Consider the following 144,179-nt stretch of genomic DNA (forward strand, 5'->3'; position numbering starts at 1 on the left):
TTTTTGGTCGAAATGCATCAAAACGATGGAGCATTCCCCTTATTCATTTATCTTGTTATATGCGACTTCTGGTTATTCTACAATGTGAAGAAACTTTTGCGTGGTCGTCGCTTTTCTTCAGAAACCAAAAATAATGAGGAGGTTCATAAATATTTTGACTCCATTTCAAAAATTGAGTGACTGGGAGCTTTCAAAGAATGGAAACCTGATTTCAAAAGTGCATTGACACTGGAGAGGATTAATTTAAACACACCTAAAGTTTGGTAAGTCTAGCACAAAAACTTCATACTTATAAAAACTTTCAGAGTGACCCTTGTATAGTACACAGTGTACTTTAGCCGCTTCAGCTACTGAGCAACTCAAATACTATAAGTACGATCACATTGCATTATTGTAACTTTGGTAGCAGATACGCTATGCAACAAATTCTATTTTTGAATGATGTTTCGTACTGATCTTAGCAAAAGCCTATTCAAACACACAATTAATATTAAAAATAAAGGAAGGATGGAAGGAATTAAATTAAAATCAGGGGTTGACACATCAATATCTGAATTTTATTTCTACCTCACAAACATTTATGTCTTAGATTAGGTAATTTAAAAAGTCACAAAATTAAAAATTTACTAATACTACCTATTCTCCATTCTTGATTGGCTCAACTTCTCCCTCCATGTTTTTTCTTTTCGTCCGCTCCTGAAATTACATTTACAAACTTTAACATTATGTGTAAAGAACGTATCAGTAACAGGTTGTCTGATTAGATGTGCTACTTTTGTTAAGATGTCACTGTACAAACCACTACATTGATACCGTGATGTATATAAATGTGTGTTTATAAACAAATATAAGTGGAGGATGGATGTGATGAGAGAGTGAAGTGGTCCCAGCTAGCATCCTGTTATCCCTTGCAAGAGTTATGATTGATAAAATACAATAAAATAACTGAAGAAGAGATTTCACTGTTGTTATATTGATGTTGATGAAGTCAAATTTCCTTGTTATATTGCCCGAGGGTGGTCTAGACACAAAATACCCTCAAACAATCCTCAAAATTCAATCTCAGTCAAATGGATGGCTGCAGAGATTTATCCCTACTGGAAAAGCTTTCCAGGTCTGAGACAAGCGAAAGCAGTCACAGACTCTCTATCATTATACAGTGAAGCTGTGCTTCGACTCGGAGGAGACTTATAGGAGTTTCCTTAAGTGTCAAAATGTTCACATCTACATGAAACCTATTGATAACAGGTGTTATTTTGCTGCCTTATTCCTACATGTGGCAAAACAATTACAGATCTTATCATAGCATTTTTCTGAGGATAATTTGATCATCTTCCATACAGCTCCAAATCTAGTGCTCAGTTACTAACATGTGATTTTGTAACTGAAAAAGCATCAGTGTTTTGCAACAAACCTGAAATGACAACAGTAGTGATTAAACAATCATTTTTGCATTCACTGTTAAATTAGGCGGCAAACTTGTATGACAATGCTAAGTAAGTAAAAGGTTGTTGTCAATATGATGAAATCCATAATATTGGTAGCATATAAAAATTTTTGTACAAAAAAGTTTATAGATTTTTCAAATATAACCGAAACAATACTTAAAAATCACGTTAAATGTTCAGAGTTTAACCGATGATATGAAATCTATTTGATTTTCTATTGAATGTATTCTGTTGGACTCTCTGGAGTATATTAATTTATTACAATTAACAGCAGATAAGTGAATGGTACCTGGAGTGGGAACCATGTTGTCCGGCTTGCCCTCCTCCATGGGCTCATCAGTGAGAGGTACAGGTCCTCTGTCAGGCATCTGTTGTGGTGGGGGCCCGTACATGTTGCCCTCCACTCCCTGCTGTGGAGGTTGTTGCTGAGGCTGACCCTACACACACACAGCAATAAGAACTGGTACTACAGTTAAAGTCAAAAATTGTATACCCATTTGGAACACTTTGTAAAATACAAAATTTTAGTATTAATATTTTTACCCTTTAAGCGCCAAGAGCCTTTATTTAAGTTCAAACTTGGGCGGTAGTGAAACCCCAAGAGCCTATGTATAGGCTTGGGCAAGGTCAGACGTCAAGCACCAAGAGCCTTTAATTAAGTTCAAACTTGGGCGGTAGTGAAACCCCAAGAGCCTATGTATAGGCTTGGGCAAGGTCAGACGTCAAGCACCAAGAGCCTTTAATTAAGTTCAAACTTGGGCGGTAGTGAAACCCCAAGAGCCTATGTATAGGCTTGGGCAAGGTCAGACGTCAAGCACCAAGAGCCTTTATTTAAGTTCAAACTTGGGCGGTAGTGAAACCCCAAGAGCCTATGTATAGGCTTGGGCAAGGTCGGACGTCAAGCACCAAGAGCCTTTATTTAGGCTCTTAACATTTTTATACAGTACATATCTATTTATTGACTAACATCCACAATATTAGTACTGGTTTATGTAGAACTATATTTGCTTTAATAATATAACATAACTTGGTTTTTTTTGTAATTTTTAGTAGTTTTAATGTTTAATAAAATTGCATTATTCATGTTTGGGATTAGATGATACAAACACCCCACCTGCACTGAAAATGGTAATAATTAAAAGACTTTTGATCTACTGACATAAGGTAGGTACGAATTTGAAATAGCAAATATTAATAAATAATTTTGAAAATTATTGGATTCAAATTTTGCATTGGTTTTTTTATTTGTAACAATTTGTTGTGGCAAAACCAGAGCCACAGCTCCCTATGGACGATAACCAGTTGGGATCAAGAGGTTAACATCTGATGTCAGTCCCTGGTTACAGTTCTGTGTGTTTTCACATATAACCATAGTCCATAAGTGAAACTGGTAGAGACGATATACAATTAAATTAGACTGGCTAGTCTGAAATATAGACAAAAATATGAATTCAGATTCAATTTTAATTTAACATCCGTATTAGATTGTCTCATCATCCTTTTCATAGGCCTTTTGAATTGGATCGTTAGGAGTTGTATGAATGTTTACTATATTACAAAGTAAGTTAACATATAGTCAAATCACACTATAAAAGCTCTTGAGACAAGTGTGCTATGGAGAAGCATTAACAGTGAGACATTCTGTTGTGTACAGGGCTGGCAGCTGTTGTCTGTTGTTGCCACTTGTCAGGCAGTATTTATAATGACTTGAAATACTTGATATATCTTTCTCATACTTTTAGTTCTATTAATTCATTGTAAACAGAAGCTTATTTTGCTGAAGACAGAATAACACATTTTATGAGTAATTGACTGTATTATTTTAATAATATGACTTACCGGGTGAGCAGCCGGGTCCTGTTGTGGAGGCATGTGGTAGTGAGGGTGAGGGCGAGACGGAGGCATGTGTGGCGGAGGGTACTGGGGGTACGGGTTTTGGTGGTAGTAAGGATGAGGAGGATATTGAGGGTACGGAGACTGAGGATAGCCGTAGGGTGGTCTGGGGGGGAGAGGCTGAGTGGCGGGGCTAGGGGGGTACTGCTGTGGGGGGTAAGGGGACATTCCAGGCTGGAACCCCCCTTGAGGGGGAGGCATCTGGTTCGGCGGAGGTCCTCCTGCAGGTGGTGGGTAGCCGCCCTGGTAGCCCGGAGCCTGGTAGGGGGTGGAGGGGTGTATGTAGGGTGCAGGAGGAGTAGGGGCAGGGGCCGGGGCAGGAATGTTGTTCTCTGCTGGCTTGGAGGGCAGTGCCGGGGGTGTGGGGGTGCTGACGGTCGTCTCCATCGGGGGGTTGCTGGACTCGTCGGCCGACTGACTGCGTTCCTCCATCGGCTATCGAGCAACAAATTACTATTTGATCGAAGACAGAAATAGCAAATCACATACACTTAATAATCTTCAAAGCTATCACTCAAGTACATATTGCAACAGAAAACTTACCTTTATACATAATCCAATTGTAAAATTTGGCACTAAACAAAATTAATGTGATCACTTAGAACTAGCAGTAATTTAACTATATATTGGTTTTTTACTTTAAGGAGTATCCATCATTAATCTAAATAATCTCAATTATGAAGCAAATCCAATTCTATCAAATATTTAGTCGATCTCGTGCAGGAAGACACTAAATCTCATTCTTTACTTCTAGCAAATCTATTTAAACATAACCTGTATGTATTACATATCATTGTAAAACATCCTTTGCAATGTTGTTTGATTATAAAATTTATATAAAATATGAAATAGAACACAGACTTAAGACTTACCAATTATAGTGAAATCTGTTCCATTTGCAGAACAAAAGGAATACACTTTTTGTCAATGGAGAAAGATACATCATAATTTCTACTAGGTATCAGGACTAACATTGAGAGAAGAAAACAAGGAAAATATTTCTCTTGACAGATCAAGCAGAGAGAAGTTTTAGAACTTCTCAATAGTTGGCAGTACAAGGCAGACAACATTGATAGTAGATTGTAACAGGGAAACTTTGGTGTCAGATACATTGTGGAGGTACAGTGTTGCACATGACAATATCTCAAAACTGCCATGGGCGCGAGCATAGAATATAAAATGCTGAGTGTGGTGTGTTGAGTTATTCATTCAAAATCTTCTCCAAGATGATTTTGTGGGAGAAATCAACTATCAAATAATTGTATTGTTGCATGTGATTCAAAAACAAACCTGGTTCACACCTGGAATAAAAGACATGGTTCAATAAACACGAGCCAAGAGTCAAAACAGCATTCATCTTAAGAAAAAGTGACTGTATTCCAAGCAGAATTCATGTCAATTGAAACTTGCGCCAGAAGACTGTTTATGAGTGAAAGGTGGAATGGAAGTGGAGAAATCCTCACAAACAATAGACAATGAGAATGAAAGTCCTATGATGAGTGCCGGGTCATGAGGGTATTCATGGAAATGAATCTGCAGAAGCTCTTGCCAAGAAAACTTCTAAGAGCGTCAGAGGTGCCAGGCTGAAGTATCTGTCTTGTATTGCAAAGTTGTAGTAGATGACTGGGAAAGGACAGATCCAAGTTGTGGAGAGAATTATCTCAAGGCTTAGACAATTGAAAATGTTTATCTAATCATACTCAGAAGGATAAATTAGTCTTATAGACCTAAATACGCAAGATACAACTGTGCCTCAGGATTCTTAAAGAGCACGGCCTCCTTCAAAAATATCTAGTTAAGATGGTATTGAAGCAAACTGATGAATGCAGATTCTGTGGAGAAGCAGAAGAATCACTAGAACAAATATGACTGTAAACGTATGTCCTGCTATCTGTGCAACAAGGGAAAAGATCCTAGCGGCCTATGTGCTAGGCTTAAAGCAGAAACAGGAACCTAAAAATCTAATAGGCCTTTACAAAATCCTTAAACGCTGTAATTAGAATAAATAACGCACATTAGACATTATAAGTTTAAGTATGACACTATTTTTCCATTCTTAAAAAAAAATTGAATTAGCAGGTTACAAAAATATTATTTCATAAAGAAGGACAAACAGATATTCATAAGACATCGGTTTGTTATAACTATTGAATTTGTGTGAAAAATGGAGGATAAAAGTTGGTTCATATAAGTCATTTTACTGCTTATGTATAAGTACTATGTCCGTACCACGTTTAATTTGAATAAATTAAACAATTAGCTATAATTTGTAATTCACTTAAACTAATGTGTTAAGTTCGATCGTACTGTCCGCTATATTATTGGACACTTTCATACCACATTTTGTACAATCACTATCCTGAAACTTTATGAGATATCAAAAAACATGTAAGAACAAACATTGTTGTAAATTACCAGAGTATTCTAAAACATGCTCGTTTTGCTCTACAAAGCCTAATAATTAATTATGATGTATCCAATTATTTTATAAACTTAGAACGTCTGCCATCTTAAAACCTTAAGATAAATTTAAAAATATGCAAGAACAAAAAGTTGTTTGATATTATTCAAAGTTTGTAAAAACTTGTATTTATTTTATGTAACACAACAGAAGAAATACAATTAACCAATGTGATGGCAGAAATATAACAACTTTTAATTGATTGAGGCTGACTAGTGAACTTATCTAAGATATGTTTGATTACCATCTCCACACTTGGTAGATTGTGTCAACAACAAAGTAATATTGACATAACTAAACTTCTGAACTAAAACTGACTTTTTATTTGAAGGCCACAAAACGTAAAATACAATTTAATTTTGGGTCAATTGTCTAATTCATTCCCAGAAACCACATAGATGGCCTGGTATTTTTTTATTTGGCATACAAATCAATTTTGTGAATATCTTAAAAATGGCTTTTTATTGTCAGTGTAATTTAAAATTAAATGCGTATTCTACATGGATACAATATTGTAGAAATTTTAAAAAATATTGCTTATAAGATGTTAAAGACAAATTTATTGAATACACTTGCCTATAATATACAAAAATGCCTAAAATCCTTCTATGAATTGACACCTATTGCGTTCAATTTAATTAGGTCTAAGGTCTCAAGATGGTTTTACATATACATGAACTTTAACCTTTTTTTATTTCGACAACTTATTACACCAAATTATCATAGTTTTGATTATTCTAAAAAGATTCCAAATTGATGCTTTGTTCACCAGAAAAGCAGATCATACTGCATATCTCACCGTAGCTACACAATTTCCAACAATAACAATTTCGATGTTAGTTTTGGACTGAAGCAGGAGAGTGTCGAAGTCATTGATCGATGGTGACGAAGGGATCCCACATGAGGCATCAGCTGATATAACTATTCCTCACTTCACATGTTACCTCATAGTTTAGCAAGCAATACATCAAATATAATATAGAAAACTGTCTGTAGGTTCAACTGTAAATTTCGTATGAACCATTTGAAAGCTAGACCTATAGATACTCTAAGTCTGTTAACTTAGTAAAGTAAATCTAGAGAAATACAGCGGTAATATGGTTAAATTATGCACCAAATCAACAAGAAATGTATAAGAATGCTGGAATCCACAAAAACAACATTACTGCATAGATCAACAATCAAAATGCTCCACTTAGAATAAACAAAACCCAACCGCTACATTACAAAAACAACAATAAAACAAGAAAAATAACAATAATATCAGTATATCAAAATACAAAAGTGGCAGACCAAGGGAGAATTTACTTGACATGACAACCAACAATCAAGGCAGCAGCTCTTCCTCACTGTCTCAGCATTTCAGGTCTACACTTGACACACACTGACTTCCGTTCTATTTCAATTTACTTTTATAATCATACTTAATTTATGAACAAACACTCCAATAATTAAGAAATTTTATTTGTGTGCGGCCTTTTGTGTTCAATGAACACATCATCAGACCCACATAACTTAAATAAAAGTAAAGTAATAATACAAACAATTTAGACTTAAATAAAAAACACATCTCATAATAATACAAAGGGATAAAATTTTAAAGACCAGGAAGTATGTCTACTGTATGTGTAAAAGATAATATTTAATTAGATTAAAGGTATAACGGTGAATTTTGACGGCTCATTATTTACTTAATCACTTTGGTTCTTCTGCATAAAAATCGTTTCATAAGTGTTGAGTTATTTTTTATACAAAATAAGACAAAAACATGTTTTAGCAATCTGAAATTTGCATAATGCAGATTTTAGACTTATTTGAAGATTTAATGGATATGAGATCCATCTTTGACATATCACCAGTCGTGATATTTTGAAACAGTGACTTTCCAAGTGTATTTTAAGTACTTCTGTTGATTTTATTTTTATAAAATACATTGAAGATTTGAGTATCGGAGTCAAGTGAAAAGAGCCATGGGGTTGATACTGCCAAGTATCTCGTGGGTCTGAATCAACCCATCCCTAATTTTAACCCTATGCACTCAAAGGTAGTATTTATAATTTGTCCTTGGAGCTCGTATGGCGCCAGCTCTACTTGCTGCCGCCATTTTGTTGGAAACACGGATTAATTTTTGCTGTAATGTTATCTCAGCTCTTATGTCCAACTGTACTGGCCAAGATATAATACGTCCATAACTCATAAGGCCAGCACCACTGGCCACTAAACATAGCAGTTATTTATTTTCTAATATTCTCTTTGTTTTATAATGAATGGTGAGTGCTGAAACCTACGAGCAGCTGTTTTGTAAAGTAATTTTTAGGTAAAGCAATAAATTTTAAATTAGCTTATAACTCTTTTCTAAACTTTGGCTGAGCAAATAAGACGAATGACACGTATTGGGCATTTACACTAAAGTGATAGAAACCTAGAACATTTTACTAGAAGACGTGTGCTAACTACTCTTGACTACACATAGGTGTGTATTTTTAAAAGTTTTATTCTGTAAAAAAAATGTAAAGGCAGAAAAATGTAAAATAGTTCATTTTTGAGTAATAACATAACTGTAAAATGCCTACTTTATAATATTTTATTTACATATCTTTTTAACAATATACATGTAAGAGTTAAATTTCCCAAATGTATGTTTATCCTTGTATTAGAAAGATTCATTTAAAGTTAATTTAAAATCAATTTTCATTTCTTCTTTAAACACTTTAAATTACTATGCAAATAACGCGGAGGATATTGAAAAATGATTCCGATTTGGGAAGGCAAACAACAAATATGGCTGCTGAGCTGTCAATGAAACGTAGTGCGGCCATCTGTACTGGCCATACGAGTTGCGAGGACACACTACGGCAAAACTAACGCAAACTGTCTGCAACCTGGATGTGGCCAGCGCTGCTGGCTTTTCGAGCGCAAAGGGTTAACCCATGTGTATTGAAGATCAGTTCTCTTACTGGAGGGGAATTATTTAATATTAAGGTTAATTTAAAATCACTAAAAGTTCCCCATTAAGATTTAGAACGTGAATAGAGCCTTGAGATGCTGACAACAGTGTGAAGACTGGCATGCAGGTATGGGTGGGGGGGGGGTGAAGTGGGGCGTAGTGTTACCTGTATGTAGTGGAGTACAACCATCTGTTAACATACAAGCAGACGTCACACACACTACTCTCGTACTGACCCTAACTGTATCATAGCCTATCCCTTCATACTTGAATGATCATCCAACTTGTTTCTATGTCTATCAATTTTAGAATTAGTTCACAAGGATTTCTTGTAAAAGCACTTTTACATAAAAAAAATCCTGAAGTGCAGCATTTTTAATTGAGTAATATTTAATTTATCAGATATTCTGTATGACAGCATGCTATTTTTAGATCAGGAGTAATCAGAGGAAACCCCTAGACATGAAGGTGAACATCTCCGAACTGTACGGTTTATCTTACCTCAGAGTGTTGGGGGTTCGGCCCGTCCTCGACCCCGTTGGTAGGGGTTGCCACTGGCTCTGCTGCCCCGCTCTCCTCAGGGGCGCGCGGAGGCTTGTGTGCCTCGTCCACGCCGCGTGCACGCTCCTTGCGCAACAACTCTACCTGCCGCTCTACCATCTTCTGGAATGTATCTTCGTCCACTGCTCTCTGGCAATGCTGGCACGAGATAACAGTTGAGCATCTGTTAGTTCCCAGAGATACTATCCAACTCATCGTGGTTTAAAGAGGCATAAAGTATTATTGTGAAGACTGGCTATTTCATGCTGTAGCAAAACTTCCTATTTAATCCACTTAAAACCCAATAGGCTGGGTACTTTAGCTCTAAAATTTACATTATTTGGTTGTTGTAAATAACAAGATGGAAGAATTACCTATTAAAGTGATAGTTTTAGTAATGCAATATTTGTGATAACATTCCACAAATTAACCCTTTGGCAGATAACATATATATATATATATATATATATATATATATATATATATATATATATATATATATATATATATATATATATATATATAACTAAATCAGGAAAATTTTAGTTTTGTAAATAATATGTGACCTGAAGTTAATATTTCCTATCCCTATGTTTGTACATTGCTGTGCATTCATGTGTGGACAACAGCTGATCAGCAGTAAATAAACAGACATTTACTAATTTTCTTCACATTGTACATTTTGTTTACATAGGTTTATTACCTTAATATTTTTTCCTATGATGGGTTGAGGAGGTCTGACATTTATTTCTGAAAGTCAATGTTCATAAGATATGAAAAAAATGTTACGTGTCTTAAATCCATATTCAGTTATTTTATTTTTCAACCACCGGCTTACGGTTACAACACAATCATCAGTCTATAAATCTAAAATATTACAATTAAGTTTGTCATCAAAATTCTAAAAAATTACAGAACAACATTTATATACCGGTGAGGCAGACCACCAGTGCAGTATAAATAGGGAGAGAACGGTTTGGTGTATTTATATAAGACAAAGTGCTTTCTCCATAAAACTCCCATGGGGAATCTATTGAAAGTATGTTCATCAAAATCTATGTACAGGATGCTCCCAAAAGTCCCAGCTACATCTAAAATTGTTAATAAAAGAGTAGAATATGACAACTTTATTCAAAGGTAAGACAACACAAACAGGGTAAAATGTCCTTTCAAGAAATCGAGCTTCCCTAGAAAAGTTGGAAAATGAACCAAGAATGAAAATAGACGCCGTTTGCTTTACATTTTTTACAGTACCATATGTCTCACTCAAAAAAGTTGAAACAGTTTATCCAGTAGGAGCCTACCGAGGTAACAAAATCATATGTTAATTTAAAATATTCTTTTTTAGATTTGAGTCTAAATGAGATAGGAAGACCAGCAGACTTACCTTGAAAACTACCTTCTAGGGTCCACTGATTGAAAGCAACACATACAAGTACAATATTTGTACTAAGATATATGTACTTTGATGTGTTCTTTCCAATCAGTAGACCCTAGAAGTTAGTTTTCAAAATGAGCCTGCGTATTTTCTTATCAATTAACAATAAAATGTATACTAAAAATAATCATAAGTTGAATTTTTCATATTTACTCTTTTCAGAGTTAGTTAATAAAATTATGTATTTTCTATATTGGGTATTACTGAAATTACAACACGAGATTAGAGCTTACTACCAAAGCTGCCAAAATAATATAAAATATATTCAAATTATTTTTGAACGACCTAAACATTAAAACTTAAATTAACAACAATTTACAAGAAAACATTTCAGACATTCTTGAAACAGCTTTATTAAAGATATTTCTAACACACCTTCTTCAGTTCTTCCTGGAAATTTTCACTGCTTTCTATGAATTTTCTTTTCTTCGCTTCAAACTTCTCTTCAATCTGTTGCAGTTCTGCTTCTAGTTTTTTCTGGAAAATAAAAAAATTACGTCAACTAGACACTCATCGTAAGTTATATATTAAGGGTATTTGAGACAATACAATACACTTTATGTTAGTGGAGTTGTCAATCAAATTGTGATTTGGCCTTGATAATAAGTCAACAGAATCAGACCGATACCAATATGATTCAGCTCTCACAACAATCTAGCCAGACATTCTAAACTTGAGCCAAGACGAGATTTCAGATTGGAAAATTTTTAACAGCCAACTAAAAGGGGGCTATTTGTGTTTTATTCTGAAATATTCCTTTTGATAACTTCAATTCAATATTCAAAGTTTCAATACTTTTACGAAATTCAATATTCAAAATGCTCTATTTTCTGTTAGAGTGATTTCTCAAACAATAATCCTATACAAAATGATGGTCGTTTAAGGCTTTAATATAGATCCTATTTCAACAGCTGCCATTTTGTAACAAACAAAGCTTATGAAGTGTGGTTTGCGGCATTATTTTCTAATAATAAAGGCCTTAACAATGGCATGGATATTGATCTAAGCGTGTGATTGTTATTGCATAATAAAGTAGTTAAGATAGCTGTATAACATTGTCCAAAGTTTGTAGATTTTATCAAGCTATGGTTAAAAAGTAATAAGGCGTTTCCAAACAATTCACTCTACCAGCATAAATGAATTTTTCGCTAAGTAAAACGGAGAAGACTTGACTTTACAAAAAATCCTTGAATTCTTTGGTGGCAGTCACTTACAACTAGTTAACATAAAATCCTTTAATTTAGATATAAAACTAGACAGTGACTGTGTGCTCTTCAAGCTACCGGGTAGGTCATTGTACAATTTGGGGCCAAACTACCGACTTCCAGCCTCACTCTGGGGAAGTGAAGCTGGTTGTCCTGGCGACTGCTACGTTGCGAGACCTCCTGTCTTTGCACAAGTTTTTCACAGAGATAAAGAGGTTCCCCGAATGTTAGGGCCTTTGTCGATCATGCAGACCGTAATTATTCTGCATACCTGTTCCATACACAAAATATTAGCTGCATCTCGATGAGAGGACACATGGTCAAACCTTTTTAGACAGAATACAAAACGGACGGCTGAGTTTTGCAATCTTTGAATCCTTCCAATGTCCTCCCTTGAGCTACTGTTTCCATAGGCAGGATAGCAGTAGTAAAAAACAGAGAAAATCACAGACCGCATGAGCTGCAGCTTCGCAGACTCCGGCAGTAAATTCCTAAATCTATACAGGCCCCTCAACCTGCTCAAAGCATGTATCTTACTATCTCAAGAGATGTGACAGTTACATGGAGTGAAACTTAGAAATCAAAAATTTACAATACACATTTTTCAATTTATGAACAAATAAAAGCAATAATACTTTAGTAATTGTGTATTTTTATTATTTTACATTTTTCTCTGGTTCCTAACAAAAAAATTGATATGTACCACTTATTACTTAGCATTTAGCACATATTTCTTAAAATATCTGAAAAATATGATGTACAAAGACAAAAACCAGTGTATCATTCTGGGAGTGTCTTATTATCAGTCGAAGGGTGTAAGTCAACTAAAGAATAATATTGTAGAAAAATGTTAGTTTAGAGAAAATTAATAAATTTGCAACAGCAAACTTATGCATTACTCATAATATTTTTATTTTTGAGCTTATTATTTTAGATACAGTATGTACATGAAAATTTGTATTTATTAAAAAAAATACATTATCACATTTTAGGTGAAGTATTTTAAGGTTAGTTAGAAAGTAACTAAACAATAATTAAAATGTTTGTTTTAAAAAAATAGTAAGTAGTTTACAAAAATATTTACAAAATTAACAATTAATTTTAATTAATAATTTATTACAAATACAGTATTTTATATATTAAGTGAAGATATTTTAACACGTTCGCTGCGGCAAGAGCGGCCAATGATGTACCCGATATGCGGCAAAATTCGAACTTGCGATTTTTGTTGAATTGGCGTTATTTTGGTTTGATGCGCTATAAAATAATGATATTCGATTACATTACGTTTTATACGTTCGTAATCATCGGGACTGTCCGGACAGTGGCCCGCATTTTTGGCATGGCATCATTTATATTAACATATGACGGGCTATATAAAATTTAACTATAACTTACCAAATGTGTTGTGCGATGTCCAAAAGTAGCAAGAATACTTCAATCGACTTTGATATGCATCAGCTTCCGTTGCTAGACAACGCTACTGTCCGGACAGTAGTCCCGCACATAGCGTAAAAACACCCACAGAGCCCGCGGTGCAGATCGCTGCCGCGTGCTGTCCGCACAGTAAAACAAATAAAAGTATCGTTTGAATGAATTTACTAAGGAGATAATACATACTGTATACAACAAAGCAAAATATGTGTATACTGTGTACAAGAAAAATATTGTCACCACACATATAGATAAAATCGCAATACCGGTAAAAGATTACCTTACTTTTAATTTAGTAGTAATAACCTATCCAATTTGTAAACAAGCCTAGCTGCTAATACGTATACTCACGAAAACAATAACACAAGGGAAAAGAAATTAGGAACACGTGTTTTATTGTTTTTCTACTGGTTCATAATAGCAATAAACATGTGAAATTTCAGCTGTTTCTCTGGCACTGTCGGGACAGTAGGCCCAGTAGGACGAACCGACGTATCAGAAAGTAAGTATACTTCATCTAGAACAAGCTTGAAAAGTTCTAGACAATTCCCACAAGATCGCAGCACGTGACAAGCGAAACGAATAAGCAATGCATTGTGCGTATCGGCACTGTCCGGACAGTGGCCCGCAGCGAACGTGTTAAGGATTTTATTTTAGAAAGTTTTAGCCAAAGTCTTACAATTTTTCCCAGCTTAAATTGCTGCTACCGGTCCTGCAGAGGCCTCAATAAATAATACCTCAATGGGTTAAAGCCTGTATGAGGGTTACTTGACTGAACAATCACACCGCCAACGATAAGGGATTAATACTACAGGTTAGTTGACAACACTAAACATGGATACGACATACCTGATGCATGGTGAGTGACTGAACAATCACACCGCCAACGATAAGGGATTAATACTACAGGTTAGTTGACAACACTAAACATGGATACGACATACCTGATGCATGGTGAGTGACTGAACAATCACACCGCCAACGATAAGGGATTAATACTACAGGTTAGTTGACAACACTAAACATGGATACGACATACCTGATGCATGGTGAGTGACTGAACTTGTCGCTTCAACACTTGCATTCGAGCAGTGGTGACGACAGAGCGCACGTCGGGCACGATGGCGTCCGAGAATATCTCGTTGATGAGCCGATGGTTGCGCAGATACCGCGCATACGCCACATGCTTCACAGAGTAACCATCATCTTGATCTGCAAACAGTATGTGATTTAATTATTCAGCTCCAGCGAGTAAAATTTAGTATTAAATTAAAGTCTTTTTGTCAGAATTTTTGTGAGTTTCATGATTTTTAAATTTATATTGATAGTTATATTATATTTATATTATACGTTTACAAAACTTTAGATGTAAAGTAAAGTAAAGATGTCTTATTTTACAAGGCGAAGTTAGGGCTAATAAGCTCTCTCTAACACTTAACCTGGGGACCAACGGCTTAAAGGTGACTTCCAAACCATAATAGGCATTTTATTGTAATTTGAATACTTCACATATTAATCCAAAATAATTGTTTGTAATATATAACTGTAAAGTTCAACTACAAACAAATATGTAAATTTGAGGTCTTCCTTATTACTATATTAACAATTTCATAGTTACCAACTGGTTACTGTAGGATCTGATTAATTAGCTTGGTTAGCCAAGCTTTGCATCACTGTGTCATTTGAATTAAACTACGTAACTACCGGATAAATATTAACAAATCTTTTATTGGGGACTCAAGATTTCAGTGGAATTAAGATATAGATTGTTTCCTCACCTTTTTTGTTTCTTTCTATACAGGAATTTATTTGTGGTTAATTTATTACTGACTACTGTGAAATATTTTTTACAGATAAAGCTTTGTAAACTACTAACCTAAAAGAAAAAGTTATCTTTAATGGAGCTATTGTGCATCACCCATTGATCGTATGTATTCTAACAGAGTGACTAACCCTGTATTCTAACATGGGTGCCGGATCAAATATATTATAGCTGGAAATGCCTATATATTGCATTGACAATTTGATTCCTCCAGGAATTAACCACAAAAACTAACAAATATATTGTGGTTTAAGGTGTTTTAACAAATACAGTGCATGTACAAAAGTTAACTCACCACAGTAGGATAAACGCCACAGAAGCAGCAACAGACAACACAGACAGAAATAAGAACAAGAGATTACTTATTCGGTGCTGAATCATTATTTCTTTATTGGACATTGAATAAACTACATTTTATATAAAAAACCTTTTAAAATATTCAAGGAGAAATTTACAAAAATATAAACTTCTTTAAAATATTTATTTGTAAAATAATTGTATGATGATAGTTATAGGTTGCAACAAATATTGAAGACCTGGAATTATTATACCAATAGCTGTCCAGTAGGACCCTCTTAAGAGCCAGCCATATTGAGTTTGTTCCTCATGAGAATTGTTCCTCACCTTATTAATACTCACCCAAACACTTTTCAGTTTCCTTTGTACGAGTTTAAAGTTTTGTAATGTTTAAATGATGAAGTACAAATCCTTTTTTCTAATCTAAAAAAGCGTTTCGATTAATATCTCTAAGTATATCTTTAAAATGATTTTACCATTAAAAAATATCATAAATATGTATGAGGTTTAAAATTGTTCAAATGGGGTTAAAATCAAGATGGCCACCAGTACAGCCGACTTCCTCATCCGACCATGCTTCTGTCCTCGAGCTAAAATTAACAAGGTAAAACTTAAGTTTAAGGCTCGTTTTGATCAACTCCTATTCCCACTGATTCTCAGATTAACCTACAAATTAAGAGTAGAGAATTGGCATTGGGAATATTATGGGTATATCGAGCATACCCATAAACCGAACTCGGGTCAACTGAAATGGTTCCGTGAAGTGTTTATTTTACATTCAACAGCAGCAGATACTGTTGAAACCCTCCGACTCTAGCAGAAGTGTGGGTGCGTGTGTGATGCCATGCCAGCACCCACCACACAACAACTGACACAGCCGTTGTTACCCGACTCAAGCCACTGCTATTCTGCTATTAATTATCTCCCCCATTCCTATAACCATTCCCGAAGTATAACTTACAGAAATCGTTTCTACACAACTCATTTCTCCTAAAGCATCCATTCTAACAGCTTATATTTAGATGTAATTGGGTTAACCGAAAATTAAGTTATTCAAAATGGCTGCCCCTTTTTTTATTCCGGTTAACCAGGGTTTTACTGTATTAATTTTAATTAAGAAATAAATTTTGGACAATCTACACCCAATACAAGTTGTGGTTCAATAAAGATTTCTTAGGGCAGTTTATAATCTTACCGTCCTCATCCTCTGCGGGTTGGATGTCGATGCGCCGATCTGCCTGCTTGCCACCTCGCTCTCCTGATCCTCGTTCATGAGGTTCCTTATCCTCCTTCTCTTGGTCTGTACAGGCACACATCATTGATCCACTAATCTCTTTTTGTTTATTTTTCTCAAGACATTTACAATTATAATGTTGACAACCTGATTACTCTTCATCACAAACTTTGTAATGAATACCATCAATTTAATTATGTAATAAAAAATCTAAAAAGTTTCTCTACAAGAAATTATTCTAATGCTCTCACAATGATTCACTGTCGATATAAACCACGGATTGACTGATGATAAAAATGCAGTTCCTAATGGTTTATTTTTTAAGAAAAGGAAATGATAGCCTCAAAATGGTTTCACTTTATAAAAAAAGGAATATTAATGTAAAATAGTGCTTGGTTGAAACTTTTGTCAGCACTAAAGTCAGCAAATTTAACTCTTTGAGAACAACATTATATGTTATTTTTTGACAGTACCAAAAATATTTAATGTTTCATAACAGGGATATCCTCCCAGCAAAAAAGAATGTTGCAAAAATAGGGGTTTACAGACAGTTTGAAAAAGAATTATAACTTTAGTATTATTTATCATAACATTATGGTTTTTCACTTAAATGTATGAAAATAAACGTACTTTAAGGAAAAAATACTCATAAATTTAAATATATGACTATATTTTTTTAAAGTTTATTCATGCAAACGAGTAAATAAAGTTAAAAATATAGTTTGAGTATCTTTAGGGTAAAACCAAAAGTTAATTTAACAGTGAGAAACCAATTGAATTGGTTTACAATTTTATTTTGAATAAAACTAAAAATGTTTATTAAGTTAGATTCTCAAATAAAAAAGTGATGATGATAACAATGTTTTACTCACACGGAAAAACAGAAAAAGTACGCAATTACAGGTAATTTTTATTCAGAGAAAGCAAATAATTTCATTTTGTAATATTCATTCTATGTTTATTTACATAAAAATCAGTAGAATGACATATAAGTACAATTATTGATGATGGAAAATTTTTTGTGAATACCAAACAATACACGTCATCAGCTGTTGCTTTGTAAACAAGCTTACGTAATAAAAAGCACGCATTCTAGTGGATAATAATGTTACTAACAACACAATAGACATCAAATTACAAAATAAGTGATTATGACGTAAGATTGGCAATTGCGTAATATGCTAAAACGAAAATCTTTGATTCCATAAAATTACATGCTCTGCATTTTCGGGAGTTTTGGAGTTTGAATTGATTTTAGGCTCTTATTGTCTAAACTACAAAGAACTAATGGATCTGCTCATGGTCTTTTCCACAAAAACGATTGTAGCTGACGGATCGACCCTTAGACCTCAAAGGGTTGGCAATGTTACAAATAAGAAACTTGTACTGTTTCCGTCTGCCCTTGTTGATGCCTGTGGAAAGCAATAGTCGATGTTACAATTAAAAATGACTTATTGACTAGATTCAATAAACAAACACTACAATATGAAATGGAACAAATGAGGATACCACTGTAATGTTAACAAGTGTCATCAGGTTCACTGTGAGAAACTCTCAACTTGACTACTGATATCTTACGAGAAGGAATAAAATAGAAAACAAAATAATAAGTGTGAGGTATCCTATGAGAATCTTCTCTACATCCACCTGACAACGTTTGTCTGTATTTTGTAAAAATTATGTCTAACACCAAACTGCTAACAGTTCAGCCTGACTTAAATCTAACATCTAACCTAATAAAGAAAGAAAGTAAAATTGGACTTGGATGTACTTTGCTTACTGGCTTTGCCTCTTGTCTTGGCAGCAACGTATGCGAGGTACGCCGGCGAGTTGTGGTACACCTTCAGTTGTTTCTCGTACTCCACCTGTCACACACAGCTCACGTCACTATCACACAATTACACTTCTTACAACAAGTCTTCAATATTACGATCCAATACATGCAACTAGTTAGCAAATTTGTATACATCAGAATAAGTAAAAAAAATTGCTTTTCACTGAAGATCGAATATTTTCCTGATGAATAACTGAAACTCTGCACATTTTAAAACTTACTATAAATTTATAAATTTTATTTATTTTTTTTTAGTTTGTAAACAAATTGTGTTACCTAATACTGCTTATACTACCATGTATTAACATAATGAAAAACTTCAGTACTAAAATTTACATGTCGTCTTCAGTTAGCTACTTATTATACTGGATTACTTATTATAAATTCAGATATTAGTGATGTTTTAGTCCCTCAACTGGTTTGACGTTATATGGACTTATGATCACATTATGTGGTTTGATGTCTATTTAATGCGTGTCATTTAACTCTCTTGTGGCCAATTATTTCGACTAAGTCACCATAAGAGGAATGTTGGTAACATAATATGTTCATTTTGTGTTGTGTTCTAGTCGTTTTAATGTTCTGAATACTGACAGAATATTATGATTTAACAAACATGGATCTCAACTTGTGATAAGATAATTGATTTTAACTAACAATATTAACTATTGACACAATCTTTGAGATTACTCAAACAGAAAAGTTACATATGTAATAAATTAAAGATTACTATTTATTGCTTAGTTTTAAATTATTTGCCAATTTCAAAATATTTGTACTGCGATAAGTTACTGAATTCACTCATCTCATCGATGCAATGTACAGTTTTACTAACCATAAATTTCTCTGGTATGTTTTATTCAAAGGTAATTATTATGGTAGAATATTTTCATCATAATATGAGGATTTTGTAACATTTTACAATTTTTTTGCTGCTTTCAGAGTATATTTTTAAGTCAGGCTGTAGCTTATACTAGAATATTATGGAGATTAAATGAACTTGTTTTGTCACTGTTACGTTTAAAGTATTAAGTTCCTACAAACTGTATGGCATGGTTATTACAATCCGTAAACTATTGTCACATATCAAATGTGTAATCATTAGGACATCATTAAGTTTACCGACCACTTTTTAAAAGAATGTTTGATTATACTCTCTACATTATAGATATCTATGAGTAACTTTCCACAATTAAATATATTCTTGCAAATGTAATTAGTGTGCAGAAAAGCAATCATTTTTAAATAAGATGGGGAGCAAAATTATTTGTTTGGTGAGCTATTTGCAACAGATTTCTCCTTCAACTATATAAAACAGACACAATTAGATTTTCAAACATTTAACAAAGTTTTGAAAATCAAAATCCACGCATAACATTATTGTTACCTTATTTAATATACACAAGCACTATTTGACATTGCATCTAAGTGGTACCAGTGGTTGGATTAGTGTAGAGAATGCTCAAACCTTTTCAGCTTCGTAGTCCTCCACATACTCAGTCTTGTCCTCCTCCGGGAGGTCGCGCCACATCTGGCCGATGATCTTGCCGATCTCCCATAGTTTCAGTTCTGGATTCTGGGCCTTGACCTGGTCCCACACCTTGCGACTGTAGCGCATGTACGGCATCAGGGGCTTCTCTGGTGGCTTGGGAGGCTTGGGCGTGCGGGAGTCACTCTAAACACCAGGTCTTCAATTTGTTGATGAACAATATAGAATTCTCAAACATAACATAGAAACACAAGGAATTTCTTCTTTATCATTACGGGCACATATATTACGGTTGCACATAAAGATGTTGTATTAAGTTGTGTGAAGATAACTTTTTGTTATTGTAACTTTTTTAGTGCCTTGGCCATTTTTCAGAGTCAAAGGCATAAAGTGCCAGACCGAATTCTGAAAATTTGCAAGCAATAGGGAAAACAACAAATTCAATAGATTTCCATACTTCTTTTTAATAATCAGTACTCTTTATTTATATGATTTTAAATGTAATTGTACAAATAATATGAATAAAGTTGTTTTGAATGTGAATCTAAAGAATATTACACATGTCATAATAATGTTAAATCCAGAGAAAAAACATTAAAATATGTGTTTTGATCAAAAGTACTATTTATGCTATTTTTTATTACAAGGCAATAAATGCAATAAAAACTAACCACGTTTCATGTATCATATATTTTTCTTACGTCTTAATTAAACATACTAGTAATGTTAATTGTATGGTCTCTTACGTCGTACAAATAAAGGATTTTTTTAATTATGTACATAAGAAAACTTAGTTCATACATGACATTTTATGATAAAAATGTGGGGATATCTTTTTTTATAATGTGTATTTGAGAACTAAATATGCTTACATACATATATACAAGGTGTGTTCAACAATAGGAATTTTTTTAACTTTAGCAGGTTTGGAGGGTCCGATTATTAAGATTTCCTTTATTATATTAGTTTTCATGCTCCTGAAGCATAATAAAATTTCCAGCTGTACTTATTGTTAACTTATTGTAGTGGCAGCTGCTAAGGTTAGATGTGTTTTATAAAGTCAGCAATTTAGTTTGTTAATAAAAACTGATAAAAACTTTGTATCAAGTTTTCTGTGATAAATGAAATAGGTGTAACAAAGAGTGGGAAATATTGACAAAGGCCTATGGTGAGTCTGATAAGATTAAGGCAAGGGTTTAGGACCTATTATAAACGTTTCAAAGATGGAATTGAAGACACTAAAGATGACGAACGCTCTGGACGCCCCAGCACATTGAAAACTGACAAAAACGTTAAAATAGTGGAAGAAATATTTATGAACAATTGCATTACTACGATCCGAGAAGTATGTTGATGTTGACATATCAACTGGCTCAGGCCACGACATTTTTTCAATATTTTGGGTATAAAACTTATGCCAGCAAAATTTGTTTCAAAATTTTTGAATTTTGAACGAAAACAACAGTGAATGGTAGTTGCTATGGAGTCACTTAATAGTCAACGATGATGCAGAACTACTGAAACGTGTTATTACAAGTAAAGAAACTTGGGTTTACATACATGGCGTCGAAACTGAGGCTCAATTATCCCAGTGGAGACATTCTGGATCACCAAGACCAAAATAGGCTCGACTAGTGCAGTCGAACTTGAAGGTTATGTTCACTGTGTTCTTCAATTTTAATGTCATAGTATTGCCAAAAAGTCAAATAGTAAATAAGGAGTACTACCTGCAAGTTCAACGCCATTTGCATGAAGCAATCTGAAAAAATTCCCGGATTTGTGGCAAAACAATTCATGGCTTTTGCACTATAACAATGCACCTACTCACACTTCATTGCTTATTCATGAATTTTTAGCCAAAAACAGTACTGTAACGATGCCTCAGCTTCCATATTCTCTAGCTTCGTACGACTTTTTTTATTTCCAAAAATTAAGAGAACTTTAAAAGACAAGCATAGATAACATTAAAAATAAATCACTCAAGAACTAAAGGCTGTCCCAAAGATCCGAGTTTGAGAAGTGTTTCGAGGATTGGAAGAAGCACTGGCACAAGCACTTAATACCTAATGGGGGAGACTACTTAGAAGGTGACAACATTAATGTAGAGGAATAAATCAATATTTTTTCACAAAATGAAAATCCTTCTAACTTTTTGAACATATATTGTACATATACATACAAGGAGAACAGTTACCTGCGCCTTCCCCACCTTCTGAGGATGGAACCCTGGGGGTGCATGGGGACTTGTAGTGAACGGGTTCTGGTTAGCTGCTGACTCTTTCTGGCATTAAAACAACAAACAAATATTAATCAGATAACAAAATAAATTATATTTTCTACTGACATGTTATATAAATGTTAATAAATCACAGTTTTTAACTTATCATACTTTTACCATAATGTTATATAATAAGTTTCATGAAACAAGACATAATCTAGCCAGTTATAAGTAATAATACACTATTAGATTATATAAGGACATAATCTAAATCATTAAACATTGCAACAGATAGATTAAAAAAAATTTATTAACACACGACTGCAGCAGACATCTTAATGTACTATACACTGTAACGAGTACTTCAAATCACTCGGTATACAGGTGATATGTACGCTACTCAAATTAAATATATCACAGTTAATATTATTAATGGAAAAGCAATAAAGATTTTGGATTTATCGAAATTGTTTGGTAATAATAGGAACCGCAAAAGTAAGTTATTTATATGATCAGGCCTGAAAATATGATTAGACAAGGAAGAAACAATTTTTCTAATAATGACAAGGGTGAAATTTGTAAAATAAAGCCTACAGAAACAAAACTTTGGTTATTTGAGTCTTCCTCGTATTTTGAAAAAAAAAATCAAAGTCAATACAATTTGTTTTAATGGAAGGGGTGAAAAAAACATTAAAAGGTTAGATTCCTAATTTTACATCTTACACCTTTTACAATGAATGACAAGTCATATATCACATCTTTAAGTCATTCAAGATAGCTATAAAGATTCTGATAGCTATAAAGTAGAGAACATTTCAACTGTCCAAGAATACTTACAAATGACTCTTATTTAAGAACTAGATGTGTCGAGTGACACAGCTCTGATATACTAACCGAAGAGGAAGAACCACCTCCGGAGCTGCCCGACGCTCTCAGACGTTCTGCAACCACAACACAAGTACAGAGCACTCTGGTGAGAGACCGAGACACTAGAATAGAGGAAGAGAGCTACGGAGGCGCTACACAGGCACATGCACAACGTGAAGCTGCAAGCTCTACGCGCTACAACGTACGCTACTCACCACATCCCTCTCACGCCTCACCTCTCCCCTTCCACTGCCGTCATTACAAAATGTGACATTCTATTCAGGTTACAAATTTGTTGTTCCACTAAATTCATTTTAATTGTGTATTTAGAAAAATTATTTAATTAATACAACTTTAACACTAATGTGCGCAGACATATATTTTCAGCCAGTGAATTCTTGGTGCAACATTTTATTTTAAATCAATTCCCTAGTCTTACAAGAATATAGTTCCTACAGAAAGGCAAAATAGTATAACATATGTTTAGTTTATTTGGAAAACACAAAGTAAATAATGCACTTAACTTTTTATTTTTTATTCTAATATATACCTCAACAGTTGAGGAACTATAAAAGTATTTAGTTTCTTACAAATTGAAATACATTTAATATTTAGTAAAAATATTAAAACTTTCTTTTATTTCAGAAACATATAAGAAGGCTCTAAACTATGACGTATTGTTATGAAAGCTTTAATTTATAGCCATAAACTCCCAGGTGTGTGGAGTATTTTTGGCATATTTATCATTGGTTAAAACGTTAGCAGTGTTTAAAAATAAAATATTAAAATTAATAATTTATTAAATTAAATCAGTTTTTACTTTATTCAAAGAGTAAATGAAGTTAAACCCTGTTCTTCTATTCATAGTTATTTACCCAAAAATAAAGTGAAGCTCTCTAGCTCATATTAACGTGAATACTGAATAAGAATTTACGGAAAAACACAATTTAATTAGTCTTATTCAATAAATAAAAATAAAACTATTTAATTGTGAAATACGAGATAGTGTAGAGTGTGAGTCTGGAGCAGTTCTCACCTTTGAGGATGTTGAAAGTCAGGGGGGCACCAGAGGTCGCCATCTCTAGCACACAAACACATCAAGTACAGTGAAATGATACATCTAGCAAGGCATTCCCACGCACAAGCACACAGTCAGTCAAGAGAGTATACTACACTAACAAGAGGCACTTCACTCCTTGACCATACAAAACTCTACTACACGAGAAACCTAATTGTTTTAAACATTTTCATTAGAATCAACTAAAAGCATCTGTATTTCTTGACTATAAACAACAAGAGTCACTCGAAAAATACAAAAAAGTTTTGATTTTATGCGTAAAATTTGTATCCCGCCAAAACATACAGCCAGATTTGATGGTTATCATTGCTATGTCATCACTTGCACATTTCAGTTTGATGATAATGGGCAATTCACTGCATAGTTGTGGTCCATTTACTTACTGGCAGACTGTTTTCAAGCATTGTGTAAAAAGAAGTTTTGTTTTAATAACAAAAAGTATAGATAGACAAACAAAATATATCATTCTTTAAAACAAGATATAGAACTTTCATTACACAAAAGTAGATTTTTTTATGCACATTCCCATTTTTAGGTTTATTTTGCCAACCCTCATGGGTCAAAAGTTTATTACAAAAGTTCGGTGGGAGTACAGTAAGAAAATTTATCCGCTTCCAAAGAATAGAAAATCTGATTCCAATTAGCTTTTAAATTATAACTAGTATTAAAAAAAAACACATTTGTTGCATTATGTAGAAGGTTCTAAAGTTACCAGTAAAAGTGTGATCAGGCGTATAAAACTGAGAAAATAGATGTTTAGGACTTCTATAATTGTTATTGCTAAAAATATAAATACAAAGAAGAGTGTAAATGTTGTATTTACTTTACTGTTATTCAAAAATGTAGTTACAGCACATTTTTTGTGTAAAATACATTTAAAACAATTTTGGCAACATGTACTAGGTTTTTATATTAATTTTCAACTCAAATTTTCAAAAAAAATTTAATTTTTTGTCCCAATAAAGAACTAGTACTAAGTATAGACTTTCTCTACTGAAATTTTAACATGAAATATGTTTTACACCTAATCATTAAAGTTTTTTTTTATTTTTTATGATTTTGGTAATTTTTCATTGCTAGACTTAACAGCAAATATATAAATAAGAAATTCTGTTTCTTTCTCTCCCCCCCCCCCCACTTCCACCAATTTCACACCATACAGACACGCTACGCCTAATATCTCGCTTTACTTTTAACCTGTTGACGAGTGCAGCAAAACATACCCAAATGAGTGCGCACGGCATTTGCCGTTTGGTCCCGTATGAGGAAGCACGGCATTTTCTGTTGCAGACTAAAGACTGTCAATTTGTTCTCACTGACTTACTGTGACGTCTAGCGGAGATTTTTGGAACTTTTCGGTTGTTCCTAATAGTGTCTCTGTACAGTGTTGCTAGTGCTGTATCGTGGTGGCACCTGGTGATAACTTAAAAAACTATTTTGCGGAGGCGGGACACAAGACCCGCTACGCCTCCAAGGTCGCCATTTTATAAGGCCACTCCCCAAGAATAACGCGAAGAAGCGAAAACTACTCAGGCAGTGCTACGTGTGCATGCAAACACACTACTCAAACTGGACAAAGAATAAAAGAAACCAGCTATGAATGTTCAACATGTGAGGTCGCCCTTTGTATATATCCTTGTTTTGAGCAGTATCACATATTAGCAAAGTTTTAAAACAAGGATATTGCTTTTAACAATCTACAATGTATTTTTATATACATTTAAACTATAATAAACAAGTTTATTAACATTTAAAAGTTTTTTTTTTGTTTTACTCCCTAACAGTCTGTCACTGGTCAATGAGTCACTCAGTATGGACCGTCATAGGGGCACGGCAAATGCCGTGCGCACTCGTCAACAGGTTAAAGGTCTGGGTCTGTAAATATAAAATTGAAATTATTACTACAGAGTCAAGGAGTGAGATGCCGAGAGAAATAACTAATCTTTATGATTTTATCTACGTTTCTTATAACTTAGTAAAATTTTACCTCTGTACCAGAAAAATCATCTTAAAAAAGAGTACGTTATGGGGACACAGTTATATTTTTGGAACCATTGCAGATAAAGCAGTAAAACTTGACACGTTGTTACTATACTTAATTGCAAGAGGTCTGAAATGAATTGTAACATATACAACTTCCGCTACTGCTGGTAAGACATCTAAGAGATCAATATTAATTCTTTTAGCTTCATATAATTCAAGTTTGGTTTTGTTTATTGTACTATTTACTTGAAACTATACAATTTTCAAATAGAATTAATTACTACTCCATACACTACACAAGACGAAAGAACTATCACTGCAAGGGTACAAAATGGGATTTCTCCAAACAGATATAATAGGCCTACTGTTGGCCATAACCAGAACTGATTAGGAGGGTATATTCAAGTAAGTCTGTGACAAGGAAACTATCTGTTGCAATAGTCAATGTCAATTATATTTATTTGTAAATCAATCCAAACGTTCATAAACCACCGCTATTTGGTATAGAGTAAACCATTTACATAGATGTCGGATTAGCGGTATTGTGTTATTAAGACACATTAAAAATTTCTGAATCCTTGTGGACAATCACCTGATATAGTGAAAAATGAGATATTTGCTTTGAAGAGTAGGTATTTATACATACCATTAATGTACACAGTTTTTCTGCTTTAACTTAAATGGTTAAAAAACATAATACTGCCCCCATACTTCCTGCACACAATGTGTGTTTATTAACTATTGCAAAATTTAAATAATTACAGTATTTTGGGTTTTAAATATTATTAAATTATAGAAACATTGTTACATTTACTGATAAACCCCACAATCTACATTACTAAAAACTGTTACATATACATAAGACATCTAAATAACATACATAGTAATAAGTTGAAAAGATTAATTACACTCTAAGTTACTCAGAACACTGTATACTATAAATAGCATTCAAAAATCAACTAGACAAATGAAATATGTACATTATAATAAACATCTACACAACGCTTAGTAAAAACAAGTATAGGACATTATAACAATAATCATCATGCAATGTAATGGTTTCTATAGCGTACATTCTAAAGTACAACTGACTACCAGAAATATACTAAAATTGAGAGTTAAACTCTAACAATCAGTAATATGTAGCATGCAATTTTAAACAAACGCAATGGCTATAATGATGTAGGTATCTATGAATTGATGGCAAACTAGGCGTCTAATATAGTATTTTATACTGAAATCAAAGCATTAGTATAACAAAAATATCAAAATGCACAACAATAGATTTATTTAAAAGGTGATATAAAATTGATTCATCAGTAGAGACCAGAGAATTTAATTAAAATAATATAAGACACACACACATGCTAACACAAACTACTAATACATAAAACTACAGTTCACATAGGGTAGTTATATTTAAACTAAATAGTTTAATTTGATCTATTAATCCTAAAATATTTTGGGCAAACTTAATTCCCAAAATGACAGGTGGATTTTTGTAATTTCACAAGATTTTCTTTAATTGCTTGTTTGTTTTTCACTCAACACTTTCCTATAATAATTTTTACTTTAAAAATATATTTTTACAACAAAACATTATAAAATAATTCTTTTACGTGTATGACTTTGTCATACTAATAATATACAAGAATCGCATTCTTATCTTTAGTCATTGTTTTCTTTAGAAATGATTACCCATGACAAAATTACCTGAAATTCCTATCAATCCTTGTGGAGTACGTTTTAAAATATTTTTGGGTACTTTGGGATTATACCGACCACACCCAGACATGAACCGTTATTTGACATTTTGCTTCCACTGATTACTAGATTAGCGTAGAACAATATTTCGTCAATATAAAACAGGAATTGTCTTATCGCAAACCCCTCCCCATCCTCAGACAGAGGTCAAAGTCGAGCGGTCTAGTAGATAACGTGACTGCAGAGTCTCGCCGCCCTATCAGCTGGTGCGCCGCACGCTCTGTCGAGTACGTCGCTTTGTTGTACTTTCGTGTTTTACTGTGTAATAGATTAGTGTTACCCAGCAGGGATCACTTCTGGATGGTTTATACCTTCCAGTTGAACCCACCACTGGGCACAGCAAAAACCGATATGTCACTTAAATCTGGGCAACCTTATGGATGTCCAGTAGCGGTACATCACTAACCGCAAATGTTGAGATTCTGGGGTTCATGGGCAATTCGATAGGTCTAGTCTACTGTGGGAGATGACTGTTGGAGTTGGTGGGGTTTGTTCCCTAACCTCAGAGGTTCCTGTTAACCTCAACTAGGGTGTGCCACCCCCTGCCTACTTTGACTGGAGAGGCTGGTTCAGAGCTGGCCTCCCCTTCTTCCGGGGAGACATGACTTTGAGATGTAGTGCCCTAATTCTTCCTCATGGATCTCAACAGGAGGCGGCCCCTACTCCCTAACCTTGCCTATCCTGAATACCCTGTCACTCCGGAAGCAGTGCAAAGGTTCTTAAAGGACTAAGTGCAATTTATAAGCTTCTTGTCCTAAGAGAAAAACACAAAAAAAAAAAAAAAAAAAAATAATAGATTAGTGGGTCAGATTCCGTTATATGCCCCCAACGCTTTAAACTTTTTTCAATGGACTTAGAACGTTATAAAACGATGTAGTTGAGTACCAGAACTAACATTCCATCAATCAACAAGCATTTCCAGGTATTGCGATCGGTATTGTTGTCGCTGTTATCTTATCTTTCTCGAGAATCCCGATTACGGCAGGCCATGTGGCATCACATGATTATTTAAGTTTTTTACACGGTACATAATTGCCTTTCCATTACAATTCAATTTATATTTCTGATCAGCCCCTCTAGAATTTGATATTTTACTGATAGGTACTATCTCGAGGGATGTTTTTCTTTCGTTGACATCAGCGACCGAAAGCCCGCGCTGATGGCCGGAGGCACTCGCATTTTGGGTGGCGGAGTGTGATCAAGAATAAAAACAAGTTTTGTGTGTTTTTTCAATAAAGAGGTTAGTTTTTGTTTGGTAATGTTTGTTTTTGTTGAATTTTTGTGTTTGGAGAAATATAGGGACCCATTAACAATATTAATAATCGTTGTAAGTTTGTAATTTTGTTATTGAAGAGTTGCTTTTTCGTTCTATATTGTTTTTTTCTATAAATTTATGTTTGTGTTCCTCAAACTGGTGTGGTCGGTATAATCCCAAAGTACCTATTTTTGTGTATTAGGGCTTAACCCTTTTAACCCCGACGTCCGTATAGTACGGACGTCGTAAAAATGGCGTCAACTCCCGACGTCCGTATAGTGCGGACGTGCACTTTTTATTACTTTACTGGCCACCTATTTCACCAAATGCTTTGAAATTTCACAGACTTGTGCACAACGATATTTTGCATTGAAATATATTAGTTTGTAATGGTTTGACTTCGTATTTTGTCAGTCTGTGACTGAGCAATTGCAGTTTGTCTCGACTGACTGCCCACGCTTGTTGCAGACAGCTGTATATCACGTGGTTGTGAATATTCCGTTTTCTTCACAGTTTTAGGTTAAAGCAGTGTAAAGTAAGGCAGTTAAAGTTTAGTTTATTATTTGTTTGATTTCAAAATGAGTAAAAGACATCGTTCAAAGTCTCCCGTAAGTGAAAATACACTAATTAGTAACCTAGTTGCAAATGGTGTGGATGTGATTAGTGACTCCAATTGTTTTTGTGACCACAAGTGCTAAAACATTTTGTAGTGATGTAAATATTGTTTTAAAACTTTTTTTAAAATTAGATTATTAACATTTTTAGTTATTTTGTCAGAAATAACTTTGGTTTTATGTTTATTTTAAGTACTGTGAATTTCAAAGGTCTTGTTACATTGCCTTGCCCAGAAATGGCAAAAAAAAAAAATGTACACGTCTTTACAAAAATTGATGTTACTCCACTTGTAAATAAGGTAGGCCTATAATTTTTGTTTCCTTTTATTAAGGATTAAATATATCATAAAGTAAATGGGTATTTTTGTGTCAAATATTTTTTTATCTATATGGTTTCCATGATCAAACTTGAAATGTTTTCATTTTTATTTATTTTTTATATATGTATATGTATTTAAAAAAATTTTGGTACTTTGGGATTATACCGACCACACCAGTATGAAGAACACAAAAATAGAAATTTATAGAAACAAACATGATAGAACGAAAAAACAACTCTTCAATTACAAAATTACAAACTTACAAGCATTTCCAGGTATTGTGATCGGTATTGTTGTCGCTGTTATCTTATCTTTCTCGAGAATCCTGATTACGGCAGGCCGCGCGGCATCACGTGATTTGCACGGTACATAATTGCCTTTCCATTTCAATTCAATTTATATTTCTGATTAGCCCCTCTAGAATTTGATATTTTACTGATAGGTACTATCTCGAGGGATGTTTTTCTTTCGTCGACATCAGCGCGGGGCAGCACCGAAGGTGCTGTCGAAGCCCGCGCTGATGGCCGGAGGCACTCGCATTTTGGGTGGCGGAATGTGATCAAGAATAAAAACAAGTTTTGAGTGTTTTTTTAATAAAGAGTTTAGTTTGGTAAATGTTTGTTTTTGTTAAATTTTTGTGTTTGGAGAAATGTAGAGGTAAAACACGAAAGTACAACAAAGCGATGCACCAGCTGAACGGGCGGCGAGGCTCTGCAATCACGTTATCTACTAGACGCTCGACTTTGACCTCTGTCTGAGGATGGGGAGGGGTTTGCGATAAGACAATTATGTTTTATACTGACGAAATAGTCTTCTACGCTAATCTAGTAATCAAGAAGCAAAATGTTAAATAACGATTCATGTCTGGGTGTGGTCGGTATAATCCCAAAGTACCAAAATTTTCTTTCAAAATAATAATTTTATTTGTATATTTCCGTAAGCTACATGTATAAAGAAGTAAAACAAAAAAAGAATTACCTAAATATCTTAATAAATAACTGAGTTATGAATTTTTTTACAAAACCCTTACATTTTGTCTGAAAATGGCTTGGGATTTCTGGCACATGACTTAATTTAATGGCCGGGGTTAAAAGGGTTAAATTAAATAATAAATCTAAGATTAAAATAAAACAACCCCATTTTAAACCGCTTGCACCACCTGAAGACCTTTGCATAAGGAATTAGTCAATTAAAAAAAAAATTAATTAAGAGGACATCAAGTTTAATTGCTATTTATTCAATAATTTTTTGCAAATGCTTATATATAATTACATATAATTGCCCTGGGTTGACTTTTCAGCTATTATACTTTTTTCATATTCAGGCTAGAACGGGATGGGTTTTTTAATGTTCTGTTAATTACTTCACATCATCCGCCCTGGCTTAAAAATGAGGAAATTATCTATAAACTACGTTGAGTCTATCATTGAGACATAACAACAAGTTCACTTGCATGCTGACTCTGCCATTTACCGAGGAAGTGTCCAATAACATTGCAGCTATTGAGTCTGTTTAGTGTGAGCATGAGAATCACTCATCCACTTTCGGTATTTGTACCTGTAGGCTCCTATCCAGAGTTGGTCTTAGTAAATTCATACTCTTACTAGTTGAAGAAATATTTAATAATTAAAAACATCTAATTAATTACAGAATAATAACAGGGCATTTGGGTTAGTTATAAATTCTGTGGAAATTGAACTAATAGTCAGTCACCTCCTCTTCATTATCTTAAAAAACAGTATTCAATAATGTGTTGAAGCATTAATCGCCTCACCACGTAAGGAGCATGAAAAGCAAGAAAATTGTGATCAAAAGAACAATAGTAATATAAATACTGAAGATCATTTATCAATGCACAGATCTAGGGTGAACTAATTTTTGAAATTGTAAGTATAAAGTTGTTCACAAAAAATTATTTATATGTCTAACATCAATGACTAACAAAAATTTAACTTCTCTCTTCCCATGAGAATGTGTGCAGTGAAAAAGTCAGTCTAAGATATTAAGTATTAGTAGTGTAGTTATACTATGTTTTGCAAATTTTTAAGACACAAGGGCACTTGAAATTATGACAATCATACAAACATTTTAAGTTTAAACCATGTACTGTCAATCAAATTTGAATAAAAATTGTATCAGATACTATGAGATAAAAATAGGTTCATATACGGATATCATTGAGCACCATTACCATTAATGTGAAATTAATTTAATTTTCAATCCATATTTCAACCCTCAGTATCCAATATTTATGAAAAAATTTGAGTTCTCCTGAGTGATATCGCAGTTTTCTACGAATTCTAGTAAGTGGTAATGAAAAACATAAAAAAACTCGCCTCGAGCATACCTACACGACTCATGTTTATCCATTAAGTTCCTGAGATTTGTGATGATGAAAATCAGTCAGTGATTTTTGGCTTTCATCTCTAAAGATAAAATTTCAAATGAATGGTTCCCTAAGCGTTCATTAAGTGACCTTACACACATAGTGGAGGTATATAACAACTACGGAAGCTGCTAGAGGTTACGACGGATCACTCACGGTTGGTGGGCTGGGGTGGCAGCTGCTGTACCGGTGTGGCCGCAGCAATCTGCTTGTAGTTCACTGGTAGAGCCATCTCCTGAAATCATGTAAGAACAATCAGTTACAGAGATTGTAAGCTGTTTATATTTACATAAGGATTTTCCATGTCAGTTCAACCACACCATTTCACCCACCATCTCAGATTTGTATGAAACTTGGTAGCTATGTTTTATATGTAAAGATAAGTAAAACTACCAAATTTGGAATTTATATCTCGCTTAGTTTTCCAGTTATGGCACTTTAGTTTTTATATTTTTCAATTCCCGCACTCTGGACAGCACCATACAAAACATGACAGAGAAAAGAAAAGAATTTCTCATTTGACAATCAATCTTTATGAGATTTTCAAGGTACAATCCTTGAGTAGCTACTAAGGAATTTGAAACACCCAGCAGGGATCACTTCTGGCTGGTTTATATCTACCAGTTGAACCCACCACTGGGCACAGCAAAAACCGATATGCCACTTCAATCTGGGCAACCTTATGGATGTCCAGTAGCGGCACATCACTAACCGCAAATGTTGAGATTCTGGGGTTCATGGGCAATTCGATAGGTCTAGTCCAGGGTGCCCAACCTTTTTTTACCCAAGGGCCACATTGTAAAGCCTTTATGGCCAGGCGGGCCAACATCCCAGGGGATTTGGAACCCCAAACAAAACGTATTGCCCGGGGTTTTTGTTCCAGAAATCTTGTGCAAAATATGAGTTTTAAGGTTATTTGGCCCTTGTTTCCTGATTATTTGTAATTTCTTATTATTTATTAGTTGTTAGGTAAAGGCAATGATTACATAGTATAAAACCTAGATAGGCCATGGGAGGCGCTCGGTGAAGCAGCCTCGGACAGCCCGAAACCTAGACCAAGATGGCGGTGCGGAGCATGATTCACCCTAGTACCGAGCGCCAACGCCACCCGCTAACCAGTCCAGAGCCGTGGAAATTAATGACATTAATGAAAAAAAAAAAAACAAATAAATTAATGACAACAACAAACTTGCTTCTAGTAATGATTGTGCAAGTTATGAGAAAGTGTATTGACATTAACTTATTTGTCGGAAACCACAGTGTTGACCAAGAACCGGAACAAAACCATATTATTTTGTTAATTAAAGCGTTGTGTAAGAAGTATTTCACAGTTCGCTTTACACAAGCATGCAAAAAATGTTAATGAGTTATTACATAAAAATAAAGTTAGAAGCCATTTAACTAAAGTAGTATAATAACGTTTTTAGGATAGTAAATTAAAACTCAATAACAGTAAGTTCCTGAGTTAATTTTAAATCTTTTGTAATTTATCTAACAATGTTCTTTTTCCATTAAATGTACAGTATTTGAAACTGAAATGAGTTGTTTTTATTATTTGTACCTGACCAAGTTTCCTGAGTCGTATTGAGACTTTTAATAAATGTTGTCAATGTGTCAAATATAAAACACATTATACAAAATAAAATATTCAGGGCGAAAAGTACCCGTTTTGCAAATATTTAAATTATGAACAGTTAAATGTAGTGTTGTAATTAAGTATTTAATAATTACGTAATAGTTAATAATAAGAGTTTTGGTTACAATGATAGGAAGCGGCCTACGGAGCAGTGGCCAGGTTCGGAGTACAATCCTGACGCGACTACTGCCGCGCGGCCGTGTTGAATACGCTTATCTTCAACCTTCCTTCCTGTCCAGAGTATAGTTTGTAAAAAATTTTTATGACAAAATAAGCTAAATTCAAGTGTTTATATACAAACTTTGTCGCTTACAAAACTTCTCTACCCAAAAAATAAAAAAAATCCTCGGAGACCAACTTTTTCATGTCACGTTTTTAAAAACCATACAAACAGTTTTAACTTTAAACTTGTAATATTAATTAGTAATAAAATTATTTTATAATTTTAAATTGCACCGTTTCTGTCCAACACTAATTTTTTTGTTTGCATGCGAAGTTTCGAAATTTTTAACTTCCTTGTAAGTCGGTCAAACGACAGTGTATTTGAAAAGCGCCCATTAACATTTTTCTCCGTGTAAAGACTGCATTTGACGCTTCTATACTTGACCAAGATGGCGGCGTTGGCTTCAACTGCTGTAATGCTTGTTAGAGTCCACGGCCTATCTAGGTTTTATACTATGTAATCATTGGGTAAAGGTTTATAATATATTATGTTTTTTGGTTCTTTTAGTAGAAATAAATATAAACCCAGACTTTTGGATGTTTGCTCTAATTCTGAGGGAACAATAAAAAAGTCACCAATAAATTGAATAGGCTACATTGATTTTAATTAAGCCTACTAGGATACTAGGACATACAAATTACGTGAGCGAGTGGTGACCTTGAGTTGGGTAGGGGTTACGTCCGCCGCACCGCGCGCTGTGCTGTGCTTTATGCGTGCTCTATTCGCCAGCCGGTAGCCACCACCGTAGTCAGTGAAATCTGTCTGCAACTACTTTACTTCTTTCAACACTCATACTCCACCAAATGAATATGGCTCGTTCTACGTGAAATCGGCTGGACTGCTTGGTTCTCAAAATTTGTATTTATTAATATTTCAAATGCTTGTAAACAAAGTTGGTTGTTTTGGCAACAAGGCGGGCCACATAAAACAGACTCCGTAGGTTGGGCAGCCCTGGTCTAGTCTACTGTGGAAGATGACTGTTGGAGTTGCTGGGGTTTGTTCCCTTACTAGGGAACAAACTATGTGTTGTTTTATTTTTACTCAGAATTAAATGCTCTTCCTTTTTTATATTTTGGATTTTACGTATCACTAACAACAACAATTTTACAAACCAAAAACTTTGAAATAACTTTTTCTTTTTTCTAAAAAACATTTTTTTCCTGAAGAGGTAGAGTAAGGGTATTTTTTTTGTTTTAATGATATATGTGAAAAATGTTCCTTGAACAATGCTGAATAAAGAAATATATAATATGACATAGGTACTTTATAGTAAACATGTAATAATAAAATAAATATAAGACAATGTATGAAGTACTAAAAACACTCTGCCACTGAGAGAAATATGACCGCCAGTTCCAGGGTTAATCACTGTCGCTCAACCATGGTGTCCCAGGAAGCCTTTGGAAAGCTCCCTAAACCTTGAGAAATAATGGTTTAGGTATTTCTAATCGATAAATTAGTACCCTGATTTGATTGTGTTGGTGGCCGCTTATTACACTGGAGACGCCTTACTATTAATATTACTACCCACTCATTAAAAACATTATATTTACCCTACCTGCCTACCATCACATTATCAGGACAACTTAAATTGTGCATGGCATGTAGAAAATAGTACTTACATCCATCACAAACTTACTTATTAAAACAATATAGTAAAAGGTCACGAATTAGGTTGCAAAAACACAGTTTATCAATAGGCTATTTGGAAAAGAAATTCTGGTCTATAAGCCATAACAAACTACTACTGGCACAAAATATTCGTCTGCGTTACTTTTAACATACTATTCAACACATTGTAGGCTTAAAATTAAATATAAAAGGTATGAAATCGAATCAGAAACCTACTTAAACGTTGGAATTACGAGTAACTTCACAAATATACTAAACTGACAACAACACACTAGCGAAACGCCAACAGCCCCTCCATGATCAATGTTAGTAGTTTATACCCTACAACTACAACTGCCAAGTGCCAAAGGCTACAAAGTAGAGATGGGCGTTATTTAACATAACAGGATAAATAACAGTGTTGCCGCGCGGCAACAGTTATCCCCGCAACGTGTTATCAGAAACTCCCTGTTATAACAGGATGACAACGAACAATGAATTCATTCGTTTCGTTGCCGCAACGGTAAGCCTGTGCTGGTAACAGTCAATAGCGGCAGACTGGAAACTCTTCACCTGTTATTTGAGCAACGGTGTTATGACAAACAACAGAGTTGTAGGATGACAATTATTTCATTGCCGGGAATCTATCTACTACGGCTTGACAATGACAACAGCAGCTTGATCTGTTATTACAACACCACCCGTAACGATAATATAGTAAAGTAAAATAATCAAAATACTGGAGACGCCGACATTGCGGCTTGGGGGAGGGGATGGTGCCTGTTCGGACATGAAAACCTGACCTGATTATTCACTTTGTTTATTCTATTAATGATCCCATTCCCACACCCGCAGTACAATTGTTTTAATTTGTTCAAGAGCAACATACAGTGTAATCTCTGCCTTATTAAACTATATGTGGTTTAAATTTTTATTTAAAATAACTATATTTTCTTAATGTTTTCTTTAAAATAATTCTTGACAAATAAATTGTAGAGTGATTAAGTTATGTGAAATAACACGTTTAATTTGTGTGTTTACTGTTTTTATTATTTATAAATATCTACATTGTAATTAATTTATATTAAAAATGAGTGGTAACAAGAAGCAAAAAACCAGTTACTTGTGGACATACTATACTGTGGTTGACGCTGACATAAAAACTGCTAAGTGCGATTTATGTGGGCAAGTATTAAATTATAAGTCAACTATAACTAATCTTAGACACCACATTGAAAAGCGCCATCCTACTGTAAATTTATTACCAAAAAAAGATAAAACTTCAACTAACTTGCCAAGGCCCTACGACAGCTTTAATTTCTACTAAAAACTCTACAATAGGCTCTACATCAATTTTACGTAATGAACCCGAACAACCAAGTTCAGAAGCGCTAACCAATTCAAATCCACTAAGTGCATATTTTTCATCTTCTAGTGACGGTAACCATTCAAGTATTAGATCATTTTTACCCCAATCTAAAAAGCTGAGTGAGACTCAACGTAAAAAACTCGATAAACTTCTCTTACAGTTGTTTATTACTGACTTTCAGCCATTTTCCAATTGTCGAAGACAGAGGTTTTGTTAACTTTGTGTCGGCTTTGAATCCCGCATATAAATTGCCAAGTAGAAAAACAATTTCCAATAGTAATGATTCCAGCTGAACATGAGAGATGCTTGAATTTTGTTCGGAATGAGTTAAACTCAGTACAAAGTGTATGTCTAACCACTGATACCTGGACTTCTACAAATGTTGAAAGTTATTTGGTGTAACTGTCCATTACATTTCAGAAAATTATGAAATAAAGTCGATATTGTTGGAATGTTCTAAAAATGTCTGATTCTCACACAAGTGCTAATCTAGCAAAAGAGATCAAAACTATTGTTGACAAAATTTCATTTATTTGATAAGATTTTAGTCGTAGTATCAGACAATGCCAGTAACATCAAAGGGGCGGTACAAAAGGACTTGAAATTGAAGCACTTTGGTTGTTTTGCCCATACCTTAAACTTGATTCTTCAGGATGCGTTAAAGCTGGTAAAAATGTTAATTGACAAAATAAAATTGATAGTGACTTTTTTTTAAAAGGAGCACAAATGCAACTGAAAAACTGTTGATATCCCAGAAAAATATGGGCCTTGAGCCAAAAAAACTTATTCAAGAGGTTTCAACGAGATGGAACTCTACATTTTATATGGTTTCCAGATTTGTAGAGCTGCAGGACGCGGTAAAAAACTACTATCGCTTTAATAAATAAAAATTTACCTGTTTTGTCAGAGGAAGAGTGGGGATTATGCAAAGAGCTAAGCACAATCTTACGTCCTTTTGAGGAGGTCACTTCACAGATTAGTGGGGAACGCCTACGTGACAGGTAGCCAAGTGATACCCCTAACAAGAGGCCCTGATGTCCCGTGTGTAAAAAAATGCAAAAGGAGCCATTCAAACCAGTTTATTCAAAATAAATTATTAATGAACTGCTGCATGGTCTCGAGAAACGCATGGAAAATGTTGAAACACGAGCAAAACAATAGCACTTGCTACTCCTTTTTAGATCCCAGATTCAAACTTGCTGTCTTCAAAGACGAAACTGCAAAGCAATTGATCAAAAAAACATGTACAGAACTTTTAGCTGCAATCTGGACAGAGACACATGGCAAACCTTGCACAGCAGATGAATGAAGAAATTGGTAACACTCAAAACAAAGATGGCAACGTAGATTCCGCAAAATTTTCCGTCTGGGAGGACGTTGACAACATAATTGCCAAGGAGAAACCTACAGGTAACCGCTTTAAAATTTTATTCATAAATTTAGAATTTTTCAATAAATTAAATTAGGGTTTTTACTTGTAACTACACGTATTTACTTTTTGTTTAACTTTAACGCGTTGTAAGCTTTTGGAGTTCACTGCTATGAAGGAATGTGGTTTTCAGGTACGAAGACCTCCGCTGCAATTGTCGAGTTGAACCGGTACTAGATGACAGCTATCTAGGACGGAAAAAAGATCCTATGGGCTGGTGGAAAGAGAATCAACATGTATACCCTATTATGAGCAAATTGGGTGAAATTAAAATTTAACGTCATGGCTACATCCGTCCCATGTGAACGACTTTTTTTCTAAAGCAGGAAATTTTTGACAGAACGCCGATCAAGACTGAGTTCAAAACGAGCAGAGCAGTTGCTGTTTTTGAATGGAAATCTAAATCTTCTACAGTAAATAGAAATCAAAAAATTTAAGTTATATATAAGTTCTGCAAGTTAAATATATGAAATTATGTAATTCATTTTCTTGCAATTAATCTTATATGAAGCCATAGTGTACAGTTTGGTTATATTGCCCATTTTATTTTCTAAATATGCTTAATTGTGTCTTTGAATCTCCATACATTCGTGTATCTTCATTTAATCTAAAGTACAATATTTGACAGTGTAATTGTAATGTACATTTGAACAATATGTTTATGTATGTATATATTTGTAATTTATAAAGTGTTCCTATATGATTTAATTAGAAATACAGTGTTAACCATTTTGTTTATATTGTGATAAATAGTTTTTTTTATGTATACATTTTGCAATTATAAACGTCATTTGTGTTACTATTTGTTGTAGTTAATATAAGTTATCAGTTAAATATGTATGTATACATCACAGCAGTACATTTTTATAGCTAAATATCACTGTCCAACGTTTTTTACTTTACACTTACAAAATCTTACTTAAGTTGTAGGCTATAATTATTTCAATATATTTTATAATCAAATATGTATTTTTCACATTCGTAATAATTATATTTTAGATGTAATGTATCCATTTAATGTATTCTTCATTTACATACTAGTAGTGTAACTAACACGTATTTAACGGTTTTTTATTTTACTGTCAATTTTCCGTGTAAATACCAATTTGGGCAATTAAAACACGTTATTTTTTAAGATAAATGTATTTTAAAGAACTTTTAGTCTTGTATATAAATTACTTTTATAAAAAAAGCCTAGGGTGTGTTCATTTAATATAATAATATTTACAGAAACGTTTTTATTTGGTTTGTATTATTTTGTCTATAGCTTTTATAAAGTAATCCCTAGTGTAAATTATATTTAATACACTAAAAATATTTCATTTTTCAGTTGAATATTTTAATGTTTATCTATAGTGTAAATGTACAATGCGCTGTGAAATGTTTACATTCAAACAATAAAAACCCGATTCTGTATTTTTGTACTTAATTGAACCAAAAGATACTTTTAATTATCTCAAAATAAATTATAGTAACTAGACTAAGCAGCCTAAATGACGAATTTTTGTACACTTAATAATAGTAACAAAGTCCGTTAACTGAATGGTGGTCCATGTTTTAGTAACGGTATTTCAGTAACGTTCTATAGGTAACAGCCACTGGAAAAACGTTATTGAACCAACGTTGCGCAATGGATAGACGAGGCGCAACGGTCAGCCGATAACAGTTGCTAAAATAACACGTTGCCGCAACCTGTTATCGGTTGGCAGAATAACGTCGCAACGCGTTTGCAGCTAAACAACGACATTTTCCATCTCTACTACAAAGTAGCACTAGTGATGGGAGAATCGAATACAGAATCGAATAGTATTCGAATACAGCCAGAGTATGCACATATTCGAATAGATCAAAATGAATTCGAATACTTTTGAAATGAATACAATTTCTCTGGAAGAATTTAATTCAAACCTGGAGTATTCGTTTATTCTGACAAATAATATTCAAATAAAATATCCAAGAGTTGTATTCGTATTCATATGAGGTTTAAAATGAATACATATATGGAGACTTTGAAAAGAATAATTTAAGGGAGATTCATAATTTGAAAAAATAATTAAACATTTTAATACTTGAAAAAATGTATAATTAATTGTATAATTATTAAATTTAAAAATACACATTATTTAAAAATTACAGTTCTAAGCAATAAAGACAAATATGAATATTTATTTCATATTGTTGTGTAAAAACAAAATATTATTGAGGTTTTCTGGCTTCAGTCTATTTCTACGGTAATTAGTGACAAGACCTGCTGTGGGAAATAGTCTTTCAGACGGAACTGAAGTAGCAGGTAAACAAAGATATTTCTTCTGAAGTTCGTATATCATGGGTATGACTTGTTTATACGAGGCACCAAAAGCCAAAGGCACATAAAGCAAAAGTATTCGAATACATATTCTCGAATACAGTGGTGAATTCGTGACAAACAAGTGAAATAACCCAGGAACAATAGATTGCGGGAAAGAAGTAAGACAGGTCTAGCTAGACCTGTCTGTTAGAAACGCTCAGCTGAGCAAAAGTATTCGAATGCAGGGGTGAATTTGAATTCACTGTATTCGATTCTTTTAAGTATTCGACTCTCCCATCACTACTTAGCACTAAACTTGACTCCAAGAAGCCGACTATTACATTTTAGATAGCACAGCAGCACAGGAATTAAACCGCAGCAGCCAATCAGTACCGGATAATAAAAGTATATATAATTTTATTATTCTTATATATACTTGTGTATGAATTTTATTATTTAAAATTTTGTTTTGACGTGACAACGTCTTAAATTAGGTTTGCGGCTCGGAGTCACTCATGAAAAAGTGTAACGCCCGGTAACGTTACGATGCCCGTCCAGTGGGTCCGCCGCACGGGATCCGCACGGGATAAAGCAGAAAACTGTGGGTCCGCCGCACGGGATAAAGCAGATAACTATGTTTATTCGTGAAAATGTGGAGTGCTTAGATTCGTCATTTACAACAACTACAACAATAAAGGTAAATAATTGTACACTGATATTTCATTATCGTAAACTATGATTGATTGATTAATTGTTAGATTGACACAAAAGTTGAGAAACTGAGTTTATAGGTTATGTCATACTATTGACAAATGTTGATAGTGTTAAGTAAATTATTAGTTTAAATCACTCTGCAATCAATCGTAATTCAGTCGATTGAGAAGAAACAGCGCGTATTGCTAGTCAAACATTTAAAATAACAAATTATAACCTCTAACCTGTCATAACAGTGCGACCAAACAAACGAACTAAACCGACCAATCACCACGCGCGGAGTTAGAATTTAACTGTGTTTAGCAAGAATTTCAAATTCCAATTTTAGTAAATGTTTTATTCAACTTTACCATTTACAATAACAAATTTTAATTAATTTCAAATTATGTACAATGTTTTTAGTAAACAAAATATATTTCTATAGTTAAAATTTGTGCAATTCTTATTCTTATATACTTGTGTATGAATTTTATTATTTGAATTTTTTTTATTGTAAAAACCGTTTTAGGTTTCATAGTTAATTCATTTTTAAACTGTAAGCCAACGTAGCTTATCTTCAATAGAAAATTGACTTAACGGCTGGTTTGCTAATTTTGTCTGGTTTGCTAAAGTAGCAATAAGTTTGAGTTTGAAAACATTCTCCTCGCGGTGTGTTATTTTGGCTTTATCCCATGTCATGTGATGATTTTCAAACCAGCAGTGTAGAACAGTTTTAGACTATTCTACCTAGGCCTTTTTGAATTTTCCAACATTTTTTAATTCTCAAATTTAGTTGGTTGTTTTGTATCGCCTATTTATTTCTTATCAAAGGATCATGTTATACTGAAAACACAGTTTATGTAGTCCTATGTGCCATTATTTGTTTGTATTTTTACAAGACTTTCCCTTGGAGTTTTGTGTTTTAAAAGCGGTTCCAATATTTTATATACTTCTTACTCCTGTAATTTTCTCCAAAATCTCGGTACTAACAAATTTGACAAATACATAATTTTTCTTTATTTTAGTTTCCTGACCTAAAGTTGTTTCTATTATTATTTATTTTGTATTTGTTTTTAACACACTAAGGATATACATTTTATATAGCCTAATATCCCATTCAACACTTCTTATTTCGTATTTTTACTTATCTGAGCATAAGCTCTTTGTTCCGTAAAACAAAGAGTGTGCAACTGCTTCTTAGGAGATTTATACGGTACGATTGAAAATGTAAATCCATCAAATACTACTAACAAGTACTATAGCAATTAGTATAATAAATGCTTCTCACAAATAATTAAGTAGATAAAACTATTTTACTAAGAACTAATCGACAAAGAACTAAGCCATGGCCAGTATAAAAACGTTTGATCGTAGTTGTCGAGAAAAATATGTTTCTGCAAAAATAACAAATTTTTCAAACTTTTAGATATTGGCTTTTCGTTACAAGCTCAATCTTAACATAGTGGTCGGCATCATCTACGCGTTAACAGTTGTGGTTTATTATAATTGATCAGTATCATTTCTCCGAATCAGTATTACCCGTTTTAATAATTAAATTAATTAAGGAAAACCACGTAATATAGTTATTGTTACTATAATTTGAATGTATGGTTTATTATGTGGTATTAACATTAAACATGACACTTCGAATAGACTGTAGTCAGTGTCCAATAGTATGGTCAAGGAGTTAAGTAATGCTTATACTATGATAATAATCATTATGTTTAAAATTATGTAATGTTTATTCTACATAGTTTAAACAGCAAATCAGTCATTTTTATTCTATTAAAAAATATGTCATTAATCAAGGGTTTTATTATTTTCAGAGGGCTTATCATATACAATGGAGTGAGCTGCAAATGGCGTTATTAGGCAGCTCTAAGTTTATTTCTCGCGCAAAGATAGGTGATTTCGCCGTCAGTGCATGTGTTCATCCCTAATCTTCTTGACGCAAAAAATGGGTTTTCCGACACTAGCGCTACTACAGTTCGTCATTTGTGTTGACAACAACTCTTTCCGCACATTAATCGCTTTCTCTTATATTTTTCTAATTGACGACGATGTGGGTTGTTTTACGACCGGTTCTCAGCATAAGGAGTAACAGGAACATTATGTTTTATTATTAGTTTATGGAGTATCCGAAATATATAATTGTTACAACTGTAGAATATAAATTGAAGTAAAAAAAATTATGGTTGACTGTAAAGTCGGTTTTACGGGCGAAGATTTTACGTGACAACGTCTTTTTCTCGGTAGAATATTTATTGATATGAATATTATTAAATTGCACAATAGGAACAAGGAATTGAATGAAAATAAGAATTGCACAAATTTTAACTATAGAAATATATTTTGTTTACTAAAACATTGTACATAATTTGAAAATAATTAAAATTTGTTATTGTAAATGGTAAAGTTGAATAAAACATTTACTAAAATTGGAATTTGAAATTCTTGCTAAACACAGTTAAATTCTAACTCCGCGCGTGGTGATTGGTCGGTTTAGTTCGTTTGTTTGGTCGCACTGTTATGACAGGTTAGAGGTTATAATTTGTTATTTTAAATGTTTGACTAGCAATACGCGCTGTTTCTTCTCAATCGACTGAATTACGATTGATTGCAGAGTGATTTAAACTAATAATTTACTTAACACTATCAACATTTGTCAATAGTATGGCATAACCTATAAACTCAGTTTCTCAACTTTTGTGTCAATCTAACAATTAATCAATCAATCATAGTTTACGATAATGAAATATCAGTGTACAATTATTTACCTTTATTGTTGTAGTTGTTGTAAATGACGAATCTAAGCACTCCACATTTTCACGAAATAAACATAGTTATCTGCTTTATCCCGTGCGGCGGACCCACAGTTATCTGCTTTATCCCGTGCGGATCCCGTGCGGCGGACCCACTGGACGGGCATCGTAACGTTACCGGGCGTTAGACTTTTTCATGAGTGACTCCGAGCCGCAACCTAATTTAAGACGTTGTCACGTCAAAAAAATCAATTTAATACATATTCGAATCAGACATAAATAAACTAATCGAAATAGAACACATATGATCTCATGCTTTATTTTTATAGCGTAGTTCCTCTTTCACTATTCCAATTTCAACCAGTGGTGATGGTTAGGCAGTCACAAATATGACCATATACAAACTATTTGTGCCATTACGAAAGCTGGCATGTATGTTTTAGACCAAGACTATATAACTTAACTAAACAGATGTCTTTGTCAATCATACCCAATGCTTTAATTGTGTCAAAACACGCCGTAAGCGTTTTGGAAATTCGGAATCTTTTATGTAATGTCCTAATATTGCTATTTATAAGCTTTCATAGAAATTAATCAAGCTGAAAATAGTTGCGTAATACGTTACAGGTGTATTAAGACGTCCCAGCAATCACAGAGATACCTCATCAAATCCACACGATGTTTTAGCTATAAGTTTCTATATAAAAACTATATTATTATAAATAACAGACTTTATTTGACTTACTTTAAAAATTATGTCATTATGACAAACGATTTTATTTTCTGCCTCCAAAAATGTTGCGATGTCGGCGAGAAGGAGGTCTCTCTGTCCTTATCTACTTACTCGTTATTACTCGATATAACTAGGTTTAGATTGGGTTATATTAAACTTGTTACTCGTAGTTCCAAAGTCTACCAACAACCATTACGAGCGTTTACGTGACCTGACTTTGAATTTAGGTACTATATCTAGGGATGTTTTTCTTTTTTCGCTAGAAGTGCGGGATGGCGCCGAAGCCCGCTAGGGCTAGGGGCATTTCTGATCTGTACTTTCCCGTGCAACATTTTCGACGTCAGACAACGTTCGGCGCCACCCCGTCCTTCTGGCGAAGAAAGAAAACCATCCCTTTAAATATACCTAAATTCAAGCTCTGATCACGTGATCGCTAGTTAACTTTTTTATATTTATAATACGTATGTATGTATTTTCCTACTTACACAGCCTAATAACAAGTAAATAGAGACATAGTGGTCTCCTCGCCGTCTTCATTTAGGAAGGCAGAGAACAAGAACTGATCGTCGTAATGACATATAATTTTCACAATAAGTAATAATAATAATAACGTGTCACTGATAAATTGATAAATTTACACTAATAAAATAATAACAACTCATTTTACACTTTTACAACTCAACACTAAACAACAAGAAATGCATAAAGAAACAAATCAATAGCAATGTTAAAACATTGACAATAATGGCTTATTGAAGAATGATTATATAAATATATCAATGCAAATATAAGAGGAAAGATAAGCTAGGGATATAAAGTAAATGAACTACCACTGTAACTAAGACAAATGTAGTCCTTTAAAGGCACTACTACAACACAATAAGTTGTGAACTTTTAAAGCTCACTGATGACGTGTTGGGGAGGTCTGCCGAAGGTCAAGTGACAGAGTCCTTGCTGTAGTACGGGAATGAGCATCGGCAAATTCCCTTGGGAGATGAGCATTGGACAGTCGAGCAGGCTGTTCATCAATTTGCCAAAAAATAAAATATCAGCAACTTCACGCCTCACTTGAAGATTCGAAGCTTGGCCTGAAGTTCAGAGAGTGCCACCACCCTACATCGTAGTCCCTGACGCATTCCCACCCGTTTTAAGAACTTCCTCTAGATAGCTACAATCACATTAATCATCCCAATCTTGTAGGAGAACCAAACAGGGCTAGCCTACTCTAAGAGCTGACGTACAAAGGATAAAAAGATGTTATTAAATCAGCTGGGCTCGTCATGCCACGAGTCGACCTTGCGATGAATCCCAACATTCTGTGTGACGTCTGCATAGATAATAAACTTGCTCATTGAATGGGGGATCAGCACTTAAGTTAACACCCTATCTAGTGGTTGACCACACAAAGCGTACTGGAAATAGCGTAGATTGCGCAGTTGGCTGAAAGTCATGACATAGCACTTAGAAAGGTTAAGTTTCACGTTGTTTGTTTTAAAACCAATCCAGGACAATATTGAGGCCAGACTGCAGGCGAAGAAAGTCCTCTTGATTGGAGATCGTTGCAAAATGTTGACGTAATCAACGAAGATTAGGGCTTCCCACTAGCAAGATGTACCCATGATTATATAAAAAGCATCTTATAACAAATCGTTTCTTCAACGCAGATCTAGAGTGTATATTTCTAGGGACTGCGAGGTTGACATCAATGGTCAGTTTTGAACAATTAAGGTAAAAATGTATTCATTTACTAGCTTTAACAAAAACAGTAGGTCATACATTTTGGTTTTAATAACGCATTATTGTATTTTGTGTGTATAACACGGATTGTTAAATACAAATTGACCAAATTTTGTTCTACGGTACTCTAGGCAAATATACTATACTGGACATTTGCCTATATAAACAAAGTGTAACGGATGGGTTACTTATACAAGTTGTCATAATCTAAAGCAATCTAGCTTGATGCAGAAAAATGTATAACTAAATGTCTATTCAACCATAAAAGACACGAGTACAAGGCAGTGGAATGGTTGCAGTTGCAACTCATGTCAAAGTGGGATAATATTGTAATAACATTAGTTGCACTTTTAGATCAGATTTCAAATCATTTCAAGGAGAAGAGATAAACAGATCCGTAAATTTTGTTCAACCAATTAATTGATTTGTACATAAAAAGATGGAGTATAACTAACATTAGTTATAGTGCTATTTAGTTTTCGATGTTAGAGTTTTCGATTGATCTCTTGTGGAATGCCGGATGCATTCATGGGCACAGGCAGATATTTCCATAATTGATTCATCCATCTCAGGGCAACAGAGATTTTGATAGGGGGCTTAATATTTCAAAGCATAATATCTATGGTTTATTTTGTTTTTGAAAGATTTTCTTTGTTGAGTGATGATGAGTGATTTTTACTCCAAATTTTCAAGGTACGTTTTTTCCTTTTATTTAAGGTTAATGTAAAAGTGAACTAGAGATAATTTTACAACCCTAAATTTCCTTGGTACAAGTACTAATTAGTCAATTTTTAAGATAATTTTATTTCACGAAATTAAATTTGATTGTATTAGGCTAGGCGCATTTGTATAAGCAGTTTCTCTTGAATATTTATATAATAATTCAATCCTCTAAATTATATCACATTATGATTTATAGGCAACTTTTTAACTTGTCCAGTAATAGACATTCATGCAATTTTTTTTTGCTATATGTAATCTTTTATGTTTTTATATAATTTTTCAAATCTGAGCCTATTAAATCTTCATGGACCTAGACCTAGTTTCATATATGTCTACTTTTATATAGACTAAATCAAAGTTATAAAAAAAATGTCTATTGGACTAGGCCTACAACTTCAGATTATCTTTACTGTCATAGTGAATATTGTTATCTGATTAAAGTTGCTGCTTACACTGCATTTTTAACTCTTTATTACAATAAGGAAGTATCTAAATTGATAGTGACCTGTAGTAAATGATACAAATATTGTTCAACTAAACTTTGCAGTACAGTAAGCTGCCACCACCATAATTGAATTAGGGTGCCAAATTATTAACCCTGGAACCATACACCTCAATTTTTTGTCACACTAACCGTACACTGGGGTACTGTGTGCCCCAAAAATTAAAAAATATTTTTTTCATATTAAGTAAATTCTTTTTTATTAAAAACACATCTTATTGGTTACAAGTTTTTGAACAATGAAACAAAAATATATTGATACAATTTTAAGTATATTCATGGCTGTAAAACATACATACAAGAAAAAGTTACATTTGTATGAAGGTTTAGTTTAGATCCTGAACTTTCAAGTTTTTTTCTAGTTTTCACTCCTGCAATCAACACAAACAGAATCAGAATGTGTTTTGCAAGTAAACTGCTTACACTCATCACATAAGTTGGTGGTTTTTGTGTCTTTGCTCCGGGGACAAATGCTGCACCTTCCGGCCTTACGGTTGACAGGTGCTGGCTTGACTGGCACTTGCACACACCAAGTTTGTTCCGCAATGGAAAGCCTAATCCCTCTTCGAATTGATGTGTTTTGCAGCCGCTGTTCCATCCAAGGCCTCATGAGGTCTTCTGCCAGAGTAAACAAGAATGTAAGTCTAGACATTGGGGTCTGGTTTGACTTCATGTAGGTATTCTCTTTGTAAATAATGTAGGAGTTTCAAACCAATACTATTTAACATTTCCATAAAATATGCACATAGGCCATCTCCTCGTTTTCCTGCTGCATGAGTACTGAGCAGACATTTGATCCAGTACATCAACCCCTCCTTTCGTACAGTTATAAAAGTGAATCATTTCTGGCAAAGTGGTACCTTTCTGTAAGCTGGAACCTTGGTGCATGTTAGATAGGAGAAGCACGATTTTATTTTTCTTTTGCTGCATAAGACACCATTGTTAGTTGTTTGTCAAACAAAAACAGTGATGTTTTCCGCTGGTCTGTTTTTCAACATTTCTGGTGGAATGTGTGGTTTATTCTTTCGTAAAGTTCCAACCATTGTAATATTATGCTTTTCGAGCATCTCGTTGAAAAGTGGTACCGAAGAAAACCAATTATCAACGGTTATATTTCGGTTACTACCTTTAATGGGATCCGACAAACTTTTCCACAAAAAATGTTGCTTGGGGTTTTCCTTCAGTATCCATTTTTTTTTCCCAATATAAGGAATGGCATTAATCAAATACCCATTTGTATTACATAACATTACAATTTTTTATACCATATTTGGCAGGCTTATTTGGAATATACATACGAAATTGGCAGTTACCCCTGAAAGCTAGCAACTGTTCATCAATTGTGCAATACGCTCCAGGAGTGTAGAGCTCTTTGCAGTGCTGGATAAATATATCCCAAATTTCTTCTCGGATTGCAAGCAAAAGGATCCAGCTCTTTTCTCGCATCTCGAGTAGTCTTTTCATCGAACCTCAAACAATTGATTAAGAATTCAAATCTACGAAGAGGCATGACAGTTTTGGTTATGCGAAGTCCTCTTGATTCATGCCAAAGAATTTCGATTGGAGTGTGGTTTTGTTTTTGAGCACCAAAATAAATCACAAGTCCTAATAAGGCTCTTATCTCGACTGGACACGTTTCTCCGGTACAACTTTGATTGTTGTATTGTAATTTTTGATCTCTAATCTCCTGTTAGTATGATATAACTATCTTATTTATAATAGTTTCATCCAAAAATAGGTCAAATACCTGAGTAGGATTTGTGACTCCCCTAGCAGCTCCTTCTGGACGAGATCTAAATAAAATTATATTTCTTCTTGGCGTTCTCCTCCCAACTCTTGTAGATGGTTTTGTAGACCAGCGATGTTTATTTTTTTTCCCAAAAGTTGTTTTTTTTTTAGTTGGATTACATTTTGTTGCTGATCATGAGAACTGTTACCTCTTATGTCTGCGTCATCTTCATCATCTTCTGACAGAACCTGTGCTGAAGTTGTGGGTACAGGCTCAACACTTTCTTCAAAACTTCGTCTCGCCCTTTTTTTCTTATGCAGAATTTTCTGACACTTCTTCCTCTTTGTCACTTTCAGTTGGTAAATACTCATCCTCCGATGCATCAGGCGGCGAAAACAAATCTGATAAGACATCGTCATCTTCTACATAGTCCAGTTCATTCTCATAATCAGGTTGATCTTCAAATACATCAAGCTGATCGGTCTCAGATGATCGAAGTAATTCATTTAAAATGTCTTCATCATCTTGCAGGTTATCCATGATTATTTAAAACACACAAAAACAAAAAATAACAGACATAAACAAAATAACTAAAATATGTACACCCTGTGGATAAAGTAACACTAACCGTACACTGGGGAACTGAGTGCCCCAAACATGAACTGTAGACAAACAGCGATGAGTCACGCACACGGCAAACAATGCAACTGACTGGTCGCCACAAAACAAGCAAAAGTCGTGGAGTATGGTGGCGCTGCGCGTTGCCAACATAAAAACTACAAGCAAAATGAAAAATCCCTGGGGCACTCAGTACCCCGGTGTACGGTTCCAGGGTTAATTAGAAATACCTAAACTATCGAATACAAAAACATTGTAATTATGGTTGGGCAGACTTTAATAAGCGGCATACACTTGTTATTCGATTGCCATTATCGAACAATTCGATATATTATCAAACTAGGATAAGTAAAAATCGTGCACAATAACAGTTACAATAATTTACGGTAACAAGAAGAATCTCATACATTACAATTTATAAAACAAATTTAACAATAACATTACAAAACAACTAAACCAAAACTATGGCCTAGACTTAGATATTAAAGAAACCTTATCTAATATTTATGACTTGCCCAGCTTGATATCAATGAGTAACCACTTTTGTTAAATGGAGGAAAGAATTCTCCCCATGGATTACCAGCAGCCAAACCCACATGTTGAAGCCACTGAAACAAACCTCATCACTTGTGATAAACAGGCTATCTTACATATTTTTCTCATATTCTTCGCCATTTTCAAAGTCTCAAAATATTAGTTACTTCTTATTGTTTATTGTTTACATTAAAATTACTATAACTAGTAAATTGAAATTTTATGTTAAGTTAAATTGTAATATATTATTCCTTCAGATCAAAACAATCAAACCATTTCATAATAGCAATCAAATAACGAGTGTAGGCTGCTTATTAAAGTCTACCGTTATATTTATTTACAATTACCTATTAATGTATTGAATAATAATATTGTTCCAAATTTATATAAACAAAAGTAAAGTCATATGTATGATATTTGAGTAATGGCCACATGCTCAATGGCGATATTCTCATGTTATATATATTGTTTATCATAAGCTGTCAGACACGTGTATCCTTCAAAATAGTAAAAGGTAACTAAATGTTTCATTGTTTTGTTTATTACATCTTGTAATACACACAGCCTAGATAATTCTTTATTTATCATTAAATTATTACTTTTTTAGATATTAAAACAGTTGAATTATACTGAAATTCTAAATGCCTGTAATGTAATTCGGTTTGACATTAATGATTTCGGTAGTTTAGATAATCATGAATATCGATGATCTGATTGTGGTGGTGGCCGTGTATTAGGCTGCAGTATATTAAGCATCCAACACTCGAATGATCGATAATACACTGTTATTTCAGTAACAGCTGAATTGAATAATTTGGTGTTCTTTTAACGATTTTCTAGTTTTAGGTTACTTGGTAATCAATAAAAGCTGAAGCCATTTCGTGCAACCAATGAGGCCAGGAATGGAAATATTACACTGTGGAATGTTATTATGCTATATTAGTAGGTGTAGATTAGGTTTATCGTAAATATGTTACTGTAGTACTAAATTTAAATATAACCTATACAAGGGCTCAAGTGATCTGAGCTTGAATTTGGCTACATCTCAGGGATGCTTTTCTAATCTCAATAGAAGTGTGGGGTGAAAGGCTCCACCGAAGTCCGCTTTGAAGGCCAGAGGCATTCCATTTGGCACAATTACAGATTATGCAATTGACAAAAGTCAAAAGATCTACTGTATGAGTGTCATATACGCAGCTCAGTACATCTTTTCAATCTATTTTTAAATAATATACTGAAATACTTAAATACTGTAATTATAACAAACACACCAACTTTTACTGGAAATTACTACTCTAACAGGGAAGTAATTGTGTGTGTGTTTTATTAACTCTTAAAACACCGAATATAATTTGTCCTGGATACAGTTAATGTACATTTACGGCTTAAGTTTTTTTACCAAAGTATGGCATCATTATAGCATTTAGAGAATGATATGGGTATTTCCAATGTTTTCAGCCATTTTTCTATAGTGACTATATTTTCTAACTGGCACTTCCTTTCTGGTATTTTGTTATATAAAACTTATTCTGAAAAATGTGACTATGTTAAATTTCTTTAAATCTAACTGAGGCGGGTCTAATAAATATTAATTTTGTGTGTATATATATAAACATCTTCTCTTCTTGTCACTATTCAGATTTTCTGTTACTTGTAGTAAGTAACAAACATAAGGTTTGTAATGTGACAGTTTGAAATTACAATCTACATAATGGCTCACGATTAATGATTAAGAAACAACTTTATAATTCTCAAAGTTTTTTCCAGATAAATACAGTTTGAATTTTTACTGTTATTCCAGAGTTACTCTAAATCTTAAATCAGGATGGAAAAAACATGATATACACTAATTAATATTTCGTGTTATACAGTTTGTCAGTTTATACTTGTAAATAGTTTTGTACTATCATTTTATACTAGTAGATAGTTTTATACTATCAGTTTATACTTGTAAATAGTTTTGTACTATCAGTTTATACTAGTAGTAGATAGTTTTGTACTATCAGTTTACACTAGTAGGCCTAGATAGTTTTGTACTATCAGTTTATACTTGTGGATAGTTTTGTACTATCAGTTTATACTTGTGGATAGTTTTGTACTATCAGTTTATACTTGTGGATAGTTTTGTACTATCAGTTACAAACAAAACAAAATTACATTCTCAATTGTATGTCCATGGTTTTCAGCGGCAAACAAGTTTCTCTTTTAGGGTAAGGTTTATTGTACCAACAAAATAATGCTGAACCTTCTTGTAGTGGTATACAGTTTCTGAAAGATTTAAAATATTTTAATATTGACTAGCTGTTGTATGATTGGAAATTATAGACTTATTAAACAATTATAAGGTGGTTGTACTTATTAATTTAATAACATTTTCTTATGAATTAATGATAGATGTAATGTTGCATATGTAATATTTGGTTAAACACACAGTTGACGATCAGTTCCAGGAGTTAAAAATCACAGTTCAAAATATACCACTTCTTGCGTTTATCAGTAAATATTAACATCATAGAATACAGCCTTTTCAAAAGAAAATTCAATACAAGATTTATGAGTAAAATGGAGTTCTTCTACCCAAGTCGTCATGCATAATGAGAAATCAGTTAAACATATGTTTGCAATTAATTCACTCGAACAAAATAATATATTGGTTGAAACTTACTAATTGGCTATTAATTATTTTTGTCAAGTGATTAGTAACACTAGATTTCGAATGAATATTCTCTGGACAGGACCACAAAAACCTTTGAAAAATATAGTTATTAGTCAATGTATTTTCTGTGGGTGGTTAAAAATCAATTTGATATTTATTACACTGAATATTTGTGGTAGGTGCTATTAACAAGGAGCAACAGAATGCTATAGTGGTAAAATCAGTATAGTAACTACTATGTTGTTGTCAATAGAGATATTTTAGAAAACTTTAAAATTAATTTATAGAGGCAAGTAGAAGGAGCATGTGCTCTCTGAGACCGATAGGTCGCAGCAAGTAGAAGGAGCATGTGCTATGTGCTCCCTGTGACCGATAGGTCGCAGCAAGTAGGAGCATGTGCTCCCTGAGACCGATAGGTCGCAGCAAGTAGAAGGAGCATGTGCTCCCTGAGACCGATAGGTCGCAGCAAGTAGGAGCATGTGCTCCCTGAGACCGATAGGTCGCAGCAAGTAGAAGGAGCATGTGCTCCCTGAGACCGATAGGTCGCAGCAAGTAGAAGGAGCATGTGCTCCTGTGACCGATAGGTCGCAGCAAGTAGGAGCTTGTGCTCTCTGAGACCGATAGGTCGCAGCAAGTAGAAGGAGCATGTGCTCCCTGTGACCGATATTTCGCAGCAAGTAGGAGCTTGTGCTCTCTGAGACCGATAGGTCGCAGCAAGTAGAAGGAGCATGTGCTCCCTGTGACCGATAGGTCGCAGCAAGTAGGAGCTTGTGCTCCCTGAGACCGATAGGTCGCAGCAAGTAGAAGGAGCATGTGCTCCCTGAGACCGATAGGTCGCAGCAAGTAGGAGCATGTGCTCCCTGAGACCGATAGGTCACAGCAAGTAGAAGGAGCATGTGCTCCCTGAGACCGATAGGTCGCAGCAAGTAGGAGCATGTGCTCCCTGAGACCGATAGGTCGCAGCAAGTAGAAGGAGCATGTGCTCCCTGAGACCGATAGGTCGCAGCAAGTAGGAGCATGTGCTCCCTGAGACCGATAGGTCGCAGCAAGTAGAAGGAGCATGTGCTCCCTGTGACCGATAGGTCGCAGCAAGTAGAAGGAGCATGTGCTCCCTGTGACCGATAGGTCGCAGCAAGTAGGAGCTTGTGCTCTCTGAGACCGATAGGTCGCAGCAAGTAGAAGGAGCATGTGCTCCTTGTGACCGATATTTCGCAGCAAGTAGGAGCTTGTGCTCCCTGAGACCGATAGGTCGCAGCAAGTAGAAGGAGCATGTGCTCCCTGAGACCGATAGGTCGCAGCAAGTAGGAGCTTGTGCTCTCTGAGACCGATAGGTTCGCAGCAAGTAGAAGGAGCATGTGCTCCCTAAGACCGATAGGTCGCAGCAAGTAGGAGCATGTGCTCCCGGAGACCGATAGGTTGCAGCAAGTAGAAGGAGCATGTGCTCCCTGAGACCGATAGGTCGCAGCAAGTAGGAGCATGTGCTCCCTGAGACCGATAGGTTGCAGCAAGTAGGAGCATGTGCTCCCTGAGACCGATAGGTCGCAGCAAGTAGGAGCTTGTGCTCTCTGAGATTAATGGGGAGCATCTTGCAACAAACATGCCTTTCCATCAGTTCAATGTATCTGCTATTCTCTTTTATACTCATTTATTTTTTATATTTTTTTATTAATCAATAAATAACATATTTTTAGAAAGAGTTCTTTGGTAAAATTGGATAAAAATGTGGGTTTGATCAAATGTTTTAACAAGGTAACAGTAAAAACAAATCTGTGAAACCATACAACTTTGACATTTTGGACCACCCTCTATACAAGAAACTAAATAAATTTAATCTTTTTTTATCAAGTGAATAAAGATATTTAAAATTAGGTGGGGCTCAAACTATCTTTACATTTGAAAATCCTTCAAAAATAACCCCTACACCCTCAAAAGTGCCATTTGGGAGTATTTTTGGGTCCTAACAAATATTTTTCCCCCAAGTTCTTTTAGGTAAAAATATGGGGGATTTAGTTAAAATGAAGGTTTCTCGGTTCAGCCGCTATACATCGTGGACATGTGGTCTACCTCACCTTGTACATACAGGCTAATCCTATATAATGTTCCAATAAATATAAAACATGCTTTATTTTTGTACTTTTAAGTAGTAATCCTATGATTTATTTTTACCAAAAAATTGCTTTTTAGAAAAGATTGATTAAAAAATTTGTCAACTCTCTTCTTTTTTAATACAGTACTGTTAGTCAATTGTATGTAATTATTTTGTTACATTTAAATCTTTTCATACTGAGATATGTCATTCACAGAGAAAGAAATATTCATTAGAAATTACTTAAGTACCGGAAAGTCAGTTAAAAAAGCCATTAAAGCTACTTCAGATACATTATATGCAATGTTAAGGTCAGATGTATTGTGGCTGACAGATCTGCTTTAAGTAGTGCTTTATTGATTAGGAGTAGTGCTGCTGCAGCCAGCATTGCTAGCCAGAGGTATTCATGATGTCTTCTGGAATATTTATCCGTTATGTGAGCTATATCCTTTGTCGTATGTGAAAGTACATTTATGTTTTCTAGCTATGTGTGTTTTTCATTTGGCTCTCAAGCAGCACAGTATCTAGTCGTGTGCCAGTCTATGTAAGCCACCTGGAGCGCCTGGACACTTCCAGTAAGGGACATGATATCTAGTATCGGGCTGTGCAGTATAGTAAACTTGTTAGTTCTGGAAGTTAATGTGTTGATTGTAATTGTGCTGCAGGTAATATAATACCTTGTGGTGAGGATGCTGGTGACTTGTACGTAGGAGCAAGTAGATTCAGACAGGGATGGAGGAGTGGATGTCAAATGACTTGCTGGAGTGCTCAGTATGCCTGGAGCGCCTGGACACTTCCAGCAAGGGTCATGATGTCTGGTATCGGGCCGTGCAGTATAGTCAACTTGTTAGTTCTGGAAGTTAATGTGTTGATTGTAATTGTGCTGCAGGTAATACAATACCTTGTGGTGAGGATGCTGGTGACTTGTGTACATAGGAGCAAGTAGATTCAGACAGGGATGGAGGAGTGGATGCTGAATGACTTGCTGGAGTGCTCAGTATGCCTGGAGCGCCTGGACACTTCCAGCAAGGTTCTCCCTTGTCAGCACACCTTTTGTCGGAAGTGTCTGGAGGACATCTATACTACCAACAGGTATGCATGAAAATTTTATTCAATTCTGTAAAGACAAGAATATTAATTTGGTTAGTAAGTAGTAAACATTAAAAAAGTGTGTCTTTTTTTTAGAGTAAGATGTCTAGTCTGTATAAGGTTTATATTAGTTTGCTTTTCACAGTGGTGGATTTGAATATGTTACAGTTATAGTTATAAATATTTAAGTATTAAAAATGTAGAAAATATGTTCACTGTTACAAAGTTACGAAAACAACGTGTAGGCTAAAACTCAATCCAACTTTAAGAAATGTTTCATGTTCTTTTCAATAATAATGTCTACTGTATTGTATGGCTTGCAGTTTTATGAATATCTTCCCACAGTATTATTTAAGTAAATGAATACATATTTGTTTAAGTCATTTAAAACTGTGTTCAGGTGTTATTATTTAAGTACTGATAGTAGAAGTAGTTTGAAAGCTAAAGAAGAACAAGCAAGCTTGTGGAATTAAATTTATCTAACTGTCAGAAATAACAGGTTTATTAAATGGTGATTTTAATGATGAATTAAAACAATTATAAGGAGAGTATTACTTGGATAGTAACAACTGGCATTTGTAAGAAAAGTATTTTTGTCTGTTATAAAACCATAGTTTTCAATTTAAATGAAGTTATTAAACTGCTCATTAATCATCAAATGTTGTAACATTGTAATCTGACGACATATTAAACTCACTGTGATGTTGCAGAGAGCTGCGGTGTCCAGAGTGCCGGGTACTAGTAGATGCCAGAATAGATGAGCTACCGCCTAATGTTCTACTAATGCGTATACTGGAGGGCATGCGGAATGCTGGACCTAACAAACGCAACTCCACGGGCAGTGTGCGCCAAGCGTCTAGTAGTGTCCAACCTCCCAACACCCATGCTGTTCCCGAGCCCAACGCCCGGCTGCAACAACCTCTCTCTGGAGCTGCTGTCAAGGTAGCCACCTACCATATGCTTAATTCTCATCATAGCTAAGACAGAACGTTTCTTCAATTAAAGTACTTCCCAATTATATAAATAGTAAAGTAAAGAATTAAAACCCAGAAGATGAATTATGAAATTGCTATGGTATATTCAGTGAAAGATTGATTAAGAATGGATAGGTGTGCCGATGGCCGAGAGGTCTAAGACGCTGGACTTTGAGTCTGAGTTAGACACAGTGCAGGTTCGAATCCTGTCTATAACCTTTGCACTTTTTATCAGTTTTACCATTGACCTTGTACTGTATCGACTCTCCCCCCTATTTCTTTTTGATAAATTCCTCGCTCAGGCCAGTGGCCCATGAGTACGGGCAAAGTAAGACAAAAGGGGATTGGCTTCTCTTTTTTTTTAAAAAAAAAAAGAAAATAATGAAATATCGGTTACTTTCATATGAACATTTCCATACCAAGTTTATTTCACTACAACAAATAATAGTGGATTAGTTAAAGTTTTACTCAGTTTTTACTAATTGCTACTACTTCACTTAAATACACTAATTGAGTTTAAGGATTTTTTTTATTTCAGCCCGTATAACATATTTAAATTATATCCGCACATTACAGAGATTCTCTGTATAGAAAGGGATAAATAGATTTGTGTGAAGAAATATGTTAAGATGCAAGGAGATGTGATGATGAGAATATGCTACAGTAAGGATTTAATAGTGGAAGACCAAGGGAAGTTGGGGAAAGGAAGAGAAGGAGTGTGTTGTGAAAAAGGGAGCAGTGTGGAAAAGGATACTAAATAGAAGAGAATGAGAGATTAAGACGTGATGGATAGTTTAATGTGCCAAGTACAGCAGACATAATTCTGCCTGCAATTTATGCTGAATGATGATTATTATTATAGTAGCAGATAATTATTTGGAGAGGATTTTTATTTCCTGTGTTAATTCAGTAGGCTGTGTTAGACTGTGGGGACAAGACAGATAACTATGACACTGAGTATGAGTCATCGACTTGGAGTGGAATTACTCTAGTAACCCAGTTACTAGCATATCAGGCTATTGAATGGGACAGATATGATACGAATTTCACAAAATTGATAATGACCTGTCGTCATCAAATGATTGAGGAAGTGATGTCATCAAATTCACGTAGTCAAAACAACACTGAGTTGGATAAAATGTGAATCCCGTATCACTATAGTATTTTTATTTAAAGAAAGTCACAATCAGTGTAATATTAGCTAACATGTTATTTAATAATTAGTAAATAGTTAATTAAATTTACATAATATAGCAAAAACCAACTACAGAAGTTTAACAAAAGATTAAATATAAAAGATTTTAATATCTGAATGGTGAAGATCAGTTCGTAGCTTCATGTTGTTATTGAGATGGATGGGTCTATGGAGAATTGCTGAAATACTTACATAAATTGTAGTTATATAAGTAGAGTAAAACTGTGGCAAAGTATTTATACATAACTTGATCTAGGCCAAGCAAAAGAAGAAACTGCATTAAATGGAACACTTACACCAAAGGAATGTTAGAAGTCAAATATGTTAGCTAAATGATGTGAATTAGCTTTTCCTTGTATTAAGAGAAACGTATACGCACAAAGTTTCAAGTGTCTAGGACGTTTCCGTCAAGAGTTATCGCATAGACACACAGAAAACAACACAATTTTAAGAATGAACCTTAGCAATAGATAACTACAACACGTTTAATTTTTAGTTTGTGGTCTTTAACTTATTTCTAATTTTATAATGTATTATATGTGTATCTATCTATCTATCTATGTATTTATCCTCTGTTTTTCCATCTTTGGCATTAATTAATGATAATAGATTGCATTTCCCAATTCAGAGTAGGCTACAGTGTTTGTGTTACATTGAAAACTAAAGTAAATGTATGAACTTATAAATGACGTTCAAGAATAATTTAGCTTTTCAATTAAGTTGAGTTTGCATTTTGTATCATCTATTATAAAAAATTTGATCAGAATATATTTACTATGAAACCTAAAATGTTCGTTTAATGTTTAATGTAGTACCAATCGTACTAAACATGAAAATAGTAAATATTGACAAAACCTGTTTGTATACAGATTCCCAGCCAGCCATACGCAAGAGCAGTGTACGACTATCTCTCCAAGGAACCCGGGTAAGAGGCAATGTAGCGTACAGAGATTAGAGTAAGGTAGCCTATAGAGCATATCTCTACTGGCACATAAACATAGTAATCACCATCATTATCAATCACAGTATTGTTCAACTTTTATGTTGTTCTAAAATTGTATATTGTTAACTATCCAAACTAATTTAGTGCATTTCAAATTTAGGATTTTTATAAATTTAGTATGAATTTTTATAAACCCTCCAATATTAATTTTTTTAGTCCCTTATAAAAAAAATAACCAGATGTAAAAAAAAAATAAAATTAAATTTATGTTTAATATAATTTCTGAAACATTTGTTAATACATTTTGTATATGTAAAGTATATGTGTGCTTATATTATATAAACAAATTAATATTCAAATATATTTAACATATTATACAAGACTGTCACTTTTGCTACCTAAAATTTGTCAGGCCTGACATGTTTGTAGAATTAATGAAAACAGTTACATTCTGTTAAATCATATTAAATTGTTAACAAAAGAGTATTGTTTTATTTAAATTTATGAACATTTATTAAGTTTGATTTATATTTTATTTTTATACATGTCATGGCTAATATATTATATATACATATATTTATGCAAAAAGAACTATCAAGTATGAAAATGTATAATTATTACATTTTAATAGAGTATAGGATATTTTCAGAAAAACTCTCCATTCCGAAGTGTATCAATCAATATACAATTTAAAGTTTACAAAATAAACACAACAAACTATGAAATTTCTAAAATTAGATGAAGCTATTGAACCATTCGTATTATTGTGGAATTTTTGATATGGACTTTATTCTATAGTAAATGTCTCTGGGCTTGAGAACGGAATCCCTCAAATATGCTTTCTAGATTGGGTGAGTAAACAGAATTAGGTAACTGCACCCACACCTTCCCAGAATCCTTTTGCATCCTTTTGGATTTAAGTGCAGGCTCTTCGAATAAAAATGATAACATTGTGTATTGATTGTGGAAAATTAAATTTCACCCTAAATGAATGTTAATACTTTTGTAGTAACCGTCAAGAGTGTAGCAATCAACCAGAACTGGTGTCAAGTTCTTATTTTGTTCAAGTAAATGACTAGGATCTCTAATTTATCAGTTTACAGCCATCAACCATTATTTAATCAGGAGCTACTGGAAATGTTAGCTACAAAGACAGTTGCATGCAAACATAGATTCACCAGTCTTTAAACGGGTATTGCTGTGAAGGGGTTGATTACGTTACCGGAATGTTTTATATTGGCAGTACAATGGGCTTATTAGTATATTGACAGGACCTTTGCTTGATTAGCCTTTGAATTAATGTTTCAAATCAATGTTAATTTATTTATTAGATAATTGCTATTACTGTTGTAGATGGAGCTTATATTGGTACTGATAACTTACTTACATTAAAACATAAAACCTACATTTTTTATATTTGATATCGAAAGGCCTCACAAAAAATAAAAAGTGTTAAATATTGGTTTTATGTTTAAAGTAAGTAAAATTGCTATTACGTTTATATTTATTACAAATGAATGTTTTGATATATCCTCCTTAAGTTATTCAAAATGATCTAACCATTCATTTATTACTCAAATGATGTCTCAGTTTGATTGAATATTTTGTTACTTCAGTGACTTGAGCTTCAAGAAGGGAGATCTGATAATTCTACGCAAGAAGATAGACAGCAACTGGTACCATGGCGAGTGCGGCTCCAACCAAGGAGTTTTCCCACTCAGTTATGTGCAGGTAATGAACTCACACAAGTCTGTGTTAAACAACAGCAAATCATTAGTTAATAGTCAATCTCAAGTGCCTCTTGTTGTTGTTTATAAATATTTGAGTGGCGATCTTTTTATCATATTGTACTTTGACTTCATAAAGCGGTTTATGTCACCTTTATGTAGCATGGGGGCCTAAACATTCAACTTTGGCGTTCTTGTTCAGCCTCCCTTTCATTTCGTACAGTTTATAATACGTTTCAGGTAAAACTGCGGTATCGGAGAAGGAGAGGAAGCCAGTTTTTATCTCTAATTCTGTTGTCATGTAACAAATTTAAAATGTTACCAAATGGCGCAGTGTAGTGGGTACGGTGGTTATCGCAAGATAACCAGATCAAGCAACGTCGAGCGTGGCTGCTGCTTGGATAGGTGACCGCTGAGCGATCCTGTCCTTGCAAGCGGCCCGCCTGCCCGGCCATTGGTGATGGTTCGGAAGTCACCTTTAAGCCGTTGGTCCCCAGGTTAAGTGTTAGAGAGGGCTTCTTAGCCCTAACTTTGCCTGGTAAAATAAGACATTCTTTACTTTAGTTTACTTTATTTCTGGGATATTGCTAGACTTTATGAAAAACATTCATAAAAATAATAAGACTGCATGGTGTATAAGGTTTTGTAAATTGATTTTCTCCTTTGAGATCTACTTTTATAAACTGTAATCAGAAGTTCATTTTTGTGGTCTAACATTATGTATTGAAGTAAAAAATTTAAAAATTATAAACAATTTTACAATAATTAGAATGAAGGACATACAGAGTTGTGAGAAGGTCCAGTGCACCAGAAATATGTATAGAATTGCACTAGGAACAATATACTGTATCTCGTTTTTCATTTGAATAAAAAATATTATTTTTTTATTTTGCAATTATTGTATTAGTACACAAAAGTAAGAAACGTTCCGGGATTAGATTATTAATTTTTTATTCATAAAATTTAGTTTTTATAATGAATAAAAACACAATTTAGAAAATATTAACCTGTTCCATGAATTTTATGAATGAGCATCCACTTTCTACTTGCAGTAAGTTAAAATAAAATGTGTAGTAAATCCAACAGTAAAAATAACTGATTTAGTAACAAATATGAAAATACCTGTATCTTGAAATAATTGCACAAAATTAATTTGTGATTAGTTGTGTAAAAATAAATTATAAAAGCTATATATATCATAATATTATATAGAATATTGTATTGTGTAGCAATACATACATTTGAGTAAGAAAGTGGACCGGAATGTTAAATATCACATTCAATAAATATCTGTATATTAAATACAGAGTGCAACATAGCTTGTCTGTTGACTCAAACAGCAACAGCCTAAACACTTCAAGAAAGCCCTGAATGAATAGCTCCAAGAGAGACCCTTCTACAACGAAGACGAATTTTTACACTCTGACCTATTTATGTAATACGTTATTTGCTATCAATTTTATTTGTTATGTAAACAAAAATGTAATGACTCAATTACTGTTCTCTATGATGATGTAATAAAGATATTTTGTCTATTGACTGTCATATTTTTTAACCAAACTGAGGATAAGTGCTTTCGGGACAGGTGCCTTTGTTAAATCTTGATGGAGTCTAACTTTAGTTAGCTAACTCAGTGTAGTAACAATAATCTGCTAATATTGATGTTTTAATTTAAAAAAATTTAGTTCTCCATATTTTGTTTCTTAGCTATACCTCCTCAGCATCTCCTTTCAAACTGTTGTAGTTCTCCTAGATTCTTCTCTCATTGACTTCATAATTCCTAATTCTCTTTCTTGTAGTCAGTCTCCTCAGAAACACCTCACAATCAACTAGTAACTCGCTCCTGTCCCTGTAGTACTGCGTACACTAATAATGGTACGAGCCGTGTTTTACACCTTAGTGATTACTTTACGCCTTACTATACTTACTACTGCAATCATGATCGTCTTTGTTCACAATTGTTCATTTACTACCTTATCATTTTCATGCACCACAATGCTTGAGTGTTTAAAATGGTGTAACATCTTTATCCCTTTCTCCTCCAGCTTCTCTCACCTCTTCCCTCCTTGTTCTCTGTCATGTTATTGTGTTCACACACTTACTTTTGTCAAATGTTACCCCAAAAAGGTGTTTTCTCATATACACGTACATCCAACTATTCCTACATCTCTTACACTCAGTTACTCTTAAAGTCACCCGAATTTTCCATGACATTCTTCTTATCCTATGGTGATTAACTTATACACAAAGTTAAATTAAATCTATATAATGGGTATAATGAAGCCAAGACTAGAGTAATAAAGTTCGGAAAAGGAATTACATCATAAGAGGGTTACAAATAGACACAGTCTGATGTAAACGTTATTTTCAAAGTTGATTAATGATGTCTAAGAATCCATTACAAGTTGTGTGTTTGTTGTAGATCATGACACCTCTGCCCAGCCACATCCCTCAGTGTAAGGCCCTCTACGACTTCCGGATGACCAATGACGATGAGGACGGCTGTCTCACCTTTAACAAGGTTCATTTTACACTATAACCCAGTTAATTGTTGCTAATTGTTAAGGAAATGATCTCAATCTTATTTTGCCAAATATTGTAGACTATTAATAAAACTTGTATTTTTGGTGTACAGTTGTAACTTAAAAAATTAAGAGCTATGGAAATAGTGTGATGAGTAAATTAATTAAATGCTCAGAAGTTCAATCAAGACACTGATTGTTGTTTGACAGCTCTAGTAGCAGAATCAGTTGTACAGTGTTTACCAGAATGTGGTCACAGGTCACCACCAGACCAAGTGAATAGACAGGCCCAGGCGACGTTGCCACAGTGTTTAACTGTGCAAACCTCAATCTAACTCTGATTTGCAGTTGGCAGTACTACTTGGTAGTATCTGACTAAAGGTCTAATCAAAAATATAGCACTAAATGCTATTACAGTTTACTGTATTATATATGATTACTTTTATTGTTTAACTAGCGGGCCCGGCGCGCTTTGCTGCGCATTTCAATAATTTTTTTTGCAAAAGTTGCCCGCGGCTTCGCACGCAATTTCCCGTTGAAAACAGTACACTATATTCACTTATTCTTTTTCTATCACATTCTAAACATTGCTGAGATAATTGATAGTCGTTCCATCGTGAGCCTCTTGGGCGTATTATGAAGGTATGTACCATATTCCTGCCTCTATCTAGCTGTTACCCATGGCTTCGCACGCAAATCTTAAGAACCGAAGTCCTTATATTACTTAGTAAATTTTTTTTTTACTATAATAAATTTTAGATTAAATTAGTTATATATCTCCGATGCCACGATTGAGCTTGCTTTGTTGTCTCGATCGAGAGAATATGTACACACGGAGTTTTGAGAACCATACTTCTGTCAAAAAAAACAACTAAGGTTGATTTTATAACATTCTTTATATTTGTAGCCAACGTAAGATAGTAATTATGATATCTGAATTACTCTTCTGATCAAGCATGAGCATGGTTTATATTAAATAAATATTGCAGTTAAAGGTGAATTTTTACGTCAAATTTGAATTGTATTATCTGGATAGTAAAGTCTATGTTTAACAGTGATTGCAAAAACAGTTTTAAACAAAATTTGTCGTTTCTCTTAAGCTTACTCTATGCTTTAAAACTATAAGTGTAATATATGTTTACAAAGAACAGCTGATTAAAAATTTGAAAAGACGTTAACATATGTTTGCTGCAATGCATTTCTTATGGGTATTTCTGTAACCAGTGGGGCGGAATCCTGAATCGGGAAAGGGATGGGCATAGCTTATAAACCTTCTCCGTGGAAAAATACATATACGTACAAATTTTCATCATGATCGGTCCAATAGTTCACGATTCCATAAAGGACAAACATACAAACATTCATTTTTATATATATAGATAATATTATTACAAAATAACCAAGGAACAAAAAAAACAAAAATCGTCTTAATTAACGTGATACGGATAGTGCATCATATGGTACAACAATCTATCCATATGAGGTTGCATAGGCCTAAATTACAGTAGAACCCCTCATATCCGGCCACCACGGGACCGAGCCCTTGGCCGGATAACGATTCAGCCGGATAAACCAACCTACAGTTCACAGCACTTGACGAAACAAAACAATTGTACTGTACTGTACTAACCGCACTGGAAATAATCAACGAACTGTTTACAGGTTAAACCTATTAGCTCAACTGAGGACAACACAGGAAAATGTAAACAAATAGATACACCAAAATAACGCAAGAGTCGTGGGAGACTAGTGCGTGCAACTGCGCGTCTGCAAGCCGTGGTAAATAAATTTCGATATTGGCTTCCGGGAAGTGGCCGGATAAACCGAGGTGCGGTAAAACCGAGGCCGGATATGAGGGGTTCTACTGTATAAAAGATTTTAAATGCACATTATATTTAACTAATCTGCTACACTGTGTTGCTTAAATTGTCCACAAATTGTGCGAAAGCTACTATCAAAGGTTTACAAATTTATGAGAACCGAAGTGCGTTACAAAACCAAGAGTTGCCCTAACAAATTCCACCTGAATTATATCTCTGAAAAGTAATGTAGTTTTTAGTTGTATTTGATAACGTTCTACCAAATTAAATGTTAGAAAACATAACATGATTCAACTATGTAATGCTGTTATTATATATCAAATATTTATATTTTCTAACTATTAAATATGAAAAATTAATGTTTTTTGTTATTTTTGACTTCTTAGTTTATATTACAGCTAAGTTAATATAAAGTTTTAAATGTAATGTTCTTCGTAGTCTAATATGATGCAATAATTCCTTTCAACCCATTTATCTTTTACTCATTTGCTATTGGCCTCTGGTCAGTCGTAGGTGTTGCTTGACGAATGCAGACATATTGTGACCTCTATTCTGTAGTTCAGTTTTAATAATTAGTGTTGTGTTTAGTTTTTATTAAATGCATGTTTTAGAGTTAGTGAAGTTGACACACAACAATCACAACATCACACAATCACAACAAGGTGTGTCACAACGCTCTGGTATGATTTGTTTATTTTAACTTGGTTTGTAATTATGTGTTAGGTTATTCATTTACCTGAAGAAGAGATCAGAATTGTTACTGATTTTTTGTAACACTGAACGATGGTAAATGTCCGGAAAATCCTGTATCCTTCACAACCCTTCTATCGTCAAAAAAAAACTTCAAACATTGGAGTGTGGCGTGTTACAGGGTGAAGTGATCACTGTGATCAGGAGAGTAGACGAGAACTGGGCGGAGGGCAAGCTCAGTGACCGCATCGGTATCTTCCCTCTGGCCTTCGTGGAGATGAACAGCATCGCCCGTGCACTCATGAAGCTTTCCTCCAAGTGAGTTCTCCAGTCATTTGTTTTTTATGTTTATAAAAAATATATTTAAGTTACTAAAGATGTTATGATTAATTTTAAAATCAAAAGAACAATAGGTGAGTTGACTGTGCCTTATTAGGTTTGCCAGAATCCCACTTGTTCGATAACACATTAAACACCTCACTGTTTCAATTTAACATCTGATGACAGGTGGCTATTTACAGTGTGACCAAAATATCTCAAGATTTTACCTTATTACACAGTTTATTGTGTTTTTTTAATGTTTCAATACAGTGTGAACCGGGAAATGAGATAATAATCTCGACACTGCTTGTGTAGGCCTGAGAACTAAGGAAACTGTCTTGTGTTGTGAACTTTCTCTTCTCTCACCAGGGGCAGATTTAGCATGAAGTTTGGAGAGAGGGCACATCTGGGGTTTATGGAATAATTTTATCATGATGAAATGTAATGAAGTAGCAGTGAAATATTATTGCTAATTGTAACCAAGGCTCCATTCAGGTTTTTGTTTTATAATATCTTGTTACTTTAATGTAACTTTTCTTTGAATTTTAATAAATATTTTTAGTTTGTTCTTGATGTTGCCAGCAAATGTTTTCTGGACAGCTGAGAACTTTTCAAATGGAGAAATGAGCAAGACCATCTAGGTCAAACATAAACAAATATGATAATGTAGAAAACATTTTCTTAGAGAGCTATAAGTCCATGGTACCTTTAGACACTGATAATTAAATTAAAAATTTCTTTCTTAAGATTTAATAGTCTTCCATGATGAACTTGTAAGTCAGTCCTGTAATTCTTCAACCCAGAAGTTTACTCAGGGTTGGAGTGTTTATTTTAATATTTATAGTTAAACTAGCAGTTGCCCGCGGCTTCGCACGCAATTTCCCGTTGAAAACAGTACACTATATTCACTTATTCTTTTTCTATCACATTCTAAACATTGATGAGATAATTGATAGTCGTTCCATCGTGAGCCTCTTGGACGCATTATGAAGGTATGTATCATATTCCTGCCTCTCTCTTTCGTGGTTTTTGCTAGGTGTTGATAAGTTATTCAGAACAATTAATGTATATGGATGAATCTCGGTAAACTAATTAGGTTATAAAGAATCAAATTCGGTCTGTTAAAATTAATTTTCTGTCTAAGATATTTCCAGTATTATTTAGGAGTGTGCCTTCAAGAAAATGTATCAAAGAAACCCAATTTCGATCATAAAGTGTCTTCTTTCGACTCTTCATTTATCTTCCATGTAACCAAATTCGATTACCTTATGTGCAAACATTCACGGATTTTTACAATGAGGTTGTTTTCATAATAGCGTTTAATAGTATTTTCATTGCATTAGATAGTTTATTAATCATTGGTGCAATCTGAATTTTAAATTAGGCAATGACGTCTTCTATGCAACCTGCATTACACTACTGATCAAGCACTTTACAATAAAAATTTTCTAAATTTTAAATGTAAACAAATGTTTCTGCCTCTTTGATGAACTTCAGCTGAAAGTATTAACAGCTGTTAAGTATCCGCTTGCTTTGTATTATGTGTTGTAGCGCAGTCTGTCAGATCCAATATAAAACACTCTAACATCAACAACGATTTATAATTAAACATTTAATTAATACATTTTATTCGTTTATATTCACGACATAAGCGAATAATTCAGATAATAACTATCCTATCTTCTAAGTTAGACTAAATTACGGATACATGTGAAATTTGATTGAAATTGGTTCAGTCGTTTTGGAGTTTATTGGCAACATACATCGTGACTCAAGATTTTTATATATATAGATAATTGAATGTGAATGATGCTAGTTGAACTCAATATATAAGCAATAAAGTATTGTCCGTATGTTCCAGTGCCCAGCCCGGACCATCACGGCTGGCTCCCCCCACTCCTACCACTGAGGACGTCACACCCCTCATACCTACTGACCACAGTCGCGTTCTTGCTCAGGTAACTCCGTAGTTAGTGTAATATGCATAAAATTGTGTTATCTAGTACGAGAAATAATTCTATATTACATTACCTGTAAGATTAGTTAAATGTCAAATAAATCTTAATAAAGTAAAATAAAACAATAAAAAGTAGTACATTAAAGTTTAATAACACAGCCACTTATACATATAGTTTAAGTTGTATGTGGTTGAAGCAACCCCAGGTCAGGAATTCTTGCTCAAGTAGAAGGATCTTTCCCAAAAGCAAAATTGCTAATTCTTTTTTCAATTCTGGATTTCATTTCTTCCAAGATTTTTTTTTTGTAGGGAATGAAGAATATATGCTCCAGCATAATTATCTTCAAAAACTATCTAATTCTTGCTAAAATTTTTTTTAGAAAAAGTAAGGGATTTTACAAAGCAATAATGTTCTTGCTTCTAATCTCTGCTTGGTTATAATTTATCTGAACATAGATTTTCAATATTGAAATGTATTAATGGAAAAATTTTATCGTCAGTTTTGTACACTTGTGAAAAACACTGTACATTCCACTACTCGTGCAACTGAGCTTATTATCACAGTTTGAACCAGTCCAGTGACACTGACATCATTTCATATTTAAAAACTGGAAAAAAGGAAAGTTTTCATTGAACTGTCTTTTCTGATTCGCTAGAAACACTTTTTACTGAAAATCTTTAAATATTCAAAGGGTGTACTTCATCTTTGTTGACATTCTGTCTGCAGCCTCAACACCAGCCGCAACATGTGATGGGAGGGTCGGATTCTTCGAGCTCGACGACACTCACATCGCCCTCATCGTCTTCTTCCTCTACCCCCGCCACCTCCAGCAGTAGTACTGCCCCCAGCTCACCCACCTCACCTCCTGCCCAACCTCCACCCACCTCTGCTCAACCCCCACCCAGCAAGAGACACAGCTTCAGTGTGCTGCATCACCCGCACAATAGGTGAGTAGTCCTACTACATTTGCATCAAATTATCAAAAAGTTGGCAGTCAGTACATACCTGTATAAGCAGATGTGTATTATTACCAGTTTCTGTTCAAAATATGCTCTCTGAAGACGGTTCTCCACAGTGAGGGCAAAATATTTTGAGAATTTAATTGTGTTATGAACTTGAAAGCTTCATTGTTAGTTGTTAAGTATATTCCAAATTATTTTAGAACTTATGTTTGAGATACTAATGAAAAGTTAATAATATAAACCTGAGACTGTTATCTTTGTATTAGTATGTGTCAAAGCCAAATCTCAAATGCACTGAACCTTCAATGAAGATTCGGGTCCTAGAATTGATCGATGAGATTCAATAATCGATTTTTGGAATAAGTATCAACTCTAACTCAGTCTTACTGCTCTTTACACCTTGGATCTGTGAAGATCCAACTCATCATTAATTATTGGCTGTTCGGTATTACACAAATTACCAATCATTGCAACCTCTTTATTGTATTTTGTTTATGAAAAATCGTAAATAGATACTCCAATTGACAAATTATGGTATTTTGTAAATAATATTTTGCTTGCAGCTGGCATTTTCAATTTTTACTTTTCATGCATCGTCACTAGTCTGCAGTCTGCACTAGTCACAGATGGCAGTACATAAACCCCTTTTAGTCATACTTTGTGTTTAAAACTTGTTTGGAAAAAAACAGACAACTTTATTAAAAAATCATCGTATTTTATTAAATAACATTTTACTTGCTGCAGTTATTGTTTTCTGTAGTTATCTTCATGTCTTATCTCGAGTCTGCTCATGAATGTCAATTTAATCAACAAAGTATCGTAGAAGTATTTTATATAATTTGCACAAGTAAACTTATGTGTACTGCAAGTGCTGCTGTATATAGTCTACTTGTAGGACTGCCATTGTGGAGTATGTGACTGTGTGGCAGTGACAGTTGTTGTGTTTCCAGACATTCAGCTGAGATACTCAGTCCCACGGACACAACGCAGGACCCGTCGTCACCTCAGGTCAGTACCACTGCATTTGTATCAACTAAATCATATATGCCTTTCATCTATAAAATTTGTTATATCACCGAAAGTAACAAATATAAGGAATCAAACCATACAATTATAAAGCAATATGGTGTCTTTTTATTTTGTTTTAGCTGATCCAGAAAAATAAGGATTACAAAATATGAAACAGATAAGATGTTGAAGTTATCCTTATCTGTGGTTGACAGTTTAAAAAGTGTTGCATAAGTATGTGTTGACACATATTGGCTCATTATGGTTGTCATCTGACGAAATTATACTTGTAAGTAGTGATGTAAGTCAAGTTTAACAAGTGCTGTGGCTATTTTAACCTTTGTGATGTACTGTGGAGCAGACCAACGGTGGTGTGGATTGTGTGGAGCGTGTGCGGCGCGCTTCTGAGATTCCCCCGCCACAAGGGACTCCTCACTCGTCCCTACAGCTGCCCGCCGCGTACGTGGCACTCTACCCCGTACAAGCCCCAGAAAGCTGACGAGTTGGAACTGAAGAGGGGGAGTGTCTACACGGTCACCGAGCGTTGCCAGGACGGTTGGTTCAAGGGCACGGCCAACCGTAGCCACAAGTGTGGTGTCTTTCCTGGCAACTATGTTGCCCCCGCCAAGTAAGTGCATGCCACTATTGTAACCTTGCCACTGCTTACTCCCCACAGGCTTGTGCAATACGTTTACTGAACGTATTAAGGGGAAGAATCTAAAATGAACAAGTTACATGATTGTATGGTTTGTTCAAAACGCATTCTACCGTACATCTAAAATTTAATATACACATTTTTATGACACTCTGTTCTATTTTGTGGCATTGAAACTATGTTACATTTTATAAACATTGATCCGTTTACTAGTAATTCCAATATTTATACAAAAGTGTGTTGTATCTGAGGAAATACGGATCTGCTACATCACATCAATATTTCCCGTATTGTTTCGTAAGTTATAATTTTATGTTGTAGCCTGAACACATATAAAATTAGAACTATGTGATCTAGCACAGAAACATTTCCATGTGGTTTCGGTTGTTGCCAATAGAGTGCAGTGGCTTGTTATTCTTGGTTAAAAAAATGGTGTACTTACAATTTCTTGCCGATTCACTGTTGTTTGTTAAAATTTTATTTTTGTTTTTTATATTGTAGCCGTTTTAGCAAATTGTATTGTTGACAAAATACTTTAAATGACTCACTTTTTGGAGTACTACCACTACAGTGAAGAAACCCACGAGTCAGAGCTTTAGTATGTCTCCCAGCAGTAAGTGATACAAAATCATGAGAATTAATTATATTGGAAGGTAAATAGAAGGTAATGTACCTTGACATGTAACACCTACAATCAAATACCATAAGGTTTGAACCATGGTACATCACTTCGGACTTAAGTTATTAAAATGAGAAGTCTGAAGTGGGCAGAATTACAATTTACATCAGAGTTACAGGAAGGATAAGAAAGCATAGTCGATAAGTCAATCTTCACTTGCCCCTTGAATTATTTTTAATCTCGCATAACAATAGTTAAGAATTTGCAATAAGCAACAAGATTAATTATAACTTAAAGTAATTTATGTAAATTAATTTAAGTTATATAGTTATATATTATATAGTTATATATTAAGTTATATATTAACAATACACTATATAGTTTTTATTTAAACATTTTTAGTACATTATATGAAAGGATTTAAAGTCAATGTCATAATACTACATGAGTGATTGTACAATTTAATACTAGATATTGGAAACTCGTCTGATCAAAGAACAACTGTTATTTATTCTTTGTGCAGTAATTGAAAATCCTACAATCTTACAAGTTGCACATAGTTACTTCAATAAGTCACTTTTCTTAAGTTCAGTTTCAATAAAGGGATGAAAACATGGAAGAAAAAAGATTTGTTTTTATAAAGAAATGTCTGTAAAATCCATGGAATATCACATTTTTCACCAAATAATAAAGAAATTGGCTAATATAAGTGTTATGACAACATTAGTAAGGAATATCTGAGAGACTGAAGATATTTCCTTTAGCCATGTAGCGGACTGCAGCTAACGATATCTGCATTGTAATGCGTGCTTTGTTGTTGACAACACATAGAAACAATGCAGGTGAATTGGATACAACACAGTTAGAGTATTCTGCGCTATGTTGGACTTCTTGTGAACTACAGATTTAACTAATTGTTCTGAAACATAACAATTTATACATCCATAAGATATGTTTTGATACGTTTCTACGTACTACAATGGATGTTGGAAAGGTTTCAGTTGTCTACGGTTGTTTCTGGTGTCGTCAATATAAACTGCAGTAAAAACCTGAAAATATACAGATTTTGTCATGAATAACTAACTTTGTTCAGAAGGTAGTGTGAGGGTTCGAAGCTTGATTTGATTTACCCACAATGATGTCGAGGAGAAATATTATACAGGGTGTCTTAAAAGTCCCACCCATCCCTATTAACTTTCTTATGAATAAAGATGGAGTGATTTTCTTTGGGGATGTTTATATGACCAACTGAGGAGGTTTTCTAGGTAAGAAAATTTTGACTCCCCTCCCTCCAAAATGGGATAATTAAAATTTGTAAATAGGAACTCCCAGCAAGTGACACTTCATTTTAAAGGCACTATAAAAAGAAGAAGAATGGTGTAAACTAGAGGTCTCTAATGTTACTCTATCAAATTTGGTGGTCAATTAAAGTTTGAATTCTTTTTTAATCCTCACAGTTTAAATTACATTTAAAGTTATTGTGAGGCAGATAAAACATTGACTCTGTAATTATTTTGAGAACTTAAGACACAAAATCATGAAACAAGTCATTATAAGGATGAAAAACCTCAACAACCATCTCTTATTGTTTACGAGTTAGTATATGAGACACATTCAGACAACTTTGACAGGTGGGACTTTTGACACACCGGTGTAATGGCAAATAGGGAAAAGGTTTTCCCACTGTCAAATACCACAGAATGTGAGTAAAGATGTGTTATAACACTGAGATACAGGTATAATGTTCAAATTTATTTATTTTTATATAATTTAAATTATAAATTCTACAACAGTGGAGTAAAAGGTTGATTTTACGTTAATGAACATTTTGAACAGGGGTGATCCATTTAATTTTGCAGTATTTCATTTTAAATTCTGCTTATTTCAATGAGTTCAATTTAAAGACAGCAACCCACACACGTTTCTAAACTTATTGATCTGTTTCTCAATTTGTTTCAAAATAATTTTGAAAAACAAAGAGCAGAAAAAAGAAGGTAATATTTCTCTTTCACTTTATAGAATAGAGAATATGTGATGTTGAATTGACTTTATTATCACAATACGACTAATACTGAATTGCACTAATGTTGAACAGTGTGGGGATTAACAATGTTGTTGTCGTTGTTGTTGTAGATCACTATCAGCACTACAAGCCCAGGTGCGTGGACTGCCACTGACATCACAGAAAGGTGGTCCTCCCACCCCACCGGCACCGCTACAGCCCCGCCCTCGCACTGCTGTCAGCTACACTCGCCAGTCCCCCGCCCCGGTACCCCCGCCCGGCAGCCCTCGCTCTCTCGGTTCGTATAACATTCTTTGTTATAACTTTGGTTGAGTATAGAGTATTTGTGAAAGAAGTTCTAGTGAGATAGACTCTTTGGTTCTCTACTTAAAAGCAAGTAAAAACATTACTCAATCTTACAATTAAAACAAACTACAAAAAAAATCCAGATAAAACGGATAATAATGAGTTGAATATTGGAAAAATTAATATAAGTTACTTTTAAAATAAGCATCTCATTAAACTTGCTACCAAAAATGGGAGTGAAATAGTTCAAGATCTAATATAGTACTTATGTGTCTTTTCAGCCGGATATTACATTTATAGTACTATATTATGTCTCTAGTGTCCATGTCTATTTTGTTACAGTGACTAACATCTGTTATTTTTATTAATATAATATTTTATGTCCATTCATTTTTTTCTAATTCTGTGTCCTAAATTTGCTCTGTTTTGGTTAGTTTCACATTTCTGTATAATTTCCTATCCCAGTTCCAACTTTTTATTTCTTTATTCAGGTTAACTTATATTTCCAATATTGTAGTTGTGTTTAGTAGTATTTATTCAGTTTCACGAGATCAATGTTATGTTCACTGCACTAAGTGTTAAGTGCGGTATCTGTGATGCAGGGGGAGGCATCGCTCCAGAGCTGCCCCCCCGCTCTGTCAGCCCTGCCCCCGTCCAGGCCCCCACCTCCGTCTCCTGGCATGGGGAGTCACCGCCCCAGCCCTTGGGTATGTACACGAGTCTGTCGGTCCCCCTCCACATCTTCATTTATCAAAAGTCCCTCTTCTCAATTGATTTGTTTTTATGATTGCGTCAGTAAATAGACAGCATCTGTGATTGATGTGATGTGCAATCTGTGATTCTGTTTGTATAATCTAAAAGTAAAAGTGTTTTTAAACTGAATATTAAGTCTTACGGAACTGTCATCAGTTTGAATAATACCTTAAGTTATTAGTTTTTATCATTGGTTATAATCTTCTCTAATAGTTATAGATTTTTTCCAGACATTTGCCATCGTTTAGTGATACAAAAAAAATCAGTAACACTACGTTTCGAGGTCTGCAATCTGATCTCTTCTTCAGGTAAATAACTAACCATTCTTCTGGTGATTGGTTGATGAATGCAGACATATTGTGACCTGCATCATGTAGTTCTGTTTTAATAATTTGTGTTTTGTTGTTTGTTTTTTTTATTAATTACATGTTTTAGAGTTAGTAAAGTTGACACACAAAATGGTGGTTGTGATTCCTGACTTAGGCGTGCCACAACGCTCTGGTATGATTTGTTTATTTTAACCTAGTTTGTAATTACGTAGTAGGTTAGTTATTTACCTGAAGAAGAGATCAGATTGCAGACCTCGAAACGTAGTGTTACTGATTTTTTTGTATCACTGAACGATGGCAAATGTTCGGAAAAATCCTGTCCCCTTCACAATCCTTCCATCGTCTAAAACAAACTTCAAATAAAGAAGTTATAGGCTACTTAATTATTGGTCTATATTATTGAAATACAACAACAAGAAAATGTAACGTTTCACTTTAATCTTCTAATAGTTTCCAGATGGTTTTATTTACACATTACATGTAAAATGTACATAGAATATGTACAAGCTGTAGCATTCATTATCCGAGCTGAATTTCAGAATCATTAATTATGTTGTAGATGGTCTTCTTGTTGACCTTTTCTTCTTGCATATTGAAATCAAGGCAATTCAATAAAATTTTACAATTTTATTTTTTGTAAGCTCTTTTGTGTTTATCATTAAAACTACCAAATAAAATTGATAATTTAAATAAATATGAAAAATAGAATAGAAAAGTTAAACAGATATGAGTAGTAAACCTTGTGTCTTTGGAATTAGAATAAAAAATTAGATGCTTATTTATTTTATTAGTAAACGGCTTATACTATTTTTATACCAACATTATTACAGTAAATAATTAAAAGTAGAGCAACAGAGAATACGAGGGTCAGTCAAATATAAACAGGACTTTTATTACTATACCCAACGTCCAGGTTGTAGCAGGTAGCCATGTTGCAGTAGTGGTAGGGGGCAACCTGGGGGAGGGGGAAAGCTGCAACAATGCGTTCTCAGTGCTGTTTTGTTTCTCATTGTAGCCATGTCTGAACAAGAGGTTGTACCTGCAGTTGCGCAACGAGTTATTAAGTTCTTGACAAACGAAGGTGTTAAACCAAGTGAAATTTTTGTTAGACTGACAACTCAGTTTGGGGATAAGACTTTATCACGTTCTCAAGTGTACGATTGGGTTAAAAAGTTCAAAGGCGGACGTGAAACAGTTGAAAATGAAAGTCACAATAGGCGTCCAAGGACCAGTTTGAGTAATGAGAACATTTGTGCTGTTCGTGAACTTCTTAAAAATGATCGACGCTTAACGATAGATGAAATTGCCAGTGAAGTGGAAATTAGTCATGGTAGTGTGCATTCCATCGTCACAGAGCATCTGGGTTTTCGGAAAAATTTTGTGCAAGATGGGTCCCTCGGCTTCTGACTCTCGATCAAAAACAAACCCGGAGAGACATTTGCCAAAGGCTTTTGAATTGGCTTGAGAGAGAGGGGAATGGTTTTTTAAATCGCATAATAACCTGTGATGAAACGTGGGTACATCACTACACTCCTGAATCCAAAATGGCGTCAATGGAGTGGCGAAGGAAAGACGAAACTCGCCCTGTGAAAGCCAAAACACGGTTGTCTGCTGGGAAAGTTCTTGCCACCATCTTTTTTGACTGCAAAGGCGTTTTGCTTATTGACTTTTTACACGAACGTCGTACTGTGAACGCTGCTTATTACTGTCAACTTCTTGAGCAAGCAAAAGCAGCCTTTTGGAACAAAAGGCGTAATCAGCAAATCAGAGATGTCATTTTGCTTCATGACAATGCTAGGCCTCACACAGCTGCCTTGACACAAGAGAAATTACGCCAAATTCATTGGGAAACATTGGAACATCCTCCCTATAGCCCAGATTTGTCTCCATGTGACTTTCACCTCTTTGGTCCTCTCAAAGAAGCACTTGGTGGAAACCGTTTTGAAAGTGATGAGGAAGTACAGGAATTTGTGTGCAGTTGGTTCAAGACACAACCTCAAATCTTTTATGAAGAAGGGATCCATTAGCTATCCTCACGCTGGGAAAAGTGTCTGAGAGTTGAGGGAGACTATGTAGAAAAGCAGTAACATGTAATCATTTTATTGTTTAGCTTTAATAAACGTATAAGTTAAAAGTCTTGTTTATATTTGACTGACCCTCGTACTTCAATATAGCAGCAACACAACAACAGGATAATAAACCTACTATGCTGTTTAAGTTCTGACATAAAATACTGTGAAGTATTACTTACTGTTGGAGGATGTTTGTGAGCAGAATTGTAGAAACAGTTTAAAAGGGAACAGCGACCCCAACCTGAATGGAGCATTGGAAAGTTAAACAATGAATCAAACTCAACAATATGTTGCTGCTACTAATGGCTTCCTCAGAGCAAAGAAAGTCAACAACATAAGGTACATTATGACTGTACGCTTGCCTATAAACAGTGCCAACTGTTGCACATTGAAAATATTTATATAGACGAATAATATGTTTGACATTCTGCTTATTATTGAGGCTGTGTGCTGAAAAGTATTTGTTTGGTAGCATTGTGTGTTTTACTTTTGTGTGTTACTGGGTAATGTGCTTTTCTAAGGCTGGGAGTCGACATACAATTGGACTCAGGAGCCTGTGTGTGTGTAATGTAGATATTAGTGTGAAGGGATTAAGGGAACTTTCCTCATGCTAAATCTTTACAGGGTGCAACTGTTAGAAAAGGTTTTTAAGATAAGTTCTGAAAGAATCTATGTATTTTACAAAGGTTAGCTTTGGTGTCAGTTCAAATCATGAGTGTAACCAGCAAAGAGCTTGATGATCAAGTTTTAGTGTGTAACAGTTGTCATCATTGCTAGCCATACTTGTCTTGTACAGCGGTGCATAACCTACTTTTTGTTTTTAATTTTCTCTTGTTACATCTGCTGAGATAAAACTATTGATAATTGTAAAATATCAGGATTCCTTTATCTATTTGGTGTGCAATTTTGTCCGGTGCTATTTGGGTGATATTTGTTTCTCTATAAATCTGTTTTAAGAATAAAGTTCAGCGAAAGAAATTAAAGGAAATTATTGAATTATGTGTGTTGCCTGAATTTTCACTTACACAACATATAAATGTATTAATGTAAGGTTGTACAGTATATGTGTTGTGTGCTTGCAGGAGGACAGTGCCCGGAGAGTGGGTCACCCTCACGTCAGCCCCCGTCCACCACTGTCAGCTCGCCACCCAACACTGCCATATCCTCGCCCCTGTGTCGCTCCGTCGACAAGGTAATACCAACTTGTATTCAGCAATCACATTTGCTATCAAAGCTTATGTTTACATTCACTATTTCATTAGATAGTGGTAACATCTTATCTGTCCTTGGTGACTATGTAGATGATGTACAGGAAACATTTCCCCCTCAGTGGAAGAACTGACCCACAGGCCAGCAGGGTTAGCAGTTACGATGTCCGGGATAGGATCGGCCAATAGTTCTCCACTTATACAAGGAAACAGTAGCACCTGCCTGTTGTACCGAATGGACAAAACACATGGAGTTGGATACCTCTGAGGTCCTAGTAATTAATACTCGATTTTCAAAGTTTACTTATTTGTTTAATCGAATGAATGAATGAATTGATTTTATTTCCCAAATATATGTACAATATTACAATATAATCTGTACAATTAACTTCTAAATTTTTACAATACCGAACGAAGTTTGAAATGTGAACAAAGAATAAGAAATAATCATCATAGAATAAACAACATAAAATAAACATCATAAAAATAACAATCGTGGTAAATAAACATAAAAGCGCCACTTCTTGATGTTAAAAATAAAATAATGTATTGCCACGTTGCTGCCAAATAGTGATAATTAACTAAATGATATCATAGGGGCGAACCTAAACGTTCCAATGTTCTATGGTAATTTTTCATGCGAACTTACTAATTATGAAACTTTAAAATTTACTTCCCTTCATGTTGATGTCGACTCACAAACGCGGACTTTAGCATCTTGGCTCGGCATTGCAGCTGTAGTCGGAAAAAGTGAAGATTAGTAGACTAGAAGTCTAAAAGCACTCAAAGTTGTAATCAGAGACTCAAAGTTAAAATCAGAGACTCGGTTGAACTCGCCTAAAACAAAATCACGACGGTCAATCAATCAATCAATCAAACATCTTTATTTCATAAAAATGTACATATCGTACAAGAAATAGTGTCAACAAAGTAATTGGTTTTTAATTTAAACATTTACAATGTCTGTGAACAATAAAAACAAATGAGATAAAACAGAAAACAAGAACCTCTTTATACACAAAATTACACATTCTTAACTAGGTTCGTGCAGATTAGTTTAGGGGTTTTCCCCTTCTTCGGGCCAGAACAACATTAGTTCTAAATACAGGTTTTACAAACAATCATACAAACATTGAGCCTACAAATAAAAATATTAAAATTAAGTGTTTTCACCTTCTTTCAACTTTCATACCTGTTTCTATTAGAGTAGTCATTAACAATTTTCTTTTTAATAAAACGAAAAGGGGAAAAGCACAATGTATTTTCAATGGTTTCTTAGAGTAAAGTAGCTCTTCAGTTGAGTAAAATGCAGATTTTATTAAAAAATTTTTTAATGATTTAAGAAATTTGTTCGGGATTTTTCTCTTGTTTAATATTTTGCGGTAAACAGTCAAAAAATTTGTTTCCACTTTAAAAGAAGTTTTCTTTTCGAAAAAACACAATCTATGTTGTTTCAACTTGTCGATGTGATCTAGTATTATATGTATGTACATTTTTCCCTATTGTAGTTTTATTATTTAAAAGTATGAATTTTATTGTCTCAAAAATATATAAGCTATACACTGTTTAAAAATCTTCAATTCTGAAAATATATGTTTAACAGAGTCGGATTGTTTCAAATGGAGCATAATCTTTAAGGCCCGTTTTTGTTGGATTAAGATTCTGTCCATATTTCGTTTTGTTGTTGTGCCATATATACAAATACCATAAGAAATGTGGGGAGTGGATTAAGGCGTAGTAAATAGATTTTAATGTTTCTATGTTACATGATAGTGCCATTCTTCTTAGAGCATAAAGGCCACTTGATGTTTTGCGCATAAACAAGATTTACATGCTCATCCCACGTTAAGTTTTCATCTATAACTAATCCTAGAAATTTAGTTTCTTGTACTTGGTCCAGTATCTTATTTTCAACAAATATTGTGGGCCGTAATTTATTCTTAGCTTGCTTTGTTGAGAAGGAAATAAAATTAGATTTACTAGAATTCAAAAGGAGATTTTTACTGTCCAAAAAGTCTTTCACCAACGACAAGCCAATGTGAGAGGAAATTTCTATTTGCTCTTCACTTTCCGCAGTTACAATTATGTTTGTGTCATCTGCATAAAGGCAAACTTTATTATCATTGCCCCATACTATTCCAGGTAGACCTTTCAAATAGCATAGGAACAGTAATGGGCCCAATATCGATCCCTGGGGACACCATATTGAACAGTTAAAAGACGAGAAGCCATATTTTTCCTTATATCTAACTTTTACATTTTCTTTATAATGGATTAATTTCAACAAATTTGTTTTCTTTTCTGACAGGTATGATTTTAAACCATGTCAATTTCTGTACTTTTCACTCCAAGAGTATAAAGTACATTCAGTAACCTTACTGTGTTCAACACTATCGAAGGCCCTTGACAAATCCAGAAAAATGCCAATTATTTTTTGCCCTCTATCAACAGATTCAATTATTGATTCAATAAACTCAACTCCTGCCGTTGTAGTAGACTTACTGGACCTAAAGCCATGTTGTTGTTTATCTAATAGCTCATTAGTTTTCGAGATAATTTAGAAAATTGACTATATACTACTTTTTTTCTAAAATTTTTGAGAATACTGGAAGTACCGATACTGGTCCTATAACATTTCACATCCTCTAAATTACCCTTTTTAAATATAGGTAAACTCGGGCTATTTTTAAATTTTATCTGGAAATATACCTGAGATTAGGGAATGATTGATTACATGAGTTAACGGAATACAAATATAAAAGGCAAAGCTGCCTTTTATAATTGTAATAGGAATGTCATCGTATCCTGAAGAGTACTTATTATCGAAGGATGTTATTATTTTTTGCAATTTCATTTTCTGTTACCATTTTGAATTGAAATTTTGTGTTTGACTTGACTAACATTTAATAAAGTAGCTTTTGCCGAGTGCTCAATGTTTTTGGGGACTACTAGATCTTTAACTGCATTCACAAAGAATTCATTAAATGTTTCCACATATAACAGATGGATCAGTTATGTAGTGACCCAATGAAAATAATTTAGTGTTTGTGTAGGTTTTTGACAGTTTTCCAGTTTTTCTAAATTTACTAAGTTCCATGTAGTTTTTAATCTTATTTTTTGAATTCATAATTTTTTCCTCAAAGTATAACTGTTTTATTACTAATTACATTATTTCGTAGATCTTGCTTTTTACTTTTGATTAATAATTTTAATTCGTTATCTTTACATATTCTAAATTGAGACTCCAAATAAGTTATTTCAGTTTGCTTTAGTTTTAACTCCTCATTAATCCATTTATTTCTACTATCCAACTTTTCTGTAATATACAATTTTTGGAAAAATTAACATCAAAGTAATACTTAAAATATATTGTAAAAAACGGTACTTTTGGATTATAACCGACCACACTAGTATGAAGAACACAAAAAAATAGAAATTTATAGAAACAAACATGATAGAACGAAAAAACAACTCTTCAATTACAAAATTACAAACTTACAAGCATTTCCAGGTATTGTGATCGCTGTTATCTTATCTTTCTCGAGAATCCTGATTACGGCAGGCCGCCGCGGCATCACGTGATTTGCACGGTACATAATTGCCTTTCCATTACAATTCAATTTATATTTCTGATTATAGCCCCTCTAGAATTTTGATATTTTTACTGATAGGTACTATCTCGAGGGATGTTTTTTCTTTATCGTCGACATCAGCGCGGGGCAGCACCGAAGGTGCTGTCAACGCCCGCGCTGATGGCCGGAGGCACTCGCATTTTGGGTGGGGTGGCGGAATGTGATCAAGAATAAAAAAAACACGTTTTTAGTGTTTTTTTAATAAAGAGTTTAGTTTGGTAAATGATTGTTTTTTGTTGAATTTTTGTGTTTGGAGAAATGTAGAGGTAAAACACGAAGTACAACAAAGCGATGCACCAGCTGAACGGGCGGCGAGACTGCAATCACGTTATCTACTAGACGCTCGACTTTGACCTCTGTCTGAGGATGGGGAGGGGTTTGCGATAAGACAATTCCTGTTTAATATTGACGAAATATTGTTTCTACGCTAATCTAGTAATCAGTAGAAACGAAATGTGAAATAACGATTCATGTCTGGGTGTGGTCGGTATAAATCCCAAAGTACCGTAAAAACTATCATATTTAAGGGGAATGGTAGATTGAGAGACATCTAACCAATGTTCTAAGCTTAATTGTTTGTGAAATATGTCTATGTTACTTTTATCAAATTTTTCTTACTTGTTTTCTAACTAGAGTAATATTTTTTGATTCTAAATCTAACAATTCCATTATTTGGCCATCATGATCAGAAATATGAGTGATTGCCCCAATTACATTTAAACTATTGGGTTTCTATATTGGTGATGAAGTTATCAATAATTGCTGTTTTTGAATGTTATGTTACTCGAGTAGGGAAATTTACCACCATATACCTCATACCATAACCAGATAAAACAATTTACAAATCTAGTGTAAGTGTGGTTTTTTTTACTAAAACATCCACATTAAAATCTCCAGCAAGAACAATTTTTTCAAATTTTTTACATAAAATGTCTAGTAAAATTTCTAAATTTTTCAAAAAAGATGTTTAAGTTTGAACCATTTGGGGATCTGTAAATACATCCTAATACGAAAGAAAACCCACTATTTATGATTTCTGTCAAGCAACATTCAAATTCTTTTTCTACTAATATTGATTGAAAATAAGGGATTTCTACAGCTTTAAAGTTTACATTTGTATGAGTCAAAATTATGACACCTCCACCCCGTCCTAGGTTTCTTGAAAAATAAGAAGCTGTTACATAATTTGAAATTTTTTAGCAAGTCTATTTCTTCTTTTATCATCTTATGCTCGCTTAGTGCAATTATGTCCGGTTTTGATTCAGTGAGAAAAATGTCAAGAAGATCCAGACGAGATGGAAGGTGTTGAACATTGTGATGTAATATTGAAAGGCTTTTATATACTGGATTACTTGAACAACAAGAAGTTTTTTTGGATATGGAAAGGTTAGGACTTATTAACAGGGGGTGTTTGCTGTGGTACTAGGGAGTTTAAACAAGATGAAGGGTTCTTGCCAGGTGTCAAGGGAGCTTGCAGTGACTTGGTGGGGACTGTTAATGGCGGGAAGTCTGAACAATGTAAATGAAATGAATTCAAGTTTAAAACTAGACTGGGTGGAGACAGGAACACTTTGGGAGGTGCCGAGGTCTTTGGTCGCCGGCGTATCTGCAGATCCTGCCTTCTTAATCTCCTCCTTCAGCTTCCTGACAAATACTGCGTGGGAAAGTCCATGATGTTAATACTCTACGAGCAGTAGACTGTTCCTTGGTGACCACCACCACCTTTGCCCCTGTGGTCTGATGAAACTCATTGATGTTCTTGGCAAAGTGCTCTATCTTGACATGGTCTCGGACACAACCCAAGGGCGAGCATATTAACGTATAGAAAAAAGTTCTACTCTTAAAGTCATGAGTAAGGTCATGGAACGCCTTGTTGTAATCATCCCTTGAAGGCTTGTCATTGAAGTTATCCTTGGTTATTAGGCTGTAGACTCCTGCTGCCCGCGGACCATCCTCTGGTAAGCCAGATGCTTGGTGAGGCAATCCCTCGGTAATTAGCCATTTATCGAGATAACTTAAGATTCATGACAACATGGTCTCGTCCAAAGGACATCACCATACTATTATCAATATTAACCTGCCAAATAAAATATCAACCAAGGTAAGTTACTTCATTATTTACAACTTTATTTTATATTACATTCAAAGTTAGATTTCTCACATGAAAGGACTTAATGTATAATACGAAAATATAAATTTTACTTACGGACAAGGCGTGCGAGGTGTTGCTCGGCAGCAGGAACGGCAACTACAAAGTTCATGAGAGAAAAAATTAACACGCGTGCCAATAAGGTTATTAATCCGCCAATAATTTAGTTTCAAGAGCATCAGATGTAACTTATATTAACCAGTAACAAGTAACAGGGTTGCAAAATTATGTATTATATAAAATACAACTAAATAACGGTACACTGTTGCAGACTAAAGACAAGAAGTCGGTGAGCCTGATGAGAAGACTGACCAGTATCAAGAAGTCACGCTCCCCTCCGCCCTCGTACTCCATGGACAACCCTGTGTTTGAGGACGGGTCCTCGCCCACTCCTACACCTACTGTACATGTCAGGTAAACTTTCTAAACATGTTTGTTCTTGCAAGTGTAAAAGTGAATTCTCCAATATCATAAATTCTTGAATACTGAGTGATTTGAAACTCAAAGGTATTAATACTTAAATATCTTACATGTCTTAGAAATTGTGTTAACTATGGATCCTGATTAAAAAAGAGACAAAATTCAATTGTTAGCATATCTAGAGGACAAAAATTCAGTCAATGCCTATGTTGACATGTTTCTTAATGGTTTAAAAAATGTACCATTATTAGCCTATAATTTTCTTTATATTGATCAATTATTTTATATCTTGAACACAATTATAACTAATATATAGTTACATGTATACCAAATATATGTAGCTTAAAATTAGTATATTTCCAAAAATTTATTTTCAGTTCTGCAAAATATGAAAATACCAATTTGTAATTGTTCTTAAATTTGTGCACAAAAATAGTTTTTTTTAATAATTTTATTATACTATTATTTCAGAAAGTGCAATTTGCCCCCTGAACTATAACTATTATTTCAACTCTGGTCAGTAAGCTTTGTCTATATAAGATAGCAGTATTTAATTCTATGAATAGCAGAAATTAGGCCAATTCTAAAAATGTTATTTCTGTTTTGATTTACAAATTTGTTACTTCACCGTTGGTACTGCATTTAATTGTGATTCTTTTTTCTACTGGTAATTAGATATACTTATTAACAACATTTTTAATCCTAATTACAGTGTTATTCAGTCCCAGCCAGTACTTTACTTATACTCCGATTGTTCGTTGAAAAATTTAAAAAACAAATCAAACGTCTGATTGTTGATTGTTAATTCAACAATAGTTCAGATAACTTTTTAAAACATGGTTGTTTGTAATGCGTTGATTTGCTGGGTTGCTCGTGGAATGGTTTGCTGTGCTACGTCAAGTTGTATCTTTTATTGAAAGATAGTTGTAATATATTGTTTATTGCATTTGTTGGAACACTACAGTGTACACGTATAGTGGGCTTATCTCTGTGGAGATATCTATGTCATATTGCGCTGCATCAACTGTTAGCAGTGTACCTCACTATCCAGAATTCCATATCACGGCACATTCACACTTGTTTCAACTCATACAGATACATGAAATTACTGAAGTATTTGTAGGTTTCTTATGGTGAAACTGCATTTATACTTTATCTCTGCACTGTTTTAATATGGCAGATGTACAATGGCCGGTTTTTTTTTAACCTCTGATCTCGGACATGTGGTAGATCCGCAGTAGACAATCTTCAATCGACAATCTTCCCCACTACAGCATCTGTCACTGCCGAGTTCAAGTAGCTAGTTTACACTGAACTGCAGTTGTATAAACATGGCCGCCTTTATTGATTCTCCTGCCTAATGTGAATTGAAGATTGTTATTCGTTTCCTGCAATCAGAAAGGAATAGTGCAGCAGAAATCCATTGGAGAATATGCTGTGTTTACAGAGAAAGCGTTATAGTTGATGGTGTTGTACGTGAGTGATGTAGAAAGCCAAAGATGTTGTCTGACACCCACAAAAATCACTGAATGGCTTCAGCTTTGAGTGATCCTTGGACAACCAAAATGATCCTTGAATTTGACATTCGGTCATCTTTAAACTTTTGATGTTTAAAGATGACATACAACACCATCATAATGTTTATCTAATCCTTGTTGTGTTTTTTTTTTTTTTTTTTTTTTTTTTTTTATTTAAACCTCTGCGGTGCAAAAAAATCTCAATACTTAGAGAGCCATTTTTTTTATATACATGTCAGTTGAAATGTATGAGAAAAAATGTTTGTGTTATTTCCAGTCTATAGTTCAGAACCACTCAGACCGTTAATATGTTGATTGCCAGAGCTTATCTGAACTGAGTGTACAACAGGTTCCAACGTTAGACTGTGTCATTCCGTAGCTAAAGTGTTAATCTAGCATTATAACTCTTGATGTTGTCCCGAGAAATGTTGATACTAGTAGATTTAAGATGTAAAAATGTTAAATGGCTTATTAATGGTTAGTGTAAATAAACACTTAGCTTATGTGTGTACGCTGCACTACCAGGCATGTTGTGTGTTCATTACTTGGTGGCAGTTAACTCTCTTTGTAAATAATCCAGTCGACAACACTGCGATGCAACGCACTGCAAGTTCTGGTGGGGCACTAAGCTGTAATCAGCCTTTTTTGTGGGTGATAGTATTCATAATTTCAAACAAAACAAAATTTTATAAATATAGGTCAAGAAATGTCTTGTTTAGCTGCTAGCTGCCATTTTGTATTTTTTATTCAAAAATTATTATCTTCAAAAATAGTTAAGCTAAAGAAACCAAATTGGGCACACACATTTAAATAGATAAAAGGGAAATTTAAAAAAATCATTGTGTAATTTTTTCCATATTTAACAAAATGGTGTCTTTTGAAAATTTTTAAAGTAAAAAAAAAACATCAACTATTTGTGAAAAATTTCATTGCAATTCCAACGGTACTTGTTTCAACAAATTCCATCAATGAATAAGCGAGCACAACCACTTTAAAGATACGCTTGCACAAGACGGGAGCACCAAACATGTAACAGTCGAGAGGTATCAGTTGTTTGTTATACATTAAAGTGCTGTCTTTGAAAATATATACGAGTATAACTGTTGTTCACATTTATCTGTGCTGTGCGTCAATACTAGTAAAATACCCCCGAGACCATTTTGAATTTGAGAAGTTACAAGTCCTTTTTTCTTTTATTGTTGTTTATTCTTTTTTACTCTGTGTAATCCAGCAACTGTACACAAATAGGAGTTGTATTATGCTTTTAACAATTTTATCAAGAATCAAAATCCATGACGGTAAAACAATATTGGTACCGATGTTAAATTAATGTGCAGAACTTTTTGGACTTTAAGCGGAAGCTTCTGTGGTCTTTCCGCATTTCAGCAAGTTGTATTGGTTAACTTGTCTTTGCCCAGTTTTGATTCTGTGACAGTCTGACTTGATGCTACAATATGTGATCACTTGTGTCAGTGCCCAGTGCCAGCTATTGGTAGTGTGCGGTGTTGGTAGTGGGTAGGTAAGCATGAGTGTGTATGTGGTAGGTCCGGCTCGTGTCCCAGCCAGTTGCTACAAGTGTTGCCACTGGACGGCAGCTCCCCCCACCACCGGCTGCGCACCAAGCACAAGGAACGCACCCACCAGTCCAGGTACACAAACACATCCTCTACACCCAAAAATATTGCATCATCAGATTTGTAAATAGAAAACAACAATTAATCTCGAAATTTTGGGGATTCTATCAGTAAAAACACATAACACCATACAATTATGTGTATCAAAAATGTCCATTTTACTGTCTCCCTGTGTTGAAAAAATTAATAAATTGGTGTAATTTAATTAATTAATTTTTTGTAAGTGTCTTTAAACTTTACTAATGAATTTCAAAAACATTGGCAACTAATTTTTAAAATACTCATTCCTCAATAAAAGTAGTTGATATCTGTGAAATAAAATGAACTTTTCTTATTTCATTATTTCTAAGATTCAAAGTATTCCCACTTAAGTATACTTGTATATATAAGTTATACTTTTTTTTATTAGTGTGAAAATTTTTAATTAGCATAGCCCAAGACCAAATGTGTTGGTTACATATTGTTGTAAAATGTAATGTATATATGTAAGCATTAATGGTTACAACAAATGAACTAAAACTTGATAAAAGACATATAAAATACACTTTTAAGACATGAAATCGTCAAGAATTTTGTAGATTTTAGATAATTTATTTTTTAAGTTGTATCACAATAATAAAACATTGTTTTTTATAAATGTGACAACCACTTTCTGAATAATTAGTCTTCTATTGAATTGTGGTTTAGATTTCTAAATTTAAAATAATATGTTGGGGTAGATAAAATATATGTGAGAAATTTGAATTGCAGTAGGAAATCTCTTAGTGAGACAAAAAGTCTAACACAAAGTTGGTTAAAAGATTAATTGAAAAATAACACTTTAATTGTAATTAGCTGCACAAAAATTTGAGGAAATGGTAATTTGTAATTGATTACTTTAAACAACATAGAAACTACAAGTATCAAAACTTTTCTTTCTTTTAGAATATCTATACAATTTCTTTTAACATATGTGTTATTATTATATTAAGTTTTGTGAAATTTAACATAATTAATTATTCTAAAACAACTGTGTTTTAACCCTTTGAGTGCCGGAGCATCTCTATTTGCGATCCTGCATTATATGCAAGAAATGCCAGAATCGCTATTTGCGACTTCTGCAGTAACGCTTACATTTTATATAGTATTTATCTAAATTGGCTCAATGACTATAAATACGCATTCCAATGGCTTCAACGTAATTATTTTTTACTGCAGGTCTAGAATTTTTCCTCAAAAGGAAGATAAACTAGCCATGCAAAACTACATGATTGTACCATATAACTTGAAGCAAACGTTCCAGCATGTGTTTCTATGGTGTTTTATGTTGACCTTGACGCAAAGAACAAAACCCATAAATATCAAAATACAGTTGACAATTACAAGTATTAATCTTTCTTGGCAAATTTTACCTCTCAATTTTGGCTGTTGACTGGTAACCTAACTTATTGTAACTATTCTTTTTTTGAATGTTTTTATTAATTTTATTTATTTGCTACTAAAGGTTTTAGATACTGAATTCTGTTTTTACTGTCCAAAACTTTTCTAAGTATAAAATATATATCTGACACAAAATGCTGTATATTCACAGTTGCAGGAATATTAATCAGTCATTTACTCAGTATAAATTAATCCTTTATTTTCGCAGGAACCAATTTTTTTTAATTATTTAAATCCAAGATAAATATAAGTTGGGAAGTAGTAGTTTTCCTTTATTTCCCGCACAATTATTTATACAAATGTTTGTGCATGTTGCTAATGCTTATTTATCACGCTTTTTCTTTGTCAGCTGATGTTTTGATGCATGCTGGGTTCAGATTTGTTGGTCTGTTATATATTATTATGTATTTGTATTTTACTTGGAGCTCAGCACAAACACAGATGTTACAGTCTGCACTCTATTGAATGTAAACCCCATTAACCTATAAATCACTGTTGGTTGTTAGATCACTGTCAAGATTTTGAGGTGACATTGCTCCTGTGTTTTGGATCTGTTACTGAAGATATAAACAGTTTTGAAGGGCTAACAATACTCCAGGCTTGGTGTAAGATTTCAAGTGTTGGATTGGACTTTGCAGTCGTTTTACACTCTATTAATCAGGTGTACCGTATTTGTAAATTTATATTTTGGTTTTCTTCTTCACAAAGAGAGCAGGTAGCAGTTCTTTTGTGTTACAATTGTGTTGTACTTTTATGATACTAATTCATAAAATTGATGAAGACTCAACAATTGGTTGCTTGTTTGGGCTTAGCAACAGTGTTATTTATACACTAAACTCTTCGGTGCAATCAAGTTTTAGGTGGGTTTATGGACAAAATTACATATCACCGTTATGCATGTCATTACATAAGTATAAATTAATTAAGAATGCACAAGAAAGTCTCTATACAGGTGTGTATAATAAAGGAAGAAAAAATTAAGCCAGATTATTATCAGATCAATACAATAAATAATACAAAAAATAACTTGTGTAGAGGCTAATTTTTAGTGCATTTATATAGCTCCATCAAACCATGAATAAAATCTTAACAAAACGGTTTGAAGATTTTATTATGGTGGGGGACAAAGACAGTATTAACAAAAATACAGACAAACTTCGTATACATTACATGTGGTAAAATATTTGACCAAATGACACTTTATCTTCAACACACATTGATGAGCCAGCCTAGACTGTTGTCTAGGAGGTTTGAGACAATTGTACAAGCACACAGCCTAGTGTTTTGTGAAATAAATAGAGAAATTTCTCTCAAGTAATTAATAATTTTGATGAGGATTGAAGTAGGATTTTATATAAAGGGTTTAACCGCCTTAAATTAAAGTTTAATCGCCTGAACTGTATAATGAACTAAATTATAATTACTTTATAATTTATAATTAAACTAAGTTATAATAAAAAGCATGCATTTTTAGGATTAATGAGTGAAATGTGTGTTAGAAAATAAAATGTTTATCCACATTTTACATTTTACAATCCATCATAATTGAGTAAAGTGAAATAGAATGAGTAGTAAGTATGTGTTGTAGGGGCGACAGGTGTGAGGTGGCAATGCCGACCACTGTTGCCAACCCTGCAATCGCCACACATCGCAAGTCTAATTCATTGGATGGCTCAGAGCGCAAGACAAAACAGCTGGTTCCTCCAGTCAGAGAACGGTCAGTACTTGAATTGTTTTAGTGTTAAGTTTACTGCAGAACGTTCTCAGACTTGTCAGCTGTAATGGATCTGTACAGTCGGAAATGAGTTTGAACCTTGTCACTGATCTGTGCAGTTTCCGGTGCATCGTCGCATATCCACCGAACAGCGAGTACGAACTGGAGCTACGTGTGGGGGACGTGATCTACGTTCACCGCAAGCGAGATGATGGTTGGTACAAGGGTACACAGCAGCGCACAGGCAAGACGGGGTTGTTTCCTGCCAGCTTCGTAGAGTCCTTCTGAGACGACCGAGCCCGGCCCAGTGTTCTGCTAGAAACGTGTATCTGAGCGCTGGGTCGCCATCACCAGGATCTGAGAAATCATGCAAGAGCGGAGTCTGAGATTTTCCCTGCCAGCTTCGTAGAGTCCTGAGACGACCGAGCCCGGCCCAGTGTTCTGCTAGAAACTTGTATCTGAGCGCTGGGTCGCCATCACCAGGATCTGAGAAATCATGCAAGAGCGGAGTCTGAGATTTTCCCTGCCAGCTTCGTAGAGTCCTGAGACGACCGAGCCCGGCCCAGTGTTCTGCTAGAAACTTGTATCTGAGCACTGGGTCGCCATCACCAGGATCTGAGAAATGCAAAGGCTGATTCCGAGATTGTTCCAAGTTCTTCAACTGTTCTCCAAACCACATGATCAAATAGCAGATTCAAAGTATCATATCTTATAGTTTCTTTTGTTGGTTTTTTTAACAATCATCTCTAAAATACTTTTTAGGTTTATTATTAAGTTTTATATTGTGATAATAGTTTTATTTAATTTAAATTTAAACAAAGTAATAGCGAGTATTTTAAACTTCCGACATGTAGCTTGTCAGCTGTAATGTATCTGTACAGTCAGAAATGAGTTTGAATCTGTGCAGTTTCCGGTGTGTCGTCGCGTATCCACATAACAGCATGAACTGGAGCTACGTGGGGGGACGTAATCTACGTTCACCGCAAGGGAGATGATGGCTAGTACAAGGGTACAGCTGATCGTTATAACATGCATTAACTGTAGATTGTACGTATTAACTACGTATTCAGTAAGTTATAAATAGTCTCCCCATTATTAGCCAGGTAATTACAAAACAATGACCCTAAATATTCAATCAGAGATCAAGTGAAAATGCACCTAGAGTGAAAACTACACTGCTGCAAAAACCAAGAATTTAAGAGTTAATTTTTTTATGGAGTATTCTAAAGTGAATTTAGATTCTATTGAATATTTGTTTCAAAATTTAGTAAGAGTTAACTAAAAAAATTATTTAATAACTATTACAAACATGTTTTTATGAAAAATAAATATTATTAATAATTTACTAAATGAAAATGTGCCAATGCCACGATTTAAAAATCTCATATTTAATTCATTTATATTACAAAATAAGATAAGGTACAATTCTCAAAATATTCTTTAGTTTTTAATTTATTTTAAGTCACCACGGTTAACTGAAACACAGTGGATCCACTCCAAATGATCAGGAGTCCACTTTACTTGTGGGAAATAAAAACTCCTTTTGTGTCTTTTGTATGAATTTTGAACATTTATGCAATATTTTAAAACAACTGCTATCCTCATACCTTTTTTATGTCCTAGTTTTTTAAGTGGGGCGGTGATTAAACATTTAGAAAAGAAATGGATATTTCAGCTAATAAGCATCATAATCATTCAAAAATGAAAAAGCTTTACGAATTTTTGGATCATTTAAATCTTATTCGCTGAGAGTTAGCAAAGCCTAGCACTCAAGGGGCTGGAAAAATTTAATTTCTGTCTGTCTGTCCGCACGATATCTCGAAAATGAACCAACATATAGACTTGAATTTTGTATGAAACTTCATTTCTATTCAGGCAACACTGAGTTCGATGATGGTGCATGTCGCTCCATGAAATTTGGCTTAGCATTAACGAACATTTTTACATTGATATAGCAAACAAGAAAACTGCAGAGCAAACATATTCTTAAACAAACTGAATGTCCTCTTGTGTAAACACTAGTTTAAAAAAAAATAGAACTTAAGAATATAATTTCTTTACGTAAGAGACACATTCTTTATATCTTCCTGTGTTACAAAACTTTAAATTTACTAATTAAATATACATTTTTGAAGGTTTTCATTTTTTAAAAGTTTGACAATCACCCACTTGAAATAGTATGAAGTATAAAAAGTGTGTAAAAATAAGTTACTTTCCCAGTCAAAAAAACTGTACGAAGTGTGTATAATATATTGAACTAATTATTTAAAAGATTGTTAAAAAAGTGAAAAATATAATAATAATTTTCTAGTAACTGTTGAAGTTAAATCATTTTCACTGTACAAGATAAGTTTTTGACGTGTAATTTTGAGATATTTATGACACTGCTCTCAGAACATTGAGAATCTTCTACCATAATCTTCCCTTTTTTATTGTTAGCAATATAAATGGATATAGCAGCAAGCTAACCCACCTCCAGAGAGTAAAGAAAACTCATTTTTATCGTGCCAGAGGAAAGTAATCTCAGAATTGGCAGCGAGAGTGGGAACGTGACTGTAGCGGTAACAACTATGTCCAGCTCAAGCACAGTAAAAGAGCTCCATCGTCAGATTATAATATTCTGACTAAAAATATTATAATGGGTCAATGGGTTAAAAATCAATGCTGCAGGAGAATATGAAAAGAACATACTTTCAAAATGCTGTGAGACAGAGGCCTTTCTGCTAGTTTTGTGAAATTTTTGTGAAAAGTGAACTATGAAATGTATTCAAACATTTCTCTCTTGATAAGATTCACAGGGTGTGTCAGAGGTTCCACGAACTGTTCTCTACAAAACTGCGGTTTTAATTTCTTTCATACAGAAACTATGTATGCTGAAGAAGTTTGCTGACCCATTTAATGTATCCCACGTGATAAATTAACAATCTTGCATTGGTTTGGTATTGGTTGTTGTTTAGGAAAACTGAAATATTTTTTGGGTTTGGTAATAAAAAAATCACAGACCTGACAGCTCAACGAGCGATTATTGTTTATACACTGAATTGAAACTGAACTTGGTGGAAAGACTTGTAATCCTTGGCTACGTGAGGCGGCAAGAAATATATTTGGTATAGAATTCATGAAAAAAGCTATTCATGAAGTATACAAAAGTGTTGTATTATCAAAGAATATATACAAAAATAGTCAATATCTTAATATAAAACCTTGTGTATGTTTTTACAGTATATAGAAGTCCAAATTTGTATCAGCCCTTGTATATCAGCCTCTCAGTTTTTACCAAACACAGAAATAGGGCGGCTCTACACTACTGTGGAATGTCCCCTCGTCAGTTCCGGTTTCTGCGTCAATATTTTACTTACTGACTCACCATATCAGTATTAAGATATATTATAATATGAGGAAAAACTTTTTTAGATAGGGATGGCCTAAATCTGAAATATAATACAAACCGCCGTCCCCAAATGATTACCTAACTAATAAAAAATATTTTTAAAATGTCTTGTGTAGTTGTTAAGAAAATGTATTTGAAATCTCTGAAATTGAAGCAATTTCAACTATTATACTAATGTAAATTATTGAAGTAAGACTCTACCTAGCACAAAATCGTGAGACAGTGTTAAAGAACGGTCGGTGTGAACAAAACTGTAGAAACCGACATGACACTAGTTAATGTTAACGAGTACTAATAGGTAGCTTTGATACCATAAAATGTAAATTAGAACTATTGTTATAGCGAGTAAATCGATAGTTACGTTTGTGTGTAATGTACATAATTTTTTCACCTCTTGTATACGTATTGCATTGCGAGTTGAATTTGAAAATGCACAATAATCAATTGTTTACTCCTGAGCTTCAAGAGTTTTGTATTGTTAATACTCAGCTTGTTTAATTTATTGTCTTGTAATATTGCACAAATTTAAATTAAATGTTCTTGTTATTTACGTTAAATCTATTACGTATAAGGTTTTTCGCACAATGTTAATAAACAATAAATTGTATTAATTATAAAGATTATGTATAGATAGTAAAACATTTCTTATGGCGTCAGTGAATAATATGAATGTTAAGAATCATAATATTTATTTTAATATATTTTATTTTGATGTTGGTCTCATTTTAAACTTGAAGGCAAGATTTATATTATTTCAGTATTTATACAGGTACATGAATTTTCTAGTGTATGAATCGTAATTTGTTGTCTTCTTTCTATATTTTAGATATTGTTTTTATCAAAACCACCTTCCCAAGTGAAACTTAACTGCCATAAGTGAAATTAACCATTTAAATGGTTTTTATACTAATAAGCTGCCCCATTGACAAGCTTTAAAATATTCAAGTTTAATATTTAAGATTAATACATCACGTTTTGAACTGTCTGTACGCATGCCTTAGCCATGCGTGTAAACAAGAAACATCATACTCAGCTTTATTTGTAATGTGTTCATGGTTTTTTTTCTTGGTTATTTTTAGTGCTGTATTATCAGTGTTTGGTATTGTATAATTTTGAAGACTCGAACAAATATATGCATATTATTTGTATAAATAATATTAATTGAATTTCAAAAATACACAAACTATTTTAGTTTTTAAGTTGAAAGATAATTATATTTTAATTAGTTTATGGAAAGTATATACCAGTAACTTCTTGATTTCTAATTAATGTTCATTAAGAGTTCAATGCTACAAAATCTTTTACATTTAGTACTGTTGAGATAATCATTTACAGTATTTTATGTTTACTTCTCTTTAAAAAGAAATCCTTTTAGAGGTCCATGGGAACTGTCTGTGGGCTCCTGAAGTAATTTTAAGTTTTTGTAACAAAATCATAGACAATTAACAAAGAGTTGCAACAACAAGCTCTAGACAAGAACTAAAATTGGTTTTGTTGTTACCTTTTAATCTATTTAACTTAAATCCTCATTGACTCGAATAATATTCTGTTCCCTTTAAAAACATGAATGAACCAATAAAGTACTTTGAATTCAGAATCACTTTATTCATTGAGTAAATACAGTTGTATAAAGTTAATTTTGTTATGAATTAAAATGCAACTTTGGGCTATCTGAATCCGGAAGATAGCTTATCCAAATGTCTCTTTCCAACACAAGATGTTTTTCAAACTTCAATCTAGGAGTAGCAAGATTATTTGTAGATGTACCTCTGTACGCTGATATCAGCTATTGATGATTCTGGAGCATTCTGAATGTGTTTTTGGAACAGAATTCCGACATCCTGTAAAAAAGGTCAACAATTCAACCTAAAAATTTAGTTGATCATCTGTTTAATTGAGGGAAGGTGACTCGAAGTAATTTCACAGCAAACTTACCTTATTAGTGCAGGTTCAGCAATTGTGCATGATATGGTCCTTTAGTTAGTATTGTAGTTTCCCACTGTTTTGCGTATATACATTTTGTACATACTCCCAAGTTAAGCAAGTATAAGTGATAAAATTAAAGTGAAAAGTTTTATTGTTGGTGAGAAAAACTCCACAAGTTCGAATAACTTGTTCCTTCCTTTTAATGTACAGTACATACTTTATTCACTGAAACATAATGTAGAGTAACTTAAAAGTACAAGGGTGCAGAATACAACACTCTCAAGTTAATACAATCTAAGCTAATATCGCTTTTATTGTATTGTTCTGATATGATTTCTCTCAGACCTGATATCTGAGGTGAAATAATCCCATGGACCTCTTTTACTTGAGCTTTAAACTACTCATATAACTGATATTGGCTTTTTAATGAACTTTGAAATACTGAGGTACCTAATTAGATATAAACAATGGCCATTATATGTTAATTTGCTAAAGAGATGAGATTACATAATAGACTACACATTCTGAACAATGCTAATCTGATATTGTATGGATTATCCTTATAGAGCCTGAGAGCTAAAAAAGATGAACTTCAAGATAAGTTTAAGACTATATCTTACATGACAACATAAAGTTGTTTCTTTTCCCAAAATTTAATATTTCCATTATATTATATATATATATATATATATATATATATATATATATATATATATATATATGTACGTGTGAAAAATGATGGAATATGTGTGCATGCACACACTGATCATTTTTGTAAAAATCCATTTTCTTCTTTTGGGATATCAAAATTTGAAAAACATTTTATTTGTTTGAGTCACCTTTTTACTTTGTACCATGGTAGGTGTGTGAGAAGTCGTTTTTTAGCTCTTGTTATCATAAATTTTATTTTGAATCTATTGGCCAAAAACAATAGGGCGAAATTCTATTACTCATCACTACAGTAAAACTAAAAACTAATATTAATTTTCAAATGTTAAAATAATATTTTGTTTACATTGTAATTACATTACCACTGAATTCTTTCAAAATAATTTTTATTGCGTTTTTGAAATTCAGTGAATATTTTATATCATCAGATACAAGAAAAATAGATCATTTATGCGCAACTTTTCCTGAACCAAAACATCATTAGATCAGTAAATTATTACTTAAAACTCAGTAATAAAATAAGTAAAAATAGTGTTTTGATTTTTTACATAATCAAAAGAAGTTATTGATGTTCAGAGCCACTTATACAAAACTAACTAGCTTAAGATTGCATCACATGCCTAATATTTAATTTAGTAAGTATTTCAATTATCCGTATTGAAGGTTTTGGTATATATAAAATCACCCTCCTCAACAAACCAATATAGTGTTTAGGCATCATAAAGGGGTGAAAATGACAAATAACAAAGTTGTAAAACATTAAAATTTGAACTACTTTTCTCACACAGAGCAATATTTCTTTGTTCGACATCTGCGCTGTGTCGCGTGACCGTAAATCAGCGTCATGTATTGGTCATTGCTGGCATCAGCCTTCGCGCCATCTTTGTATACATAAAATAATAATAATAGTGAATTCAGGGGGTTTTGGCTCAAAAGAACGGTGATATTTATTGCAACACAAACACGGGCTGTGGCGGCTCTAAAATGGCGTAGAACGAAAAACACCTCTCAAAATAGTACCCACCACTAAAAAAATCAAAATTTTAGAGGTTCTGATAACAAATGTCTGACCACTACTGCAAGCTTGACAGAAGAAACATAAATTTTTAATTCACCAAACCATTAGTTCCTACCGTTTTGCAAAAAAAGTAGTTCCAATTTTAACTCCTTAAACCTTACATTATTTAGTTCAGGTGGACGATAGCAATAGGTTAATAATGCAAACTCATAAGTCCTATCGATGTTGATAAAAGCTAATTTAAAAATATCACACCATACATTTCTACGAGCAAATTATGTAAATAACATTGAAATTGTGATTGGCAACTTTAGTCAATAAAGGTTTTGTTCTTAGAACTGCCATATTTGTTGTTTGAATTAGTTAGCATAAAATCTTTAAATAAAAACCATTAAAAAAACATAATTTAATCTTAATTCCTTTCAACAAATTTTATGAAATACATAACATCCGGTTTTCAGGATTTATAGATTAACACAAATAATATATACATTAATTTTTATGTATTTATGTCTTGTTATTACAATACCCTATAAATTAGTTATATAACACGATTGATTTGTCAGTGATTTCATATTTTAGAAGTTACTCTGACTAAAATTATTTATAATACACGTGATTAACAACAAGATATGGTAAGTTAATAAATAATAAACCATATAAATTTGAGTGTCATACAGTTTAAATGTGTCTTATTAACTTGCTCAATTTTATTTTTCTATTTGTTTTGTCTTATACGTTTTATTGTCTGCCAGTTTTACTTATGAAGTGAAATTAGTGATTTTCAATAAATAAAATCACAAAAAATATATTTTATTTTTCTATTTGTTTTGTCTTATACATTTTATTGTCTGCCAGTTTTACTCATGAAGTGAAGTTAGTATTTTCCAATAAATAAAATCACAACACAAAACATAATATATCACCAGAAAATTGTATATTTTTTAAATATCGATTACAGACTATTAATACTAAAATGTACAAAAATATTGCCATATATTACCATTGTAACAGTTTTATAACAGTTATTATTTATGTATAACATTTATTTTTTAATTAAGCCAATTAAACTAGGTAAAACCAAAGTTTATTGCCAACCGTAACTGTTATTTTGTATTTATTTATTTATGTATAAAGATTGTATTAGAACTTGTCTGTAAGGATTTTATTGGATTCTGTATAAATGGTTTGCATGCAATAAACTCATATTTGATTAAATATTGTTATTTCACCCACCCCCCTCCCCCCACTCAAATGTGGAGTAACCTATACCATTACTAAGTTCATTCAGCAAGGATTTGTTTTGGCCTTGCATGTTACTCTAAAGGTATCTTGCCTCGTAGATTAATTATATCATAATTTTCCCATTACTCCTGCCTTTAGTTGGGGCTTTAACTTCACAAAGGACAGTGATCTACTTCAATGTGCTTTACTATGATCATGGTTCTGATCACATGAGTTAGTGACTATTTAACACAGTAATCAAACTTATGAAATATGCAACTAATTTAATGGTTTCCAGAAAGTTCCTGTATAGCAAGCAATGGTTTCCTCCCTCGTTCTTTTGAGGATTTAAAAGTAGACTTGTCCAGTGACAGTGCGGCCTCCATTATTGCTCGCGGTTTGGGATCTGAGTAAATTCAAAATCTGATAATGTAATATAAAAGAACTAAACTGTCTTGGGATAGGGGCCTGGAAGGGCTCCTATTCCAAACTGTTTGAAAAAAATTACAAATCCTCTGAAAAGGGTGAATTCTACTAATAAGTTAACCAAAGCATAAAAAATTGACCATTTATGATTATTTGACTTTTAAGAAATCTTTGTATATTGACTTGAAAGTGATGTGGTTGCATAAGTTACTTCCTTCTGACCTTAAGACAAAATTAGACTCCATCACTTCAGCAGTGCTGCAAACTGGTAGACTTCAATTAGCGGTCTACACTTGTTATTCGATTGCTATTATTGAATGGTTCGGTGTTTTTATCTGTACAATAATTGATATTACAAATTTATTTAACTCAGCATGTGATTTAAATTTATTAGTTATAGTAATTGATGATGAATATGAGGAAAATGTGTAAGATATTTCTAACAAGTGACTGGATTTGTTTAAGTGGGTTTGGCTCCTGGTAACACATGGTGAGAATTATTTCTTCCATTTCACAAAAGCCGTTACTTATTGATTTCAAGCTGGGCAAGTTATAAATATTGTAAGGTTTCTTTGATGTATAGGCCATAGTTGGTTTTGTTGTTTTAAAATTCATGTTTTAAAAATTGTAATGTACGAGATTTTTCTTGTTAGGGTAATTTATTGTAACTCAACAAAAACAAGTCCTTTTTTGAGAGGGAGGTCAAGTGGAATTTGGTACAGCGGGCTTATTAAAGTGTCAGGGACTTTGTCCAGTGCTCTGGTCAGACTTGCTTATTTTGAGCTTTATGTTAAGACTAGCCACCTATGTAAGCTTTAGTTTATTTTATTTTAGCATTGACAAAAACTTTAATGCTATTTTAATTAATCTGACGTTTTTATATTTAATTTAATTAGGCTATTTTGAAAATCACTTAATGTAATTAACTATTACACATTATTGTTGACGCTATTTTGTAGTTTTATAATGTCTGACTTTTTCTGATTTTTACATATCGAATTTGGATTGTTCGATAATAGCAGCAATCGAATACGGTAACTAGTGAAGGCCGCTTATTAAAGTCTCCCCCCTGCAAACGCTAGAGGTGGACAAGCTTTGCGTGTAGTATCGCAATGCTAGCTCAGCCTGGACGATGATGTTTTGGAGTAGTCACGATTAATTTATATTTAATTATTCAACTAGAACCCAATTTCATTTTGTATAACATATATGCAGATATCGTAGAAATAAGATTATACATCAATTTAAATATGGCATTATTCATTACATAATTGGTTGCATTACAAAAGTTAGAAATCTCATGGTTACTACCTGATTCAGATTTTCCCGAGTCAGCTGTCGGTGATAAAAAAAACTGTTACGGAAAACATACATTCATGTGTGTTAATGACTCATTTCATACACCCATCTCCACATTCATTTCAATACTTAGGCCTAATTTAATTTAGAAATTTATTAGTAATAATAATTAAGGAATAATTATTTTATAAATTGTCTCAAATTTAACTACAAACAATAATAAATACGAAATCAAAATTAATCAAAATCCACCTTATTACATATAAAACTCAAAAGTTATAAAGTGAACTAAAAGTCAGTGATACAGTGTGCAGGGATGATTGTTGAAGAGTGAAGAGAGCAGATATTTGAAAAGGTGAAGAGGAGAGAGGGATCTGAAAGAAGTGAAGCAAGATTATTATTATAAAGAAAACTGGTTACATTTATTCAGCAGTATTTGAAAGGTTACTTTATTAAATTCTTATTATCACTGAAGTACAAAGAAGCAGAAGACAGACATTGGGTGAGAAAATTCTTTTTTAAGTTTACTAGTGATTCATTGGAAGGACATAAAAAAACCAGGAACATTACATTTGGCTAATAATTCAAAATTAACAGAATTAAATTTTAACAACAATTAATTTTCAAAATTACAATATCTTTTATAAAATAAAAATACCCAATATTTCTATTTCATTTAAGCCAGCACGACCACCCTGCCCTAAAATTTAAGAATTGTATTTAAAAAATTTACCATTATTGTATCCTCCATCTTGTTTCAAAATTCAAACTTGTATGTCAATTAATTATCATCATTAAATTTCACATTTATATCATACTGAGTTATTTGTTATTTCTAACTATAATCAGAATACAAATTAAGTTTAACCATTTATTTAAAGTGTATAATAGTAATAGTATATTACAAAAATTGGCGTCCACGTAGTGGCTTAATGAAATATTTATAATCTTTGATTTGAGACAATTTTCTAGATCGTAACAATAGCCTAGACATAAGTACTGTACGTAGTTAGTTGTCATTTATTCATATTGTCTGTCAATAGGCTATAGGTTATTTAATAACTCACTATATAAACATTTAATTAACAATACATTAGTCCTGTAATATTATTCTATCTTTTATCGCAATTTTGTCCCGTGATTTTAATTTAAGATACCCTAAACGGTACCCATTCCCAACAGATATATGGAAAAATAACCAAGTGCTAAACGTAAACAAAGACGCCATTAATCCCGGTATCGAAGAAGAAAGCGAACAGAGAGAAGAAGCAGAAACAAACTCCCACAATTCCTCGCGCTAACAAAGTCAACATTCTCACAGCGGTCGACAAACCAATCACGGGATGAATGAAAACAGTGCTACCAACACCTACGCCGGCAAATTTCCCTGATTCCCTGCAGAGACGTGAAGATGGAGCTACTGCGCCTCCCACACTAAACGTAGTTGAACATTCTCATTTATAACTCAATCAGTTGATGCCATTGGCAGTGACAGGTCAAATAAAACAAACGCTGACGAATCCCAATCGACAGCTCTTCATGCTATCATGAACGGTTTAAAACAACTTAATGAAAATTTGATTAACACTAAATCTGAGTTAAAACGAAAACCTAAACGCAAAAATAAACGAAATAAGTGATTGTATTTCTAAAACTAAAATCGAACTTAGCTATGAAATCAAATCTTGTAGGGAGACACTCGAGACACCAAATTAATGAAACTGCGGGATAATCAAACTGAATTCCGAAAATGAATTGAATGCTATAAGGGACAATCAAGATCAATTCCGTGAAAAAATAGACCTGAAAATTAAAGAATCCACTGACAGCATTAGAGGAGAATTAAATCATAGTTTTTGAAGAACATAAGGCCATTTGTAAACCAACAGATGAATAAACCAACAGTTCAAGATATTAGAATCGGTACAAAACAAAAATCAAAACTCTAGAAAATAAAATTGCTTTTGAAATAAAAAATGCTATAGACCAAGTACGACATGAAAACGCGGGGAGGAAACAAATAAAATACAAATCAAAACCATTATAAATGAAATTCAACCACAAATCCAAAACAATCATGATAGAATAAACAATCTAGCCGAGTGTATTAATAAATATGAATGTGAATTAGAAAATATAAAATCTAAATCTCAAATTGAGACGAAACCATGTGAACCATTGCAAGTCATTTGTACCGGAGGAGATTCTGTAGACAGACAAGTGCCAAAATTCAACGGACGTTCTACCAGTCCAATGGAAAATTTTACAAAAAAATTAGAAGGTATTACGAAAAAAAAAATATAGGTCGTGTGCAACTCACACACACATCTAAACACTGAACATCTCATTGACATATTAGAAGTAGTCTCGAAGGGTCACGCGTCACGATGGTTCCAATTAATAAAACACGATATTAAAAACTGGGAGGATTTTGCACAAGAATTTACTACGAAATATTGGAGTCGTGATGTGCAACGCGGCATACGTGCAAAAATAGAATCAGAACATTACAAGAAAAATGGAACATTGACTCGTGCTGAATACTTCACCGAGCGTGTTATCACACTACAATCGATTACCCCACAATAACCGAAGAAGAAATCGTCACCATTTTATCGGAACGGTTTGAACAAATTATTCAGGATAGCCGGAGCGTTCAAAACATTAACACCATTAAAGAGTTTGAACGATTACTACAACGAGAAGACATCCGAGACGGCCCAAAACGGAACAAAATAATTTCATCCAAAATCACAATTCATCTGGTTATAAGCCAATACACCAGAAACCTCACCAATCCCCAGTCACACCACATAATAACATTGAACAAAGAGCATATCAGCCAAGGAATCAATATCACGGACAAAATCAACATTATAATGATCGAAACCAACATAACAAAAAACTATTACCACCCATACAACAGTCGTAATGATAATGAATTCAAGAGTAAGACACAACCATACAAAGACCACTACCAAAATCGACAGAATACTCACTACTACCCAGGAAACGATAGACATTACCCCACCACAGAACAGGCACAAGTATGCACTATCGTGCCGGCAGGGAGAAAATGCTCGAAATTCTACCTTCTAGTACCGGCAACGACCGCAGCGAAGACGTTCCAGCGGCGGGAAACGGCTGCGCGCGCTGTAGAACGGAACCGAGGAAACATCGCACCAGAAATAAAAATACGAAACTACAGCGCTAGAAAATAACGACCTCGGATATTTAAATCAGAATTATTCTTCAAACTATAACCCTAGTAGTGAATTTCAAGTTAACAACATAATATGTGATAAAGATTTCCTTTTTTTGAGGAAAAAATAGAACATCCACTAATAACTAATCCTATACAAATAAGATGTCCAGAAAATTAACATCAGAATTAATAATGTAGAAACTAATGCCTTAATTGATTCCGGATCATCTATTACTTGTTTGTCTGAGTCTTGGTTTTATGGACAACCAACAATCATTAAAGCATTTGAAGAACTGCCCTAGCCAATACTTACCATTAAAACTGCTATTGGAAACATTTCAAAACGAATCAACAGAGTAATATATGTACCTGTCACAGTAGCTGACGAGACTACTCACATACAATTCCTTATAGTACCGCATCTTGTCAAAACCAGTGATTTTAGGAATGGATATGCTAGTATTATGGAAAGCAGAGCTAAACTTTAATAATAATACAATAAATATGAAAATAAACAATACACATGTTGTAATGAAGTTTGTAATGGCAATAAATGAAGGGCACTTATGTGAAATCACCACTCAACAAGGCGTTATGCTTATGGAAGATTTTAATGGACTCAATGTCAACATTTAATGAGTATGGCACTATGAAACAATGGGAAAGATAACAAGATTAATAATGAGAATAATGATTACATTGATGCACAACACAATATATCATCCAAAGATAATATGTCGGTGGATGATATAATGAAAACTCTAATCCCTAATAACTACATAAATGAAGAACAAAAACAGTGTTTGATCAATCTACTATACCCGATATAGGGACGTTTTCTCAGACAAAACCCGGATGTTGCACTAAATATGAACACGAATTAAATATAGAAAATCCTAAAAATTTTAAATCATTAACCTATCCAGTACCTCAAGCATACCAAGACGCTGTACAAGTTGAGATTCAACGCGCATGGAGAACCTTAACATAATCGAGAGAAGCAAAAGTACCTACGTAAATGCTATCATCCCAGTAATTAAAAAGTCTGGAGAAAATTCGAATTGTGTTTAGATGCCCGCAAAAGTAAACGCAATAATTAAACCAGATTTCGAATGTAACCGCAGTGTTAGCGAAATTCTGAGTAAATGTAGAAACGCGAAATTCATAAGCAGTGTAGACTTAAAGGCTTCATATTGGCAAATCCCACTTACTAAAACTTCGCGTCAATACACCGCATTCCAATTTAGAGGCAAGACCTACCAGTACAAAGTCACACCATTTGGAATTTCTACTTCCCAAGCTGCACTAGTAAGAGCTCTTGATAACGTGTTTGATGATGAGATAGAAGCTTTCACAGCAATTTACGTGATGACATATGTATCATTTCCCCCGATTTCAATACACATCTACAACACCTAGATATACATATTCAAAAAGCTAGCTGAAGCCAAACATGACAATAAATTTTGAAAAATCTCAATTCTGTAAAGATTCTGTACCATTCCTAGGTTTTACTCTAACAAATGAAGGTCTTTGTTTGGATAACAGTAAGATTGATCCAATTCTAAACTTCCCAACTCCCAGAAGTCGTACACAATTAAAAGCATTCCTCGGATGTATAAATTATTACAATAAATTTATTCATAAATTCTCTGAAACAGTCCAGCCACTATTACGGCTAACGTCAAAGAAGGTTAAATTTCATTGGACTAGAGATGATGATACAACATTCAACAAAATTAAAACAGCTGTTCATAAAAACTAACACTCTAACACACCCCGATCCATCCAAAGAATTCTACTTACAGGACCGATGCGTCCGAATTTGCAATTGGCGGACATCTATATCAAATAAAAGAAAAATAACGAAAAAAAGCTGCAATTATGTTCATATCACGCACATTACAACCAGCAGAACAGCGTTTCACCACAACCGAAAAAGGAATTATTGGCTATAATCCACTGCCTACAGAAGTGTCGATTACATTGTTATGGGCGTTAAGTTAACAGTAAGTTACAGATAACCACGCCTTAACTTTTTTGAAAACCTGCCGTTTGCTAAACAATAGATTAGCAAGATGGATATTGGCTATACAAGAGTACGACTTTAAAAATAATCCATTGCAAAGGGACGGGACAACATTACTGCTGACACTCTCAGTCGTATATCCCCACAGCACATGTCAAGCGATGCAAACAACCTCACTGAGTTATCTATTCATTACATCGAGAGAATTCCCGACCAACATCTACAAGATCAACTCCGAAACTTACCTCAGCTTCAACATCAAGACCCTAAACTACAACCACTTATAGAAATCTTACAGTCACCTATGGAAACAAATGAATTTCAACAATTATATACTAATTATCGTTTATATGACAACACTTTACTACAAAAATGTAAGGGCAAATGGCTTATAGTCATCCCAGAATCAGTAATTAAACCACTAATACTAGAATGCCATCTCTATTATCTACACTGCGGTGCAAAAAAAAATGTTTCCTGTTACTGCGTGGAAAATTTTATTTTCAAGAATATGCATCGAACAATCAGGCAACTGTTATCATCATGTGATAAATGTCAGCGCTGCAAAATCAACAAACCATCCACTCAACAGTCAAGCCAAAGGAGTTAAATGCAGCAGAGAGAAGAATGACCAGTTAGCAGTTTGACATCATAGGTCCCTTACCGACTAGTGTAGGAAATACAAAATACATGTTAATTATTATTGACATATTTACCAAATTCGTTTAAACTTTATCCACTGCAAAGAGCAACAACCAGAAGTATATTACATAAATTATTTCACCATCACTTTCCTAATTACGGTTTTCCTAAACGAATTCAATCAGATAACGGAACCCAATTTAAAAGTAACGAATGGATCAGGAAATTTGAATCCCACGGCATACAATTAATATACAGTCCAGTATATCACCCCAGTTTTAATTTGGCAGAACGGCCCAATTAGAGAAATAAAGCGCTGTCTCAGAAAACATATTGTTCACAGAATCATAAGAGATGGGGTGAAATATGTACCTGTTTATAAATGAATGTCTTAATGAAATTTACCATGAATCAACTGGATTCACACCAAACGAACTACAGTTTGGAAACAAGAAATATCAGATTTTGGGAAAAATATGTATCAAACCCTCTAGCTGAAGAAGTACCAATCGAACACAAACTACTGATTGCAAGGCGTAAACTTGAAGAAAGTAGAAAAGAAGAGATCTTGATAAGATAAATGAAAAGAGGAAAACCAATTTCTCTCCAAATTAATGACCAAGTATTGTTAAAGTCCCATCACCTTTCTAAAGCTATAGCTGGTGAAACATCAAAATTATTTGAAGTGTACGAAGGACCATTAATAATTCAAGAAATCCTCGGGAAATCGACCTACCAAATTTCTGATTTATCCCAAGAACATGTATATGGACCTTATCATATATCCTCTTTGAAGCCATATAAAAACTCGGTCAACAACGCTACAGAATATACTGAAGTTGACGCGTTGGGACCTGTGTGAAATTAATACTAATTTCCCCAAAATAAACAGTGCAACTATTACACCCAGTGACATAGACACTTTTAATCAATTTACTATATAAACATTTTCCTATCAGGAGGGGATAATAATTTGTTAGTGGAAAGTATAACCGCTATTCGGTACACAATTCATTAAATGTGTATTTCCAAAAAAAAAACTATGTCCTTAGACATTGAGTTAATATTTGCCATTGATCTAATGTTTCTCTATTGTTTGTTTATTGTATACTAAGAAACTTGTAACTTTGTTCGTTGGCTTAGCTTAAATACTACCTAACCCTAATGTTAATTTTGTTCTCCTTTTTCCCTATTGTTTGTTTGTTAATTAAATTTATTAAATAGTATGGTAATGATCATCAATTAATTCACTCATTTAATGTGGTTCATCCTTCTCTTTAAGTATCACACATCTATATGTATCATTTGCTATTCATTCGTCATTGTATCGAAACCATGTTCATTTATTTCACATGATTTCTGAGGGGATATTGTAATGACTCATTTCATACACCCATTCTCACATTCATTTCAATACTTAGGCCTAATTTAATTTAGAAATTTATTAGTAATTAATAATTAAGGAATAATTATTTATAAATTGTCTCAAATTTAACTACAAACAATAATAAATACGAAATCAAAATTAATCAAAAATCCACCTTATTACATATAAAACTCAAAAGTTATAAAGTGAACTAAAGTCAGTGATACAGTGTGCAGGGATGATTGTTGAAGAGTGAAGAGAGCAGATATTTGAAAGGTGAAGAGGAGAGAGGGATCTGAAAGAAGTGAAGCAAGATTATTATTATAAAGAAAACTGGTTACATTTATTCAGCAGTATTTGAAAGGTTACTTTATTAAATTCTTATTATCACTGAAGTACAAAGAAGCAGAAGACAGACATTGGGTGAGAAAATTCTTTTTTAAGTTTACTAGTGATTCATTGGAAGGACATAAAAAACCAGGAACATTCCATTTGGCTAATAATTCAAAAATTAACAGAATTAAATTTTTAACAACAATTAATTTTCAAAATTACAATATCTTTTATAAAATAAAATACCCAATATTTCTATTTCATTAAGCCAGCACGACCACCCTGCCCTAAAATTTAAGAATTGTATTTAAAAAATTTACCATTATTGTATCCTCCATCTTGTTTCAAAATTCAAACTTGTATGTCAATTAATTTATCATCATTAAATTTCACATTTATATCATACTGAGTTTATTTGTTATTTCTAACTATAATCAGGAATACAAATTAAGTTTAACCATTTATTTAAAGTGTATAATAGTAATAGTATATTACATGTGTACATATTCATTACTTCAAAGGTTTTAGCTTCACGCACTTTAAATAGGTAATGAGTACTTATAAAAAAGCTGTTTTGTCATGTATGTTTAATATAAAATTTGTTTTTAATGAACAATCTATCTCTACCCCATAAAATATGAGTTTGCCCCCTCCACAAACTCAAATCCTGCTATGTAATTGCATCTCGTATCAATTCCCACCCCACTTATAACATACACTTTTTCTAAAAAGTAATTAGGTACAACTGTTGGTGACTGATGATGTGGTCATTACAGAGCGAATATGTATGACAAAAATAAATTTAATATTTATATGAATTGCCCATTTCCAAAAACAGCTAACTGATATCTCTTTTGCATTATGTTTCTACAGTTTAAACTCTATATTTTGCAAAAACTTTACAGTGGCATTTGTTTTATAAATAATAATTTTAAATTAGTTATTACTGTTCTAATGGTAAGCATTAAAACAACCTACAAAAATGTCTAGTTGAATACGAAAAAAAACTGAATAGTTGCTGGTTTTAAAGATGTCTGCTTCCTTTGACACTGTACTGTGTCAATAAAGCGTGTGCTAGTTGTAGCACGAAACTCATTTCCACGTGAAAGCCGGAGGGAAACCTTGATATTTCATTCCCTAGACAAATTTTAATGTAATATACAATATTCTTGTCAGGTTTATTACAATATAATGTAAACTGCCTTGACTTTTGCCTTAATTCTTATTCTGTGGCCTTTGTTTATGGTTTGGCCTCGTATACGTATACTGCATCATATATTTTCTCTGTAAAGAACTTCAATGGTTGGAGAGGATCAATTCTACTTTTCTATCGGGTATTATTAACAGCTTCTGAGGTCAGATTTAATATTTTTTTTTTTTTTTTTTTTTTTTTTTAAAAAAAAAGGAGAGGCCGATCTCCTTTTAAGCCTTATTCTGTCCGCCCTCATGGGCCACTGGCCTGTGCGAGGATCTTATCAAACAGAATAAGGGGGAGAGTCGATACAGTACAAGGTCGATGGTACTGATAAAAAGTGCAATGGTCACAGACAGGATTTGAACCTGCGTTATCTCTAACTCAGACCCAAAGTCCAACGACTTAGACCGCTCGGCCATCGGCACTCCAAATATATTTCCTTAAAATGCCCCACCTGTGTGTACATCTATATAAAATATTGAAGATATCTCTCGAACGATGCTGAAAAATGTAAACCTATTGGACATGGGGAACATCGTCATCTACAACTAAATTTAGGGAATGGCTTAGACATGGATGTTGATGCTTATTTTGGATATTTTTACTCAAATATTGAAGGTGAGTTTCGTGGGCAATTACTCTCCTCAAATGCTTCACCAACAAAGTCAAATTTAGAAATGTTTTATGCCAGTTTTAAAAAGTTCCTGTTTTTTGTTGTTATTTTTTTTGTCATTACTACCATGGAAGGACAGCACTCGAGTGCTGAAATATGGAACCATAATTATAAGACGTTCCAAATCTTCATACCAGTGATCAGTTTTCAATTTGATTGATTTTTTACTTTCATCTAGGTTTTATCTAAACAAAATTGAGAAAGTTCCTGCCATGATTGAAAACAATTTACATAAGATACTGTTTTTTCATGCTGAGATAATAACCTTGTAAAGTTTACCAACATAATTTCAAACAAATGTATATTATTGTATAAGAAAAAAAACACAGCAAAAATAAAATACTACATCCCGAGTAGATAAGCTATTTCCTATTAACTTCCTCACCATTACATACATTTCTTTTAAAGTTTGAAGAAGTGAACATCCTATCTCTTGTTAACACGAAAATTACTGTTGTGATTTGACAAAGCCTCTTTCAACAATTATTTGACGCATTTCACCAGTGATCTTAACTGGGCATCCTCTGATAGATAGATAGATAGATAGATTATAGATAGATAGATATCTTTATTGATCTTTAAACATTTACATGCAATGGATCTCGTCACAATATGATGCAATTACAACTTGCAAGTTAAAACAGATCAAGAATTACATTCAAATAAATATACATTACATATAAACAATGGTAATCAATCGTGCCAGTAAATTCATAGTTAAATCACGGGCATAATACCGTTGAATCAAAGCGATAGCTAAAAGCAATAGTTAATAAGTTAAAAAATGGCTTTTAATAATATTAAGTTTAAAAGTTAAGTAGACTAATAGCAATGTAAAAAAAAACAATCAAAACGTGCAACACAGTGCAAGAAATTAATTTAAAACTTAACATGTGAACGTAACATGGAAAAATGATACTTTTAAAATTGTAACATAGGCAAAGGGATAATCAAAATAAGCTACAGTTTAGGTAAAAATTAAAATACACATGTAACTTATATCTACTCAAACATTAACATGCTAATGTCCAGAACTGTAAAATTCATCAAGTTTGTAAAAAGGTTTTTCAATAAGCCAGTCATGCATGACTTTCTTAAATCGTTTTACACTGACATTCTGAGCACTTAAATGTAATTTATTAAAAAGCGATATACCAACAAACTCATAGGAAAACAAGATCTTACTCAATCTTGTGTATGGTCTATTAATTAAATCTCTATTTCTAGTAATATAATTATGTACATGCTTGTTAAGCGTGAAGCTGCTAAAATTTTTCTTAACATGCAACAAAGCAAAAAGTATGTAAAGATTTACCACTGTTAATATTTTAATTTTACAAATATAGGTCTGCAGTGAGCTCTGGGATCACTCCCATCCAAAATTCTCATGGCCCTCTTCTGCGTGATCAAAACACTGTTTATGCCACTGGAGTTGCCCAAAAAAAGCAAACCATAAGCTATCGTGCTATGAAAGGATGCAAAATAAACCATTCTTAAGCTATCATTTGGTATGCATAGTTTTAAGGTGTCTTAGAAGGTAAATCACTCTATGCAACTTTTTACACACATAGTCAACATGAGGATTCAGGATAGCTTTGGATCAAGTATAATTCCCAAAAGCTTCACCGTTTGGCTACTGTCTTTATTTCCATGGTTACTAAAAGAAAAATAATTTTTTTTTGTTTTCTCTACATTCATCAGAATCATGTTGGCTCTGTACCAGTTATTCGCCTGGTATAAGTAAACTATCCGTCTCTGTCTGCAAGGAAGCGATTGATAAGCGTGATGTGGCAAAAGTTGCATCATCAGCAAACATTACAGATTTCGAGCTTACACAAGAAAACCAAGTCGTTTACCATAACTATGAATAGAAAAGGACCCCAGCACCGACCCCTGTGGTACCCCCGTACTTAACCTCAGAATATTCAGAAAACTTTCCATTTGAACAAACTGTTTGGTACCTTTCACTGAGGTATGACTTGAAAAGAGCTTGTTGACGGTCAATCACACCATTACAATTCTAGTTTTTTCAGGAGTATGTCCGATCGACACAGTCAAAGGCCTTTGATAGGTCACACAAGACGGCACCAGTGGATAATCCCACTTCAAGGTTAGAACTGGGATGAAGGATATAAGCTCATCGACTGCATCGATCGTGGACTTCCCGGCCTGAAACCAAACTGGACTAGTGCTAAAAATATTGTTTTGTTCAAAGAAAGTACTCACCTGACTTTTTATAACTACTTCAAAAATTTTGGAGAAGACAGGACCAGGGAGATCGGTCTTATAACTGTCACATTCATTGTTGTTACCCTTCTTAAATATTGGAACAACCTTTGACACTTTAAGTTTGGCTGGAAAATTGCTTTCCACGAGACAATTATTTATACACATGGATAAGGGAACGGCAATTTCATGTTATGACACTTTTTATAAGTACAGCGGACATATTGTAGATGTCGCAACTTTTGGTTGACTTGAGCCTGGCCACTACACTCACAATATCACTAGGGCTGACTGTATTCCATCGGAAACTCTCGGTTGGTACAGGAATTTGAGTCTGGGATGAGGTCAATAGCAGAAGTGTTTGTCGGCTGGATATACTGCTCCTCACCTCTTCGACACCGGCAGTGAAGAACTTATTGAGGTTGTCTGCATCAGGAGCTGCCGTGTGTAGCAGATGAGGCACCGGACTCCATTTTGATGACCTGCCACGCTGCTTTACATTTATTGCTAGCAGTTGCAATAAAGTTCTCGTTGAATTTCTTCTTTAGCTTGGCACAGGGCAATTTTGTAGTGTTTCTTGGCAATTTTATAGGAGTTTATATCACTCTCCAGGCCAGTTGTTTTGGGAACGACGAAACAAGCTCATCACTATGTTTTTAAGATTGTCCAGTTCAGGTGTATACCACTTAGCTCTTTTAGCCGGTTTTTTTGAAGGCTTTAATTTTCTTTTCTGGCAAATGAATGTCCAACCAGTAGACAAAGGTTTGATGGAACCTATTATATGAGGTTTCAGAGTCCACATCAGATAGCATGCTTACCCAATCGAGTGTATCCAGGCAGCGTTTGAAATCTGTGATATTAGCTGGTGAGGTTGAGTCTACAGATTAAATTGTATTAGTTAAAAGATTTCAACAGAACTATTTAAAATATTTTGTATGATAACTTGACGGAACCAGTCTTTCCTTCTAAAAATCTTAGAACTTCCGATAGGAATCAAAGTAACTTAGGACATAGGAAAGCCCAATTGTTAACGCTACATTCCAATTTTTATTTTAACAATTTCAAGCTACTAGGAAGGCTTGATGTCTTCTACGGCGCGCTCTTATGTTTCGCTGGCCAGTTGCTAACAGTGTTACAGATGACCTTGTAAAATCTAGTAACATCAATATAGTAATTTTCCTATTATCTGTAGCCAATCTATTATACTATGTAATTCTTATCAATACAGTCTGGATACTATATGATGATCTATATCAAGACTTATACTTGAACAAAATGTTATCATTAATATAACATTAAAACTACCCATGTTATTTTATACATCTGTTGAGACAATTTTATCTATCATCTTTACCTATTACACAAAATATTTATTGATCGGCAATGCGTATACTCTAAAGGATCCTACACCTTCGGCAGCGGAAGAATTAAAGCCTTCCATTTATCTGGATACACACTATTTGTCAAAGAAAAATTATGAATATGACATAACACATCTTGTATCTCGTCATATATTATTTATAAGAATTTTATTGGAATTCCATCATTGCCAGTAACATTTAACAAAATATCCATCAAAGCTCTATACACGGTGTCGGAATCAATATCTTTAAAATTAAAACCATTATTAACACTATTAGGATCAACTAAACTTTTATAACGTTCAATAACTTCTGGATTTATTCTAGTGTTAATACCACAAAAATAAGTATTTAAATTATCTTAATCAGAAATCAGAAGACTTTATTCATGAACTTAGAATACAGAATTGGCGTCAGGTAGTTGACAAGATATTACAGGATCAATCCAAATTTTTGACACTTTGCCAGCGTCCTGACTCTTTCAAACTTTCCACAAATCTCTATTAGATTGTTGATTTTGAAACATATTTGTAAAATACTTTGATTCCTACTATCCCTAACTATTCTTTTTATTCTATTACATAAAACTCTGTAGTTCTCTCATACAAAATTGTTCTTAGTTGTTACATATTGCTTATAAACTCTATATCTTTTTTTCATCGTGTTTTTAATTTCATCACTAATCTAAGGAGAAATATAATTCCCGTATCAATATTTTTTCTTTATTTATGGCAAGTTTGGATTTCATATACTCTACATATATTGAATCATGATGGGATAACCCTGAAACATAAGTTTGACTAAATTCTCTTACCCTATTCCGAATAAAATAAATAAAATAATTAAATCTATCAAAGTATCGGGATTTGGCATATTATATGTAGGATTTAAAGGCAGTATACATAAATTTAAACTGTTTACAAAATTCAAAAACTGGGTCTTATCAGCAAACGCCCTATTTTCACTAATGTCGGTATTAAAATCTCTTATTATTATAAACTAAATTATCATAAACAGGCATCAGACTTGCCAATTTATCAAAACATTCGACTATATAACTCACTTTTGGTGGACGGTATATAGCACACAATAACAATATCCACCTCAAACAAACTTCCAAGACAACATATTCTGGGTTTTATTTCCAATATATTGCTTTAGACATACAAATAATTAAATTCCTTTCTAATTTAAATCACGAGTCCTTCTCCTTTTTTCGCCTCTCTAAAATGAAACGTTTCTCTATGTACAAATACATTTTCCACATTAATATGAATGAACCTTAAGAAATTATTTGACCCTAACGATTCATTAATAAATATTTGATCCAGCTGGATTTTATCATATATTGTTTGATCATCTATCATTTATGGTTTGAAATATAAACTTCATACAGTACTACAAATATGCTTATAACGGTCATCCGTTCACTTAAATACGCAAGATACACTCTTAATAGACATTTTTCATAAAGCTGAAAGACTTAATATTAGAAAAATTTGCCTCCAGACAACCTGTTACCCTAGTCTTTACATTAAGAAGTCCTTGAACGGGTTCGCGTCAGATCGGACATTTCAGACTGTTGCATGCTCCATCATGACAACGGTTTTTCTCTTATATGAGTGTTGTTAAGTTTGTATTAATTTGCACAGGTTTGCAGACGCAAGTGTACTCATATTTTGTATGTACTAGTCTTGGCTATGCAGGATAGTACAGTCAAAGCTACTCGTGTATAGAAGTTAAACAAAGATGTGGTAGAATATATGCATTGATTTTATATTTAAGGTTATGATGTATATCCATTATATTTAAAGTTTAATTGGCTGACCATTTTAGCGGAGTCTCATCCACCAGTAATGTTGACGAATACAAATTTTTGTCTATGTATTTCCTCTATAGACTAACGTAGTATTGCAGTTTGGTCAGTAACTACCTCAGTACCTATTGAAATTAAAAATTGTGAACATCGGTCCATTGGGAATGGGGAATAGCTCTGCGGACCAAGGTGTTGTTCGCTGTATGGCGAATGCGAAGCTTACTACGCTGATCCGAAATCTGGCATGTGTGTAAGCTTTTTTAAATTTATTACAAAATTATTTTATTTTTACAAAATTGTATGATTGGCATGTTTTATTTCAAATGTGTATAAGTAATAAGTGAATAAAATATTATTTATTATTTAAATATCACAATAAAACTAATTTTCTAAAACCAGAATGATAAGTTCTTTTAAAAGAGCACCGGAACATATTTTATGCTTGTCCAAATCATGAATAATCATCGAGAGAACCTTGATATTATCATAACACCACGTATACTCGACCATCAAAATAGTTTTTTAAGTTTGTTGACTAAAGGTATTTCCCAAACGTACACACGTGTAGAATCTTGTCTTGATTTATCCTCAGACCATTCTCCATTGATCTTCACTTTAAGTTCATCTGCCATTACTACAGAGGGTCCACTGTGGTTAAGTTCTAAATATACTGACTGGGACCAATTTCGATCTCTTCTTGATGAAAACTTGCATTTACACGTTTCCTTGAAGACAAATGGTGAAATATGTGAAGCTGTTGAATTGTTTAACAGGACAGTCCAGAAGTGTGCTTGGCATTCAACGCCGTATCAACGAAATGGAACCACTAATGGCCTGAACTACCCTCTTAGCATCAAGGAAAGGATTGCTCAAAAAAGACTTCGTAGGATTTGGCAAAATTCCAGGAATCCTCGTGATAAAAACAACTTCAATAGAGCGGCGCGGGATTTGAAACGTTTGTTATCTAACTTCAATAATGAAAGGTTTCAGGTTTTTACTGCAAGTCTAACTCCTACAGAAGACACGAAATATTCAATGTGGAAAACTACTAAACACATGACTAGTCCAAGAGTGCCGATTCCTCCGATTATCTTGCCAGGTGGTGGCTGGGCCAAGAACAACAAGGAGAAAGCTGAAGTATTCGCTACGCACTTACGCGATGTGTTCAAGCCCAGTGACTCAGCTCAAGCTCCTGACCCAGAAATTGAATACTTATTAGAATCACCTACCCAAATATCACTTCCTATTCAGCCCTTTACTCCCTCTGAAGTAACTGAAATAATTGTGAAACAATTGAAGCCGTACAAAGCTCCTGGGTATGACCTCATTACAGGAAGGATTTTAAAAGAACTGCCGAGGAAAGCTATTATGTTTTTGACTTTTGTCTTCAACGCAATATTGAGAATTGAGCATTTTCCAGCACAGTGGAAATTATCGGAAATTGTCATGGTAGCTAAACCTGGGAAGCCTCCACATCAGGTTAGTTCTTATAGGCCCATAAGTCTATTGCCTGTGACTTCAAAAGTTTTTGAGAAGCTTTTTCTAAAACGATTTCAGCAAGTTATTGATAGCGGCAACCTTATCCCCAACCATCAGTTTGGTTTCCGCCAGAAGCACTCTACCATTGAGCAGATTCATCGCGTGGTCAATGTAGTGAAGGAAGATCTGGAAGCAAAAAGATACTGCTCGGCTGTTTTTCTTGATATCAGTCAGGCTTTTGATAAAGTTTGGCATGAGGGTCTCCTCTATAAATTAAAACTAATTGTTCCTCATTCTTTCTTTAATGTCATCAAGTCCTATTTGTCAAACAGGTTTTTTCGAGTCAAATTTCAAGACGAATACTCCGACCTCCACAAAATTGAGGCGGGCGTTCCAGAAGGCAGTGTATTGGGTCCCATCTTCTACACCCTCTTCACATCTGACATACCTGTACGAGCCGATGTCACCATGGCCACCTTTGCTGATGATACCGCTATACTAGCCTCTCATGAAGTCCCAGGAACTGCATCCCAACGACTACAATCTGAGCTGGATGACTTGTCGGAGTGGCTTGTGAGATGGAGGGTGAAGGTTAATGAAACCAAGTCCACTCATGTAACTTTCACAACAAGGCCTGCTAACTGCCCACCTGTCTCTCTTAATAATGTCCTCCTCCCCCAATCTGAAGAAGTGAAATATCTGGGTATGCATCTAGACCGAAGACTAACGTGGCGTTCTCATATCTGGCACAAAAGATTATTTTTAAACTTAAAATTCAAAAATATCCTGGCTTTTAAACAAGAGTTCGAAATTATCATTAAGAAATAAGTTGTTAGTATACAAGGTGATTTTGAAACCTGTTTGGACTTATGGTATACAGCTTTGGGGTACAGCCAGTAACTCCAACATCGAAATTCTCCAACGTTTTCAGTCTAAAGTCCTTCGGAACATCCTGGAAGCTCCGTGGTATATAACTAATCAATTAATACATCAAGACACCAAAATTCCCACAGTAAAAGAGGAAATAACTCGATACAGCAAGAAGTACCAAGACAAGCTGTATTCTCATCCGAACTACCTTGCGATGAACCTGTTGGATAATAGTGCGTCAGTTACACGTCTGAAGAGACACTCAATCCTGGACTTACCTCTTAGGTTCTAATTTCAAACGTTCTTGTTTATTTGTGTTAGCTCTATCGCTGGATAGAGTCTAACTCGTGTTAATTTATTATTTTATCTAATTTACTTATTATTCGAAGAATGTCTGAACAGATTGTAAATAAAATTGTAAAAAAAAAACAAAAAACAAAAAAAAAGTTTGTGACATTGTTGACTTTGTTTATTGCATCATATTCTTCCTGCCGTCTTATTCCCACTGTTTCTCCTGATACTGTATTGATGTGTTGCGTTTAGTATTGAATATAAGTTAGGTTATCTAGAGATAATTTGATAGTACTTTATTTTAGATTATTTAAGATCTAGAGCATTTATTAAAATGGCATTACATTCTAGAATTATATTGAGATTTCGTGAAAATAAAATAGCAAATTTGTATAGGTCAATATACAGCTTAACTGCAACAGACATCCAGTTTAATAAACCACACGCAAGTAATTCACCGGCCTATAACCTCCTCAGAAGTAAGTACATTCTTATAAATATAAATTGTGTAAGGTATAGAAATGTCTTTTATATTAAAACATTCTTATAAAGTCGGAGCTGTCATCCATAGTATTAATATGTTAAGGTTATTTGAGTAAAACGGTGCTTTAAGTTGAAGAATATGAATAATACATGTTGAGTTCACAAATTCAAAAACTCCATCTTTGAGCATTGTGATGTGGTATATTGTGCTAATCTTAGTACAAAATCATGCAACACTATATCCTTATTTTGTAGCCTAATTTATTAAAAGGGGTGCATTATATGCATTATAACCAAGACAATTCATCTACGATCTTTTTGATTAAACTGCTGAGCAATACAACCAGAATATTGAACCAAATTATGTTATAGACGTAGGTGATTCCACAATTAATTTAGGCCTATCATTTTATACATAAGAGGGAAAATAATTTAATGCTAAATTTAAAAGTATGTAGATGTGATTATTTAAAGTAACTTAGTCCTAACAAAGCAGTGTAATGCTTACCTTCTTATTAGGCCTATTTTATAGGATAAACATGTATCTGACAGCTTTTAAAAATATTTAAATTATCAGTTTACATAAATTCATGTTTTCATACAATTAATTAAAGTAGTCTAAAATATTAAAATATATATATATAGGGTGTTTCTAGAATTTATATTTAAAGAATTGAACTACAGACAATAGGTCTTTTCATTTTATAAAATGTTAAAATTTAAACATTTAATGAGCTGTGAACATTTAGTGAGCTTTCATACCTTTGAACAACTTTCAAAAACCCAAATGTTTAAAGGATACTTTGATATTAAACTGACTACAACCTGACAGTGCCACCTTGACAGGAAATGTAAGTATAACAAGGATTGGATTTAAAGGGAACATGGATTATTGATATTATTATCAAAACTATTCGAGAAAATCAACATTGTGGTGGAAAATACAGGAAAGAAGTATGTCCCGATAAAAGAGATATCTTGAAACAATGTTCACACCACTAATTTTGAAAGATCATAAAGCCAGGAATGGTGACCATTGTTGATCTTTGGAAAGTGTATTTGAACCTGGAATCATGGATGATTCCATCATGATGGATATTACGGTTAATTTTATGGTTAATCATCAGATAAACTATTTTTATATTAAATCGTTTAAGTGATAGTCTCACTGAATTTGAAAGAATCTTGGCCTTAATAAACTAATTTTGGAGGTACCCGGGACCTTTGTTGAAAGACTAGGTACGATACTAAACCACTACATCGTTCCTGGACGTTGAGGGAATGGGACAGCTAGCTTTGACTAATCACTCTATCCACTAAATTGCGAAGTTCATGTTCACCCTACGTATTTTAACTTCATAAAATTATAGTAAGAAATGAAGGAAAAATTCAAAAGTTTCCAACAGAATGATTTTTAAAAAGTCAAAAGTAAACAACAACAAAGATGAATGATTATTATACAAGCCAAGCTGATCAATGTACTAGATGAACATCACTACAGAGTCTGGAAGCCAAGAGAGAGTGAGAGTTGACCCAATCCTGTAAAAATTAGATTACGGAAGATATAATAAGAACTACACTATAAAGACTTTCCGACGTGATCAGCAATAGCTATGATCAGGAAGAAGGCTCAGTAGGGATATCGGCCTGACCACCAGCCAACAAAATCAAAGTGGCAGATGCCACAATATTTGGGGTGCGGCCTCATAGCGCCTGTGAGCACTCGACCAACTCTGTGGCGCTCTGAGCTTTGGCGCTATGAGCTTTGGTGCTATGAGCTGTGGCGCTGTGAGCCTGGATACGATTATTTATTCGGTTGTGTTGGCACTGTGAGCACTCGACCAACTCTGTGGCGCTATGAGCTTTGGTGCTATGAGCTGTGGCGCTGTGAGCCTGGATACGATTATTTATTTGGTTGTGTTGGCGCTCAGCCAATTCTGTGGCGCTATGAGCCAGTCTCTACTTGGTGGTATCGCATAGTGCCAAAACCTCCTATTGGTTCAAATTTATTAAATAATAACCTTGGAGGGGACACTTGATGTAGGGGAAATATTGCTAAAAAAAGTATTTGTGTAAGTGGCTAAACGAAGAATTATTTTATGATCTGCACATATATTTAACCTGACTATAGTATTTTTTGTTATTACTAAATACATACAATATTACTGAATATTGTTAATGTTACTATGTACTAATATAAGTTCAGATCTAGTACACTAAATAGGTATCTAAACGTCCGGCCATTAAACAATAACTGTATTCTTCCTTCAAGTACGCATGTTATTCATGGAAAATTTAAAAAATCTGATACTTATAAAAGGTATAAGTACATAATTTGTTTTAACTAAAACCAAAAAGTATTCACATGGCCCACACGTAGTTAAAAATAGCATGTTAACAACAATTATGCATTTACGAATATGAGGACTAATTTTAAAGCGATTAAAATTCAATATAGTACAACATGTAAAATCATAATGACACAAAGCTGATGTGTACAGAAAATACAAAAATTATAATCAGTTTGTGATAATTAATACTTGTTCTAATTCTAAACAATAGAAACAATTTTTCTTTGTTATCACGGGAGTTATAACATTGGAGGTTGGTACAGGGAAGGTGGGTTACCCCTCCAGCGGGTGTTTCCCCCACTCTCCAGCGTGTTGGCACTATGAGCTGTGGCGCTGTGAGCATGGATCCGATTATTTATTCGGTTGTGTTGGCGCTGTGAGCACTCGACCAATTCTGAGCACGGATCTGATTATTTATTCGGTTGTGTCGACGCTGTGAGCACTCGGGCCAATTCTGTGAGCTGTGGCGCTATGAGCAAACTGTTGGCGCTGTGAGATTAGGCACTATGAGCCACCACCAATATTTGGTAGTGTACTTATGACTCAGGGCAGGATAAAATGTCACAAAACAGGCTTTGCTAGTGTGTCATGTTAAATCTTAAGTCTTAATTTGGATGATGCATGTTCCTTTATGGTATGACCTTCAATGGCAAGGGTGCTATCGAGGAATCATTCATTGCTTCCGAACAGTGGAGAATTTAGTGGGATGGGAGTCCTCCAGGGGGATAATCACAGGGCAACTTTTAGTGCTTTTTGGTGGTGGTGAGGTGAAGGGAACTTTTTCAGACAGTAGGATGAACCAATTCTCACCAAGTATGCCATTGAGAAAAACTTCTAATACCTCAAAACTTAATGAAACATATTGTGCAACACATGGTGTGGTGGTCTTTTACTTTGTCTCTACAGCGTACTGGATTATAATTTTTATGTGTCTGATTTGTGTATTAATTATTTGTGTAAACTTTTGATTTTATTATCTTAGTTTTATCGGTACTTCAATGTGTCAAACTAGGATTTCCTCCCTGTAGGGGGCTATTTGATATGATTCAAGTAATTAATGATAAATATTGATGTTAAGAATGTAGACAAATTTATGTTATTTGAAAACTACAGAATTTTTATATATAATGTATAATTAATGTATCAGTTAATACATAAATAGTAATCTTTAGCATATAAAAGTTTTTAATTATAACACACAGCAAAAAATGTTTATTTCATATTTATTTGTACTCAGGATTAAATAAAGTACATATAAAATAAAGCAAGGCCTGCTTGGTAAACTGTTTGTTTGATTTCTTTAGCATTTGATGAACTAAGAAACCTGAATTTGTATTGTAATAAAACAATTAAATTATTTAAAATTGTTCAATTTTGTTTAAATTTGTTAGGTTATTATTAGAATTCAATGTTCTTTCACAAAATATGGAGCAAATGAATTGATTTATAACACAGGGTATGTTTTACAAATTATTATTACAAAAATAATTAACTAAACTGAGTTAAAAATCTTTTTCCATGTGATTTAAAAAGTTATTGGAATATAGTACATGCACTTCTTATCAATAAACACAAAACATGTTATTTTTTATGGCCAATTTTTAAGTTTTTATATAATTTGTGCTAAGCATTGCAAAAGTTTAGTTTTTACTCTGGTATTCTTGGAGGGGGGGGGGGGTTATTTGCAGAAAAGCCTGATACTTATAGATTCAGCTTGTAAACATCTCTGGCAACAAAGGGTTTAGGGTCAGTTGGTTTCAACCACAGGTCATTTGGAAATGTTGAGATTTGGAACCTCCAATTTTGACCCAATCTGTGCATAAAGTCTGATGAAACTATTTTTAATACATTCTCTGAGTGTGATTTAGGGGATTAAATCTAGTGTATATTAGATTTCTTAATACCTTATTGTATTTTTTCTTGCACAGCCCACGATCCTCGCTTTGTGTCAAGTGCAAAGTTCTTCTTAAGTACAAAAGCTGAAGCTGAAAACTGTTGACAACGATGAGCGATCCGTTAACCGAGATACTGAAAAACCTAAAGGTAACTTACATTATTATACCTGTAATAGCAATACAGTTTATTAACATATTATGGAAATAGGTATTATCGATAGAAAAGTTGTTGTTTTAAAGCTTTATATATGTAATTAATGAATATAAATAGTGTAGCCTACACATTTCTTCAGCACTTTAATGGTTTTGGTTATAATTTAATTCATTTCATTACACTAAACACTAAAAGTGGAGTCAAAGAAAGTTTCCTGGATGATTTTTGATTTTCATCCATAGGTTCACTAAATTCTTATTGTACACGTTATGTGACCAAACCTGTAATCAGAATTGTCACAAAATTTGATTCAAGAAAAACATATTATTTCTCAAATTTGTGCTGTCTTTAAATTACTGATTTTATTTTTTTCATTCCAGAAAAATCTTTTTTGTGTGAGATAGATTCCCTTTTTTGTCAGTATTATGGATTCATACATTTGTAATTAATTTTGGCATCATGAAATTATTTTATTATTGCTATGTGTCATTTCTAGACAATTGGCTGTGTCCTATCCGCTTCAAAAGTTTATTGCACTTAAGATGGTAAAACTTTAGTCCTATCGTAGTCAAACTGCCCCCATTCAGCATTCCAGGACAGACTCCAATACCACAGTTGGAAAGTAGCTCATTGCTCCAGTGATTCCAACACTTAACAAGCAAGTTTTTACAGCTTTGCTGTTTTGTTTTGTACTGATTTCGGCCACCGCATGAGTTGCATATATGACCATTGGTTTCTTTATGCCCACGTAGGTCCCGTATGTCATCCACAAGTTCAAGCCCCCTTGGTATATATCCAAATAATATTTTACAACACCAAATACTTTTTGCTATGTAGGTAATATTCTCTAAATGAATATTTCATATCAACCTCTCTCGAATGTTACTCTTAGTTTCTTGACTACGTTGAAATGCACTATTCTATTACTTTCCAAAATAGGTTAACCCATTGCGGATTGTATTGTTTTGTCGCGCGGGCACCAGCGGGCACAAATTAATTTACAGTCAGCGGCCGCACGAACAGCAATGGTGCGCCACAGTATCGCTCGCTATTGTATACTAGAAAATTCAGCTGTGAAGGTATTCGTTCAGATGGAACATGGGCCTGCTGGGGTATCCGTGATGTAGGAAAGATAACACGCGAGCAAGGTTCCAGGGTGGCAGGGATGATGTCTGAATCATAGTCTAAATAAAGCGGCTCGGGCGAAGCGATTACAACATCTGGGTCATTGTCTAGACTAAACCCGCCAACATATACGTCTGCGTCTTTTCGTTGTGTCACTTAACCTCAAAAGTATTATAATAACAACTGAGGAAAACACCCAATCAGAAGCGCTAAAAAGCAGAGGAGTAATCTCATAAGAATGATTTTTCAACTTCGACATACAACTGTGATCTGTAGGATATTTATAAAACTTTTGAAAACTCTAAACGTAGACCGTTGTTAAATACTCTTAGTTGACAAGTGAAGACAATCGCCCGATCTATCAGACATTAAAAAAACTATTTGGAGGGAAATTTAAAAGCAGACCGCTTTTGCGACCTGAGGTTGTCATCGTGCCGTTAGGCCCGGCCGCTGCTCGTCAGTGATCCGCAATTGGTTAATCTGACACAAAATTCCTTTTTGTGGTAACTGTTACAACAGTTGCTCTAGCAGTGTAGATATTAAGACCTCACCTTGATTTTAATTACAAAATCTTGGGTGTTTTGGCTCAAGTTCTCCATAGTACTTCCATCTCTGTCACACAAATTTAATTGTATATTTTTATTATTAACAAGTCTTGTTATTTTGTCTGAAAAAGGCAATTATGTCGTGATAAGTGAAATTTGTTTTATGTTTATTCATAAAATATCTTGGTAGTTTTCACACACCAAGTTTAAAAGTTGATAGCAGTAAAAGGGCTAAGTTATGTGGCACATGTTAATGATATTTTATCAAATTGACTACATTTTACCAACCAAGACCTTTATATTCTTTCAAAGATCCTTTTTTTAACAGAAGATTTTGTATTTTGTGTATATGATCTCTTTTTATGAAGGTTTTAAGTTTGTTTATAGGGTATTGTTTTTTATTGGCATTAGCACAAATATTCAATAGTGGTTCTGAAATAATATTGTACGCTATATTGATTATGTAGAAATAAAATATATCTATTTTGTAATTGGTGAGATTTTGTTTAAAATATTATGGTGAATTGAAGTTTTCTAATTATTTATCTTACATTTTTTATAGTATTTAAACTTACCTTTTTTTAGGGGAAGGAGAGAAGTTGGAATTCCAAGCAGAAACTCGCATGTTGCTTGATATTGTGGCAAAGTCTCTATATTCGGAAAAGGAGGTAAGTTGTCCTAGATGTCTTGTGGTGAACCATAGCTAACTAAGGCCATAGATGTCTCCCTATACATACATTTACTGTACTTAAACTTACTGAAAACAAACTCAAGTAGAACTGGAGGGTCAAGGTGAAGCTATGAACAGTTCAGCTGGCCATTCTTCATAATGTATAAGCCAGTTGGTTAACTCATGATCCATTATTGCATGTGTGCTTTTATTTTTTTCCTGTCTACATAAATAATAACTAAACTTGTTTAAAAAAAAATCAATCTCTTTTACAAACTCAGTATATTATATAATGGTTTCTAATTGTAAATGTGATGAAGTGTTGATTTATAAATGAACTGTGACAGGTATTCAATCAGAGAGCTGATCTCGAATGCGAGCGATGCGCTGGAGAAGCTCAGGTACCTCAGTTTGTCCGAGGGTACTGGTGTAGATTCTCTGGGCAACACTGAGATCCGGATATTCACAGACAAGCAGAACCGGACTTTCATCATCCAGGTACAGTGTGATGCTGCACTTACGGAATACTTGTGTCTCATTTTTCACTCATGGTTTCTCCTAGTTAATAAAGAGCAAAGAAAGCTTTGAGGAACTAAAAGTAAAATTAAAATGTATTTTCAGGAACTACAATGAAATAAAACTAATAAAACTTTCAACACTACATTTAATACATGTATGTATATTCAAGATCAATAGAATTAATATTTTTTTAAATTTTTTTGTTTGCAATATAAAACTCCCATTTTGTAATCTTGTATTTAGGCCTTTTAATGTAAGACATTGTTTTACAAGAAGCATTACCTATCAGTATAATAGATAATTTATAATGCTTATCATTGGGACTGTCACATATTCTGATAATCAACTTGTCTACATTATTAAATATATTATCAAAAAACTCTCTTTTAAATTATAAGTTGTAATTGGCTGAGCTGTAGCAAAGTCTATCATTCGTGAGGCCGGAAAAAAATTTCATTTTTGTCTGTCCCCCACCCCCCCCCCCCCCCACCCCCCCCCCCCCCCACCCCCCCCCCCCCCCACCCCCCCCCCCCCCCACCCCCCCCCCCCCCCACCCCCCCCCCCCCACGCATATTTGAGTCCCTAAACAATCCTAATTAATTCTTCCCTCAGCAAACGACGAATGGCTAACCCTGTCATCAGGAAAATCTGACAACGCCAGCCTGCTACGACCCGGAATTTCCAACCCAAATCTCCTTATCTACTAAACAAATAAGGAAATAAAACCTGCCCTCAGTCAACATTCCAATATGTTTCTAGAGTCGGACAGTGCGGTACTCAATCCGCTACTCGCTTTAACATGACTGAGGAGGTACGGGAACTCCGAGCGCGCGGTACTGTGTGTGGATTGCTCCCCTTGTAGTGTTTCACGGTTGTCGGTGTTTGTTGTGCGTTAGTTATAGTGTGTGATCAATGCTAGTGGGTGTTTAAATTGTACCAATTAAGGTTAAATATTGTGTGAGTGCGCAACAAACACCGCTGCTGTGGTGCTCCCTGTGATAGGTTTATTAGCCATTTCATCCGCCACTAACAACGGAGAGAGACAAAACAGAAAACCATAAATAACATTCTTAAACAACCTAATAAAAATATGAAAACTAACATGTAATCAATTTACTTTTTAAAGCTAGAGTTATCAACACGGTACAATCAAAATCTAACAACCAAGCATTAAAAATACCAGATAAACCACCACATTATACGATTTACAATAAATATTTAACATTATATAATAACAATGTCAGAATAATTTATTTTACTTTCCAAAACCTAGTGCTCTCAAAGCTTTAAACATCAGTGATTATAACACTATGCATATAATTCAAATAGGCCAACAATATAATCTATAAATAGGTAACGAGTAACAATAAAATTATTCAGAGAAACATAACAATGTTAAACCACATAATTAACGATTTACATATAACCTATTTAACATCTATAAATACACAATGTCAGGAATATCTTAATTTACTTCCAAAACTCGTGGCCCTACAGCTTTAAATAACAGTAATTAACATTATGATATAAAATTTTCAAATAGCCCAACAATAATAATTCTATAAATAGGGTACCGTGGTAAGGAGTAACAATAAAATTAATCTAGAGAAAAATAACAATGTTAACCACTAATTAACGGATTTCTACAATAATATATTTAATACATATACAGAAATGTAAACAATGTCAGAATAACCATATATTTACTTTCTAAAACTGTGCACCTCAATAGCTGGTAAATTAACAGTTAATTAACATTATGATATAATTCAAATAGCCAACAATATAATCTATAAATAGGTACCGAGTTGTAAGTAACAATAAATTATCAGAAGACCAAATAACAAATTGTTAACTCACCTAATTCTAACGATTTACAAGTAAATATTTGGTAACCATATACAGAAAGTAACAATGTCAGAATAACTTATTTACCTTCCAAAAACTGTATGCCCTAAAGCTTTAAATAATCAGTAATGTAACAGTTATGAAATACTAATTTCAAATAGCCCAAACAATTATAATCTATAAATAGGTACCCCTGAGTTTATACAATACAATTATCAGAGAAAGCATGAACAATGTTAACCACTAATTGAACGATTTACAAATTAAAATATTTGTAACATTAATACAGAAAGTAACGAATGTCCATTGAAAAACTTATTTACCTTCTAAGAACTGTGGGCCAAGGGCTTTCAAAGCTTTAAAAAAATAACAGTAATATGAACATTATGATATAATTCAATATAGACACAACAATATAAATTCATAAATAAATAAGGTACCTGAAGTAGTATAAACAATAAATTATCAGAGAAAATAACAATGTTTTAACCAGCGTAATTAACGATTTACAATATAAATATTATAACATATATACAGAAAGTAAACAATGTCAGAAGGAATAACTTATTTACTTCTACGTTTCTAGTAACTGTTGCCCATCAAAGCTTTAAAATTAACAGTAATTAACATTATGATTATAATTCAAACATAGCCAGCAATATATAATCCTAGTAAATAGGTAAGGCGAGTAGTACAAAATTTAAAATTATCAGAGAAAATACTACAATGTTACAACCACTATATTAAACGATTTTACACCCAATAAAATATTGTAAATGTTGTCAGTTTGTTTTTTATACATAAGTAACACAATGTTCAGAATAACTCATTTAACTTCTTAAACTGTGGCCCTCAAAGCTTTAAATAACAGGTGATTAACGATTATGATATAACACCAATAATTTACGCCAACTAATATAATCTATTAAATAGATAACGGTAGTAACATATATAATTATCAGCGAAAATAACAATGTTACAATTAATATAACCAATTCCGTTCAACTGCACAGCGGCCCACGATACGCAGTGTTCAGTGGTTTGTTGTTTCACCTGACCACCGGTCATTCAGCTGCACCAGTAGTGGATGTCCCACTGTGTAGGATATTATGCCCAATATGGTATATATCCAATGTGTGTCAGTGAACCAGTATTTCACAGTGATCCAAAGCAAGTTGTCGGTGTTTTCATCACTATTACGCCATTGCGGTTTTCTTTCTCAGGTAAATCTCAGTTTAATTACATTTCTAAGTTTAATAGCCATAGTTCAATACATTTTTTGTAAGTCTTTAAGTGAGGTATATTCTCAATTTCATCCGGCAATGCATTAAATAACTTTGGGACTATATAATTCGGCCAATCTACGCCCGTACACGGTGTTGGGAATAGGTGTGACATATTTAATAACATTCCTTGTGTTAAATTTCCTTCTATACTTTTTTTTAAATTCCATATTGCCATAATATTTTGTCGATGATATTTAACGTGTACAAACCCTTTGGCGTTAGTTGTCCTGCATAACTGTACATATATTCTCTTATACCTAAGTTTTGATGAAAGCCGTTACCAAACAGTGCCCTTAAACATTTTTTTTGAAGACCAGCTTATTATATTTAAATGGCTTACTGCTGCTGTTCCCCACACAGATACGCCATATCTTATATGTGACTCAATCAATTGGCATTTGTATACTGATAGTTTTGCATTCTCACTAAGTTTATTTCTAAGTTTATGCATCATGGCAGTGCCGGGACATAGCTTTCTGTGCAATCTACTCACATGATCACTCCACGTTAAATTTATTATCTACAATCAGACCTAGAATATGATGTACTCTGAACCATGGCTATATTCTCACATTCACACAAGCTCTGCTCATGCAGGCACTTACAGCTATGATATTTAATGCTTATATCAATATTAATTTTCATGTTCTTAGGACATATATGCATGATGCTAGTCTTTTCTTTGTTAATAATAAGTCCTTTGTCATGACTCCCACTTAGTGAACTTCTTAAATTCCTCCTGTAAAATATCTTGTACTCTCTGTAAGTTTTATGCTGTGTCACCAATACCACATCATCTGCGTATGCAATAAATCTCACACATTGTAATTTTATTCAATATTTCGTTTAGATAAATATTAAACAGAGCTGGTCCGATCTGGCTTCCCTGAGGCACCCCATATTTTGTATTCTTCTCTTCACTCAGCACGCATACTGCTTTAACGACCAAAGCTTCTGTCCTTAAGATAGCTTGTGAACCAGTCTGAGTAGGGACCCCTGTACTCCTATTTTGTACAGAGAAGCTACGATATGACTGCATTCTACAGGTTTCGAAGGCCTTAGAAAAATCTATAAATAAGCATAAGCTATGAAGTCTGTTATCCATTCCATAATTCAACACGTTTAACAAACTCCTCCAATGCTTGAACATACTGCGCTTTTTCCGGAAAACCAAATTGCCTATCATTTAGTATATTATTCTCTGATAGATATTTATTCAAGCTATTTAGGACATATTTTCTCCAGTATCTTCTCTATAGAGGGCAGTATAGCGATAGGTCTATAATTTCTAAACTCATTTTTGGATTTATTCTTATAGATCGGTCGGATTACAGATTTTTTTAGGCAGTTTGGAAAAATCACCTTTGAGAAATTGAACCGTCAATAAGCGTTGCTAAGGGTTCAGCTATTTTCCCCATTACTATTTTCAAATCTTTCATTCGTATGTTGTCTATACCTGGGGATTTGTCAGGGTTCATATTTTTAATTAAAGCCATGATCTTTTCAGGTGTCGCTTTTGGTATATAAAAATTATGTCTTAGCTCTTCGTGGGTCTCATTTCTAGTGAAATATTTTCTACATCTACATACCCACAGAAATGCAGTTAGATTATCTCACTCCTTCAACATAATATTGAGCAAAACCATTTACAATCTCAATTATACTCAAAGTTTTACACATGCCTATTTCAATAGCTTTATCTACATTCCCTTTTTTGTTTTCTGCCGAGTAAAAGGTTAATGTTTTCCCATACTTTCCTTGTGTTATTTTTGTTTCTTTCAAAATATAATTTTTATAGTAGGCATTTTTTTTCTTTTTTAATCATATTGTTCAATCTATTTCTTAATCGTTTATATAAATCTCTATGTCTATGGTTTGAGGGGTCCCCTTTCCATAATCTAAATATCGATCTCTTTCCTTTAGTAAATTTAGGAGTTCTTGATTCATCCAATGTTTAATAGGCCATTTACTACGAGCTTGACTCCGTTCTCTGTCTCTCCCACTTTTCCTGTCTATTTTAATCGTGCTTTCCTCATAAATCTTTGCAAATTTCTTAATAAGTTTATCAAATCCTTCATTCACAGTATTATACCCGTCCACTGTCCATTGTTCCTCCTCCAGCCTTATCCTTACTTGTCTATCATTTAGCCTTATAATTTTTCCATTCTCCTGTGTCTCCCTCCTCTTCCTCCAGATAGTTCTATCCTGGCCACTACCGGGTAATGATCAGAGATCTTTACTTTTACTACGCCCGTATATATTCTTTCCACAGGTCTTGTCCAGCGAGTAATAAATATGATCGATGCATGATCTGACTAAACTTCCTAACCCTTATTTCTTCCCTTGTATAGTCCCATATGCCTCTGTCTAGGCCTAGGTCTGCTAGTACCGCTTCATATTCTAAGGTATTTAAATCATTGCTAGTCATTGTAGTATTAACATTTACATCTCCTATCAGAATCAATTTTTATGAATTTTAATAGCAGTCAGGGCCATATTAAACTCTTGTGTGGCCAGCTGGAGGGGAAAACCGCTAGATGATGTGGGTGGTCTATAAACTGCGTGTAGTGCTACTTTGTAGTTATCTCTCGACCCTATCAGCTCCAAATCGACTGTGATATGTTCATAAGTGCTAATGTTATCCAGTGTAATGAGTGAAAAAGTTAAGAGTGTTTGTATTAATAAACATTGCCCAGTCCCCCTCCCCCCTTGTTTCTCCTCTTAATTTACTTACTCTAGTATAACCTGGGATATTGAAATAGGCTAGCTCGTGTTCGTCGCAAGAAACCTCTGCCAATACTAGCACGTCAAACTTTATTTTACCTGTCACCAAATGCAAAATTAAAGTATTCCCAGTGCTTTATTAATGACCTAATGTTTTAGGTAGACTAAAGACTGTGAACTTTCCTATTTACTGTGGTATACCACTCATCAAAATTGTTATAACTATTGAATAGTAAACGTTCATCAGTTAAATCCACATCCATGAAAGATTTTGAGCAAACAACAATAAAAATAACAGAATAAATATATAACACAGTAGCCTACACAACAATAAACAACAAGACCCAAAATTATAACACCCTAACTGTAACAGACAATGAAAAATCTCAACCAAAACATAACAAAGGCTATATATACCATATGTAGGATTAATCCCCATGACTCTGATCAGTCAAACAATACCCAACAACAAACAATAACAAATTCAAACCATGAACACAGAAACACAAACAATTAAAGCAATTAATACCTGCAAAAAAACTAATATTTAATGAGAAGAAAAGGAACATAAAACAATAAATTAAGACGTACTGTACCATTACCGGCAAAAAAAGTGTAATTTCAGATATTAGGCCTACTATAGGCCCAGCAACACTGATGTTAGGCCTACACAATTTTGCTGAGGTCATTCCCAAGATTTGATAACCAATACATCTTTGTCATTTTCCCCTTTTTTTGCCAGTATTCGCCCGCCACTAAACCAGACAAACCTAAAATTATGCGTCTTAGCTCTAAGTTTAGCCTCTCGAAGTAATTGTCTGTACTGCGGGCATAGGTTTCTCATTAAAGTACACATCACTTATCTTGGCCCTTCTTCCATTCTTCAGCCAGAGGTCCCTTGATGTCTTGGAGTAGTACTGAACGATGATTGTGGGAGGCTTTCCATCTCTCCTCGGCTGAAGGCGGTGGGCCTGATGGATGTCTTCAGGCTTATAATCAATACCGATGTCCTTGGATAATTTCTCAAGTACGTTTGAAAGATTTTTCCTCCCTGGGATCGCCAACTAACTTTCAACCCATGAATCTCGAGATTTAACCGTCCTTCCGTACTGGTCTAGATCGGCTAAGTCACTAGAGAGATTGCTAATCACCTCTTTACTTGATTTCTCTTTCTTCTCCCAGCACCTCTACCCTAGCCCTCAGCTCTCCATTTTCTTTACGCAGACCCATGACTTCTGCCAGCAGGGAGTCATATTTATCAGCTATAAATTTCATGGACTCTTCAATGCTATCAACCTTAGCCCTCATGTCCACTAGAGAATTGACTTTGGCTAGTATTGCCCTCTGTACACCTAGGCTACTAACCTCAAAAGTGTTGTCGGAGTTGGAGGTTAGGATGTTTCTCTTCATCATCTAACTGAGATGTTGAACCTTTCTTCTGCTTCCTGCAATTAGCACAAACCCACGTTAGCCTGCGTGGCCACAGACATATTGTTCCAGGTTTTCTTCTTTATACTACAAGTGTCGAGATGAAGGCCATTGCCACAGCTCGAGCACAAAGCATAGTCACCAGTTTTTGGAAGTTTTTCCTCACAAATTACCACAATTTTCCGGTGCCTTAGACCCCATTATAAAAGAAATAACTTATATTTAAATTATATCACTAAAAATATCACTGTAGAGTCTTAAACTGTTCAAATTATTACTAAAATATGGGTGGTAGTAGAACGGCTGTCTGCCCAAACCGACCGCCAATCAAAGCCAGTACAGACAAAAGTACAGATCTTTTTGATGTCCGAGTGAGAATTAGGAGAAGATATATCCAACTTCTCAATTCTATATGGAATAATCTAATTTTTTGACCTTTCACTGAATCACTCGACCTAAATATTGACCATCAGCTCCAATATTATGTAAAAGGAAAAGCGTCCTTCACTGGCAACCAAAACTACTAATTGGGGTCTATTCGTGATTGATTGAATAGAATTCTAAGACTGGAACATTCCCTTAAATTCCAGTGAGAACATAGACAATGCCATTTAAATGTTTACTATTTCCGTATGTCCTTTTGCACGGGAGTTAACTCTTAAGCTGCGGAATGAAACTACTAGTAAGGTTAATCATTGATTGTACATAAAATAAATTGTGGAACCGTTTGCGAAAAAATTTCGAGAAATAATATTGATAAAACCAATTTAATATAGAGTCAAGACTATTTAAAAGGATGTTTAAGAAAACAAAAATAATGGTTTTTTAACAACATTTTATTTATTTACAATCTGTTCAATTTGAGAACAATAAGTAAATATTATATACAGAAACAACATTAACAATTAAAATTGAGTTAGATGTTAACACTCCGGGGAGGTCCAATAATGTAATAATAATAAAAACCAGTTCACTTCGAAGCCGGCATGGTTGACGCTTAAATGAGATTAAAAAAAGATCCAGAATAGCAGTTCGGTGGAGACTGTACACATTTTTAGAATTACCAAGTAGATTTACCGCAATCAGGTGGTTTGGTTGATCTTCTAATCTTGAAAGATAAATGTGACTGAATTTGGTTATTTCTTCTTTGACTGTCGGGATGTTCACATCTTGATGTAACATTTTATTGGATACATGCCATGGCGCTTTTGCAACTTTTCTTTACAATTTTGATTGATAACGCTGTAGTATCTCCAGATTTGAGTTGTTTGCTGTGCCCCATAACTGCACACCATATGTCCATAAATGTTTTAGGATAGTTTTTATATAATAGTATCTTGTCCTTTAAACTGAGTTTTGATTTAGACCCTATAGTAGCCAATTAATTTTATTTGTGTTTAAATTTAGCTGTTGTCCTCTTTGTCCAAATGTGGGATTTCCATGTAAGCCTTCTGTCTAACCGCATCCCCAGATAATTTTACTTCAGTTACTTAGGGTAAATGAACGTTATTCAATGTAACTGGAGGACAAGAATTTTGATTTAACGTAAACGTGAGCTGATTTATTTTCGTTAATTTTGATTCTCCATGTCTTAAACCAATTAGCAATTTTTTATTTCTTTTTTCGTACATCGTAAAATGTATCTCAAATCAGATCACACTTGAAGTAAACAATCAAGTAATACAAGATCCCTTCCTCGTAGCACAGTATATTAACGAATATTTTGTCTCAATCGCTGAAAAAACACTCAAAGAGGCAGGACAATCTACAAAACTGAATAACGCAGAACCTGTAACCCATAATGGTGTACCTTATCTCATCCTCCTCCCAACAACAACACTGGAAGTCACAAACACCATTTCTTCCATACAATCAAAACCATCATCAGGAGTAGATGAAATCTCTTCAGTTCTTCTCAAACACTGTAAGGAAGAACTAGCACCTCCCCTTGTTTCTGTTATAAATCAATCATTTCTGCAAGGCTGTTTTCCAAAAGCGCTAAAACTGGCAAAAGTTTATTCCAAAACTAAAAAAGAACCCATCCACTTTAATAGATAACTACAGACCAATATCCCTTATCTCTACCATCTCAAAACTAATTGAGAAAATTGTACTTTCCCGTCTCATGAACCACCTTACAACTCATAACCTCCTTACAACCCAGCAACATGGTTTCCTAAGGGGCAAATCAACAGCCTGAGCTCTCATAAGCTTCACTGAGAATATACTGGAGCTATTGGAAGAAGGGAATTCCGCCAGTGCCTTCTTCTTAGACTTCAGCAAAGCTTTTTATTGCTTGGACCACGCACTTCTTCTACAGAAAATGGAGAAAATGGGTGTGACAGGGAAAACTATGAAATGGATGACCAGCTACCTGAAGGAGCGTTCACAAATAGTAGAAATCTCATACACAAGAAACAATACAATCTACAAGGTCTCATCTACTCCACTATCGATCAATAGAGGGGTCCCACAGCGCTCGGACTTGGCCCTGTACTGTTTATCCTCTTCACAAACGACCTACCGAAAGAGCTTCAGGACTACAGCCGGGTGATGATGTACGCAGACGATACTGCTCTAATTGTAGCCGACAAACAACCTTCGGAGCTTGAGGTGTCATCTTTTATTGCCCTGAGTTTGGCAAAACAATACTGCCATCAGAATGAGCTTGTGCTAAACTCAAGTAAAACACAGCAAATAAATTTTGGGCTGAAAAACTATAAAAACCTCCAGTCTTCCAGAAGTGGAACTTACAACTGAAGCAAAATACCTTGGGATTATTATTGACAGTAAACTAACCTGGACCTCACACATAAATCAACTATGTAAAAGACTTAACAGCAGTTTATATGTTATAAAAAGGCTAAAAACTACTTGCAACCTGGACACAGCCAAAACTGCATACTTCTCTCGCTGTTCGAGTCACATTTACGATATGGTGTGACAGTGTGGGGCAACTCCTCAATAACAAATCGGCAAAGAGTATTAGTTGTATAGAAAAAAGCAGTGAGAACATTAGCAGACCTAAATGCTTTGGACTCCTGTCGATCAGCTTTCAAAGATCTAAACATACTGACAGTTGTGTCCTTGTTCATTTTGAAAGTAATCTGCTATGCTGTCTCGCAAAATCTTACAAGACTGGGAGAGACACACAACTATAACACCAGAAGTGCAAACGACTTCACCCTGCCCAACCATCACCTTACAAAGTACGAGAGGCAGCCAAGCTACATGGGACGAAAACTCTTCAACCTCCTACCTGACCATCTAAAGAAAAGCAGTAAAGTGAAGAACTTCAAATCTCAACTGAAAACATGGCTCATCAAACAGACATTTTACTCAATTGACGAATTTATGACCTGGAACAACTAAAAAATCATTTTTCTTTTTCTATCTCTGTATTGTTATTATTATTGTTATTGTTATTGCATAGCTTAGCATACTGTGACGCCTATTCTGTACTCTATGTCCATGAATAAAGAATGTTGTATTGTATTGTAAGTAATGAGATGCTCGAACACAATCTTTATGGACTGATAAAATTGTAGTATCATCTGCAAAAGTTGCAATTTGAGTATGTTCATTTTCTGGGGTGTCAGCAGTATATAGTAAGTATAAAAATGGACCCATTACACTTCCTTGAGGAACTCCGGATTCTATTGAATGTATCTGAGTAAGAACATCATGGTATTTTATTTGAAAAGATCGGTTTAAAAGATACGATTTTAGTATTGAAAAAACAAAGAGAGGCAAAAACTTCTTAATTTTGTTTAATAGAACAGTATGCCACACCTTATCAAACGCTTAACTGACATCTAAAAAGGTAGCCGAACAATAACTTTTATTTTCTACGCACTTCCATATCATTTCAACTATTCTATGGACTTGTTGTATTATGCCATGTTTTTGCCTAAACCCAAATTGATGAGCGGGTACTATAGATCATCGATTAATGATTGTAGTCTTCTCAGAAGAAGCTTATCAAACGGTTTTGAAATAATAAGTATGTAATAAGTAAGTAATAAGTATCTCTGTATGAGGTCAGCTGGGTGAGGGGCTTCCCTGGCTTTGGGATGACAATTAGCTGGGCTCTTTTAAATTGAACGGGTATGCCGCTGTAAACTGGCTACAAGAGCTAAGTGGTATACACCTGAACTTGACAATCTTAAAAACATAGTGATGAGCTTGTTTCATCGTTCCCAAACAACTGGCCTGGGGAGTGATAGAAACTCCTAAACAATTTCCAAGAAACACTACAAAATTGCCCTGTATCAAGCTAAGGAGAAATTCAAAGAGAACTTTATTACAACTGCTAGCAATAAATGTAAAGCAGTGTGGCAGGTCATCCAAATGGAGTACGGTGCCTCATCTGCTACACACGCAGCCCCTGATGCAGACAACCTCAATAAGTTCTTCACTGCCGGTGTCGAAGAGGTGAGGAGGAGTATCCAGCCGACTAACACTTCTGCTATTGACCTTATCCAGACTCATATTCCTATACGAATCCGAGAGTTTTCAGATGGAAGACAGTCAGCCCTAGTGATATTATGAGTGTAGTGGCCAGGCTCAAATCAATCAAATCAACCAAAAGTTGTGACATCTACAATATGTCCGCTGTACTTATAAAAAGTGTCATACATGAAATTGCCGTTCCCTTATCCATGTGTATAAATAATTGTCTAATGGAAAGTAACTTCCCAGCCAAACTTAAAGTATCAAAAGTTGTTCTAATATTTAAGAAAGGTAACAACAATGAATGTGGCAGCTATAGACCGATCTCCCTGGTCCCTGTCTTCTCCAAAATCATTTTTTGCCTATGTTACCATTTTAAAAGTATCATATTTCCATGTTACATTCACATGTTAGTTAAAAATAATGTCTTGCAATGGGTTGCATGTTTTTTTTTTCATTGTTACTAGTCTACTTAACTTTTTAACTTATATATATAAAAAAAAAAAAAAAAAAAAAAAAAAAAAAAAAAAAAAAAAAAAAAAAAAAACTTGGACTTATTAACTATTGATTTTAGCTATCGTTTTAATTCAACAGTATTATGCCCGTGATTTAACTATGCGTTTACTGCACGATTGATTACCATTGTTTATATGTAATGTATATAATGTATATATATATATTTAAATGTTATTCTTGAATCTGTTTTTAATTTAAAATTATAATTGCATCATATTATGACGAGATCCATTGCATGTAAATGTTTAAAGATCAATAAAGATATCTATCTATATGTTCTAGTCTTAGTATGGCGTTAAATAAGAATGTTAAGAATATAATAGCTTTTCTTGGAAGTTCTTTCAATTCTTATTCATGGGTTTTATTTCCTCCTATTTTGATTGCACCATATTTTAGAAAGTCATTTCGGATTAGGTACTACAAATTTTGTATTTCTTGGGTTTGATCAATTTCGTATTTCTTGAGTTTGATTTCTGAGGTTTCACTGGACAAGGATAAAAGAAACACGGTTTAAAAAATAAATTGGTGTGTATTTATATACAAATTTTAAAAACACAACAAACAAACAGGTACTTAAAACTAATCTGTTTCCATAGTCAATTCAAGACCATCTTCTGGTTCTTCAGCAGTTTCCTGCTTGTGTTTGGCTTTCAGTGGACCTAACCTCTTCAAAAACTGCTGAGTGTATTTGTTGAAATCACATCTAAAAACAAACACAACACAAACCTTACATTATTTCTCTTCAAATATAGTAACAAATAAAACTAAATTTCATTTTTCCATACTCCATTTTTATATAGTGAAACAAATTTATATAAAAAAATGTCAAATAACTCGGTAGGTCCACCACAAACCATTGGTTTTAAACAGTTGCTTTAACCTATTCCAAAGTTATCAAATAAGAGGCATGTTTTTTGTGTGGCTTGTAGTTTTACTGCCAGCTCACTTTAAGACATTATGCACAGTTTTACATAAAAATTCATATAATTATTATTAATAATCATATAAAGCTAAAACATCTTACAAAAAAATATAGGTCTGGTAAAATAAGACATCCTCATTATTGTTATTGAGGCTAAAATTTGCTTTGTCATTTTCCTAAAGTAACAAATGAATTAAAAACAATGTTCTTAATTGTTACTTAAAAAATACAAACTTTTTAAAATTTTTGTTTGAGTTTCCTTTAACTTTTATTGTAGCTTGATTTCAAAAACAATATTGAAGACCCAACTTGACGTTCCTTCTACAATCATTAGTAGATAAACAATAAGATCCTGGGGATAATGTTATAAAAGACATTTTATGGACGTTTTTATGACGTAATGAAAATAATTTTTTATGGACTTTTTTATGACGTAATGAAAATAATTTAATTTGTAATTAATTACAAATACGGAACTCACATATACATCTTTATTAAAGATAATTTCATTTTTGGGTATTTTAAACAAAAAATATATTTGTCAAATTTAAATGAACACTAAAAAGTTTAGTTTATTTTAAAAACGATCAACAATTTTACAAGTAAAGTCTTTATAATTCATAAATACAAATGATAAATTCACATTATAGTAATAAATACATTTTTTGATAATTCAGTCTTTGGTTAGATAACGTAAAAATACACTTATCAAACTTACAAAATTCAATTTATTTAGGATTATTCACATTCTTACAAGTCAGAACACTAATTCCTTCATCAGTTTCTCCCTTTTCTGCTAGGACCTTTCCTTTCCTAAAAAGTGCTTTGACATTATTTGGTTGACATCTGAGAACATTGTCTACAGACTGTAGAGCTGGATCAAATGCTTTAATCTTCATCTGTGCTGCTGCCAAGTTATTGTATACTTTGATTCTGTCTTTTAGTAAGGAATGTATTTCTTCTTCAGTCTCGTCTTTATTTTCCTCAGAGGATAAAACTCTGTGGTCATCCAAGAACTAGGGAGGAGAGGGTAGGTTTGGAATTATCAATTGTAAACGGTTTTCAATTGTAATCCTGAAACCTGACTGACTCAAGGGCCTTTTGCGCACACCCCCGGAAAATAGCTGTTTTGTTGGCAGTTTGAAAAAATCATTACTTTGGTAATATTTGTCACAACATTTTTTTTAACTTAAATCTTTGGGAATGAATGTACTTCATGGGAAATATACTAGTAGGGATAAATTTAAATGTATATACTGTACTTTATATTTTATGTAAACAGGGAAAAACATTTATAAAATAGTTTTGAGTATTTTTAGGATGGAAAAAATAACTTAACAGTGAAAAACCAACTCATTCAGTTTACAATGCTATTTTGAACAAAACTTCAAATTTTATTGAGTTAGATTCTGCACTAAAAAATTTATGATGATATAAATAGTTTACTCGCACTCTGGAAAAATATAAAAATTAAGTGATTTACAGAGAAGTTACAGGTAATGTTTTAATGCAAAGAAAGCGTAAAATTTATTTTTACAACATTTTTATGACGTTTATTTACGCATAAAACAGTATAATGACATATAAGTAGAATTTTTATTAAAGTTGGAAATTTTGTGATGAATCCATGACATCAGCCTGAGCGGGTGTCTAGACAAACGGAAATAAACAACAAACAACCATGTCACCAGCTGTTGCTCTGTAAACAAGCTGATGTAATACAGTAAACAACAATGTTATCAACAACATAATAGATGCTACAACGGGGCGACAGATCACAACTTAGCCCTCTAAGGGAGTAAATGTCCAATGTTTGACAAATTGGATAAAAATACTCTGATTTCTATACATATTAAAATACGATAAAACCCCAATTTACTGTCAGGGAGATTCACAAAACCTTGTAAATAAGTCAGACAGAGAACAAAGTTCAATTCTGCCTAGTTTTATTGTTCTACAGAGCTTAGATACCAATCCAGATACGTTTTGAATATGTGCGCATCCCCAAGATAGAATAGACAGTGTCCCAATAATCCTTTGTTTCCTAAAAAGTAAATACAATAGTTATCAATTAAAAAATCTTTCTCGATTCTAGTATTTTAGGTTAGTACAGTGACTCACATCCTGCTCAGCTGATTGTACTTGGCTGACAGATTCTTGTGTATGAGCAGCAGTGTGGTGGAGGGCTGCGAGTTGTGTCTTGTCACCACGGCGCGCAGCCACTCCGCGTAGAACTGGACGTGTCGCGTGCTCTCCAGGGCAGTGGCCAGGAACAGGGCGAGTTTCTCAGCAAAGATTGGCAGCAGTGATGCCACACACAACTCAACTGGTAACACAGCTACGTATTATCTAGGGTATACAGCCGATAATAATCCATTACGAAGTCAGTTCAAGGTTTTGTAGACATTATATGACGTATGCAGATGTTGCATGTCAGCAAAAATGAATGTTAAGTTTAGCCGTGGAAGTTTGTTTTGTGATAATGTAAGAAAGGGACAGAAATAGTATATCAGGAATCAATTCTTTAAAAACGTTAATTAATTAATCAATTAATAAAAACTAAAACATCACTTGCACATTTAGAATCATGGTTTAAACAATGGATTAATTTTAAATACCTCAAAAACTAATTTTATTCTATTTAAACTGAACAATCACAATAACTCAGACAAAACCGGGCTAAACATTAGAATCCCACAAATTTCTTGGATTCCATTTTGATCAAAACTTAAAATGGAATTACTACATAAACTTTTTAGTTAATAAATTAAATAGTGTACGTTATGCTCTCAGCATTCTGTCACAGTGCACGTCTTTAGAAACATACAAGCAGAATATTATGCGAGTGTAGAATCTGTTTTAGGATACGGAATTGTTGTTAGGATGCATAAAAAAAACTATAAAACAATATTGGCTGCACAGAAGAGTATAAGAACAGTTGCTCAAAAAAATGACCAAACTAGTTGTCAACCATTATTTAGACAGTTTGAGGTATTGACACTAACAGGAATATACATTTATTAAGTCATAAAGTTAGTGTGTGATAGGCCTGCCTTGTTTAATGAGTTTACCTCCACATACCAATTTAATAAAAGGAAGAATACAAAATTTCAGTATCCCAACCATAATCTCTCCTTGTTTGAAAAAAGCCCGTCATATATGCCTTTAAAAATGTTTACCAAAATACCTCCCCAAATTGCTTGTTTTGATCAAAAACAAATGTTAAAGGCTGTAAAGGATAAGTTGGTGAAGGAGGCATATTACTCCTTGGATGAGTACTTGCTTGATAGCTGGAAACTAATTCGTTGCACCCTCCCGTTTTAATAGTTTTTTATGTTTTAATTTTTCTTTTAAATTTATTTTTATTATATTATCTGTTGGTGTATTATATTATAGGGTGTTAAAAGTGCAAATTGATAAACAAAATGTATTTTAGCTTTAGTTAGGCTAGTTTATATTTTATGTCTTTAACGATGCATCTGTATTGTGTACATTGTACCAATAATATGCAATGTGTAAATAAAAAATATAAATGACCAATGACTAATCTTTACAGTAGCAGATGCTAGTGACAGTTATTTCTACTCATCATTGCAATAATACCGATATTTTGTCATTAAAAAGGTAAGGAACTTGAGAACTGGTGAGTAATTTCTACTACAGTACTTTTGAAATGGTGGGCACTGCTGACTGAAGTACTTTTGAACTGGTAGGTACTTCTTAATGGAGTAATTCTGAACTGAAACGTGATTCTTACTGCAGCTTTTATTTTGTTTATAAACTAATGACACCAGCTTCATGCATGAATACATAATTAATGTTTCAGTACAAATACAACAGTTTTCCTCCCCCAAAATGTTCAATCGCAGCTTCATGTATGAATATACAGGGTGTCCAAAAAGTCCCGGGTCGGTTAAATATTTTTCAAAATATTTAAAATAGAGCTAAAAAACCTTACACAAAGTTACTGGACATAAAAATGTATTTTATCACATATTCAGTGATCCGCTACTTCCTCTGGGGGGCGGCCCGCTAGGAGTCAGAAGAAAATCTTAAATGTAAGCATTGGTTTGATATGCATATCAAATAAAAGGTCTTTATTAGTAGATTACAGAGCCGTAAACCTGACCTCAAACGGATAACCGAGTCAAAAATGACAGCCGTTCAAAGATGGCTAGAGTTTGCAACTTAGGTTAATGTAAAAAATACACATCTTTAAACGGCTGTAATTTTTGACTCGGTTATCCGTTTGAAGTCGGGTTTGCGGCTCTGTACTCTACTAATAAAGACCTATTATTTGATATACATATCAACCTATGCTTACATTTA

The 144,179-nt window shown here is 33.9% G+C and overlaps 3 protein-coding genes across 6 annotated transcripts in view; 1 reads left to right on the top strand and 2 right to left on the bottom strand.

Annotated features, from left to right (window-relative positions):
• Nucleotides 1-535: 535 nt before the first annotated feature.
• LOC124357924 (SWI/SNF-related matrix-associated actin-dependent regulator of chromatin subfamily E member 1-like) lies at nt 536-36,370 on the bottom strand. Of its 4 annotated transcripts, none has more exons than XM_046810043.1 (15): nt 36,235-36,370; nt 32,684-32,762; nt 24,164-24,208; nt 23,155-23,201; nt 22,237-22,323; nt 20,022-20,228; nt 18,500-18,584; nt 16,681-16,785; nt 14,406-14,578; nt 11,103-11,204; nt 9,251-9,448; nt 8,916-8,939; nt 3,288-3,776; nt 1,738-1,885; nt 536-696 (listed from the first exon to the last, which is right to left on the bottom strand). In XM_046810043.1, the coding sequence occupies exons 2-15, from the start codon at nt 32,757-32,759 to the stop codon at nt 659-661; spliced, it is 1,824 nt and encodes a 607-aa protein (XP_046665999.1). In that variant the 5' UTR covers nt 32,760-32,762; nt 36,235-36,370; the 3' UTR covers nt 536-658. The 4 variants fall into 4 exon arrangements, with proteins under 4 accessions (XP_046665999.1, XP_046665998.1, XP_046666001.1 ...); XM_046810042.1 differs by having other exon boundaries at nt 18,491-18,584; XM_046810045.1 differs by lacking the exon at nt 24,164-24,208 and having other exon boundaries at nt 18,491-18,584.
• An 11,135-nt stretch (nt 36,371-47,505) lies between these two features.
• Nucleotides 47,506-92,734, top strand: LOC124357925 (E3 ubiquitin-protein ligase SH3RF1). The gene is given in 19 exon segments (XM_046810047.1): nt 47,506-47,700; nt 56,745-56,947; nt 57,655-57,886; nt 59,983-60,038; nt 61,673-61,787; nt 64,206-64,304; nt 66,997-67,133; nt 68,998-69,094; nt 69,821-70,041; nt 71,007-71,064; nt 71,426-71,539; nt 71,541-71,692; nt 74,472-74,638; nt 75,249-75,353; nt 78,883-78,992; nt 85,061-85,203; nt 88,271-88,375; nt 91,368-91,496; nt 91,613-92,734. Coding segments are annotated over 18 exon segments (2,343 nt in total). The 5' UTR covers nt 47,506-47,700; nt 56,745-56,813; the 3' UTR covers nt 91,782-92,734.
• Nucleotides 92,735-139,437: 46,703 nt separating this feature from the next.
• The window catches only part of LOC124358530 (periodic tryptophan protein 2 homolog), a 21,243-nt gene continuing 16,501 nt past the window's right edge, over nt 139,438-144,179 (bottom strand). The window contains exons 9-10 of the mRNA XM_046810828.1: nt 141,972-142,176; nt 139,438-139,631 (exon numbers count right to left, since the gene is read on the bottom strand). Coding sequence (XP_046666784.1) covers nt 139,508-139,631; nt 141,972-142,176 — 329 coding nt within the window. The 3' untranslated portion in view covers nt 139,438-139,507. The remainder of the gene's footprint in view (nt 139,632-141,971; nt 142,177-144,179) is intronic.

Source organism: Homalodisca vitripennis, chromosome 3 (genome assembly GCF_021130785.1).
Source record: "Homalodisca vitripennis isolate AUS2020 chromosome 3, UT_GWSS_2.1, whole genome shotgun sequence".
NCBI lineage: Eukaryota > Metazoa > Arthropoda > Insecta > Hemiptera > Cicadellidae > Homalodisca > Homalodisca vitripennis.

What these genes read in the sequence shown, in the direction of transcription:
- LOC124357924 (XM_046810042.1), bottom strand. Translation starts at nt 32,759, where the DNA reads ATGGCTCTACCAGTGAACTACAAGCAGATTGCTGCGGCCACACCGGTA. An exon ending in TTGTACTCCACTACATACAG is followed by an intron (nt 3,777 to 8,915) that starts GTAACACTACGC and finishes GTTGCTCGATAG; the next exon opens with CCGATGGAGGAACGCAGTCA. An exon ending in CAACATGGTTCCCACTCCAG is followed by an intron (nt 697 to 1,737) that starts GTACCATTCACT and finishes ATGTAATTTCAG; the next exon opens with GAGCGGACGAAAAGAAAAAA.